Raw genomic sequence first — 133155 nt, 5'->3', positions numbered from 1 at the left:
TCAGACGTAAAGTCAGGATTGCTTCATGTGTTCCTACATTTCTTCTAAAGCCAAAATGATCTTCTCCCAGTTCAGCTTCAAAATGTTTTTCCATTCTTCTGTAAATAATACGTGTTAAAATTTTGCAGGCATGAGATACTAAACTAATGGTGCGGTAGTTTTCACACCTGTCAGCACCGGCTTTCTTGGGAATTGGTATAACAACATTCTGCCGAAAATCGGATGGGATTTCGCCTGTCTCATACATCTTTCACACTAAATGGAATAACCTTGCCATGCTGGTTTCTCCTAAGGCAATAAGTAATTCAGAGGGAATGTCATCAATTCCAGGTGCTTTGTTCCTATTTAGGTCGCTCACAGCTCTGTCAAACTTTGACCACATAATTGGGTCTCCCATTTCATCAGCATCAACAGACTCTTCTTGTTCGAGAACCAAATTATCTTCATCTTTACCTTGATATAATTGTTGGATATGTTATTGCCATCTTTCTGCTTTGTATTCTTTCCCTAGATGTGGCTTTCCGTCTGAGCTCTTGATATTCATACACTTAGATTTCCTTTCTCCAAAAGTTTACTTGAATCTCCTCTATGCAGCGTCTACCTTCCCCAGGACCATACAATCTTCGATATCCTTGCACATCTCCTTCAGCCATTCTTCCTTAGCTACCGTGCACATTCTATCCACTTGATTCTTTAATCGCCTGTATTCTTTTCTGCCCTCTTCATTTCTAGCATTCTTGTATTTTCGTCCTTCATCAATCCGGTCAAGTATCGCCTTGACAAAGGATACTGCGATGTCTTCGAAACGTCGGCAAACTGTGTGTAATGTACTGAAAACCACAACACGGTTCAACCCGGAAAGTAAACCAGCTTAAACATGTTCAGGCTAGACTCTTTCATTTCTCTAATAGTGTAGGGGATCAATTTTGTCTTGAAATCAGAGATGAACACTATCATATTCCGAGCTCCGTGGCTCAATATATTTCTGAACGGTCTCATAAAGTTAATAAATTCTTGTCAGGGTCTGCGGGTGGAAATGGTGACTATGCTGTCCCATTAAAAGTCAATAAGGAAGAGGATCGTCTTCTCAAGGTTGTTTCAAATGCGCGCCATTCACACACCTGGCTGAAAACTGTGACTCGTCAAATAGTACACCTTCTTGTCCTACTTCTGGTTTTACCTCTGCTAACCACAGAAATAGAAAATGACTAAGGTGCCCTTCTGAGTCCTCGCCACTATTTGCATTTTAAGGATCAGCCCAGTTTAAGTCTGGAATCATATCTTCTAAAGAAGGAAGACCACCAAGGACCATCTTTGAAGGTCCCAAAGAGTGCCTCAAGATTGCCTCGAATACTTCAGATTTTGTTCCATTCCTTAAAATTGGATTAAACAATGAACATGTTACTGTCCTCTTAGATTCCGGAAGTGTTGACTCTATTATTTCGGAAGAATGGTATTCAAAATTAATGTTTTGTTGTAAATTTTCTGAATATGTTTCTCCTTCTGTAAAATGTGTTTTCGCTAACTCTTCCCTACTAGAAATTTTAAGATTCATTCGGGCGAAAAATCGTATTTCTAAATTTACATCTAATTTAATGTTGTTTTTTTGCTAAAAATTTGTCATGGCCTGTGATATTAGGGGTAGATTTCGTGTCACATTCCGGTATCGTGCTCGATCTTGAAAGTAAATGCTGCACCTTCAAATTTAGGAGTAATTTCCATATACCTCATTTAAAATGTAATTCTGTATCATCATCTGTGATTTCATCTACCCAGAGTGAGATGTCGTTAGACCTTAACCATCTACCTGAGGAACAGGCTAATTGGCATTCATAAATTATATGAGTCATTTTCCGACGTTTTTCGGAAAACCTTGGTGTGACTGACTTAACTGAATACAAGATCGAGTTTCCGGATTCAGTCCAAGTAACATTTCCTCTATACAGGCTATCTCCACCTGAAAAGAATGCCCTCAAGGAAATCATAGACCAAATGCTGAGGGACGGTATCATTCGACCCTCCAAGTAGGCGTATTCTTCACCCACTTTTCTGGTCCCGAAACCTCAAGGAGGCTTCAGGCCAGTAGTTGATTAGAGGGCGTTAAATCGTAAGATAGTTCTATAATCAGTACCTCTTCCTGACCTGCATTCGTGTTCTTCTTGGTTTCGTAAGGCTATGTTCTTCACCATCTTAGATCTTAACCAAGCCTATAACCAGATACCTCCTGCGGAAGAATCGAAATATCTGACTGCTATCGCTAGTGAATGGACCCTGTATGAATACAACCGGGTGCCTTTCTGGGTCCTTACGGACGTGGTGGTTCTTACTAGGCTGCTAGTTAGGATCTTCTCCGATATTAAATTTAATTATCTGCACCATTATCTGGATGATGTTGTTTTCTCCGAGACCTTTCAATAAAATTTCGTGCGTTTACAGAAACCTCTAGTACACCTGTGTGAAGCTGGATTGACGGTTAAGTTGTCAAAGGTACCTTTTGCTAAACCATCTACGCCCTTCTTGGGCCATACTGTGTCACCTTTTGGAGTTTCGGTCGACCATTCGAGAACTCCCGCAATCCGTAACTTCGAGCCTCCTAATAATGCTAAAGGGGTTGCCAGATTCATCAGCGTGGCGAATTCCCAAACTTCGCTAGTAGGACGGCAACCCTAAACCCTTTCCGCAGGAAAGGTGTCAAGTTGGAATTGGGTCCGTTGCAGCAAGCTGCGTTGGAGGATCTGAAATTAGCTCTGTGTAACACTCCGGTCTTCGCAATGCCAGATTTCTCCAAGAAGTTAATTTCACAGACAGACGCCTATTCATCTGCGGTTGCGAAGGTTCTTCTTCAGGAATATGAAATCGAAGGACGGCCAATTGCCTATGTGTTTAGTACCTTGTCACCTCAAGAGCCCAAGTACTGTATACACGAGTTAAAAGGACTGGCAGTCCTAATTGCCTTCGAAAAATTCCGTCTTTACCTTGAGCACGTTAAATTTGAATTGGAGACCGAAAATCAGGCACTGAGCTGGGTTTTGCTTGGGCCCTGTTGTACCGGACGCATCGCCCGATAGACAATTAGGATTTCAGCTTTTCAGTTTCACGTGCGACACATTCGAGGGTCCGAGAACGTAGTCGCAGGTGGCTTAAGCCGAATGTTCTCCGGCGATTCTAATTCTGTTGATCCGGAGGAAAGACCTTCGCCTTCTGTTTTCAAACCACCTAACATAAGTACAATTTTGACTGACACTTCTTTGTTATTTCACGATATAGCGAAATACTAACGTGGAGATCCTGTGCACGCTCCTCTTATGCATACCCTTTCTTCTGGAGAACATATCGTCCCTTATGTTTTGTGGAATGGAGTTCTATGTGGCCCTTCGAGGCACGATCAGAAGACGAAAATTGTCGTTCCAGCAGTGCTAGTACGTATGATTTTCAAGTATTATCATGATACCGTATTAGGGGGAAATCTAGGGATCTATAAAACCAGAGAGAAGATAAGAGGGACGTTTATCAGGATGAGTATGGATGGCGAGATTAGGGAACTGGTTAAAGCATGTAAGTCTTGTTTATTAGCATTCCCACGTTGTCCATCAGTTAAGGACTATTGTCCTCACACCAAGCATCTCGCCCTGTGGAGCAATTCTACATGGATTACGTCGGACCGTTCCCTCAATATAAAGAGATTGGGAATTAATTCATTCTTCTGTTTGTGGATGGTTTCACACGGTTCTCATGGCTGTTTCCGACTAGGCTTACCACTACTCAGTCCACTACTTATCTAAGTGCTGTTTTGTCATCTTTTGGACCCTGTCAATATATTGTTCCTGATAACGTTAAGCGGTTCCTCTATAATTGATTTCGTATGTTCTCTTTCGATCTCTCTGTCTCCCTTGTCACGACGTCTGCGTACCACCTACAGCCATCTCTAGCTGAGTGGGTTAATCATAATCCTCGACCTGCCCTTATTGCTTTTCACCACGAAGTTCGTTACCAAAGGGACTCTTCCTTACAGTGGTTATCATTAGCATTTAACTCGACCGTTCATTAGTCGCACAAGTTTCTCCAATTTCTCTTATATTTATATTTGTCCCAAATACTCATTTTTCAAATTCGTAGTCGATCAATGAGCTTTTGCCACAGACAATAGGTCCAGATAATATCCGGTATTTATGGAGAAAAGCTAGAAATAATCTTAAGGCCTCTCACTAGAGAGTAAAAATGAGGTATGACCGTGGACAAAGACGCACCAATTTAAAAAATTGGAGATCTGGTAATGGTTAAAAAACATTCTTCCCGCGGACAAGCTTGCCCCCAGATTTCATTGACCCTGCATTATCCTTGATTTCCTTACTCCTGTCAACCTTTTGGTGAGTAACCCGGTAAATGAAAGGATTTAAGGGCTACACCTGTGTCAAGTAAAACCTGTGTGAAGGCATTTGCTTCTTCATTATATCCCACCAAGTGATGATTTTGCTGATTTAATTATATTTGTCTCCTTAACATCTTATTAGTTTAAGTTGTATATAATCAAGTTAGAATAAGGAGGTCTTCTGCCCCTGTTGGCTGTGAAATATTGCATGAATTTAAATTATATCCTAACTTAACTTTCACTTTTTTGCTTAAATCCTTTTTTGAAAACCTTCCCTTCAATGATTTCATTACCATTCTGCCATTAAGGACCCTGCCTCCAAACCTGTGTCAGAAACTCCGTGCACTAGTCCTTCAAAGTCGCCATGTAACAATGTCTGCGAGTAAGTTACCGTTGCCCCAATGTTCAGTGTTACAGTGCCCTACATTCAACTGAGGCCACGTCGTGTCGACCAGCGAGAGATGCCGGGGCGGTTTATGGTCCCGTCTCGTTACGGCCGAGACTCGGTTTAAACTGACTCCCTTGGGACTATCATCCTTGGGACTGGCTTGGATGCTGGACTCCAATCGCCCACTCTATCCTTGGCTGGATCAAAGCTACTTGGTACTTTGGGACCATCGCCTTGGTTGCTCCCCACAATATATGGGAGGATGGTACCTCAGGGTACTTTGTGGGATCGGGCGTCCCCATACTGACATCGTCAGCGGCGGCCACTTTTGCCATCGTGTCTGGGCGTAACAGCCCGAACTTCTACTACTTGGCAAACACTATATAAACAACGTTAGTTCAACAAATAAACAAGAAAGGACTCTCTATAGGGTGATACTCCAACTTATATAGGTTTTATCAAACGTTATGTACGGCCAGATTCAAGATTTCAAAGCTGTTCACACAGTGGCAAAACGTTAGGTGGTGGCGGTCTGTACCGTAGGGGCACCTTCTCCGTCCAGTCGGACTGCGTGCCTTCTATAAGGCCATCTATGTAATTGAACTTAAAATAATATTGTGTAATACACTTGGATTTTCAACTACTAGATGTCTCTACCATCGATCTAAGTGTCCTCTCTTCCGGGATTAATGATAATTTGTGTATACTTTCTCTAGCCAAATAACATTTGGGGTGTGTACAAGCATCCAGCCTATCTGTAAAGAGTTCTGTAACTTCCCCTCGAGATACTAAAAAAAGCTGGGCGCTTTAAGGCCATGGCTCCAGTTTATTGTGTGCGGCGTATACTAAAGTGGCAGGGGTCGCAGATCGGCTTTCAGAAGGCCCAGCAGATCAAGGTAATGGCAGAATTTTCTTAACATGAAATGATTCAAAACTATTTTATTTCATGTACATTACTAAACTTGGTTGTTTAAATGAAAAATTTTCGCCGGTCCAAGTAATCTGTTTTATTCCCTACTGGGAAATATATAATGTAAGGGGACTAGCGTGATTACACTCTGTTCACTACCATTCAACTCGGTATGGGGTGACTAAAGTTTCTTATGCTCTAAAATTATTGACAGATTTTGGTATTTAATGTTTATCATTATTTTCCCCCGGCGCAGAATAAGCCATTAAATTGGGGTCATAAGCCCACAAAAGGTTTTAAGAGTTTTCCAGAAAGAGCGCAGGTTTTATGCCTCCCTGCATTTTGTTTTTCCCGATCATTATTAACCGTTTCGTCTTTACATTATAGCCATTCAGTATGGGCACTCGTTGCCCGTGTTTATGTTTCCGGTAAAAATGAAAAAAATTGAGCAGAAGTGAATGTAAATACCTCATTTGAAGATTGCCATTGTATAACCTTGTGCGCTATAAGAAAAGTATGCCTCTGAGATGCTGAAGTGTATTATAGTTTGGAGCTCAGACTCTTAGGCTATGGAAGTTAATGGAGCAAACCTGCTCTTATACAATAGTGTAACTGTTTCATGGCTAATAATACTCATCCCTCGTATATTATCATGCTGATTATTCTCTCTACATTTGTACTTGATTTTGGACTTCATGTCCTTGTTGTAGGAACTAACGAATTCATTTTTATGTTCTTGTTTATTCAGGTCTTCCATGTACCTAATATTAAATAAGAGAACAAGAAGGATGGATCACAATTTCAAAATTTAGGGCATTAAATTATGCTCTTGACAATTCCTTGTCCATCCATTCAGCCCAACACCTTCTTACACCTCTGTGATGGACGGTGTTTCCGGAAAAATAATATTTAATGGTTTATGGTGTAGGTTATTGTAATCAAGTCCTAGTTTGTGAACCATGGGTAACGGCTGAGTGGCCTGGTAAGTGGTCCTGAGGGTCGGAATACCAGTTGCTAAGGAACAGGAGTGGGTCCTCAAACATATTATGTGTAACGGCCCTTCTTGCGCTCATGGGGCTAGTACTACCCAATCCACCGTGGTCCCTAACCCGTTAGAGGAAAGATCCTCGCTCGGACTATGTGTAAGTAGGGTGACATCCTGCTTCATGGATTTACCAAGTTCAGTACGTTTTAAGCAAACCTCGAACCTATGGGAGTAATGGTGTCTCACTCTAATTTGACAGGCGAGGGTCTCCTTGGAAACAACTTGGCGAGCGAAATGTAATTCGACGGGAGCGCTCTATATTGACGGGGTCTATGGAAGAAAGAAAGTAGAACTGGCTGAGTCAGACAAGAGGATGCATCTGAATGTACTGGGAGTAAGTGATATTCGGGTAAGAAGAAATAACGAAGAAGAGACAGGAAATTATAAAATGTACTTGATTAGTGTTAAAAAGAGAACGGCAGACTATGGGGTAGGACTGTTTATCAGGAATACTCTTGTACGCAGCGTAGTTTCTGTTAGGCACGTAAATAAGCCAACGATATGGGTAGATTTGGCAGTTGGAGGAATTAGGACGAGAATTGTCTCAATTTATTCACCATGTGAGTGTGGAGATGAGGACGAAGTTGACAAGATTTATGAAACATTGAGTGACATCGCAGTCAGGGTCAACAGCAAAGATAGGGTAGTGCTAATGGGCGACGCCAATGCGAAAGGTGGAAAGAGAACTGAAGTATTCTAAAGGGCGATTGGTAAATGTGGGGACGACATGGAAGCTAATGGGAAAGGGAAGCGTTTGCTGGACTTCTGTGCTAGTATGTATTTAGCAGTTCTTCAAGCATAGGGCTACTCACCGCTACACGTGGAAGGCTAGGAGTACCAGATTCATAAAATAGTATATTAACCGACTTCAAATTCAGGAAGTCTGTTAGGAATGTACGTGTTTTTCGGGGATTTTTCGGTTATACAGACCACGGTCTGATCTGTTGTGAACAAAGTACGAGTATCTCAACGGCCTAGGACAGAGAAAGTGAAATCTGTCTGCAAACGGAGAAGAGTAGAAAATCTCCAGGACGAGGAAATTAGACAGAAGTACATGGATATTATTAGTGACAAGTTTCGAACAGTGGACAATAAGCAGGTTAAGGATATGGAAAGAGAATATGTGGTATTCAGGGATGCTGTAGTAGAAACAGCAAGGGAATGTCTAGGAACGACTGTGTGTAAAGATGGGCAAAAGCGAACATCTTGGTGGAATGATGAGGTGACAGCAGCTTCTAAACGTAAAAAGAAGGCTTATCAGAAATGACTCCAAGCAAGGGCCGATGCAGACATTGAATTGTACGTAGAAGAATGAAACAGAGCGAAAGAAATAGTCGTTGAATCCAAAATGACGTTGTGGGAAGATTTTGGTTAAGAGCTGGAAAGGCTATTTAAAGCATCAGGGAAACCTTTCTGGGCAGAAATAAATAATCTTGGGAAAGGAAGGAAAAAGGAAATGAGCAGTGTTTTGGTTAATTCAGGGAACTCATAATACATCCCATGGAACCACTGGACAGGTGGAGGGAATATTTTGAAAATCGTCTCAACGTAAAAGGAAATCTCCCTGGTGATGTCGCGAACAACCAAGCTCATGGGGAGGAAGAAAATGATGTTGGTAAAATTACGCTTGAGGAAGTGGAAAAGATGGTAAATAAACTCCATTTTCATAAAGTAGCAGGGATAGGTGAAATTGGACCTGATATAGTGGAGTATAGCGACAAGGCAGGGATGAAATTGCTTCATAGAATAGTAAGGTTAGAACGGAGTGTTGGTGAGGTACCTTCAGATTGGACAAAAGCAGTAATTGCACCTATCTATAAGCAAGGGAACAGGAAGAATTGCAACAACTATCGAGATATCTCATTGATTACTATACCAGGCAATGTTTTTCACTGGCATCTTGGAACGGAGTGTGTGATCAATTGTTGAGAGGAAGTTGGATGAAAACCAGTGTGGTTAGAGACCACAGAGGGGCTGTCAGGATCCGACTTTCAGTATTCGCCTGGTAATTGAACAATGTTACGGTATGAACAGACAGTTGTTCTTATGTTTCGTAGATCTAGCGAAAGCATATGAGAGGGTAACGTGGGAAATGATGTTCACCATACTGAGGGGCTATGGAATTAAGGGTAGATTATTAGAATCAATCAAAGGCATTTATGATAACAATTGGGCTGCAGTGAGAATTGATGGTAGAATTGCTAAATATATAGATCTCAATTGAGAATATTAGAAGTTAATACTAATCTTTCTCAGTTTCAGCATTCCACTAATTTTTGCTATTTAATTTTATTAATTTTCTTAAATTTTATTTTTAATTAAGCATTAAAAATGAATACGCAAGTAACTAACTTGCCTTTTAGAAAACTCCCAGCCTTTGCGTAGCAAGTGCCTGCAAGTTGTGTGTATTATCCAGGGTGCGAAATCGCGCGACGGGGGGGAAAGGGAAGGATGTCTCCCCCACCGATGATTTTATCTCAGATGTTCCCCCCACTAAAATTGCCGGGGTGGTTCTTTTCATTATAAAATAAACAGGAAAATGTAGAACCCATAATTTATTACAGAAATTAATGATTTTTACTGGGCATATATTCATAAAAACATCAGAAATAATTCAAATGACTGCCAGACCTTGAGCAATAAAACAACGCAGCAGTGGCAACTCCGCACCTGCAGCCTATTGTTGATGTTTCACGCTGGCAAGTCCATCCTTCCTTGTCATTGCTATAAGTAGCTTGAGTTTACACCACTCCTGTAACTTCTTGGAGTGGGTGTGTTTCCTATAGGTATCAATAGGACAATATTCACTTGAGCAGGGTACAAACTGACAAATTTGTTCAGTCAACACATAGCCCTGGTAGAGGAAAGTTCCAGTGAGAAAGCAATAAACCATGGAAACTCGCGCCTCGTCTGGCCTTTCTTAAGATAGCGAGTCTCTCATAAATTTCTCAGCTGATTGAAATAAGGTTGTAATGTTTATCATTCCAGTTATAACAGCAAAATTGGAACCAAAAGGTCTCAAAATTACATTTTTCTGGATGGAGAGGGTAATTAAAATACAGGGGAATTTTGTACAACCCCCCCAGCCCACCAGTTACTGCCTGAAAAAAATTAGTAGTTAAGGCCAGTGTTCCTTCTCAACCCCCACCACTTCTTTCTGATTTCGCACCCTGGTAGTGGCAATATATCGCATATCTAAATTTAGTGGAATGAGGATGATTATGAAATGCAGATGGTAGTTTCAGAAAGAAATTGCGATATGTAGTGTGTAGTTTTAATTATGATTTTGCTGTGTTATTTACCTTTGTGTGCAATTTTATAGTGACGCTGTGAATGTTGAGTTGTTCTTTACTCTGTATGCTGCGACATATTGTACTAGGGTTCAAAATCTTGAGAGGATTCCATTTGGGATATCTGTATCTTGTTATATCAGTGTTGTAATGGAGATTGTTCTGTATCACATCATTACCCCACAGCAGCTATATCCGGTATTTATTTGTGATGATTTAGGTAACAGTTGGTTGGCTTCCTCTCTGATTTATTGGTGTGTAAAAGATTTTCAGGGATCAGTGACGGTGAGTTTGCATGGGGTCGAATCCTAGGATTTGCAGTCCTGAAAAGCGTTTCCATGGTTTCCACATTTTATAATTAATTAACCTTAATTAATGCTGCTGCATACCTAATCTTATCCCTTTCCCTTGGAGTTGTTAGTGCAACATTAAACTGCTAGCAGGAATGGAAGAACAATCTTCAGGAATAAATTCTGGCTGTGGAAACTGTAAATGGTAGTTGCTTGAAAGTAAATTCAGTAACATATTATTAGAATAACCTGTGATGGCCAGAACAAATAAACACGGCACTCTTCAGTATTGTCCCCTCCGGTGAAATATACAAAATACAATTGGTCATAGTTACCTCAATAGATATGTGTTTACATAGAAATCTTTTCTATTACCTCTCGTCACTCTTGTGGATTTCATCCATGATTATAATGAAGATTGGAGGGGATAGAACACATCCTTATTGAAGTCCTGTTTCTACTTTGAACCAGTTTGTTTGTCCTATCGTAGTATTCATACTACTTACTCACATTTCGTTCATGGCTTTTATAATTGGTTCTTCACCTCTCCCTGCCTTATTTTTTATCAGTGCATCCGAGACCACTTGCCATGGTACACTGACATATACCTTCTCAATAACGATAAATATCATCAGTGAATCCAGCCTAAATTCCCATCTGTTCTCCATCACGTTCTTTAGGTTCAACAGATTGAAAACTTTTAAAATTATGTTTACACTGAGTAAGGAGTATGACACTGTATGGTAGTGAAACACAGATAATAACTGGTGCAAAGAAAAACAGAGTTGAAGCTTTTTAAAGGCCGTGCTATCAGAAGTTCTTGATCAGATTGATAGAACATGTCTCAAATAAAGAGATAGTGAATAAGCTTAATGAGAGGAGAATGGTTTGAGAGAATTTGATCCTGGGGAGGAAAATTTTGATAGAACATACCTGAAAGAAGTGTGAACTTGTTCAGTTAGTTTTGAAGCTGATTGCAAAGGATAAAAATGGTAGGAAGATTCCATTATATGGACCCGGGTGATCAGTCACTGAATTTTCAAGAAAGGTCATCTTGTTGCGGTCTCAGTTCCATATAAAACTGTATGTTAGAGAGCTATTAATACGATATAAGGTCTCATTTAATACTAGGGGTCCTTTGACTATGATCTTGATATCGATAGATAAGTTAAATTATATTTCCTATGGAAGTGATCACTGTTTTAGAAATCATGTAAAACTGCAGGTCCTTAGCTTTGATTGAAGTATCAGTCATAGAAAACTTGAGGTCCTATTGGTATGATCACAATATTGACAGTCATGTAAAATTTCAGGTTTTTTGGTATGATCATAATATTGATGGTCATATAAAATGACAAGGTTGTTTACTTAGTCTGTTGACAAACACCATAAGTATCAATGACATCAATAAGGCAATATATTTTTCTGGCTTATGTTTCGGTGTAAGGTCAGTACCTTCTAACTACTTCAGTTTGCAGTGTGAAATGGACCTGGAAATAAAGATCAAAGAGGAACCAGCGCGGCTTGAAGGAATAACAACTGCATCTCTTGTAAGTCTCATTCCAGACAACTTTATAGAGGTCATAAATTAACCCTTAATAGCTGAATAAGTTTGGCAGGGGCATACATTTTTATGTGCTTCCTCAGTATTAACACCAGCAGTCACCAATTGCTGAATGGGCATCTATGCGTAGTACAACTCTGTTTTGTTTATTTGTCTGGGAATACACCACAATGCACTACACAAAGCTGCCAACTCTTAGGAACTTAATGTTGGGCTTGGATTAGTCTGTACTTTTTACTGTCAGTATCGAAATTACTTTGGTTTAGGGGTTGCACCTTATTTATTTTTTCCCCTCTGATTATAATAGAGGATGGTTGGCCGATTGTACTTTAAAAAAATCTAATATCCTCCTACACTACTGCACCAGCATTAGGACCACATATTAAAATTTATTACTCCTATCATAATTAGTGTAGAAGAATTTAAATCACAAATCTTTCATTAGTGTTTTTGAGCCTGGATACACCAGTCTGCTAAACAAAATGTCAACACAGGTGTGATTATTCTGGGTTACTCTCACATCCACAATGTGCTGGAAGATATGTGTTTTAAGGAACGAGCAGATTTGCCCATGACATACGAGGAATGAAATAGCTCAAAATCTGAATGTACGTTCTCTCAAAGTAAGTATTTTGCTAAGATGTTGAATTCTTCTAGAAAGACAGAATCGTGATTAGCTCATTTTATTCCTCAAATACAGGTCAGATTCTATGTTAAATAGAGAACCATGTCTAAGGGCCTTAGAATGTATGATTTCTGAGAATAATTTCTTTTATATGCCACTTGTTAGTGGGCTTTGACACTTTAATTACTTAAGGCACATTAAACAGAATTTTTTCTTTCCTCTTTGTCATTATTTCCCTGTCCTTTTTGTGCATCCTTTTCATCCATTCCTTAGTTCAGCTAAGTTCTTCTGTATTGAATGTGTTAAGTTGGTATATTCTAGAACTTGTTACTTTAATTGGCTTTTATTAGTAACTTAACTTACATTAGAACATAAGCTTTTAATCACAGTCCCTCCCCCCTTTAATGCTGACAAGGTTTTATGAATCCAAGAGTGAAATCTAAATGTCTCGTAGTAGACCATAAAAGATCTTCTGAAACTGCAGATATACACTCCAACACTGCTGATTCTCCATTGACGGTGTCCTCATCCCCTCAGTTCCTCACAGAACACTACATGACATGCTTATAGTACTAAAATATTTCATTTCTCGCTGCTTTGACTTTCGGCGACATCACATCTTTCACTGTTATTTGACTGTTTTTTATTTTACACTTGGAAGCATTGAAATATTTTGTTTGAAACAGAACTGTATTAATGTTTTATGTAGCCCCTGTGATCTCAGCAAAACCATAGTAGAGAGTATGATTCCTATATATAAGTTATTTTAATCGTCTATAAACAAACTCTATGCTGAGAACAAAATATCATTTAGAAATGTTGTAACGCTTCTAATTGGTTGAGACCACTTTTATGATTTGATTGATATGATTGAACAAATGAAAACAGTTCATAAAATTTAGTGTTTATGCCAATGGCTGCTTACTTCTAAATTCTGTGTGAGATAGCCCCAATTCCATCCCTGTAGTATATCTTCTGATATGGCTAGAAAATGTTTTGCATTTTTTATATTTTGTTCTCAGTCTCATCCTTTCTCTGACATAAGGAGTGAGCAAGAATAGTAACACCATTCTCAGTAGAGCCTTTGGTTATAACAATCCTCTGATGGTAGAAATCTTCCTTAAACATTAGTGAAATTCTGAAAGTAACTGTAATACTGGAAATTTATGAATTAACATGCTCATGAGGGGTAACTAAACTTTAAGTCTACCTGTAGCTTCCCTAGTGGTACTGTAAAGTGCCTTCCTGTTGCTCTCTCTTCTCTTGTCATGACTGGGGACGTAATCTATTCTATTTCCCAGGACTGCTGTAGCTGCGTGTCTAATCTGTCCTCTGACTTCGAGAAACATGTAATTAATGTAAGACATTATTCTCTTCCCCCTAATGGTAGTGTCCAGCAATAATCCATCCCAGTTCAGTGTCTTGAGGAATAGGCTAATCTGGTGATCGAGTTCTGTGTCCAAGTTTCAATAATGAAAGGAGATGTTCTGTGCCCATTAACAACTCAATGTCACTTGGCGGGAAGAACTTGCGGTCAGCGAGCTTCAAGTCAGTGAGCAAGTTCCAATGTTCATGCTGAATGTAGAGCTAACCACTCAACCCCACCAAGGGCCAAAGTCATGAATAGTGCAAGCCTTTACCTTTCACCATTCCAATGGCCCCCATTGCGTATAAGGAGATGATTTTGTTTTTTCCTTTTTAAATACAAATACTCATGTTTATTATGTTTGTTTATTCACACTCCCTGCTTTGTAGGTAATTCAGTGACCATGGTTTGGCTCTTGATGTTGTAAATTACCGTTCATTTGTTTTGTATTGCATACTTTTGTTGTTATTATAATTAATATTACATACGGTATCTCTTAAAATGTATATAAACTAATATTTAATATAGTAAAATATGCTTATATCTTTGGTTTCATTTATTTTATTGCATATTGTTATCGCTATGGCAACATGACTTCTTTATGATGTAGACATAGTATAAAAGTATTTCTTCCCAAATAGATTTGTTTACACCCCGTGTGGGTGAGGGACGGAGATGAAGAATACACCCACGATGTACTCTGTCTCTTATAGGAGGCGACTATAAGGGGCGACCAAGGGATGATAGTGTTAGAGCCATGAAAATAATTGCGATTAGTACCATCATGCGGGGAACTCCATGGGTCACCTTTATTTGCAAGTGGTACCACTATGTTAGGTACACAATAGGTTTGTGATTAGTAGCAACATAAGGTGAGTCTGTATGGGTTTTTCAGTACCCGTGATTGGTACCACTGTGCGAAACACCACAGGTCTGGGCATTGTCTGCGATTAGCACCACTATATCAGCGACACTGTGGGTCTGCGTTGCCTGTAATTAGTACCCACTATGTGAAGAAGACCAAGGGAATACTGGAAACCGTGATTAGTACACCTAGGTGAGGAAAACTATGGGTTTGCGTTGCCTATAAGTAGCGTCATAATGTGAGAAACACCATTGGTCTCCGTTACCTGTGCGAAGTAAAATACTTTTGAGTCATACCATAATGTGTGGAACACTATGAGTCTACACTATTTTTTATTAGTACAGCAACATGACAAATACTATGATTTCACTTTACTAGTGATACGTGTTATTATGAAGGACCATTGACCAGCATTTTGGACCCCTTTAGACAACAAGCATCCTCGATTCAGGATTATGCTTTAGAAGTAGTCCCTTTTCCAGTAATACTATCGTTTATGATAGTTTCTGGGTCGGATCCACTGATTGTTTTAAATTCATATCCACCCATTTATTCATCATCACATTTTTATTCTGCTCTGTGAACGATTTTGAATTTTTAAATTGTCATTCTATTTCGTCTCATTTCATACTATTAGGGACTGATGACCTAGATACTAGGCCCCTTCAAGCAAAAAGCACCACCATCATCACTAGGTTAATTATACCTGCACCAATTAGACTACAGACTAGGGAAATGCCTTTTATTGCAGTACATAACGTTCTTACTTATTTCTATAATTAAAGATCTGAAGATCCATATACGGTTATAACTGGTATAAATCGAAACTGTGTAATTTGGGAGAGAGTAAGCCCATGTGGTAGTGCGCGTCACAAGAAACTGAGTGAATTGGCTGTGCAGTTCGATTACACTGCTGTGAGCTTGCTTTCAGGAGGTGGTGTATTCCAACCCTTCAGTCGGTAGATCTGAAGTTATATTTGTTTTTTCCTTGGTTCCCTCGTTTTCACTTTAGGCTAATTCTGTGGCTGTACCTTTATTAAGCCAAAGACCGCTTCCTTTCATTTTAGTATTAGCCCTCTTTCCTATCCCATTCTTGCCTTACAATCTGTCCTCTTATCAGTGTGACTTAGGCCAATATATTTAAAAAATCTGGTAATTTTGTTTGACTCATTAGTGCCCCTGGAGAATTCATGGGCTTCCCTAATGTGGTAAGCTTGAGATACACCAAATTGTAAGGTCAAAATATGTTTCAAATGACCCTCCTGTCCCCTACTGCTTATTGAAGACAGAAGAAGAATAAAACAACATCCAAGCCAAAGGAAGGATGTATAGGTCCTACGTGGTAAGTCCTTGAACTTATGGAAATTGCAATAAAATATACAATCTAGATCTCTCTCCTTTTCCCTCTCGCTTCCCCCTCCCGTTGACAATACGGTTATACTAATGCCTAAATAAAAATAAAGGCAGGAAATATTTACATTTAATTTAAGCTGATGAAGGAGGGAACGTATGACTAGCTCGGGTTGGCGGGTTCGAGTCCGGCAGTATTTGAGGGTGTTCAAATACGCCAGTCTCATATCTGCAGACATACCGGTACGTAAAAGAATTCTTGTGGGACGAAATTCTGGCTCCTCGTCCTTTATAAAAACCATAGATTTAGTTAGTAGAAATATTAACATTATTATTCTCAATTCAGAAATGAGCTTGAAAGCTGACCTAATTTCCGTTCACATAGCTTAGCACATTAGTTCTCCTCTATGTTTCCTCGATAAGCTCTAAGATATAACCAGCCTGTAAACTGAAAATATGACGAATAATCTCTCTTACAGGTTATTGATGAGAGAAAGAAACTGAGAAAATAGAAAAGAAAGCAGCTTGATTTGTTCTGGGTGATATGTGACAAAAGAATAGCGTTACAAAAATTTTGCGAAGTTTGGGCTGGAAAGAATTGGAATAAAGGAGACGAGCTGCTCGACTAAGTGGTATGTTCCGAGCTGTCAGTGGAGAGATAGCGTGGAATGACATCAGTAGACGAATAAGTTTGAGTGGTGTCTTTAAAAGTAGGAAAGATTAAAATACGAAGATAAGGCTGTAATTCAAGAGGAAAAATGGGGCAAATGTCCGTTCATAGGATGTGGAGTTAGGGATTGGATTAACTTACCAAGGGAAACGTTCAATAAATTTCGAATTTCTTAATAATCATTTGAGAAAAGGCTTGGAGAACAACAGATAGGGAATTTGCCACCTGGCCGACTGTTGTAAATGCAGATCAGTATTGATTGATTGATTTAATGATTGATTGATTGATTGATTGGTTGATTGATTGATTGATTGATTGATTGATTGATTGATTGATTGATTGATTGATTGATTGATTGATTGATTGACGCTCGTACAAAAGAAAGTAAAGGCACGAAGTAATTTCTGGAACTTTCGAAAATCACACTGCAAAGACTTCACGCAGAATCCCAAGGAATGTAATGCTATTCTTCAGAAGATGCCCAGCAAGCGGTTAGCTACAGAAGTAGTAGTAGCTGGTCAAGTTTCTAAGTAAGGATGCGTATATATTATATTATGACAAAAGTTTTATAATATGTACTTATTTGTATTAGACATTAATAATTTTATAGTTAATGTCGTTGAAAACACCTATTTACAAAGCAATCCACAAAACAAAATAATAATAACATACACTTACATTGTGACCAAGAGCTGAGACACACAGGGCGCCTCTTTGTCGTGGAGACTTCTGGAAACCGTGCCTCCTAATGGGGAAGGATGTAACTTAGGAATGCTGGCTCCTTCCATTACACTGTGATGCGCCGAGACGAAACGGCGAGTTGGTTTCAAATTTTGCGGCCAACAGCCACATACGTTAGTCGATGAAGGATGGGCGATATCAATGCGAGAGTTGGAAACCGAACTGAAGTATTCGAAAGGGTAATTGGTAAATATGGGGAATACATGGAAGCTAATGGGAACGGGAGGCGTTTGTTGGACTTCTATGCTAGTTTGTGTTTAGCTGTTACGAATATATTCTTCAAATATAAGGCTATTCAGATGGGGAGCTAAGGGTAACAGATCCACAAAATATACTATATATTAACCGATTTTAAATTCTGGAAGTCTGGTAGGAATGTATGAGATTTACGGGGATTTTTCGGTGATACAGACCACTATCCGATCTGTAGTGAACTAAGTATCTCTAAGCCTAGGATAGAGAAAATTAAATCTATCTGCAAACGAACAAGAGTAGAAAATCTCCAGGACGAGGAGATTAGACAGACGTACATGGATATGATTAGTGAGAAGCTTCGAACAGTGGACAGTAAGCAGGTTGAGAATATAGAAAGAGAATAGGTGGCATACATGGATGCTGTAGCAGGAACAGTAAGGGAATGCCTAGGAACGCGTATGTGTAAAGGTGGGGAAAAGCGAACATCTTGGTGGATTGATGAAGTGACGGCAGCTTGTAAACGTAAAAAGAAGCCTTATCAGAAATGGCTCCATACAAGGGCTGATGCAGACAGGGAATTGCACGTAGTTGAATGAAACAGTGCGAAACAAATATTTGTTGAATCCAAAAAGAAACCGTGGGAAGAATTTGGTAATAACCTGGAAAGACTATGTCAAGCAGCAGCGAAACCTTTCCGGACAGTAATAAAGAATCTTAGGAAGTGAAGGAAAAAGGAAATGAGCAGTGTTTTGGGTAAATCAGGTGAACTCATAATATATCCCAGGGAATCACTGGAGAGGTGGAGGGAATATTTTGAACATCTTCTCAATGTAAAAGGAAATCTTCCTGGTGGTGTAGCGAACAACCTAGCTAATGGGCAGGAAGAAAGTGGCGTTGGTGAAATAACGCTTGATGAAGTGGAAAGGATGGTAAATAAACTCCATTGTCATAAAGCAGCAGGAATAGGTGAAATTAGACCCAAAATGGTGAAGTATACTGGGAAGGCAGGAATGAAATGGCTTTATAGAATAGTAGGATTAGAATGGAGTGTTGGTAAGGAACCTTCAGATTGGACAAAAGCAGTAATTGCACCTATGTATAAGCAATGGAACAGGAAGGATTCCAACAACTTTCGAGGTATCTCATTGATTACGCAAGGAACGGATTTATATGTAAATGCATATGTCTTTAGGAAGAAAAATTTATTATATTTTTCATTATCTTTACGAATCATGACGCGTGGAGTTGAAAAATGGAGTATTTATTTTCCATATTTTTCCATAATTTGGAGTTTAGTACATATGTTCCATATTCTTCGTCATTAAAAACAATATAGTCCATATTTCGGTTAATTATATTAAAGCATTCATCTCAATAATGAAGAAATAAAGTAAAAATCAATATTCGAAAAATTAATATTTTAAGTGGTGTGCAGGTCATTATCACGCCTATCCAGGTCTGGGCTGATAAAATAAGCTGATGAGCGGTGCAAAGGAAGAGAGAAGTTGAGCCCGAAAGTGGTGGAGATCAGATGGTCAGTACCGTGACTATATGAATCACACTTACAACACTGATAAGCTGCATTACATAACATCGACTGTGTCTGTGCCATAATTTCGTATCTAGGGAAATCTTATTCAACGACGATGTGCTAGTGGTTTCCGGATTAGTTAATTCGGGCATTCCCGTCAATTACCTCATAACTCCATCTAGTTCATTACCAGTCTTCACAGTTTGAATTAGCAATGAGACGGATCATAGTGTTCTTGTACGTTCAGTGTGTGCAGTTGTATATTGATATTCATTGAAGACATTAAGATTTTTACAATATGCCTAAAGTAGCTCAGTCAACCAGTTTAAAATTGAAAAGTTACGTATCAGAATATAAAGAAGATGGTTTATCAACTGACAGTAAGATATTATTTTGTAATTTGTGTCATTGTGCAGTGACATCTACTCAAATGTTCCTAGTGCAACAGCACGTTTCAACCAGTAAACACCAGGCTAACAGACAAGGAGATTACAAGCAGAGACAGTTGTTTCTGACACAACCAGCAACTTCCAGTGTAACAGTGAATCAATCAATGAATACTGATCTGCATTTAGGGCAGTCGCCCAGGTGGCAGATTCCCTATCTGTTGCTTTCCTATCCTTTTCCTAAATGATTTCAAAGAAATTGGAAATTTATTGAACGTTTCCCTTGGTAAGTTATTCTAATCTCTAACTCCCCTTCCTATAAATGAATATTTGTCCCAGTTTGTCCTCTTGAATTCCAACTTTATCTTCATATTGTGATCTTTCCTACTTTTATAAACGCCACTCAAACTTATTCGTCTACTAATGTCATTCCACGCCATCTCTCCGCTGACAGCTCGGAACATACCACTTAGTCGAGCAGCTCTTCTTCATTCTCTCAATTCTTCCCAACCCAAACTTTGCAACATTTTTGTAACGCTACTCTTTTGTCGGAAATCACCCAGAACAAATCGAGCTGCTTCTCTTTGGATTTTTTCCAGTTCTTGAATCAGGTAATCCTGGTGAGGGTCCCATACACTGGAACCATACTCTAGTTGGGGTCTTACCAGAAACTTATATGCCCTCTCCTTTACATACTTACTACAACCCTTAAACACCCTCATAACCATGTGCAGAGATCTGTACCCTTTATTTACAATCCCATTTATGTGATTACCCTATTGAAGATCTTTCCGTATATTAACACCCAGACACCTACAATGATCCCCAAAAGGAACTTTCACCCCATCAACGCAGTAATTAAAACTGAGAGGACTTTTCCTATTTGAGAAACTCACAACCTGACTTGTAACCCCGTTTATCAACATACCATTGCCTGCTGTCCATCTCACAACATTTTCGAGGTCACGTTGCAGTTGCTCACAATCTTGTAACTTATTTATCACTCTATAGAGAATAACATCATCCGCAAAAAGCCTTACCTCCGATTCCACTACTTTACATATATCATTTATATATATAAGAAAACATAAAGGCCCGATAATACTGCCTTGAGGAATTCCCCTCTTAATTATTACAGGGTCAGATAAAGCTTCACCTACTCTAATTCTCTGAAATCTATTTTCTAGAAATATAGCAACCCATTCAGTCACTCTTTTGTTTAGTCCAATTGCACTCATTTTTGCCAGTAGTCTCCCATGATCCACCCTATCAAATGCTTTAGACAGGTCAATCGCGATACAGTCCATTTGACCTCCAGAATCCAATATCTGCTATATCTTGCTGGAATCCTACAAGTTGAGCTTCAGTGGAATAACCTTTCCTAAAACCGAACTGCCTTCTATCGAACCAGTTATTCATTTCACAAACATATCTAATATAATCAGGAAGAATGCCTTCCCAAAGCTTACATACAATGCATTTCAAACTTACTGGCCTGTAATTTTCAGCTTTATGTCTATCACCCTTTCCTTTATACACAGGGGCTACAATAGCAACTCTCCATTCATCTGGTATAGCTCCTCCGACCAAACAATAATCAAATAAGTACTTCAGGTATGGTACTATATCCCAACCCATTGTCTTTAGTATATCCCCAGAAATCTGATTAATTCCTGCTGCTTTTCTAGTGTTCAACTTTTGTACCTTATTGTAAATGTCATTGTTATCATATGTAAATTTTATTACTTCTTTGGCCTTAGTCTCCTCCTCTATCTCGACATTATCCTTGTAACCAACAATCTTTACATACTGCTGACTGAATACTTCTGCCTTTCGAGGATCCTCACATACACACTCCCCCTGTTCATTAATTATTCCTGGAATGTCCTTCTTGGAACCTGTTTCTGCCTTAAAATACCTACACATACCCTTCCATTTTTCACTAAAATTTGTATTACTGCCAATTATGCTTGCCATCATGTTATCCTTAGCTGCCTTCTTTGTTAGATTCAATTTTCTAGTAAGTTCCTTCAATATCTCCTTTCTTCCACAGCCATTTCTAACTCTATTTCTTTCCACTCTGCACCTCCTTCTTAGTCTCTTTATTTTTCTATTATAATAAGGTGGGTCTTTACCATTCCTTACCACCGTTAAAGGTACAAACCTGCTTTTGCATTCCTCAACAATTTCTTTAAACCCATCCCAGAGTTTGTTTACATTTTTATTTACCGTTTTCCACCGATCATAGTTACTTTTTAGAAACTGCCTCATGCCTGCTTTATCAGCCATATGGTACTGCCTAATAGTCCTACTTTTAAGACCTTCCTTTCTATCGCATTTATGTTTAACTACCACAAAAACAGCGTCATGATCACTAATACCATCTATTACTTGAGTTTCCCTATAGAGCTCATCTGGTTTTATCAGCACCACATCCAGGATATTTTTCCCTCTGGTTGGTTCCATCACTTTCTGAATCAGCTGTCCTCGCCATATTAACTTATTTGCCATTTGTTGGTGATGCTTCCTGTCGTTCGCATTTCCTTCCCAATTGACATCTGGCAAATTCAGATCTCCCGCTACAATCACATTTCTTTCCATGTCGTTTTCCACATAGCTGACTATCCTATCAAGTAATTACGAATCCGCGTCAGTGCTACCTTTTCCCGATCTGTACACTCCAAATATATCAAGTTGCCTATTATCTTTTGAAATGAGCCTTACACCTAGTATTCCATGTGTCTCATCTTTGACTTTTTCGTAGCTTACAAATTCTTCTTTCACCAGAATGAACACTCCCCCTCCCACCATTCCTATCCTATCTCTACGATACACACTCCAGTGCGGCGAGAAAATTTCTGCATCCATCATATCATTTCCCAGCCATGATTCAACTCATATTACAATATCTGGTAGACATATATCTATTATATTACTTAATTCTATTCCTTTCTTTACAATACTTCTACAGTTCAACACTAACAATTTTATGTCATCCCTACTTGATTTGCAGTTCCCTGTTCCCTTATCACCGCTCCCTAGGCCATCCCGTTTCCCTATTACCCTTCCAAACAAATTTACCACTGCGGTTTAAATGAAGGCCATCTGAGCGCCGGTCTCTATCTCGTACCCACCCATTAAGATCTAGAAAGTTCACTCCGAGTTTCCCACATACCCACTCCATAGTCTCATTTAAATCCCCAATCACCCTCCAGTCAGTATCCCTCCTACACAATATTCCACTAATAACCCCAAGGTAAATTATTGATTTCCTCAGTGAAAAAAAGTTTTTCTCAAAACCCACGGAAGAGTTCATCTTTTGAAAGAAATGTACCTAGAGATTCCAGTGCCGCCTAACGTTCTAGTTCAACACCGATCTCTCCCGTGGTCTCATCTCTGCTGACATACCTCTCTTATAATCAGCGCTTCAGGGAATTCCTCGAGAGATATACCAAACGATCCATCCCGGATGAGTCAGCGTTCATAAAAACGTACTGTTCAGCCATATACGATTAAACTGTTCGGAAGATAAGGCAAGAGATTAAAGACGGTCCAATTTCGGTTTCCATGGATGAGACAACAGACAAAGAAGGCAGGCTAATTGGCAACGTAATCATTGGCTTTTTAAGCGAATATTATTGTAAACGGATTCTCTTACACTGTGTTGTTCTAGAAAAGTGCGATAACAAAACTACAGCAAAACTGTTCAGTGAGGCTTTGAGTAACCTCTGGCCACAGGGCGTTAAGTATAATAAAGTGTTACTTTTTATTAGCGATTCTGCACCTTATATGATGAACGCCGGACTCATTTAACATGTGTAGCACATGCCTTTCATCGTGTGGCTGAAATGGTAAAAGGCAGTTACCCCAAGGTAAATTTATTGATTTCCTCAGTGAAGAAAGTTTTTCTCAAAGGCCACAGAAGAGTTCATCTTTTGAAAGAAATGTACCCAGAGATTCCAGTGCCGCCTAAGCCGATTCTAACTAGGTGGGGTACGTGGCTGCAAGCGATTGAATATTATGTTGAATATATATAGACTGTATTAAGAACGTTCTGCATACCATGGACTCTGAAGATGCAGCCTCAATTGAAGCCGCGAAAACAGTTGTTTGCGACATATATGTGAAAAATGACTTATGTTACATTGAGCATAATTTCTTATGCATCACAAAAACACTGAAAGGGCTCCAAAACTCGCATCTCCCACTTTCTGAAAGTTGTGAAATTGTGAATAAAACTGTGGAACAACTAAATCCTGCAAATGAAGCAAACAAGAGATGCTTTCAAATAACCCCGGATGTGAAGAAATGACAAAGGTGGCTGCAATGCTATGTGGAGATTTAAGTGTAAAATTAACACTGGATTTAACCTCAGCAGATACTGTGAAGTTGAATTACGCCGCCATTACGTCTTCCGATGTTGAACGCAGTTTCAGTCAATAAAAAACTGTCCTTAGAGATAATAGGACGAGATTCACTTTGCAGCACATAAAAGAACATTTTGTAATCCATTCTTTTGGTAACAGAGAATAAAATATTGTGTGTTCTTTAAATATATTAAAATGAGAAGTGCAACATTATGTTGCATGTAGATCTACTTTGTTTAGATGCTTTGAACTTGGATAAAATAGAAATGAATGTTATATGTGCAATTTTAAGTCCATATATAATTCCATATTCGAATAAAAATAACTAAATATATATGTACATATTTCAATAAATATTAGTACAAATAAATCCGTTCCCTGTATGATTACTATACCAAGCAAAGTATTCACCAGCATCCCGGAAGAGAGGGTGTGATCAGAGAGGAAGTTGCATGAGATCCAGTGTGGTTACAGAGCACGGAGGGGCTGTCAAGAGCCAATTTTCAGTACGCACCAGGTAAATGTAAAATGTTAGGAAATGAATAGACAGCTGTGTTTTGGTTTGGTAGATCTAGAGAAAGCATATGACAGGGTATCGAGGGAAACGATGTTCACAATACTGCGGGGGGGGGGGGGATGAAATGATTAGATTATTAAAATCAATCAAAGACATTCGTGATGACAATTGGGCTCCAGTAACAATTGATGGTAGAACGGGTTCTTGGTTCAGGATACTTACAGGGTTTAGACAAGGCTGTAATCTTTCACATTTGCTCTTCGTAATTTACGTGGATCATCTTCTGAAAGGTATAAATTGGCAAGGAGTTATTCAGGCGGGTGAAAATTTAGTATGCAGTCTGGCCTTTGCTGACGACTTCGTCTTAATGGCAGATTGTGCCGAAAGCCTGAAGTCGAATGTCCTGGAACTTGAAAATAGGTGCAGTGAGTATGGAATAACAATTAGCCTCTCCAAGACTAAATTGATGTCAGTAGGTAAGAAAGTCAACAGAAGTGAATATCAGATTGGTGATACAAACATGGAACAGGTAGATAATTTTAAGTATTTTTGTTGGTTGTTCCCCCAGGATGGTAATATAGTAAGTGAGATTAAATCAAGGTCTAGTAAAGCCAATGTAGTGAGTTGGCAGTTGCGATCAACATTGTTCTGTAAGAAGGAAGTCATCTCCCGGACCAAACTGTATTTACATCGGAGTGTTTCCAGACCATCTTTGCTTTACGAGAACGAAAGCTGGGTGGACTCAGGATATATTATTCAGAAGTTTGAAGTAACAGACATGAAAGTAGCGAGAATTGTTGTTTTTAAAACAGGTGGAAACAATGGTAGGAAAGTAGGCCTGCTCGGAACTAGCAGATAAAGGCTAAGTTAGGAATGAACTCGATGGATGAAGCTGCACGCATAAACCGTCTTCGGTGGTGGGGACATGTGCGACGAATGGAGGAGGATAGGTTACCTAGAAAAATAATAGTCTCTATTATGGTGGGTAAGAGAAGTAGAGGGAGACCAAGATGACAGTGGTTTGATTCAGTTTTTAACGATTTAATGATAAGAGGTATAGAACTGGTTGCAAATAGAGGATTGTCGCGACGTGCCGTTTTGGTAAATTCACAGAGGCTTGCAGACTGAACGCTGAATGGCATAACGGACTATAATGATAATGAATGTATATATGTATTAAAAAGTGTACGATTTTATTTCCGTTAGTGTACGAAGAATTGGATCGTAAAGTTCAGGCAGTTGATTCCTCCTTCCATGGCTGTCCACATACGTTTAGACTTATGGACCTGCTTTCGTATTCTCTTTCTTTTACCCGGAGAGGTCCCTTTCCCTTATATATTCTCCTTGAGCCAGACATAGCGGGACACGAGGTTCTTAAACACTACTAAAGTTTGGGCCCAACGCGAGCCGAGCTGCTATTGGTTAACGAAATGACGTCACAGTAGGAGCAAAACAGCCGAGACCAGAGCGCGCAAATCAGTAGGAATCTCATAATATCAGCAAATATTACAGTTTCTCAGAACTAATTCCAGACCAGACATAAAGATTACTGCAGTTATAAGATAGAAAAAGAGTACAGCATAGTAACTTTTCATTATTTCCTTTACGAATAAGGCGTAAACGTGACGGCACACTAACCAACGCTTGAAATTCATTAACATTTCCAAGTCCCTCTATTTAGTTTGACCGAGCTCGATAGCTGCAGTCGCTTAAGTGCGGCCAGTATCCAGTATTCGGGAGATAGTGGGTTCGAAGCCCACTGTCGGCAGCCCTGAATATGGTTTTCCGTGGTTTCCTATTTTTACACCAGGCCTTAATTAAGGCCACGGCCGCTTCCTTCCCACTCCTAGCCCTCTCCTGTCCCATCGTCGCCATAAGAACTATCTGTGTCGGTGCGACGTAAAGCCTATAGCAACAATTTACTTTGAGGAAGGTTACGCGCTTTCAAATCTGTAAACAAATATTTCGAGATATGAAATCTTTGTCATATTAAATCTTTACAGCAGAAATTCCGTGATGATCTACCGTATGTTAAGATACGATATACTGACTCACTTCCGCAGGTATCGAGTTTAAAGCTCAACACATATAATAACAGCAGCAGAAGTAAGTTTATATTCGAAACCATGCATAGATAGTCCTGGAAAACCTACAGCCTGTTTTCCAGTCTTTGACCGGGTCAGGGATGTAATGAATGGACCACATATAGGCTATTATTACAATGGGGTCGCCACTCCCAAAGTGATTTATTAATGACTGATAAATGATAATGGAGAGTTTTGCTGGAATGAAGGATGACAGGGAAATCCGGAGTACCCAGAGAAAAACCTGTCCCGCCTCCACTTTGCCCAGCACAAATCTCACATGGAGTGACCGGGATTTGAACCACGGTATCCAGTGGTGAGAAGCCGACGCGCTGCCGTCTGAGCCACGGAGGCTCCGCATAGATAGCACTTCATTAGAACACAGTCCTACCTGTGAGATTAGATGTCATGAAGTGGTTGCTTTTGATGATGAAATCCACTGTCGTGCCTTTCGCCGATGAGCTGCTATGGATTTTTTAGTTCTTGTCCGAATGTTCATTTGTCGTATGCGTATAAACATTCTCGTTCTAACACACATTGTTAATATTTCTGGTGGTACAGCGGGGAATTTACTGCTAATTATTTGACACACTTTGCGTATAATATTAGATATGTGTCACAGTTCAGCACGTCCGTGAGTGTCCCTGAAAATTAACTCAAATTCCTTTATTTGGTTTACCATTCTAACGATAGAACGAGTAGACCTCCCCGAGATAACATTTCTATCCACCCCACAGGGGCTGTACCAAAGGAAATGGAAAGCATTTCTCCAGTGGGACTTCGCATTGACCTGTCATATTTCCTTTCACGGTCGGCGATGTAGCCGGCGTGGTACCGAAATTCCTCTGCTGAACAATCAGGTGTCGCTGTAGATTGCGTGAATATATATATTTTTTAATTACTATTTGCTTTACGTCGCACCGACACAGATAGATCTTATGGCGACGATGGGACAGGAAAGGCCTACGAATGGGAAGGAAGCGTCCGTGGCCTTAACTAAGGTACAGTCTCAGCATTTACCTGGTGTGAAAATGGGAAACCACGGAAAACCATCTTCAGGGCTGCCGACAGTGGGGTTCGAACCCACTATCTCCCGAATACTGGATACTGGCCGCACTTAAGCGACTGCAGCTATCGAGCTCGGTCGGTGAATCATTAACGGCACAGTTTTCAATCGCAATGATACTGTACAATGAACACATAAATTTCACTCCAGCTACTATTACACTGTTCACGCAACTAACGAAAAGAAAATAAGTGCACCTCACTGCACGAAACACAGCAACTTAACAGAGATCTCACAGAAACGAACTACGACACACACACACTACGCAAAATACAGTAGGCCACTGTATAAACCAACAGCAATATACGGAAAGAAATTACGTATAGTTATTACGTGGAAATCCTTTCTATATAAGACAGGCATATATAAACAAAGAAATGAGATGCACATGCGTTTGATGACGTCACGAGCAGGCCGAGGGGAAACTACTGCGCAACCAATCTGGGCCACACGTGAGCGGGACGTTCCACTCAGCGCCGCCAGTGCCCTTTTCAGTAAGTGTCTCATACTACAATTGTAGACATTACGGATGTGTTCAACTACAACTCTCCCCACAGTTATGTATTTTAGTATATATGAGTGTTACAGTGTGATTTATTACAAGTATTGGAACCGGGTGATATAACAAGGCCATTCACATTTCAAGTAGCGGAAGAAGTGTCTCATACTCTGTAGGTGTCACAAGTAATACATCCTTTCCTAAATTCAGCCTGTTCTACTGACTGTTACAAATCAAATTTGTTCTTCAAGAGTTTGTTTTAAGTGATTAAACAACATTCAAATATCCGGTTTTGTTTCTAAGTGGCTGGTATGTTGTTATATAAGGCCAATTCTACAGCTTATTCCGTTAAGGAAGTTACGGATTTTCTTCATTGAGGAATTGTGATTTATGTCTTTTTACACTGCGTCCACAACCTCTAACATATCGTCGGTAATGTTCAAGTTCAATAATGTACATTTGCTAAATGTATAGATCTCAAGTGAGAATATTAGAAGTTAATATTAATCCTTCTCAGTTTCAGCATTCTACATATTTTTAATATTTAATGTTATTAGTTTTCTTAAATTTTATTTGTAATTAAGCATTAAAAATGAATACGCATATAACTAGTTTGCTTTTTAGAAAACTCCCAGCCTTTGCGTTGCAAGTGCCTGCAAGTTGTGTGTAGTAGCAATATATCATGTATCTGAATTTTGAGGGTTCTTTTTTTCTGAAGAGCAACGCAGATGAAGAAATGCGGATGGTAGTTAGACATAAAATTGCAATATTTAGTGTGTAATTTTAATTACCGGTATTGTTTTGCTGTGTTATTTACCTCTGTGTGCAATTTTATAGTGAGGCTGTGAATGTTGAGTTGTTCATTACTCTGTTCATTCCGTTGGATGTCCCAGTTACACATTGGTAAAACACATTGGCTTGTTCAAGTCTCTATCCAGTTTCTTAATTTATTTTCCCATTTTCAATTATTCTCCCTGAATACATGAAGCTTTCCACAACTTCTGATGGTCTTCCATTTACTTCAATATTCCCAATTCCTTCTCTATTACCTCTCATCACCACTACTATCGTACTCTTTCCCACACAGATTTTAATTCCATATTCCTCCATCTCCTCATTCCTTACATTATCTTCTTCTTGTGCTTCCATTTCATCTTCTCCACATATTACTGTCTTATCTGCAAAGAGTGAGGCCTTTGCCTCCTTGGTTCCCATTTTTTGTTGTATAATCTTGTGGATTTCATCCGTGATTGTAATGAAGATTGGAGGGGATAAAACACATCCATTTTGAAGTCTTGTTTCTACTTTGAACCATTTTGTTTGTCCTATCGTAGTATTCATACTACTTACTCACTTTTCGTTCATGGCTTTTATACCGGTAATATGTTCTTCACCTCTCCCTGCCTTCTATTTTATCAATGCATCCGAGACCACTTGCCATGGTACACTGACATATGCCTTCTCAATATCAATAAATATCATCACTGAATCCAGCCTAAATTCCCATCTGTTCTCCATTACGTTCTTTAGGTTGAACAGATTGAAAACTTTTAAAATTATGTTTACACTGAGTAAGGAGTATGACACTGTATGGAAGTGAAACATAGATAATAACTGGTGCAAAGAAAAACAGAGTTGAAGCTTTTTAAAGGCCGTGCTATCAGAAGTTCTTGATCAGATTGATAGAACATGTCTCAAATAAAGAGATAGTGAATAAGCTTAATGAGAGGAGAATGGTTTGAGAGAATTTGATCCTGGGAAGGAAAATTTTGATAGAACATATCTCAAAGAACTGTGAACTTGTTCAGTTAGATTTGAAGCTGATTGCAAAGAATAAAAATGGTAGGAAGATTCCAGTATATGGACCCCGGTGATCAGAGTGATCTGCAAACCGTACAGTCACTGAATTTTCAAGAAAGGTCATCTTGTTGCGGTTTCAGTTCCATATAAAACTGTATGTTAGATAGCTATTAATACAATATAAGGTGTCATGTAATACTAGGGGTCCTTTGACTATGATCTTGATATCGACAGATAAGTTAAATTATATTTTCTATGGAAGTGATCACTGTTTTAGAAATCATGTAAAACTGCAGGTCGTTAGCTTTGATTGAAGTATCAGTCATAGAAAACTTGAGGTCCTATATGTATGATCATAATATCAACAGTCATGTAAAATTTTGGGTTTTTGGTATGATCATAATATTGATGGTCAAATAAAATGACAAGTTTGTCGCTTAGTTTGTTGACAAACACCATAACTATCAATGACATCAATAAGGTAATATATTTTTGTGGCTTATGTTTCAGTGTAAGGTTAGTGGAAGTAATCAACCATACCAGTACCTTCTAACTACTTCATTTTTTTTTTCAGTTTGCAGTGCAAAATGGACCTGGAAGCAAAGATCAAAGAGGAACCAGGCTGGCTTGAAGAAAAAACAACTGCATCACGTGTAGGTCTCATTCCAGATAACTTTATAGAGGTCCAAAATTAACCCTTAATAGCTGAATAAATTTGGCAGGGGCATAATTTTCTATGTGCTTCCTCAGTATTAACACCAGCAGTCACCAATTGAGGACTCGCTCATTGCAAAAATGGGGTGAATTGAGTTATATACGGGACGTGAATGTTAGGTCACTTGGCTTTCATGTCTTTAAACGGGTATTAGCAAAAGTTGTTTATTGTCATCACAACAAGCCGCTAAATATGGGTTGTTTTCCCAAAAGTTAAAAATTTAATTGTTCCATATTGAAGAATATTACAGTTACACTTGAAACAATTGATAAAGAGTTTCAACCTATTCAATACAAAAGAAAGAGAAATGTAGTGAATTACATTCCCATTTAATAATAGTTAGAAATGGTACCGGTTTTGACCCTAGTCCAGGTCATCATCAGCCGATTAAGAAATGAAAAAACAGTGCATAGGATCAGTAGAAGAGGCGATATAAAAGTGAACGGGGCTAGACACTGTAAAACTTGGAAGTAAAATGCAAGTCACTCAAAATTAAATAGTGCGCAATTCTCTGAGCGGCAGGATGGCACATGCAGTGCTAGGCAAAGTCGCACAATGTTTACGAATAACGGAGAACAGTTTAATCAGCCAGTTTTTAAACACTGTCAGGCATAAAGTCACATCACAATCGAACACAAACAAAGAACCATAATTGTTCAGGAGTTGAAGACTAGTAGATCAATTGAAGCAACTTGCCAGCTCCCGGTGATCAGCGTGACACATTCAAAATTAGACACTGTGGTTTCAAATGCCAAAGTAAAATGGAGAATAGCTTGTTGATCCAGTAATTTTCCTCGGTCGCGGGAGAGTAAGTATATAGATAAACATAATACAGTTCAATATAATTGAATAAGCAATTGTGCTCCTATAGAATTCTTAGAACAGTTGACATGAAAAAACAATTGTGAAGAGAAAAAATATAGTAAAAAGTGCAATACCGGAAACAAATGAAAATGTATATGCACCGTGCGCAATTTTTTAAAAAAAGTAAAATATTCAGGTCTTGATTGAAGTAGTCGAAATCGGCGCAAGGCAGGAGTTGATTATGAATGAGAAGAAACCGAAATGATGGTGGAATAGATTTTTTAATAAAGAAAAGATAGAATAAATTAATAGAGGAAGAGGAATAGTGGAATAAGAGAAGAAAGAAAGAAATTGAAATTAAATGGTTTTGAGGAAGGATAAGATAGGGTGATGAAGGAGGGGTAGTTTAGGGTGGGTTATTGGAGGTAGAAAATGTGGGTATGAACTTTGTAAGGCATGGAAAATAGAATTGTGGTTTTGAAATTTAGAATTTTTGAGAAGAAGAATTAGGAAGTCGAAAAGGATATTGGGTTTTTCAGAAATGTCGTTTAAATTGAAATTAGGGTTGAAGTATTGATCAAGATGAATAAAGCAATTTTCAGTAGTGTTCGGAGTATCTGATATTGAAGTTGCGGCCAGTTTGTCTGATGTAGGAGGAGTTGCAGTTGTTACATTTGAATCTGTACACTCCAGATTTAGAAAAAGCAGTGGATTTATTTAGTGATTTGGAGTTGTGTAAAATATCCAAATTTCTATTGTTAGTTCTAAAAGAAATTTACATGTTGTGTTTTAAAAAAATGTTAGTTATTTTATAAGCATCTTGAGTGAAAGTGGAAAATGCAGTTGGTTTTGTTATGTCTTTAGATAAAGTGGTTTTAGGATGGTGTTTGAATTTGTTGATGTTGTTCATGAAGGAGTTGTTAAAGCCATTGAATTTAGCAATGTTACAGATGGTGTTCAATTCATTTTAAATAGTCGCAATAAGTGTACACGAGCGTATTTGCCTCTGGACCTTAATATCAATAAAATATTCATTCAGTTCTGCAATGAAAGAGATTTAGAAGGGAAATCAAAATGTTCAATCTCAAAGTACAAGCAAATTTTCTATACGAAATTCAATTTAGGTTTTTGGAATCCACACTCAGATACATGTTTGACGTGTAAAGAACTTTTATTGATAATTTAAGATATGAAAAATGACGTTGTAAGGAACAAGGTTCGAATTGATTATAAATTACACAAAGCATGAGCTAATAAATTTTTTACCATACTTAAAGAAAAGGATGATAGTCATGTTGATGTTATATTTGACATGCAACAAAATCAACCCATTCCTAAAGTATCTATAGGGTAAGCATTTTACTGAGACAAGCATAGTTATATAATCTTTGTGTCATGACAAATGAAAAACGACTGGACAAAAGTAAAGGTTTCTTTTATACGTGGTTGGAGATAGAAGGGGGTCATGGAGCGAATGAAATGGCTTTGGGTGTAAAAGACTATCGTGAGCACTTAGAAAATAATCTTCGCAAGGAAGGGGTTAGATATAAAAAACTCAGGCTATTTTCAGACTCTTGTGTATCCCAACATATGAATACTATTTTATTAGCATCTGTGGCATGTTTCCTCAAAAAGTCTACAGTTTTCACATCAGTTGAACATTATTTTCCCAATCAAGGTCATAGCTTTTTGCCGCCAGATCGAGAATTCGGGAACGTAGAGAAAAAATACAGAGAGAAGGAAGAGATTGTATCGCCTATGAAGTATCATAGCCTACTCAGTGGTCATGGACAAGTAAGAATACTGCAAAAAGATTGGAACATCTATGATCTGAAGGCTAAATCAAGAAACATTTTGATTGGAAAACTACCTTTCAATATCACAAAAACCCGCATCATTCAATACAGTAAACATGAAAACTTCAAGGTACAAGTCGCTGTTCGATACACATACAGTGGTGAATCAACCATTGTAGAAATACTCAATAAAGGAAAGATTTCCTTCAAAGAAATGTACTTGGCTCCAAAAATGGAAATAGTAAATCACGTTAGTAACGAAAAGAGCTAAGGTATGGCAAAATTAATGAAATTCATGCAAATACCTGGGGAAGCTACGGAGTTGAATGTAAGTGATATGATGCAGGATACAGAAGTTGGGGAAACTGATTGAGAAGTAAAGAGGTCTAGTCAATAAAGACAGAGATTCATTAATTTTATGTCTGATAAAATTTGAAACACTGGTATCGTATATACTATTACCACTACCATTCTTCATTTATAGTATTGTGATAATGTCTGTGTGTAAATTCTGACATTTTATGTTTTTAAATTTGTTTTATATATGCTGTGGAGGAGATTTTTACTCAATAGGATAATGCAATGAGCGAGCTTTGAAAAAAAAAAAAAATTTTTCCCCTACCATGCTTGTAAAATCTATTAAAATTTGTGCTTTTGGCTATACTTATATCAAATTTTAACTAACAAATAAACTGTTTAAGATGTACTTTGTCAAATTATCCATTTTACTCTATTGTCTAACCAGTTTTTTGTCTCTCCTGAAAAATTATGATTTTGTAAGGAGCGAGTTTTGAAAAAATGGTCCTCAATTGCTGAATGAGCATCTATGCATAGTACAACTCTGTTTTGTTTATTTGTCTGGGAATACACCACAACGCACTACACAAAGCTGCCAGCTCTTAGGAACTTTAGTTTGGGCTTGGATTAGTCTGTACATTTTATTGTCAGTATCGAAATTACTGTGGTTTAGAGGTTGCACTTTTTTATTTTTCCCCTCTGATTAAAATAGAGGATGGATGGCCAATTGTACTTTAAAAAACTAATATCCTCCCACACTACTGCACCAGCATTAGCACCACATGTTAAAAATTATTACTCCTACCATAATTAGTGTAGAAGAAGTTAAGTCACAAATCTTTCATTAGTGTTTTTGAGCCTGGATACATCAGTCTGCTAAACATAATGTCAACATAGGTGTGATTATTCTGGGTTACCCTCACATCCACAATGTGCTGGAAGATATTATGTGTTTTAAGGAACGAGCAGATTTGCCTATGACATACGAGGGATGAAATAGCTCAGAATCTGAATCTACGTTCTCTCAAAATAAGTATCTTGCTCAGATGTTGAATTCTTCTAGAAAGACAGAATAATGATTAGCTCATTTTATTCCTCAAATACAGGTCAGATTCTATGTTCTATAGAGAACCATGTCTAAGGGCTCTAGAATGTTTGATTTCTGGGAATGATTTCTTTTATATGCCCCTTCTTAGTGGGCTTTGACACTTTAATTACTTAAGGCACATTAAACAGAATTTTTTCTTTCCTCTTTGTCATTATTTCCCTGTCCTTTTTTTGCATCCTTTCCATCCATTCCTTAGTTCAGCTACTCTTCTCTCCTGTATTGAATGTGTTGAGTTGGTATATTCTAGAACTTGTTACTTTAATTCACTTTTATTAGTTACTTAATTTACATGAGAATATAAGCTTTTAATCACAGTCCCCCCCCCCCCCCTGTAATGCTGACAAGGTTTTATGAATCTAAGAGTGAAATTTAAATGTCTCGTAGTAGATCATAAAAGATCTTCTGAAACTGCAGATATACACTCCAACACTGCTGATTCTCCACTGACGGTGTCCTCATCCCCTCAGCTCCTCACAGAACACTACATAACATGCTTATAGTAGTAAAATATTTCATTTCTAGCTGCTTTGACTTTGCGTTACATAACATCTTTCACGGTTATATGAATGTGATAAGTCTGCTTCCTTCATGTTTATGTTTTTTATTTTACACTTGGAATCATTGAAATATGCTGTTTGAAACAGAACTGTATTAATGTTTTATGTAGCCCCTGTGATCTCAGCAAAACCATAGTAGAGAATGTGATTCCATTATTTCAAGTAATTTTAATCTGTCTATAAACAAACTCTCTGCTGAGAACAAAAAATCATTTAGAAATGTAACGCTTCTAATTTGTTCAAACAACTTTTATGATTTGAGTGTTTATGCCTATGGCTGCTTCCTTCCAAATTCTGTGTGAGATGGCCCCAATTCCATCTCTGGTATTATATCTTCTGATATGGCTAGAAAATGTTTCGCATTTTATATTTTGTTCTCAGTCGCATCCTTTCTCTGACATAAGGAGTGAGCAAGAGTAGTAACACCATTCTCAGTACAGCCTTTGATTATAACAGTCTTCTGCTGGTAGAAATCTTCCTTAAACATTAGTGAAATTCTGAAATTAACTGTAATACTGGAAATTAATGAATTATTATGCTCATTTGTTAGTGACGGTATTTGTATGTGTGTGTTATGACCATAACTAATACATCTTATTTTCCACAGGAAAATTTTGAACATGTATCAGAAGTGATAGCTCTGAAAGAAGAAGTTAAATCAGAGTTAACCGAGCCAGAGTCCTCACAGGAAAACTCTCTTGAGGTAATGTACATAATTTGATAAGCCATCATCAGATAATGGAAATGGGTAGAAAATGGCTCAACAGATACCGGGGTTTGATCCATATTTTTAGTGCACATGATTGATAGTCCTACTGATAATATACCTTTTTATGAGATTGACTGTTTACATACCTAGTTTTCACTTTTCCTTCAAGTTGTTCCACGATCTTGCGTTATGAATTGTGCAGCAGTTAGGATTATTCCAAAGACCTGTACTCTATGTCATTTGGTAGCTGGTATCATTCCTACTAATACTTTTGAATTCGTTAATTAGTTTTGAACACAAAGTAGCTGAAAGATACATTCTTTTGTTACTGTTACAGGATATTTTACTAGTTGTTTCCAAATGAAGCACCTTTGTTATCTTATTGATTTTATGAATTGTTGTTTTCTAAATAATACAGTAATTTGTTGATACAAGTTTCAGGTGATATGCTTGTTTACTGTGTTTGTTTGCTTGTATACTACACACATTGTAGCCATCTCTTGGCAAGTGAAAAATATTCTCTTTCTCCCTAATGTTGTCTGTGATGTTACTAGTCCATTGTGACTTATAATATTTGTACCGGGAGGTGCACCTCAACCCCGCACATTGAAAAGAAAACCCCTAATGCATAAAGTTGGGACATTGATCAGAAGACGTCACTACTGAATAACTGAGTAATATGTTATTTTAAATTTTCCTAAACTGACTGGATTTCTTTATTTTGGTTTCGTGTACTGCAGAAAGTTTTAATTTTTCTCCATAGATGTCCCCACAAAAAGCTGAGGTCATGCACTCTGGTGCAAGGTGGAATAATTAGTGATTTAAAGAAGTTTTGGGTTTATAAGTTTTTTCAACTAAATTTACTTTCATTTATTTTTATACTTCAATGTTTTGCAACACTTCCTTCTCATCCCGCCAGCTTTGAAGTCTGGCCAGTCACAAATTTTCTGTATTTATTTTTCAGCCAATCATAAGCTTCTTGTAACTTTTTGAGTATCAAATGAAATGAGAGGGTGTGGTCAGATTTAGCCCAGAGCCTTCTCGAACCCTCCCCGTGGCCTTTTCTACTTACCTTGTCTTATTCTTGTCAAATTTCTGAACGTCAACCCAGGTAATGGCCACTAGCTATCTCCGCGAACTCACAGGATGGGAAGCTTCTAATGTTTAACTGTGTAACCATCTGTTTTCAGAAATTTTAGCTTTCATCCTGCTAAAGTAAAATTTCATACAGACTTAAACTGTAAATTGGGGATAGAGAGTGAGTTACCGTCTCAAATTCCCCTTCAGTTTATCTTGAGGTGACTACGATTTTGTAACCTTTTTCTCCTGTAAATCACTCATTAACTTCTCTTTCGAGTCACCTCAGGGGTGTAGAATTAGCCTCTGCATCATCGGGCCACAAGCCCAAGTAGGGTTTCTAAACTTGGTTTTCAAGGAGTGCATGTTTACGACTGCATACATTTTGAGTTTGGACCAGTAAAATAACCTGTTGTTCTCTTCCATGGAGGCCCAGTAGTATGGGTACTAGATACCGTTGTGTAAAGGAATTTTAAATTGTATGTTGTACCGAGAGATGCCAGAAATGGTAAAGTTTTGTGTAATGTTTCCTTGAGTAGTCTGTAAGGAATTGGGAGCACAGCCTGCTTGGTTGAATTTAAAGAGCATGTAAACTCTTGTCTGATACTGGTGCAATTTTGAGTCGGGCCATTGGAAGGCCGTATGTGTAACCTTTGGAGCAAGGTGCTCTTGAACTGTGTCTTGGGAGATATCTCTCGTTATCTAACCAAGCGCAACATTTGTGACATTGTAAACTTGTAAATTTGAGCTGAAAGCTCAAAACTTGTAATTTCCAACCCTTGTATTTCTATTCTTGTTTGCTATTTTGTACGTGACATTTTGTTCCTTGACCTAGTGAAGAATTTTGTTAAATCTGAGATCTGAAAAGAAATATAACATTTGTTTTAAAGTTTAAATTAATCTTTGATATCGTAAATGGACCCATTCGTGCTGACACCTTCTTTCACCTCTCTGTGTTCCACAGATAATCTCGGAACAATATTACTTAAACATGCATTGAATAAATAAGCCATTCAAGAGTTATCTTGCCTTTCTGTTTCATACTTCGTAAGGGATAGTGTTTGTGAATAAGCCTTGTAAGTTCACCATTACTCACCTGTTCATTTGTTACATGAATGAATTCATCATTACCAGGATGCACATTTGATCACTGTCATCGTCCATTTCATAGCATGCGTGTCATCTTCTTAAACGATGACTATGTTGCTCACCATCTCATCCAGGAGTTCCGGGTTAGCTGCTGAAAATATAGCCATGCGGGCAAGGTTGTGATGAGAGAGGAAGTATAATCATGATCAGAGAGTGTAGTAATTGGCTCTCCTATAAGGAAATTCGTTGTAGTTAGTTAAGAAGTGTCAAAAGGTTCATCATTTAGCTTTGGTGAGAGGATGTATGTGTTTCAAGAATGGTACATTCTTTGTTGGTGAAGCGATAAGAATCCATCACTTGTCTGGGGCGTTAAATCAGACTCTTGACAGCTGCTTCCTAGATTCCACCAAAGTGTGGTGTTGCAAGAGGGATGAAATGCCACATCAGTCCCATGCCTGCAGTTGTGCGAAGAGTTGGTTTTCTAAGGGTTATTTTGCAGGAAGGCCTTGATTTCTGTAGCTACTCCATAGATGTTTGTGCCATTATTGCTGTAAATGTTCAGAGGTTGACCTCTATGAGAACTAAGTTGATAAAGTGTGGAGAGAAATGTTGTTGTGGTGAGATCAGGTATAATGTCTAAGTAGACAGCCTTGGTAGCTAGGCAGTCTGGTCTTGTTCGATTTCACACAATTTTTTTATTAGAATTGGGCCAGCATAGTCTGTTCTAGTTTTAAGGAATGGGTATGTTGGGGTTAAAGGCACCATTTGTGTATTTCTCATTAATTATTCCTCTATGTAACTCTTTGATTAGAGTAATCAGGATCCTAATTTTTATTCCCCCAGGCGTGAGATCACGGCTGATGATGCGTATGCAATGGGCGAAACATAAATTAGTATGGCACGATGTAACCCCTGAGATGTGTATGAGTGTGGCTTCTTTCTGTTCCCCTTTCTGAAGAGATCCTGAACTTGCCTCTCAGAGTGTTGAGTGCCAGGATGAAGTAGTCCAAGGTGTTCAGCCATCATAATTATATTTGTGAGGTGATACAGAATTTCTAATGTTTCCAGTCCACTAGTATTGGAGTATTGTGCAGTCTTCCACTGACAAGAAGATGGCCTTCTTGATCTATGATTGGATTAATAGTCTTTATATGAGTTGTTAGTTTCCTGCACAACATTAATATAATATTTGTCTAAGGGGTTCAACTCCTATACAAGCTGTGGACTTTAATTTCACTGGGTGGGTTGTTTACAACAATCTCAGATAATTATATGTTACAAATCTCATGACTGGTCCATATTGAAATGTACATTAATTCAACAAGGTTACAAAAGTTTATTGAAATCCTCGTATTCAATACACATTGGGTTCTTAAAATTAAGAATTTCATCTTGTCATACTAATTTAAGGGGACATGTTTCGGCCATTGCATGTGCATCATTAGCTGTGATCTCATACCTGAGGGATTAAAATCATGATCCTGATTACTCTAGTCAAAGTGTTACATAGAGGACCATGTGTTATAAAAAGGAGGAAACTTAGTCCCATGCCTGCAGTTCTGTGAAGAGTTGGTTTTCTGAGGGATGTTTTACAGAAAGGCCTTGATTTCTTTAGCTACTCCGAAGAAGTCTGTGCCATTATCGCTGTAAATATTCAGCCTACAGCGAACAGCGCATTAGCTCAATGCTTTCCCCATCTCCTCTCCTCCACCACATCCCCTTCCCTCAATACCACACAGATACAATACAAGAAGTACCAGTTTCATTCCTTCTCACGCTGCAAAGGCAACTAGTTCACACCAGAAAGGTCGACAGTGTAGGTAAATGTATAGACAGCGTTTTTCACCAAATTTAACCCTTTTTTCTCTGATCTTAAATATCGTTCTACCCTCCTCTCATTACTGATTCTTCACTACACATCCCTCAATAGTGGATTTCAACATTGAAGCTGTAGCTAACTTTAAGCACGAGCATCTCCATTTCACTAATCGGACAAAAGGAGGCTATCACATCAGCTAGGAAACACATACAGAGCAACACACAGTCATGAATCTTTTTTCATTTCAACAAAAATAAGAAGAGAGTGGCCTCCCTGTACAAATATGGGTTTAACAGGGTGTCCACCTATATGGAAAACAGCAAATCAGGGAATGTCAGAGAATTCGATTAATAGCAGGAAAACCAGGAAATGTCAGGGAATTCAAAAAATATCTGGATATTCGTTCCTCGGCCAGATAAAATGGACATAACATATTTATCCCTTAGTAGAAGCACATTTTTTAATTTTTATAACACTAATCTTGGCTATGTCCTTTATGCCAGGAATTAATGGTAAAGAAAACTGAATAAACATTAACAAAAAACCAAGTGTGATCATTAATGTGAAGTGACCGATAGCTTCAGTAGCTATATGGATAGGCTATAGCACTATGATTGGTTGATCCAATTTTCAATGTTTTGATTTGCTTACTATTGTATATTGTGTGTTGTTGGTGAATGGGGTGGCCTATATTGCATTTTCAGCTTTCTAATTGCTTAAATATATGGCTTCCACAGCAAAATATGTATATAGACAAGATTCCACAACCCAACAGGTGACTCTGTTTACTATGTAATGACATGTGCGATAGTCACTACCTTGTAAAATGTAAAAAGAGACAAAAAACACTGACTGAATGCAGGTAAGTGTGAAAATCACTTCAACTTAATAGGTACTCATTCGAGTGCTCATTGCTATTATTATTATTATTATTATTATTATTATTATTATTATTATTATTATTATTACAATTATTAAATGTGCTGATGTAGGTAAACCTTGTGTAAATATGTAATGCATCATGACACTGTTCGGGCTGTGCCATGTTGAGTTTCTAACCTATCTGATGAAATGGTTGGTGATGGACATGAGTGAGGCTCCACAGTAATCAAGTGATTTGAAGGTGTTATACAGCAGTGGAAGTGATAAAAACTTGCGGAAGTGATACGTTTGTATTTATGAATCGATATACCAACACATTTTGTTGAAACAATGGACTTGGAAGCCCAGCCACTACCAATGATGCCAACGTAGACCACCTCGTGAAGTGCGCGCTGGACGACTTCATTAACTCAGACAGCAGCTTTTGACCCGCATAACAGGAGTGGTTATAAGAGAACTTAAAAAACGTATAATATTTAATATCGAAGCATTTTCAGAGTTAACTGAAAAACTTGATAAGAAGGAGGCAGAAATCCGAAAACTGAAGGAGGATATGGACTCCAAATGTGATTCATTGGAGCAATACAGCACCAGGGAAAACAAGACTATCCTATTGAAATTTGTGTCTTATCGCTCATGGCAGAATGTCTTCATTAGGAAAAGGAAACTGAAAGGCTCATCCACAACAATCTGTGAAGATCTTACAGCTACCAGAATGTCCATCATGAAGACAGCAATCCAGTGTTTTGGTCTTACAAACACTTGGACTGACTCAGGAGACATCATAATCAAGAAGGCTGATGGGATGAAATTAAAAGTGTGCCAGTTAAAGGAACTTCCTATGGCATAAGCTTCTCTTGCAGTGCTGCCTGATCATTTGACAATGTGAGTCCACTCCCATCCTTTACCCTAAGTCACAGCTGAGGAGCTAGCTTTTTTATTTTTTCAAGTAAATTTGTCTATCTATATAGCTAGCTATCTATCATCTATCTACCTATCTATCCATTTACTGTATTTATTTATCTACCTGTCTAAATATCTATTCACTTAATCTGTCTTCTTATCCTACCACTTATCGATCTACATACTCCTTAATAAAATTTTCCTAACTGGTTCTCTTTTAAGTCAGGCCTCCGTATGATGTGTACGTAGCTCTAACGTCAACACTACGTAGAATAAGCTCCTATTTGAGTATTCTGTATGCCTAATCTGCTGTTGCATGTTATCACTATTATTATTACTGACAATTTAATTACCTAAAATATGTTAATTGCTGACCATTAATAGGATGTAGTCGCATGCTGTGTTTTAGTTAGTTTCATTTTATCAATTGGCAATGCATACCACAAACAGTCGTAATCCCTCTGACCATAGCAATATTTTCCCTTGCCACACTTCCCCTTCTCCACCTATCCCATCAACCTGTCTACCTGCTAGTCCATTCACCCTAACCCCCCCCCTCCTTGAAGCTGCAACACATATTCTCCAGTGAATCCTATATAGACATAAAAGCGCACTTCACTTATGTCACGTTAGTGCCAAGAGTTTAGTTTCTCAAACTCGTATAGATGAACTAAAAGCGATTTTCATACCACTGTGCTTTGATATAATCTTATGCACTGAAAGTTGATGGAAATTCAAACATCAGTCTAAGAATCTGGCTACTGCCTTATGAGGAATGACAGACTTGGCAAAGGGGGACGTGGGGTCTGTGCTTTTGTCCCTTGTAACCTCAATTTATATGTCAGTCGCCTCAACAGTATGAGCGAAAACCTGAGTACATGTTAATAGAGATACAAGTCTCTACTGTGAAATGCTTAGTAGCTGCTGTATACCAGCCGGGTAAAGCGGCGTATTGGGAACAAATTTTAAAATGTGTGAGGCAGGGGTGAACTTGTGTTACTCATGAACAGCCGAATTTAAAGCAAAAGCTAACCAATGCAGAGAAGTATCCCACCTAGAATGATCTTCATGATGAAAAGGGATCAACGCCGATCGAAGGTTACGATTGACCCGCTCAGCCAGAGATGGTTGAGGGTAAAAAGCAGAAGTTGTTACATGTGAAATAGACAGGTCGAAACAGAATTTAGGGAATAAGTTAGATGTGAAAGCCTTAGCATTATCAGAAACAATATATTGACAGGGACCAAAAGAAGCAAAGATAATATTAAGACAAGAAATAGTTGACTGAGCGGTTGCCATCGTAGTCGGAAATTACCATGAAAATCTAGTGAAGCCATCTACGCACACCAGAATGAATTTATTTCCGTTCCCCTTTGATTGGAGAAAGGTCCGACGTAGTCTATATATAGACGCTCCATGGGGGCGAGATGCTTGATGCGACGACAATAGCCCTAGCTTATTGGCCAAGGTGGGCTTACTAAACAAGCATGATTTACATGCATTAACCGTTTCCCTAATTTCACCGTCCATACTCTTCCAAATAAACATCTCTCTGAACTTTTCCCGAGTTTTGAAGGTGCCTAAATGCCTCATTTGAAGATCATGGGTACATGCATGGCTGGAACCACTACTTTCATCTTCTGATCGTGCCTCGAAGGGCAACACAAAGGCCCGTTCCTCAATACATAAGGGACAAACCTGTTACCCAGAAGAATGTGTGTCCATAATGGGAGACAGCGCTGTATCTCCACGTTGATATTTCTTAATATCCTGAAATAGCATAGGGGCATCAATCAGAATAGCACTAATACATGAACGTATGTGCGTGGGAAGAACAGAACTATCTTCCTGTTTACCGGTTTCGACCTCATTGGAAAACATGCGGCTTAGTCCATCAGCAACTGTATTTTCTGACCCCCCTAATGTATCTGACATCAAATTGGAATGCAGAAATCCTGATAGCCCAACAGGCAATACATCCAGTATGACGAGACCTAGCTAATACGCATTTTTAGGCTTGATTGTCCGTCTCTAATTCAAACCTAACATATTCCAGATAAAGGCGGAACTTCTCCAGGGCAAACAATACTGCCAATCACTCACGTTCATAGATAAAATATTTAGCTTCTGGAGCCGATAGGGTCCTAGGCGCATAGGCGATGGTCTGCCTTCCGAATTCCGATTCCTGAAGAAGGACAGCGGGAACAGCAGTTGAAGAGACATTTCTTAGAGAAATCTGGCATGGATAATACAGGGACGTTACAAAGAGCAAATTTGAGCCCCCATTAAAATTTCACGCCTTTTCTCCGTAGTATATTCAGGGGCGCCGCCCTATTAGCGAAGTTAGGACTAAACGTTCTGAAGAAATTTACCTTGCCTATGAAAGTGGCAATGCCTTTGATGTCCTTAGGAGGCTTGAAATCACGGATAGCGTGTGTTCTGGAATGATCCATAGAAACACCATCGGGCGACACAATATGCCCTAAGAACAATATAAAGGCTTAGCAGAAGCTACCTTAGATAGTTTAACAGTCAACTCAGCCTTCCGAAGGCGATTGAGGACTTTCTTCAGATGATCTGAGTGTTCTTCGAAGGTCCCTGAAAACACGAAGACATCATCGAGGTAATGATACAGATATTCGAACTTTATATCAGAGAGGACCCCATCTAGCAGTATAGTAAGGACAGCTGCATCCGTGTGGAGCCCGATGGGCACGCAGTTATATTCATACAAGTTCCAATGCGTAGCGAAAGCCGTTAGATGTTTCGATTTTTCTGCTAGATGTATCTGGTTATATACCTGATTAAGATCAAGGATGGTAAAGAATTTGGCCTTTCGAAACCAGGAAAACAAGAGTGAAGATCAGGAAGGGGCACAGATTGTAAAACCACCTTACGGTTCAAAAACCCTGTAATCAATAAGAGGCCTGAAGCCTGCTTGGGGTTTCGGCTCAAGAAAAATGGGCAATGAATACGCCGACTTTGAAGGTCTAATAATACCGTCCCTTAACATATGATCGATGTTTTCCTGATGAGTGGGGACAGCCTATAAGACGGAAACCTAACTGGAACAGAATCTGTTATTGCAGTCTTATATTCAATAAGGTCACTAACGCCATGGGTATCAGAAAATACACCAGGAAAGGACTGACACAACCTTCTAATACTTTCAGCCTGTTCCTCAGGTAGCTGCCTAAGATCTAATGATTTCTCACTCTGGGTAGGCGGAATAGTTGAACATGATACAGAATTATATTTCAATAGGGGAATATTACAGTTACTAGCGAGTTTGAAGATGCGCGCTGTGAATGTCGAGCACAAGAGAAGTATTAGACATGAAGTCGGCCCCTAATATTACAGGACAAGGCAATTGTTTAGCTACAAACAACTTAACTTTCCAGGTAAACTTTGAAATACGAACGTTAGCAAAACTGGAATCTTAAATTTCTAATGGAGAGGAGTTAGCCGAAACACACTTAACAAAAGTGGAACAATATTCAGGAAATTTACATGTTTTTAATTTAGAATACCACTCTTCAGAAATTTATGAACTCACGCATTCTGAGTCTAATAGAGTCGTGTCTGGTTCGTTATTTACTTCAGTATTCGGAAATTGCACGAATCTTGGGGTCTCTGCCGCAATTCTGAGGCATTCTCCAGGGCCTTCAAATGATAAATTAAAAGAAATTTCACACTTAACTGAATTGTTACTTGGTTTCACGGGGCCAGAGCCTCGGGAAGTTGAACATTGTGACACAGCCAAGGACGCTAGTCACTTCCTATCACTTGGATTTGTGGAGGCAGCACCAGAAGTCGAACAAGATGGTGTGTTGTTAATATTAGTGCGATTCTTGTCAAGGTGAGCAAATGAGCCGCATTTAAAGCAACCTTGAGATGGACCTGCTCCGTTCCTAGTCCCACTAGATTTTATCGAGGGGCATTTGTTTCGAAGATGTTCAGTTGATCCACGTGGCTAACACTTGCGAGTGGGAAAAGTTCGGCGAGGTGGTGGCCGAGAACTGTTAGAAGACGGAAGGGGGCTCCTTGGAGACTCGTAACGTATCGGCGTACCTTACTCCTTTGGCCGACATTGCCATTGCCTCTAATTCAGGGACGGTTTTAGGTCCATATGCAAAACATATGTACTACTTATAGGGCGGAGAGATACCTTCAACGATCGACTGCAAAATTTGGTCTTCATTGAAATGAAGAACGAATACCCTGGTGTAAAACTTAATATCCTGAATAAAGTCTGCCCGGTTCTCATCCAACCTCTGGACTCTAAAGTAGTACTTTTGGATTAACGAAGACATGGCTCTAGCCGGAATGAAGTTAGCCAGTAGGTGGGCGTGGAAGTCTTCTGTAGATGATCGACCACTATTTTGTCCGAGAGGACGCCTACAGAATAAGGGTAAATAATTTGAAATATTTTGGAGTGAGAGAGAGTAAACACTAAAGCATGGTCCTGAAATTCCAAAAAAATCTTAAGAAAGAAATGACTTCATTAGTTTAATTTACTGAAATCTTGGAAATGTCTTTAAGCAACATTGCCAAGGGGTGTGGTAAGCTGCTGAAACCGGGCGATATAATAGGGGACTGCATTGAAGGTGAAGAAGGTTCGACCACTGCATTAGTCATAAAGAACGTTGGAAATTGTATTGGATGACCAGACCCTGTTTCCGACGGGGCAGATGTGTTTTGAGTAGCCACGTATGATCTACTCTCAATCACTCTACTAGATTCCTCCTTAGTTGATAAGTTTATCGTAGGGAATTGGTCGCTTTTAGGAGTAGCAGCCCCGGACAACAGTTGACTAACGTTATTCGGCATATCAGAGGTGTTCTAATAGATTACTGGCTTCATTAGCATGATCGTCCTTCAATTTTAGAGACAATAGGTTCCTAGCTCTATTGTAAAAATGGAACAATCTAGTTTGAACTCTCTTAATTTGGTTGGCTGAAGGGTCACTTATTTAAAAAACTAACTACAAATGCTAGTTCTGTGGTATTATCAGTGATAGTGGATAGAGCCTCATCAATGTCCTTTTCTCCAAAATACCAAGATACAAATAGGAAGTTCTGGAGATTCCTTAAGTTTGGCAATATCTACCATAACCGTGCCTCCAGATTGAACCTTCCTAATTAGGAGCTCTTAGATTAATTCTTCCTTGAGCAAGTACCCGGGAGCGAGGACTTCGCGAGGACCCGACATGTTGACAGGAGAATGAAACAGTTTAGAAAAATTCCAGCAACCGAGAACATTCTTAGAGGTTAGAGCGAATTCTACGCTTAGCCGTTAAAAGGGGCTTTATCTAGACCCATTCAACCACGCTCTGCTACCTGTTGTTACCGAGTTTTCGTGGATCACAGAGAGGTGAAAGAAGGTGCTACGATAGTCAAAGATTAATTTAAAACTATAAAATAAAGGTTATATTTCTTTTGAGATATTACATTTAAACAAACAATAATATATGAGGTACAGAGGTAGTTTTTTACAAAATAGAAAAACAGAAAGCCTAGAAAAGATTAATTACAAAATTCGAGCTTCCAGCTTCTTATTTACAAGGTCCTTACGTCACTACTGTTGCGTTTAGTTAGATAGACAAGGAGACGATTCTCCCAATTCGTTCTATAGGAAATTTTAAATGACAATTTTCAAGAGCATTTTTCTCCAAAGTCTACATGTTATGGCCTTCCAAAGGCACCATTAAATATCACAGAAATGTATTTTACATGTGAAGAAAAGAGCCTCAATGCTCTAGAATTCTACCAAGGAGACTACGCTTCCAAAACCTAACAGCCTTTAACTTTTACACCAGTGATTAGAGCGTCTTGCTTAATCAAATTTATACCTTCTGGCCTCTGTAGGCACAACAATTTAAGAAGGCCATATAAATTGATTTTTAAGTTTATACAGGAGTATCGAGTACTCGTTCTCCCGGGCATTCTTGAAAAATTACGGATTCATTTACTGGCCCATAACTCAAAAGTATGGAGGCGGACTCTTGTGCTCCTTGAAATAAAATATTAAAACCCTACTTGGGCTAGTGGCCCGACGATGTAGAGGCTAATCCCACACTACTGAGGTGACTAGATGGAGGAAATTTAAATTACAAGGCTACAGATAGAAAACGGTCACAAAATCATATTCACCTCAAAAACAAGTTGATAGGGAACTAGAGAGGGTGTCAGACTCTATATTCCTGAATTCCAGTTAAATACACTTGATTTACTCGAACTTTTACATGTGAAGAAAGAGAAGTTTACATTTTAGGAAATGGACTGTTACATAGTTAAAGATTGGAAACTTCCCCTCGAATCAGCTTGTGGAGATAACTTCTGAGATAGAAAAATGGTGGCCATTACCTTAGGTGATGTTCGGCCTGCCGATGGATGAGGCCACGCCTCCTCTCTTAGCACACACACTCAGTAGCACGACGATCAGTAAGACAAGTTAACTCGGAAAAGCGTCAGCTCTTTTACCCGGGAGGAAGGTTCGAGAAGGCACCCGACTAAGACCAGACACACCCCCTCATTTTTGTTGGACGTTCGAAAAGTTACAAGAAGCCTATGATTGGCAGGAAAATAAATACACAAAATTTTTGATTGGCCAGACTCCAAAGCTGGCGGGATGAGTAATAGGTGTTAAAAACCTAGAAGTATCAAAAACAAAGAAAGTCCGTTCAGTTCAGAAAACCAATAAACACAAATTTTCTAGTTGTTCCACATTGCACCAGAGTGCATGACATCAGTTTTTTAAAAGAGACATCTATGGAGATAAGTCCGAACTTTTTGAAATACTTATTACCAACTGTGATACACCAAAGAGTTCCAGTCAGTTTAGGACACCTAAAAGTAACACATTACTCTATCACTTTAGTAGTGTTATCTGTTGACCGACGTCCCAACTTCTTGCACTAGTTGTTTTAATTTTTATGTGATAGATAGCGTTCTTCAGGGCGCTTCATTTAAATGCACGGGGTTGAGGTGTACCTCCCGGTACAGTTATCATCATTATCAGAGTGTGTTTTTGGTACTTAATAGTTTAATTGCCGAGCTGAGTAGCTCAGGCGGTTAAAGTGCTGGCCTTTTCTTTCTTATTGTGCATGAATGTTGAGTATTCAGCATGAAAGCAGCTTGGATCTTCAAAATTATGATTGCAAACTTTTAAACCGTTCGAGTGTAGTTAGTAAGTCGCAAAGCGAATATTATTATCCGCCCCCCCCCCCATGTGAAAGGAAGTCCAACTTCATGTGTTTCAATTAAACACAGAAACTTTTAATGTACAGTCATTAATTAGCATCCTCGTTTCTTGCCCTTGTGAAGAAGCCACTGGTTCGATTCCTGGTCTCGTCGGTGATTTTTAAATTTCTTTTAGCTCGAAGGTTGTGTGTTTTGAATCCTTTAGCTGTTATGGTAGTCAGCGGTGTTAGGGAGGTGTGCCGAGTTTGATTCTCAGGTGGCCTGGGGATTTTTTAATTGCTCGCTGCTCTAATACTAGGCACCAAGTGATATAAACATTACAGAAGGCAATTACACGTCCCCAGGGTTCAAATCTGCAGCCCAGAGCTCAATGCGCGAACCATAAACTTTGTATTCCCTGCCTTAGCAAATAAGTTACTTCCAAGTCTATTCAGGTTTCTCGTAGCGCCGATGTTCTTTTGCTGAGATATGCATACTAGGCTAATTGCAAAAACAGTGAACTTTGTATTTCATGTCACAGCAAATACTTCCAAGTCTAATCAGCATGTTCCTACAATAACTTTTTTTGCTGAGACGCACAAATATCATGACCTCACTTTATACTAAATTTGTTGCATTCTCTTTCCACATTCAATTAACATAGTTTGTGATAATCGTTCACACTTAGTCTTCAGTGAAGGAAAAGCTCGTCATCGACTCCGGGTCGTGATGACTTTTAATATTTGTTTATTCTTATGAACTTAAAATGTTTATTTCAAGCTGAAGTTAGCTCTAGGTCTGAGAACCCAAAACAGCGATTATTTTCTTTGCTCTGAATTAGAAGTTTGAATTTTTGGTGTTAGATATTTGAATAGCACTTCAACTTTGGGTCCAAACGAGCTCCATGTTCAAATCCTAGTTCTGTTGGTGATATTTCCTTTGAATCTTGTAGCGCTAAGCCAGGTGTTTTAGTGAAACACATAAGCTGTTCATGTACAGTCATTTAGTTAGCATGCTTGTTTCTTTCCCAAGTAAATCAGTCCCGGTTTCGAATCCAAGTTGGGTCGGCGAATTTTTTAATTTCTTGTAGCTGAACGGTTAGGTGTTTTTGAATTTAACAGAAAATCATTTAGTTACTCTGGTAGTCTGCAGCCCAAATGAAAGATTGGCGAGATATATTCCCAGTCGGTGTGGGGATTTTTTAATTTCTCTCACCTCAAACGTTAGGTGTGTTGAATTAAATGGAAACTTTCAGCGTGCAGTCATTTATTTAGCATAATTCTCAATGCACATGTGTTAAACCTTTCACCATCTCCGTAGTCCCATACCACCATATTGTTCCACGATCACCTCTGATCCTTGTACCATACCTCATTCCCTTTTGCCCTTTAGTTTTTAGCCCTTTTGCCATTTGGCCTATTTTCCATTTTGTCCTTTGGCCATTTAACACTTTTGCACATTTGTCCATTTACCATGTTAATTTTTAGCCTTTTTGCGCTTTTGGCCTTTTTCAGTCACTCAACTCCATGACCTGATGTCACATTTCAGCTTTATGCCCGTATGAAAAAAGCACATGTATTAAGCTTTACACCGTCTCCCTAGTCCTATTAACATTATGTGTATGGCCTCCATCCATTTCCAAGCTCAGCTCCTAAAGCCCATGTACCATGTCTCATTTTGTCTAGTTAGGTTAAACCAGGGACTGAATCTCAAACTCGAGTCTGTAACGCCCTTGTAAGGTTAAGCCGGGCAACAAATCCGTGCCTGTTAGCTTAAGTCAGCACTCTTGGACATCAAACAAGAGTCTGTAGAGCTAATGACCTTATAAGGTGAAGCCTAGGGTTGAATCCATGGCCTGCTACGTTAGGCCTCGAGTCGAATCCATGCCTGTTAAGTCTAGCTTGAACTCTTGGCCAATCCCTACTTTTCAAATCCCCCCTCTCCTCAAAAGTTAGTCATATGAGGTTAATCATTTTATTTAGGCATGATTATTACATTGCGTATGTTCATCATTTGTTGAAAACCTTAACTAAATGAAGATTCTAGTATTTGTGTCTCCCTCACTGTAAGAATCATGATCGAATAACTAGAAGAATGATCACGTTAGCAGATTAGGATGATTTGTCAATCTATCTTCACACATTATAGAAGACAGACTGATAATGCTTTAAAAGTTGCATTAATTAGATACGTTTCTTTAGGTAGATAATCTTGGGGTTGTTGAGTGAGCACAGAGAGTGATTATTATCTTAAACTGAGCTGGTCACCTCATATGCTCAGTAATATACTCTCCATAATGCAATATTCGTTGCAACTTCTTCATTGATCATAAATATGAAATATTGTCCCATTCTGTCACCTAACAAGGCTACGCTATTTTCATTGAACACTATTCGCCTACTCAAATAGAGCATCCTAGGTCATTAAAGCCTATTATTAAAACTCAATCATTTACATCCACGTTCATTACTTTTAACATAACTTACTTTTATATCATAAGTTTGGTCCCTAATGTACATGAATAACATTTGGGTGACAATTTATACTTTATGGATGAAATTAAGCAAGATGAGGTGTCATATTATATGGAAAATTTGCAAAGGAATCCATCATATCCATCCCAGTTAGTCTTTTAGGTTCTAAGTTAAACAAATTGGTCTATGATTTTTAACACTTGATTGTTAGTGCACTACGCTATTAATGAAAATCCAATAATTGAAGACTTACAATATCAACACATTTCAAGTGATAGAAGTACACTCATGCTCCTGAAACCAGAACACCTTGAAAGACTAGAGATAGGAAATTCATTTTCACAGGACATGTTTATTAGAATGTTCTGCAGAAAGGATTATCATGTCAGTCACTCAGATTCGGTATGTGCGCTGTTGCCTAGTAGGCACTGGATCCTCGAGGGGCACTGATAACTTATTCAGTGTGTGATGGCATCGACACGTATAAGGCGCGAATGGCGTCCTGGGGTGGTGCATTCACCTGGTGCCACAGTTCATCTTTGGTGTTTGGCATTGGGCCACAGCGCCGCACCCATCCTTTCGCCATATCCCAGACTTTTCGATTAGCGACAAATCCGGTGATATGGTAGGCCAGGGCTACAGTCTGACATCGTGTGACGACAAGAAGCAACATGTGGTGGCGCATTGTCGTGTTGAAATATGGCGTCTGGGGTGTCGTGCGGAAAGGGTATGGCTACGGTTCGCAGGATATCGTTCACGTAGGATGGTAACAGTGACCTGACATGCACCAACTGTGATTTGTGTTCGTTCCCAATAGCACCGCACACCATAAAGCCGTGAGTTGGCGCAGTATGTCTTGTGCGAATGTAGTCAGTGTGATGTCTCCCCCTGTCTGCGGCGAACAAAAATGCGGCCTTGATTTACAAACGAACAGAACCTGGATTCGTCCGAAAACACTATCTGCTGTCATTCCTGTCCCCAGTGACGTCTTTCATTGCACCGTTGCAGTCTAGCATGTTTATGCACATTTGTCGAAAGTAGGCGGATAGGACGACGACGCGCCGGTAACCAGATCGTAATGGACAGTGATGGACTGTCGCACCTGATAGTGTACGAAGTGTTACACTGTTCTACTGTTGCGCCAGAGCCGGGGAGGACACAGATCTGTGCTGGAATACCATTCGGATGAGGTGTCGATCTTCTCGGGGTGTGGTGGCGGGTGGGTTGGTGTGGGTGGTGTGACCAGACCCATCTCGTCGTGTTCTATGGCCTTCTGTAAACGTTCTTTACACACCCATTGCACTGCCGACACACTTCTTCGCACACGAACAGCAATTTCCCAGATAGGTGCATCGCATTCTCCCAAGCTAATAATGTGCCCTCATTCATACTCACTCATTTAAGGGAACTTTTCTTGCATACGTCTGCGAGGCATCCTGCACGTCTGCTCTCATTACCTTCGGTTTAAAGCGACAACAAGAGCCGCACGCACAATTTTCCAGTCGTTGGTGGTGCGCAGATATATCGATGTGGACCTTGAACCTGAGGGTCGACATGGTTGAAATGCTAATCATTTCTTCAGAACATACTATTGCACATATCCTGTGAATATGAACTTCCTATCTCTATCTTTCAGGGTGTTCTAGATTTTATGGACATGAATGTACCACAATCATTCACAAAATTTACCAACACCAATAAGTAGATCAGAAGCGATAAGAATCTGTAACAGCACAAAATAATAGAAAATACTATTTCAAGAATGAAGTCCTCCTGGAAAGGAAATTAATAGTTAAAAAGGTTACTTAAATTTTTATGATGGAAGTTGATTGAGTCCTGGCTGGCAACGTCTCAATATTGGTCCCTTTAGGTTGTGGTGGGATCTCCCCTTTTAGTAGCACATTCCGGAAGTAATATTCCTTGCAATGTGCACCATGATGAAAGTAGAGAATCCTCTTGCAAGCAGCATGATAATTCCCTTACTTCCTTGTCTTGCAGGCTTCTTGTAACAGTAGGCTTCCTCACGCACACCCTAACACACACTGAAACTAAAAGAGCACATTAATATCTGCTCCAACCATGGCTATTTTAATGTCAGTCGACACTTAACTTGCGGGTTCAAGTGAATTTCTGGAATTACTACTGTAGTGGTTATGTCTTGCAGAAGACGAAATAAAGCGTTCCCTTTGTAAGATACCACGACTGATAAACATCGCTTGGCGTAGAATATCTTCTAGAATGTAGTGGGAACACAATTAAATTTAAATAAGGTATATAATAGTTCAACCTTTTAAATACAAGTAGAATTCGAAATGTAATTTTACATTCCTAATTGACTACAAGCGGTATCGGTTTCGACCACTGTTCCGGGTCATCATCAGCCGATCAGTTAAAATATAAAGAAAAATGGACAGAAACCAATAGTTGATGTAAAAAAAATTCACGTTGCAGTTGATAAAGCACTATAGCACTTTTCGAATTAGCCCTGTGTGTTGAAAGTTCCCAAAATCCTGAAGAAGTCGAGGATCAACCACACAAATGAAGCAGACGCAATTTCTTGGAGAGCCGCAAATCATTTGTCCTAACCGCCACTGTGCTTCCGAATGATTGTGAAACTCGATGAGAAATTGAATAGTTCAAGGAGCAAGCCTGCAAACGATGCTAGGCGTGAAATAGTACAATACTGTTTAATATACTTGACGATAGAAATATATGTTAATGTTTATAGTATCTGGTATGTCAGGTTCTTGAAGTTTGGATATGCAGAACAGTTGACATAATAAACAGTTGTGAAAAGATAAAAGTAAGAAAGCGCAATAGTAGAACAATTGAAAAACGTATTTACACAGCGTGTGATTTCTTTGAAGTTAAGAGCTCAGGTAATTCTTCAAGTGGCATAAGGTTTAAATTTAAATTTTGTAATGATTTGACCGTGTGTGATATTATAATTATAATACGGAAAAGAAAAACCAAGATGCTAATAGAAGGTAAATTGGTGTGGATCAGAACAAAAATGACTAAAGCAGGTAAAAGCATTATTGATAGAGAGGATTTGAATTAGATAGGAGGTGATTAATAGAGCAGGAAGTGGAATGCAGGAAGAATGGGAAGGATTAGATGGGAAGTGAAGGAGGGGTAGTTTAAGGTGGAGCAGATGGATGGGTACGAACTGTGTAAGGCATGGAAAATCGAATTCGAGTTTAGAAATTTAGCATTGTTGAAAATGAGAATGAGGAAGTCTAATAGAATATTGGGTTTTGCGGAAATGTTGTTTAAATTGAAATTAGGGTTGAAGTGTGTGTCAAAGTGAATGAGACAAATTTCAGTTGTGTTAAGAAGGGGACCTTTGTTAATAATTTCAACTACGTCCATGTCCTGTTCAATTTTGGTGAAATTACCTTTAGCGATCCTTTATATGTTATCCTATTGCAGAGAATCTGTTATATTTTATGGCGTTGACATTTTCAGAGTATCTGATAATAACGTTACGTCCATTCTTACCAAAATAGTAAGAGCTACAGTTGTTACATTTGAATCTGTATACTCCAGATTTAGAAAAGCATTAAATTTATTTAATGAGTTGGAGTTGTGTAATATATCAAGATGTCTGTTATTGGTTCTAAAAGATATTTTCATGTTGTATTTTTGTATGAACGTTGGTGACTTTAAGTGTCTTGAGTGAAAGTGAATGCAGTGGCCAATGCATTTTCCATTTTTTGTTGAATTAGTAAAATTGGTTTTTATAAATCCTAATTATGGTATGAAAATCTCATTTTCAGTATAAATTGTTTTGTAGAACTTTAAAATGAAAGTATCTGTAGACTTGTACAGTGCTTCTATAGTGTCATTCAACATTATTAAGAGTCAACTTTTCTGAGATGTCCAGCTATCTTTAGCTGTTAATTTTAATACTATAACTGGTTTTGCAGTAAAATAATGACGATCATTGAATTTGCTATTAAATGATAATTCACCCAAGTGTCATGGAAATGTGTTTGATCCATCCCAGTTTCTTCCCTTTGGAGATAAATTGATCCATGAGCGCTTCTCTGTGCCCAGACACCTTTGATACATGATTCCCTTTTACAGCATATACCCTGCAATTTACTAGTGTTTTCTTACATTTGTCTGAGTACTAGCTTCCAAATATTCCATGGGATTATTCTGGACATCGGTTTATCTTCAAGCATGTGTGCACTTTGTTTCTTAATATGGATAGATCAGTGCTCATATAGGACAGTCAAAGTTCATAGAACTATAGTGATAAACATACTTCTTGATTGTTGTCTCTTTTTCTCTGTCCCTAAGTGGGAGAATTTGTTTGTTGTATCGTGTGGTACTGAATGTTCACATTGTCAACAAATGTTAGATGAAGTGGATTGTTTTTGAGTGTTTTATACCAACTGGAGTTCTGTTAGTATCAACTTGCGTTAGATTGATCACCTTAAGAATCATGCCTTTAGCAGTTTTCTGAATACGGTGCTTTCATGGTGTTTTTCGGACTGTGTTGCAAGAATGTAAGCATAAACTTGGGAGTACGGCCTATCGTAATTACAATGCCGATATGCTTGATAAGTTTAAAAGGATTCTTGGTGAAAGGCATACTGAGAATCTGCGAAGAAATAAGGGCTACCTCGATCGTAGAACCGAAGAGCATAGGTAGGCAGCCCATCTTGACTTCAAGTGAGAAAAGCATGAATGATATGTAGGCCTATTTGGGGTTCTATTTTACTCTTTACTTTTCCAAAGTAATGCCATGAATCATAACATCTTGGATATGTGCATGAAAACTTACGTCAAAAGGTGCATGTAAATCTGGGTAACTGTGACCACCAAATTCTTAAAATTAAAATTTAATTTTTAACGTGTTGTTTGCCAATCTTTCACCTGAGGTAGCAAACGGGTTCCTTGTACCTTACTGTTCACGTCTCATAGTTCTTTCTACAAGATATAGTCGTCCACAGTCGTACTAAGAAAACACACTCAAAGCCATCACTGAAGTTGGATGCTTCACACAATCTGGATGGAATGCATTCTAAAGTTCTGTGCTGTAGTCTATTTTAGAATTGTTATTCAACACTTATAAAATGGAATGTGAATTCCAATGAGCGAAATAGTTCGTTGAAATATGAATGAAATCATTGATTCTACATTTCAACCTGTAATAAAGTTAGTTTTTTAATCTCACGTTTTTTAGAGAGGCACTCATATCACCTGAATTATCTGGATATCAAACTGGAAATGTAGAGAAATGCGATTCAGCGAACTGCATATGAAGTCCAGTCGGTTATATAAGTTAGATTGGGTTAAAAGTGGAATAATGAATGATAATTTAGGAATTACAGTAATTTTCGTGGACTTGCCTTTTACTGTCATTCAGATGAACAATTTTGGAGGGTCTTGGCCTACTGGAACCTCTCCACTTTTCCTTGTGGTCGTCTTGCTGTCATTCCAACAGTTAACAGCACTCGCCACACAGTCCTGGCTGGTACCAATGACCCATAATCTTCTAATTTCTTACGTAAATCCGAACGAGTAACCTCGCGATTTTTTACTGACAAATTATTCAGTTTTGCTTCCTCCTAGGGGTTAGCTTCTTCCTTCGCAAACAGTTTCCAGCACATTGTTGACATTTTGTCTTCCCCTTATCTTCACATTTTAAAATTGTACTTATAGATTGCTGTGATATTTTCAATCTAGAAGCTATCTCTTGCAGTGAATTACGTTTGTTAAAAAGTATCTATCTGACAATCCCTTTCTTGGCGAAAGGTCCTTTCGTCTCCCAATAACCTCAAAATTTGACAGTTCTCTAGAACCACTCTTAAAAAACATCAACTGAACATGTGAATATTATCAGTAATGCATGAAACATACAGAATGCACAGTCTTAACAATAGATCAAATTATTTACTTCCATACAGCAACAATATTCAGATATATACAATAAACAACAGGACATGAGCGCTAACAAAAATGACACAAAACCATATGAATAATGAAATTACACTGTGGTTCTCACTGTAGCCACTGTATGAAAAAAGTACATTAGTGAAGACCGGGATATCCTAAGGGGTAACATTACCACCAAAGAATTTCAAGGATTAGGCTATAAAGTTCAATACTTTACATAAAGATAGAAATATATCTTTTACTCTAATAATTTGGCCACGTCTGGAGTATTTCCAGAAAATAGAACTCAGAGCATTAGAGTAGGTGGAGCTTTATTCGATCCTGAAACAATTATGGGATTGGGTCTCACAGGGCAGTATTATGAGACCTTCATTTTCTGATATTATATATGTATACAATATGAGTGTCTGTCTGTTAGGTCATCAGCCCAGAGGCTGGTTGGATCCTCAAATAGCATCACCATAGGCTATGCAGTTATAGTGAAACCACAAAAACCAATGGCAGTACCAAAATGAGGCATACTGGGCAAGATCAGGAGTGAGGTAGTTTGCCATTGCTTCCCTCACTGGGCAGACAGTGCTATTGTAGCACAACTAAGCCTATGAGCATGACCTTTCATGACACTCAGACACACTGGTTGTGCTCAGAATGTCATGAATCAGCACGACCCATACCCCCAGCAGCTTCCATATTGTCACAGCCACGGATGAGACCGGAACTTCAGTGGAAGCTACACTTTACTCTGGCCTGTGCCAAGGGATTGATGCTAAAGTACTGTATCCATCAAGAAATGACAGCAAGCAGAAACAATATGAATAAAGAACTGAAATAATAGATAAGGCTCTTTGTAATAAATAAGTTTCAGGATTGTGTGTGACTACAATAAGACCTTGAAAATATTGTAATGTATTGCTATGTTATGTTGGTAAACGAGGTGAAAAGTCAGGTTGTGTGTTTCACAATTAATTGTTGGGTTGATTGTTCTTCATGGGGATCTCTGTAGGTATCTATCTATTCATGATAAGTATAGATCTTCATTGTGACACTCACATAAACAGGATTGAATTTAAAATTTACAGATCTCTTAATGTGATTATGAGGTTATTTAGGGGTTTTAAAGGACAGGGCATATAAATCTCCATCGTGGCCACAATAAGAGTTTGAGAGTGTTACCAGTATTACTTGAGTAGAGAACAGGAAATAATCCATAGAAACAGCTCCATTTTTTGCAGACGATTTCTGACAAAAGAGTTGTGTTACGGAGATGTTGCGAACTTTCGGCTGGGAAGACCTTCAGAAAGGGGACAAGCTGTTCGATTAACCAGTATATTCTGAGACGTCATTGGAGAGATGGCTTGAAATGACGTCAGTTAATGAAGAAATTTAAATCATGTTCTTTAAATGTAGGAAATTTCACAACATGAAGATAAGATGGAATTCAAGGGGACAATTTTTTCAAAATGTTCACGTATAGGAAGATGGTTTAGTGATTGAAATAATTACCAAGGGAGTTGTTTCATACATTTGCACAACCTTTTCTACATAAACAACCGAACGCCCTAAATGCTGTTGTTCCATTGATTGATTGATTGATTGATTGATTGATTGATTTATGTTACTTGGTCTTAATGAGGTTTACAGAGAGGGATGATGGATATTTCTATGGTTATGGTTTAAGCATAGTCCAATTGTTGGGAGAGTGCTAGGAATAATGTGAGATTATTTATGCAACCTTACCAAGGAGTACACAAAACAACATAATGCAAATGCGCAAACATCAAGATGGAAACAAACACAATACTTACCGTAAGGGCAGTAGCACAAAACACGAAGCGTGGAGGCAAAAACATGAAGGAAAAAGACCAGGGTCTTACATTAACGTTGACATGTTGCCAGGTCAATATTACTAACTACTAAATAACACACGAGATTAAATTTAAAATAACGAATATTTACTTAGTAAATAAAATTTGAAAATCGGTATAATATAAGAACAGCTAAATATATATATTCTTTTTTAAATAAAAACCAAAACGCAATTAACACAAGGGGGAACAGTATTTTTTAATGAAATTAAATTAAGATGAAAAGAAGCTGAAACTCATAACTAATACCATTAAATAAAATAGCCAATTACGTTAGCTTAACGTACAGTAAGATTTTTTTAATTGGTTCCAACCGGTATGCGGGCCCGCGATATAAATACTGTTTAACCCCTCAGCGTCGCAGCCATTTAAATAGCTTCGTACTCCGCGGCCGGATGAGATTTCAACTACGCGCGACTGAAATACATCGATTCACTTAAAGCGTTACTGCAAGTATAAGAGTAGCCCGATTTTCACGAAATTTGGAATTCCTTATGACAGAACTATGTACATGCAGATAATTACATAATTGTTTCACATTTCCTTAGTAATTTAGTTCCATGTGATAGAGTTCGAAGCACTCTTTGAGACAGGGACTCAAGTCACACTCCTGGCAGCAGTACACTGACGTCTTCTTTTCGCCGTGTTTTGAATACAGGATACAATGTCCCTCAGGTTTGGATTTCCAACCCTTGGGTGCTAATTTCCTGATAAAATGTCTTTCCCGCAACCTTGGAACTGTATTATCTGAAGCGCGCCGGCCTTGAATATTTCGTTCCCCTCCCAAGCGAGCGTATTTTGTAAACAAACCTTTCACCAGCTGAACCCGATAAGGTAATTGCTCAATATTTGTCTCTGTGACCTGTGTGGATATTATTAGTGAATTTAGCAATCAGAATTCACTGTTGAAAACTTCTCTCTGACCTGTATAATTATCTATAGACTCCTACACAAAATTTCCAAGTACTGTTTCCTTCTCATCGTCACTTTCATCATTTACCACTGCTACATCATCTATTTCATTATCACTGCTGCTTATACTGTCACTACTACTTCCGATTAAACTTTCATCTGAATTATACAATATTTCAAGTATGTTACTGTCAGTCATATCACAGCTGAGCGCGGCGCGTCACACGGACTGACGAAGCTGCAGCGAGACCGAAAGCAACAGGACGAAACTGAATGAGGGGAATAACATTTATGACGAAACAAACCAACTCGATACATATTTCAGATAAAAGGTCGAGACATCGTCTTTCAAACGAGATATATACCATGAACAACTGGTTCTCGTATCGTATGACAGAAAGCAGCACTAACTGATGCCTACACAGAGCGCTCGTGGAGAGTTACGAAAATATTACAAGCTGAGAAATAAAGACAAATATAATAAATAAACCGCACTCCCAATGTACAAATAGAGCAAAGAACATCACAGGAAAAGACAAACTTCTCAGATCATCATTTCCTTATTTTATTCTGTGGGAAAGAATGAAGCAAACAGACTTTAAAAAAGCAAGAGATTAGTGCTCAGACTTATTTGACAAATAATTATCCTTGCAAAAACAACTACATTATAACGATTTTTCAATTCTTACTTACAACACTGATAAACCCGAAAATGTCTTCTTGGAAACAAAACAATTTGCATATCAGTAACTCCAAAACTCTTCGCGCTATAGCCGTAAATGTGAAACTATGTATGGGTCTATACCACGTATAGAGGTCGGCGGCTACGGAAGAAAAGAGGGTCTATACCACGTATAGAGGTCGGCGCTGAGGGGTTAAAATTGAAATTTGCTACATAACTAACGAATAATAAGTCACACGCAAAGGGACACACAAGAACACACGTACGATAAATCAGTGGCTCCAACCGCGAATTAAGTCTACATAAATAAACCAAACTAGATTAAATTTGAATAAAACAAAGGTGGAAAACAATACCATCAAAATAAAAAATATCAATGGAAACGATACAATATACGTTCCCACATAATAATAGAACTCGAAGCACACCACAGGAGTGACATTTACCGACGCCAAGCCATCATCTCATTATAATCATCAAAGCCACCAAAATCCATCAGATAAGATAAGAAAGGGATGACCGTTACGTAATAATAACAAAGGCAAGGAACTCAAACAATGAGTAGAATGTGACAAGAAAACGAAAGGAAAATAGCATAATTTAAGTTCAATATCGGCGAGCAAATTTCAGTTTTTCCCAGATTTGAGGTTAGAAATTACATTTACCTTTTTTAAGCAGTTAGCCTATGGCTTAGATGATCCGGAAAGAAGGGGGCTTTGGATTACACTAGGATACGTACATGAGGTGTCATTAATTAAAGACTGGACAATGCAATAACGTTCACGTCCCATAAATTAGCCGGGGAAAGCAATAGCAACAGGTAGAAGTTAAATACAAACGACGGAGAAAAAACTAGGGAGGAAAATCAATACCGAAATTAAATAACGAAATAATAATAATAATAATAATAATAATAATAATAATAGTAGTAGTAACTGTCACGACGATTATAATAATAATAAAAACATCACCAAAAATGGGTAGGCAAACAAGGTACGAACCACAACACACAAAGATTAAACAACTCGCACAAAATACAACTCATAGACGCATAACTAGCGATTCCAAATTCCCACATAATTTCGTTACATACTTTTTCAAATTCAGTGCATTACGATACAATGAATTTTTCTTGCGGACGTTGACAGTTTTTAATTAAGCAACGAAAGTTTCGAAGAATGTGGTCCTTGTCTGTACGAGATCACTTGCATAATATAGACTTTCCAGTACGTACTTGAGTAGAGTTATCCAATACCAATACTTGCCATGTTGCATAACGGTTACTACACACACACAAAGTTTCCTTCTTACACCAATAAAGAAAATTAATGTTGGAGCACACTGAGAAACATTTAAAAAGTAAAGGGCATAAATAAATAAAGAAAGAAAGAAAGAAAACGAAAGGAAAATAGCATAATTTAAGTTCATTATCGGCGAGCAAATTTCAGTTTTTCCCAGATTTGAGGTTAGAAATTACATTTACCTTTTTTAAGCAGTTAGCCTATGGCTTAGATGATCCAGAAAGAACGTTCAGTGAATTATCCACCGGAGTCAGGCTCCATTACAAAGGCACTCCCATTACGCAAAGATGTCTCTTTAAAAGTTCTCCTTAACGTAGCCATGTTGAAAGCTTCAACGCAGCAGCCAGACGGACCCGCTCTCGCCCAGAGAAGCCGGAAGTCCACAGCTGTTTCCAGCATTCCAAGTCGCACACTGCGCATGGCCGCACGGCCATCGGTCAAAATCGAGCGACTCAGATTAATCCAGCAAATACGTAACAATAGGATATATATATTTAAATTAAATGAGCATGGAAAATGAGCGATAGATAACGTCTCGTTTCACAAGTAGACATGCCAGATACACTGACTGACAGAGCAAATGCAACACCAAGAAGGAGTTGTTCGAAAGGGATGAAAGTTGGAGAAAAAACAGAGACGGCACGGACGAATAATTGATGTTTATTTCAAACCGATATGCAGGTTACACAATGCGCACGGCATCGACTCAGTAGGATGTAGGACCACCGCGAGCGGCGATACACGCAGAAACACGTCGAGGTACAGAGTCAATAAGAGTGCGGATGGTGTCCTGAGGGATGGTTCTCCATTCTCTGTCAACCATTTGCCACAGTTGGTCGTCCGTACGAGGCTGGGGCAGAGTTTGCAAACGGCGTCCAATGAGATCCCACACGTGTTCGATTGGTGAGAGATCCGGAGAGTACGCTGGCCACGGAAGCAACTGTACACCTCGTAGAGCCTGTTGGGAGATGCGAGCAGTGTGTGGGCGGGCATTATCCTGCTGAAACAGAGCATTGGGCAGCCCCTGAAGGTACGGGAGTGCCACCGGCCGCAGCACATGCTGCACGTAGCGGTGGGCATTTAACTTGCCTTGAATACGCACTAGAGGTGACGTGGAATCATACGCAATAGCGCCCCAAACCATGATGCCGCGTTGTCTAGCGGTAGGGCGCTCCACAGTTACAGCCGGATTTGACCTTTCTCCACGCCGACGCCACACTCGTCTGCGGTGACTAATCACTGACAGAACAGAAGCGTGACTCATCGGAGAACACGACGTTCCGCCATTCCCTCATCCAAGTCGCTCTAGCCCGGCACCATGCCAGGCGTGCACGTCTATGCTGTGGAGTCAATGGTAGTCTTCTGAGCGGACGCCGGGAGTGCAGGCCTCCTTCAACTAATCGACGGGAAATTGTTCTGGTCGATACTGGAACAGCCAGGGTGTCTTGCACATGCTGAAGAATGGCGGTTGACGTGGCGTGCGGGGCTGCCACCGCTTGGCGGCGGATGCGCCGATCCTCGCGTGCTGACGTCACTCGGGCTGCGCCTGGACCCCTCGCACATGCCACATGTCCCTGCGCCAACCATCTTCGCCACAGGCGCTGCACCGTGGACACATCCCTATGGGTATCGGCTGCGATTTGACGAAGCGACCAACCTGCCCTTCTCAGCCCGATCACCATACCCCTCGTAAAGTCGTCTGTCTGCTGGAAATGCCTCCGTTGACGATGGCCTGGCATTCTTAGCTGTACACGTGTCCTGTGGCCCACGACAACACGTTCTACAATGACTGTAGGCTAAGAAATCACGGTACGAAGTGGGCCATTCGCCAACGCCGTGTCCCATTTATCGTTCGCTACGTGCGCAGCAAAGCGGCGCATTTCACATCATGAGCATACCTCAGTGACGTCAGTCTACCCTGCAATTGGCATAAAGTTCTGACCACTCTTTCTTGGTGTTGCATTTGCTCTGTCAGTCAGTGTAAATAAATAAATAAATACTCGTAGGCGTTTTCATGTTGTAATTCCATTATGCCAAATAAATATTAGTTCCCATTTTCACGTCACAATTTAATATTACAGTATGTGTTTTGGGAAAGAAAGAACATGGAAATGAACAAAGAGGTGACAAGTCAAGTCATCTATACAAATATAGAAACAGGCGAATGTGAATATAAGAGGATAAAGGAAATAGCTAGTCATTGTAGATATAGGGATCAACAGAAACGGAAAGAGTAGCAAGGAATGGTACTGTGTAAAAGTTTGTAGGTAATATTTATTTATTTATTTATTTATTTATTTATTTATTTATTTATTTATTTATTTATTTATTTATTTATTTATTTATTTATTTATTTATTTATTTATTTATTTATTTATTTATTTATTTATTTATTTATTTATTTATTTATTTATTTATTTATTTATTTATTTATTTATTTATTTATTTATTTATTTATTTATTTATTTATTTATTTATTTATTTATTTATTTATTTATTTATTTATTTATTTATTTATTTATTTATTTATTTATTTATTTATTTATTTATTTATTTATTTATTTATTTATTTATTTATTTATTTATTTATTTATTTATTTATTTATTTATTTATTTATTTATTTATTTATTTATTTATTTATTTATTTATTTATTTATTTATTTATTTATTTATTTATTTATTTATTTATTTATTTATTTATTTATTTATTTATTTATTTATTTATTTATTTATTTATTTATTTATTTATTTATTTATTTATTTATTTATTTATTTATTTATTTATTTATTTATTTATTTATTTATTTATTTATTTATTTATTTATTTATTTTCCTCTTTTTTTTTGCTACTTTGTCTACTGCTATCCTGCAGTGTGTTCCTTTCCACGTTCTTATCTCTCTTGTCAGTTGTCTGAAAAGCAGTGGCAAAAGGGACTTGGGTCAAGACGCAGCAGGTCGTTATGCAAGTTAGGTTCCAAAAGGGTAAAAAAATATAATATGTAACTGCAATATAAATTTTAATCTAATAGCAGCTGTATAGTATTATTTGAAATAATTCCACATATTGTATATAGGTTGATTATGTTTGTAAATACAGAAGATATTATGAGTATAATTTTGTAAATAATATAAATATATTAAGGATTAGCTGTGTGTTTAATAGAAAAATTTCAGTGTGATTTGTATAATACTGCATTTTAAGAAATTGTCTTCTTCTCTGTTCATTTAAAATTTACTGCTTGATAATAAGGTATTTTTGTGTACCATTCGCCACCTCTTTTGTATTTAAAGTGATTTTGATGTGATTGTTCCTTTCCACTCTTATATTTTTAAAATGGGAGATAAATTAATTATACTCTTCTTTTGCCAAAATGAAATTTAGTTTCTCAGCTGTTTCTTGTTTAGGCCTATATATTTTACTCCCTTACTTCCTTATTGTAATTTTCTTATCTTTTACTTGTAGCCATTCGAAGGTATTAAGGAGGAAACATTCATAGAAGACCGTGCTGATGATCAGCTGTTGCCATACATCAAAGAAGAAACAAAGTACGTACACAAGAAATCCTATACAATCTGGAGCAAGTCGTATCTATTCACACTTGTGTTCAGTAGTGGTTGGATTATCTCCAAAAGCTTGCCATTTTCATCAGTTTAATCCTTTCTTTACAAGGTTACATTTAAACACTAATATCTTAGAATTCTATTGGTTAGATGTATCTAAAATATTCAGGTACTTTAAGATCATATTTAATGTTTCGTCATGCAGTTTTACTGAATATATATACAAAATTAATCTCTGGTAAAGCTAGACATTTTTGAAGTGTATTTGTTTTCAATACCTTTAAGCAACCATGAAAAATGAGTTCTGTCTTTCACTGTCACTGCATCATTTGTTCATCACATGCTTATCGTCTGAAATGCCATCTGCTACTGCCCCCGTTTTGCCGGGCAGCTCAGCCGGTAAGCAAAAGTTCCCAGAGGCGGAACGTTCGCTTACAGGCGACGCTAAATTATAGAGGGCAGGGACAATCTAAGGACTGACGACAAATGAAAACACAAAAAAGAAATGGGTTTTAACATTTATTAAAATATATATTAGCACTTTCCAGGTTCTAGAAATATTTTCAAAATCTTGAAATAAAATTATTTAATTCTTCCCTGCCGGAATTCTTCCGCAGTTCTCCATTAATTTGAATTCTGTAAACAGACGAAGTTAAGCCTTAATAAATTGTCTTAAGAAAATAAACAAATTATTATTTGAGGAAAACCTATCTCAAAATCTCAAAATATGAATTATTTCTCCTTTTCTTGAATTATAATTTAAATTGACAATACTCTGCGATTCATTTAAATTGTGAGTCAAATTTCTACGTCACACGAAAATCCAATAACTCCCTTCTATTAATTAAATATTATTTCAATTAATTATTTAAGCTTCAAATTATATAACAAAATTATTTTGAAATCAAATATCTAACTCATTTGATTCTTATTCTTACGTCAATTAACCTAGTGTTGTGCACAACTCACAATAAAGGCTTAAAATTCTCGCATTATAGCGTTAAACATTTTACATTTTGTGAGCTTATTTCATTGACGCGATCCTTGCTTAAGTATTTTTTCTCGAAACAAAGATCCTAATCTATCTTATTTCGTCATAAAATCACTTAAAAATTCATAATTGAGCTAAATATGCTCGCCACAAAACAACAAAATAATCGAAACTTTACGCGCTCAGCGTACACACAACATGACGAAATATAACCATGGAAATCACAATTATAAACAAAATCAATCATTCATCCATCTCACATTCAAGCTTTGGTCCACGGTAGTATTATTAAATAAATTTATCGAATCCTATCTTTTGATTTTTATTTTTAAATTTTATTTGAAACATGAGAACTTCTCTCGATGACCATATCAGACAAGGGCTACCATTATAATCGTCTGACGTGTGATTGTGACAGGATTATCACTTTTCCAATGAAATAAATTCCACAACGATGTTCCAGAATAATTTTGTAGTAGAAATCGTCACTAAAATTTCCATAGAACTGCCTACAGTCACAGATAAATAAACATTCGCGCATACGGTCTATGAGTCACGACTACGTTATTTTTAATCTCTCATTATCATAAATTATTGACCAACATGTGCTGCACAAGAAGAAATTATGTTGAAAAACACACTCTCTTCCTTAATTGACTCATGTAATGGACACACAAATAAAAACCTATCTTAAGATCCATTTACAAGTCTCAAAAATACCAATAACAGTAAATGCAAAATCTGTGGACATTCAAGCCACGACCAATATTCCAGGTCAACATCTACTTCAAAATAGCACACATTAATCACTTATAAGCACAGCAATAATTACACTCATGACCTTTAAATATTCTATTAGACCGTAATAATGTCTATTATTATTATTATTATTATTATTGTTATTATACGCGCGCGGTCGCGTCATCGCAGGCTATGGTTTAATGAAATCATAGATGACTCTATTCTATTTCGAATCTATGGTAAACCACAAAACATCAAGGAAAAATCCTAAATTCAGAGAACACGTCGATATTCTGTCCCAAATAATTCAAAAGTTATTCCATCATTAATTTATAAATTAATAATTATTATCGCGTGGGTCAAATAATTTTAACACCTTCTTAGACTCAACATGGGACAGTGAGAACATGTCACGAAGCACTCACTCATATAGAACAAATTATAGGTCCCAAATACACTCTCGCACACATCAAATCTACCAACACCAGTGAAAGAAGAGTGAAAATCCTAACTACAAAGGCTATTAGAAATGACTTTAAATATTCAAGCAAGGACTACGTCTACATAATTATTACAATAGAGAAAAGAGAAAAGTATAATTTAAAATCTTAGCTGTAGTAGACTTGGCTTCTGGACTCGGCTGATGATCAATGAATATTTAACCAAACTCCATCTCCGATGTTATTCTCTCCCGGGCTGAATTATGCCTCACATTTTAAAGATACATGGCTGCAGCAGGCGAGGACTTAGGATAAACACACACTTCGTCGTAACGCTGAGGTTCCATTCTTCCCAACTATTTTAGGGTTGCTGGGGATCTTGCGTCTTCTGGTGGAAGCTGAAACTAAAAGATATGTCTTAGAAAAAATACTCCACACACACTCGATTCTTCAAGATGGCACAGTTTTACCTACTTTATAAATTCTCTTCAGATTTATAAAACTATGGAAATCTGAACTGCTGCGTTTCCGATATTTTTATGTCCCAAAATTTCCTCAGAAGCAAAAATGTTTCGTCTTTCCTTAAATGAATACTGGTAATATTCCACGTCGAATACGTCGTTTCCAGTAACACATGTGCTCGAACAATTCTTCCCGTAGACAATTGAGCAGAACAGAAAGCGCCGAACAGAATGCAACTGAGCAAAGAGAGCAAAGAGAATGATTTCCTCAAGTACATGGGTATTTATTCCTTCAAGACGTAGGTGTGTCTGTTAATTAATTTTTATTGGCTAAGACTTTGCGATCAGGCTAACCTTGCGGTCCAATTGGTTAAATATCATGACGTCAAAATCTCAAAGTATTGATCGCTTTTATCAGGTCGAGTTCCTGTCCACGTGCCACCTTCTGCTGTCTTCAACAAGGCACAAAAAAAAAAAACCAGACTCGTATACACGGCACGGGAAAAACCTGTTTCCCCTGCTGGCTAACAGACAATGCAGAGTTGAAATCATCTTCCTGGACGATAAATTTATGCATAGTTCCACACTAGAAATAAAATATTCTTCCCAAATAAACTAATAACCAATTTTCAAGGGTGCATATTCTCCCGTGGCTGAAAAAATGATTTGATGGGCAGATTAAATCATTATTATCTGGAAATATAATTAACATGTCCCTTGAAAATTTTGAAGTACAGTTATGTGTCACGCTATTCCATAATTATTCCAGATGACGTTCCAGCACGTAGCCTACTATTGTCCAGTTCCAGCGCAGCACAAAGCAAGCGTAATTGACTCATAGTGGAATCTTGTAACTCCTGACATTCTTTGCATACTTCTTCCGTCATATTGACCTGCGTTGAAGCATGAAGGTAGATCGGATCCTCATCTTCGTCCCATGACGTTTCCTCTTCCAAGATGACGTTTATTTGATTTACAGCAGATTGTTTAGGACAGTGATAACTCTTCAAATTTGAACCATTATGAACTCCTTCATATGATTGATCAAGACTTTGTATGCGATAGGCATTGTTCCCATAGACTTTAATAATTTTGTACGGCCCAATAAATAACGGTGCAAACTTGGCATAAAATTTACTTGTGGTTTCTGAGGAAGCTGGTTTCTTGAGTAACACAAGCTCATGTAATTTTAATGGACGACGAAACTTCTTGTTTCTGACACGTCTTTGCCTTCTCTCAGCTTGTTCCTTTAGAGATTTAGCTGCCTTCTCAATATTCTCCTCCAGGGTAGGTTTTACATTTCCTGGGCATTGAATGATACTATCCCAAGGTCGGTAAGGTCGTCTGTCAAAATGAAGAACAACTGGAATCTGAGATGTTGCCTCGTGCACAGTGTTATTTAAGCATTCCATCATAATTGGTAACACATCTACCCATAACCAATGTGTATTTCCGCAGAAAATACGGCAGAATTTTGACAGTTCCTGCATTACTCTTTCAGCTGGATTGCTCGATGGATGGCGGACAGAATTCAATATATGCTTAATGCCTAATTGTTCCATAGCTTGACGAAATTCAGCGGAGGTAAATTGTGATCCGTGATCAGTCAATATGGCCTTTGGCTTGCCCATATGAGGTATCAGATTGCGGATTATCCGACGGATTACAGATTTTGAATTCGCCTTTTGGATAGGATACAAGGCAATATACTTAGAAAATATGTCGATAGTGACTATTACATGTCGGTTTCCCCTCCTAGAGATCGGGACTGGTCCAAATAGGTCCATTGCAAATAACTGTTTAGGCCCTGTAGGTAATATGGGAATAGGACTATGCTGAAGCAGATGAGAGCTAGGTTTTACTCGCTGACAAGTATCACAGGTGCGGACTGCATTACGAACAATGGTTCGAAGTTTCTCCCAAGTGAATTTCTCTTGAATAGTGGCAACCGTCTTGTCAATGCCACCATGACCTGTTATTCTGTGCGTATGCCAGATAAGGGATTCCTGTAATTTTGGAGGCATCACAACTCTAAATTCAGATTTTGCAGAATCAATGAATTTAAATAATATCCCATCCAAATATTGGTAACGTGAGGCTTTCCTTTTATATCTTCTATAATTAGGTTCTCCGGGTTTGATTCTCTTCTCCAAAAAGTCTATGATGTTTCTTAAATCTTTGTCTCTCTTCTGGGCTTGCCGAATATAACGTAATTTTCTTAAAAATTCGTGGTCCTCTGGAACTAATTCAATCTGATGAATTTCCTCAATATCGGCATTCGGGTTACGACTTAAACAGTCAGCTAACAAATTGCTTTTTCCAGTACAGTGCTCCAGTTTGATGTCAAATTGCTGGACAAACATCGTCCACCTGAATACTCGTTCGGATGCCATGGTAGTTTTCAACATGAAAGTCAAAGCTTTGTGATCAGTCCTGATAATAATTTGATAACCATATATTATCTTCTGCCAGTATTTGAGAGCATATACTATTGACAACATCTCCAATTCAGTAACCGTGTAGTGCTTTTCGTGATTTCTCAAATTTCTGCTGACGAAGGCAAGATAAACTCTCCTTTCAGGGTCTTCCTTATTTTCTTGGAATAACACAGCTCCAATTCCAATACCTGATGCGTCTGTTTGTAATATGAACGGTTTTCCAAAGTCTGGATATCCCAATTTTCGTGTTGTATCAGCATTTCCTTGGTCTTATTAAATGCTGTCTCACATTCATCATTCCATTTCCATCTGTTCCCCTTTTTTAGCATATCCTGTAAAGGTGCGACAGTCTGCGTAAAATTAGGGCAATGGTTGGCGAAAAAGTTGGCCATCCCTAAAAATTGCCTTACATGTTTTACTCTTAAGGGCCTTGGAAATTTACTTATGGCTTCAATCTTGACCGGGTTAGGTCTGATTCCCTCACCATCTATTATATGTCCTAAAAATAGAATTTCAGTCTGACAGAATTTCGACTTGGCTAGATTTATGTGGAATCCTGTTCTAGAGAGATTCTCCAGCAATTTCTCCAGTTTAGATAAGTGATCTTCGAAGGTTTCACTGGCCAAAAGTAAATCGTCAATGTACTTAGTCGTGAAGCTCTTTACCTCCTCCGTAAGACATCGATCCAATGCTCGAATAAGAGCGCTTCCTGCATTAGATATGCCGAATGGCAATTTTCGGAAGACGTAGGTCTGTTGATTAAAGATGAATCCAGTTAGGAGTCTAGATTTTTCCTCCAGGAGAATGTGATAATATGAGGAAGTGAAGTCGACTGACGTAAAGAGATTCATCCCTCGAAATTTCCTTAGAACTTCCTTAATAGCGGGTGCCTGGTCTCTTTCAGAGATTAACTTGCGGTTTATCTCCCGAGCGTCTAAACACAAACGAAGGGATCCATCTGGCTTGCTTACGATGACCAAAGAACTAAGAAAAGGTGTACTAGCTTTCATTATGATCCCATCCTTTTCCATGCCTTCGATTAATTTTTCCACTCTAGAATGGAATTTCTCCGGGATCGGGTATGGCTTCTTCCTGAAAGGAGTCCAGTCAGTTACCACCAATGAATATTTAAAGTCTGGAATTTGTCCCGGTTTGTCATCAAACAAGTTCTTATATTTTAATAATAGATTACGAAGTTGTTCCTTTTCCTTGTCATTTCCCTGAGCTGAATTCACCTTCTGATTTATAAGATCCAAGGGATGTGTTCTATTTTCGCCCTCTTCAATGATGTCATCCAGAACCTGATGAATTTCTTCTAAGGCCTCATAGTCTTCTTTCTCCCTCGATGTTAAGGCGCAATTTATGTGGAACACCTCTTGGTCGGTTACATCAACAGGATTCATGACTGTAATTTCGGAAAATTCCTCCAGACGAAATACTATTTGGTTGGAGTCCAAACTAATGTTTGCGTGGTATGATGTAAGAAAATCCATTCCAAGAATGATATTAAATTTAATATTTGTCATGGCCAAAAATATATTAGGGAACTTGGTGTTTCCGATTTCCACATCAAGAAATGTCTGCTGTTTGCAAATTACAATTTTGTCAGGGATAATTCCTTTAATTTTAACATGTGAGACGGGAATGATGGGTATTTCATGCCTTTCTCTTAAGTCATTCATAAATGATGTTGATATTACACTAATAGTGGAGCCGGTGTCAACTAAGCATTTAACTCTCACGTCACAAATTCTAGCTAATATTATCGGTAATGTCCTTGCATCATTTCTACTAGTCTCAAGATTCTCTTCTAACAGATCATCAGATTTAGTAACCCATGAATCAATCTGAACTACAATCCATTCCTTCGGGACCTCTGAATTACAAGAGTTAGGATTCGAACTATCATTTTCTAGTTGGATGGATTTTTTTTTTATAGCCCCTTGGCTATAATCTTCCTTTTCATAGCGCTGGCGATTTTCTTCTTGCTTAGCCCTTTGGTATTCTAAGCTTTCCGCTCCTACTATGTCAGGGTTCACGTCCTGGTCCTGAATTGCATGACGCCACTTGGATTTCTCCTGATTTTCCTTGCGTAATTCCTGGATGTATTTCTCTCTCTCTTCTTGTCTCCAGTTTCTTTTTCTTCCTCCCGTATAGTTAGTTTCGCTATTTCTTCTCCACCTTCCTCGAATATTTTCATAGGGTCTGCGTCGTACATTCCTTCGATAATAATCTCTCTCCTCGTCACTTCTGTGTCCTGACCTAGTAGAACGGTCTCTCGGTGACATTTCCTTTGTATTTCGACCGCTAGGTCTCCCTTGGTTGAACGAAGCTCCACTGTCGGCTCGGACGACTGTAGCTTGTAACACCTGTTGATCTTGACCTAGGTTACGCCTTGGTTGCTCTCTCGAAGTTAGGTCGAGTTGACGGAGCACGGCTTCAGCCTGAATTGCGGTCTGCGCGTTCGAAGCAATCATTATACGTTGAATGTCCGCTGGAAGTTGCCTTATTATTACACGGACTACTTCAACTTCTGAGGGTGGCATATCAAGCTCCTTTAGTTTACGTAGCTGGGCTGAAAAATAATCGGCATAGCGTGTGGGCGTAGAAGAAGCGTACCTCTTAGCGTAAAGTTCTGTTTTTAAATTATGCTGTAGGTCACTGTTCCAATATCTCTCCAGAAATGCCTTCTTAAACCCTTCAAAATCTTCAAATGAATATTTGAACGCTTCATACCATGTTAATACTGAATTCTCCAAATAGCGTTCAGTCACCCTTAGTTGGCGTTCAGGAGGTATCTTATTATCTCTGAAGTATTCCTGAAGTTCACGAATGAAACTTTTAGGAGTAACGCCTTTAACGTTATTAAACTTCTTTTGTTGTTCCTCATGAAGTTTAATTATATTAACAATTTGAGTCTGACCTGAAACATTTGCCGAATTTATCCCACTACTCTCCTGATTTATGTAAGGGTTGGTGTTATTTAAGGGATTAGCCATGTCCACCACTTTTGGAGTTGAAGACGGGACTTCATCAGACATCCGCTTCTCCAATTGACCTTGCCTTTCCAATAATGTAGAAGTGACAATATTATGCCTCTCGCCCTGAAGTTTGATTATCTTAAGCTCTTCAACAAGCTCCTTAATTCCGTCCTGAAGTTCACGCTTCGATGCTTCGGACTCAGCTTTTACTTCGCTAATTTCCTTGTCTATTTCCGTTTTTATTTCTTTGAGACCTGTCTGCGTCTCTTCGATAGTCTCATAGAAATATTCTAGCCTTTCTGACGTGGTTACTTGGGAAACTTTTATCTCTGCTATGACTCCCTTTTCCACTTGTTTCAAAGTTTCGCAAAGGCCGGTAAACTTCTTACTCCATGCCGCCTTAGTCGCTGTAAGGTCGTCTGCATTATCCACAATTTTCTCCTCGATATTCTGAAAGTTTTTCTCCACCTCATTTTTGTATTTATCAAGCCCCTGTAATACGTCTGTCTGGACTTTAGCGAGTCTCTCACTAACTTCGTTCGACATCTCAGCTAACGAACTTGTAATACCCGCCTGTATTTCACCTTTAAAGTCTGAGAAATTCTGTTTTACTGCTACAAGCTCACTTTGAATGGATGCTATTTTCCCATTAAATAATTTCACGTCCATGTGCAGTTTATTAATATTTTCATCCGTCCTATTCTGTATTTCTTCCAATGCATTTTTAAGATCGGATTTAAATTTATCCTGTCCCTCGTTCAGTTCTAATTTCAGTTTTTCATTATTTTCACTTAATTCCTGCCTCAATCGCTCCTGATTTTCATTGAGGTCCTGTTTCAATCGCTCCTGATTTTCATTGAGGTCCTGTTTCAATCGCTCCTGATTTTCACTAAATTCAGCACTAAGTTCCTGTTTTAACTTATCACTGTTCTCGGTCAATCTAAGCTCAAGTTTAGCTTGGTTTTCACTAAGGTCCTGTTTCAAGCTATCTTTCAAACTTCCTAACGCATTCTCCAAAAATGCACGCCATTCATCCATAATAACAATAAACTTTTCAAGAAACGGCAGTTCAGACCTCGGGGAGAATAATATCAGAGTATAAACCAGAGTCCAGTTCCACGTCTACTAATGAATTAAGCTCACCTCCTTAGGGGAAGATTTGTATATCATTTCAATAATATTTAACTATTAAAATCCGAAATGTTGCGCAAATGCTGTCGCATAAAAAAATAAAATTTTCCTAATCTCCGAGATTTTGTTTCAAGCATTCAACATGGCCCTTCCTAACTTTAACTAAAGTGCTCTCTGCCACAGAGATCTGGGCTAATAAATGTTATCAAATAACCCAAAAATCCTATTGTCGCCGCATCTTGCTTATGTCCAAATTTTGGACTACAAGATCGAGTCCTTAGATTGGCGTCGTCAATTAAATTCGGGCCAAACACGTTACGGGCGCCAAATTTGTACTACCTGCCCCCGTTTTGCCGGGCAGCTCAGCCGGTAAGCAAAAGTTCCCAGAGGCGGAACGTTCGCTTACAGGCGACGCTAAATTATAGAGGGCAGGGACAATCTAAGGACTGACGACAAATGAAAACACAAAAAAGAAATGGGTTTTAACATTTATTAAAATATATATTAGCACTTTCCAGGTTCTAGAAATATTTTCAAAATCTTGAAATAAAATTATTTAATTCTTCCCTGCCGGAATTCTTCCGCAGTTCTCCATTAATTTGAATTCTGTAAACAGACGAAGTTAAGCCTTAATAAATTGTCTTAAGAAAATAAACAAATTATTATTTGAGGAAAACCTATCTCAAAATCTCAAAATATGAATTATTTCTCCTTTTCTTGAATTATAATTTAAATTGACAATACTCTGCGATTCATTTAAATTGTGAGTCAAATTTCTACGTCACACGAAAATCCAATAACTCCCTTCTATTAATTAAATATTATTTCAATTAATTATTTAAGCTTCAAATTATATAACAAAATTATTTTGAAATCAAATATCTAACTCATTTGATTCTTATTCTTACGTCAATTAACCTAGTGTTGTGCACAACTCACAATAAAGGCTAAAAATTCTCGCATTATAGCGTTAAACATTTTACATTTTGTGAGCTTATTTCATTGACGCGATCCTTGCTTAAGTATTTTTTCTCGAAGCAAAGATCCTAATCTATCTTATTTCGTCATAAAATCACTTAAAAATTCATAATTGAGCTAAATATGCTCGCCACAAAACAACAAAATAATCGAAACGTTACGCGCTCAGCGTACACACAACATGACGAAATATAACCATGGAAATCACAATTATAAACAAAATCAATCATTCATCCATCTCACATTCAAGCTTTGGTCCACGGTAGTATTATTAAATAAATTTATCGAATCCTATCTTTTGATTTTGATTTTTAAATTTTATTTGAAACATGAGAACTTCTCTCGATGACCATATCAGACAAGGGCTACCATTATAATCGTCTGACGTGTGATTGTGACAGGATTATCACTTTTCCAATGAAATAAATTCCACAACGATGTTCCAGAATAATTTTGTAGTAGAAATCGTCACTAAAATTTCCATAGAACTGCCTACAGTCACAGATAAATAAACATTCGCGCATACGGTCTATGAGTCACGACTACGTTATTTTTAATCTCTCATTATCATAAATTATTGACCAACATGTGCTGCACAAGAAGAAATTATGTTGAAAAACACACTCTCTTCCTTAATTGACTCATGTAATGGACACACAAATAAAAACCTATCTTAAGATCCATTTACAAGTCTCAAAAATACCAATAACAGTAAATGCAAAATCTGTGGACATTCAAGCCACGACCAATATTCCAGGTCAACATCTACTTCAAAATAGCACACATTAATCACTTATAAGCACAGCAATAATTACACTCATGACCTTTAAATATTCTATTAGACCGTAATAATGTCTATTATTATTATTATTATTATTATTGTTATTATACGCGCGCGGTCGCGTCATCGCAGGCTATGGTTTAATGAAATCATAGATGACTCTATTCTATTTCGAATCTATGGTAAACCACAAAACATCAAGGAAAAATCCTAAATTCAGAGAACACGTCGATATTCTGTCCCAAATAATTCAAAAGTTATTCCATCATTAATTTATAAATTAATAATTATTATCGCGTGGGTCAAATAATTTTAACACCTTCTTAGACTCAACATGGGACAGTGAGAACATGTCACGAAGCACTCACTCACATAGAACAAATTATAGGTCCCAAATACACTCTCGCACACATCAAATCTACCAACACCAGTGAAGGAAGAGTGAAAATCCTAACTACAAAGGCTATTAGAAATGACTTTAAATATTCAAGCAAGGACTACGTCTACATAATTATTACAATATAGAAAAGAGAAAAGTATAATTTAAAATCTTAGCTGTAGTAGACTTGGCTTCTGGACTCGGCTGATGATCAATGAATATTTAACCAAACTCCATCTCCGATGTTATTCTCTCCCGGGCTGAATTATGCCTCACATTTTAAAGATACATGGCTGCAGCAGGCGAGGACTTAGGATAAACACACACTTCGTCGTAACGCTGAGGTTCCATTCTTCCCAACTATTTTAGGGTTGCTGGGGATCTTGCGTCTTCTGGTGGAAGCTGAAACTAAAAGATATGTCTTAGAAAAAATACTCCACACACACTCGATTCTTCAAGATGGCACAGTTTTACCTACTTTATAAATTCTCTTCAGATTTATAAAACTATGGAAATCTGAACTGCTGCGTTTCCGATATTTATATGTCCCAAAATTTCCTCAGAAGCAAAAATTTTTCGTCTTTCCTTAAATGAATACTGGTAATATTCCACGTCGAATACGTCGTTTCCAGTAACACATGTGCTCGAACAATTCTTCCCGTAGACAATTGAGCAGAACAGAAAGCGCCGAACAGAATGCAACTGAGCAAAGAGAGCAAAGAGAATGATTTCCTCAAGTACATGGGTATTTATTCCTTCAAGACGTAGGTGTGTCTGTTAATTAATTTTTATTGGCTAAGACTTTGCGATCAGGCTAACCTTGCGGTCCAATTGGTTAAATATCATGACGTCAAAATCTCAAAGTATTGATCGCTTTTATCAGGTCGAGTTCCTGTCCACGTGCCACCTTCTGCTGTCTTCAACAAGGCACAAAAAAAACCCAGACTCGTATACACGGCACGGGAAAAACCTATTTCCCCTGCTGGCTAACAGACAATGCAGAGTTGAAATCATCTTCCTGGACGATAAATGTATGCATAGTTCCACACTAGAAATAAAATATTCTTCCCAAATAAACTAATAACCAATTTTCAAGGGTGCACTACTATTACCTCCAGATAGTCTCAGTAATTGTGTTCGTTCGTACTGTACCAGGAACCATGTATGGTCTGGAACATAATTTTATTTAATGGAAGTCAGCGCAACGGGACGACCCTAGCAAGCGAAGTAGCGCAGCGGAGCGGCTTGGGCATGCATACATCAAGCAAGCTACGTCACGCAGGAGCGTGATGTAGCTATCACGTGAACACATCGTAATATTGTCGAACATACTAGAAGAAATTCTACCAACTGTGGAACCCACTAAGATATCAACGAATGAGATACGCCATCCTATAGCCCATTATTTAAAGGCAAAAATACTGCAATTTCATTAATAACGGCATACGAACTTCAGAGTAATTCAGGTATAAAGAAACTTGATTTTTCAACGAGGGGGGAGCTGACCTCGGCAGATTGGTATAAGAGAACGGGGTTCTGCTAGGTCAAGTCAGTTCAATTCTCAACTCGCTGCCGTCGTGTGGTCATGCTGTCTCTCGTGAACGTGTTCGCGAGGTTCGAACTCAAGACATCACATCGTACGAACTCTACGGTAAAGTTTTCTACAAGTCGTATACAACAGTAACTCGTGTTAGAACTTAGACACTTTTCGATTGATATGATACTAACTTAATAATTTCAAAGTGTTGTCAAAGATTTATGATATTTAATCACTTTACAGAGTTAGTACTTTCAACAGCAAATTGAACAAATTTAATTGATTTAACTTGTATTCATATTCGAATGAAACTGACTTTAAACATTCGAATGAAACTGGCTTTAAACATTCATGAGAAATAAGCGTGTGAATCTTAAAACGATTTTCAAGTGAAATAATTGAACATTTAACCTGCCAAGCTAATCTGTTTCATATTCCCTTAAATACGTGTGTAATAACAATTGATTGAAGTTTTAATAAGGCTAAATCTCCATCACAAGTGAACAGTATTTGACATTGTATGACATTGCCGTCATAGGAACTTGTAAATATCCGCGAATTAAGTACTTCGTTATGGCGTATAAGACTTTGATTTTCGTGTGTAAATATGTTATAACTGTGCTTCAACCTGAACAGTGAATCCAATCTAATGAGCAATAACAATTATCTACCAGTGATTAAACATTAGAGGAAATGCACCTAGTGATATACAGTGCCAATTTTACATCTTAAAAGCATGGGACACTCACAAGTTAATCTTGTCAGTTAAACTTTTCCGTGTTTATAAAGTTTTTAAGTGACACGCTGAAACCCTGACCGAGTGCCTATTTTGTCGTATCAACCTTTTGTCATTTCGAATACGTGGGAGTTGTAACGTGATGACTTCATGGACTTTAAACGTGGTTACTGCGCGGGAGATGGAACGCGGTTTGATGTTTGATTTGAAAAGTGATTAATACACGGGAATCACACGTGGTGCTATGGGGATGGCATAACAACCTTAGCTACCAAGGACTTCATATGCAGTTCGCTGAATCGCATTTCTCTACATTTCCAGTTTGATATCCAGATAATTCAGGTGATATGAGTGCCTCTCTAAAAAACTTGAGATTAAAAAACTAACTTTATTACAGGTTGAAATGTAGAATCAGTGATTTCATTCATATTTCAACGAACTATTTCGCTCATTGGAATTCACATTCCATTTTATAAGTGTTGAATAACAATTCTAAAATAGACTACAGCACAGAACTTTAGAAGAAGATAAAACTTACGAAATTTTGAAGTTTTAAAATAAAAAAAGACTAGGGAATTTCAAGTGAAAAGATGTTATATTCAATATTATTTGTTTCTATTTAAACAAGTACTTGAAGAACTTTATGAACTTCATCAGGAAAGAACGAAAGATAATCGTTTCATGTTATAAGATAGACAGTCGTAAAAATTGATTTTGTATCAATTATCCAGGCGACATTAAATTGTTCAGAAAATATTTTAATTTGATTTAATGCTATGAGTCAGAAATAATAGGGAACGTATTCATCAAATTCTCCAGCTGAATTCATTAAGTTTTAAAATCTATCCATTATTTTGCTCTGCATCTACCTCTCTCTGTACCTGCTCCGTAAGGACCGTACACCCCTTTGCGAGATTCTCATGCCCATATCCTTAATTGTTCCTGGCACAGTACCAACAGTGACACACAGAAATAACCCTGTTTGTCGATTATAAACTAAATATCCAAATTCAAAGCTGTTAAGATTTATGTACGTTGTAAACAATTTATTTATTTATAGATGTCTTTATTTGTGGCGAAGTTAGGGCTCTTGGCCCTCTCTTACACTTAACCACATTATGCGGCTTAATACTGAATCCAAAATTAATATTCAAACTTAACACAGTGTATATAATATAATAGTAATATAACTTAATAAACTCTAAAACTAAAAGATTACATCCTAAGTCTAAATTTAGAAAAATAAATTCAATATTTACTACTCTAGGTGGAAATCATAAAATATAACAGTAATTTATGTAAACTTTTGGGAACTATTTACTCCAGACATTCACTCTCACATTCACACATAACTACATGATATAGCCTACGTATTCAAGAGGAACACTTTAGACTGTCTTTTGAAGGTAATTAATGAGGAACAATTTCTAATTTCAGGGGGTAAAGCATTCCATATTCTAGCGCCCGACACAAGGAAAGAATTACTGAAGGCAGATGTATGATGTGGAGGTATTGCAATTGTTGACCCAGATCGCGTGTCACGGTCATGAAAGGAGGATAGAAAACACTGGAGAGATATTCAGGTATATTTTCGGTCAAGAGTCGATAGATAAGGGTTGATACATGGTGATTCCTCTGCTGCTCTACTTTTAACCAAGAAAGTTGTGCATAAAAAGGGGATACATGCGAGGCAAAATTCAATGAAAAAATAAATCTTATGCAGGAGTTTAAAGCTCTCTGCAATTTCCTATTTTGTTCACTGGTAGCATCCAGCAACACAACATCACAATAGTTAAAAATTGGAAGTATCAATGTTTGAACCAGTTTTATTTTTAAGTTGAGAGGTAATACGGTCTGGTGAATCTTAAGGGGATGAAGTGATGAGTGAACTTTCCTGCATACGTTAGTGACATGCTCATCCCAGTTTAAAGTTTCATTTATAGTGACTCCAAGGCTTTTTACTGATTTACAGAATGGGATAGCAACGCCATTTAGTTGAATGACTGGAATTTGTAGACTGTGTAGATGGGCAAGCAGTTTCCTCTGGCCTAGTATAATAGCTTGTGTTTTCGTTGGGTTGATGGAGAGAGAATTCTCAGCTGCATAACAGCTGATCTGTTCTAAGTTTCGGTTCATATTTTCAATAGCTGCATTTATGTCATTCACTTTTGTGTGACAGTAAATTTGAAGGTCGTCGGCATAGAGATGGTAGTTGCAGTTTTTCAACTTAGAAGAGATGTCATTCAAATATAAAATATACAACAGGGGGCCGAGTATAGAACCTTGTGGCACACCATTAACTTTGTACTTCCACTCCGTTCTCTTATCATTCATGACAACACACTGTCGTCGGTTATGGAGGTAGGAAGCGAACAATTTGAGAGCAGCGTGGCTAAAATGGGAGGAATGCAATTTCGCTATTAATATGTCCGTACTGATAGTGTCAAAAGCACTGCTGAAGTCTAGGAGAATAAGCACGGTCACTTTGCGTTCGTCCATTGCTTTTCTTACGTCATCCGTAACTTTTAGAAGAGCAGTAGATGTACTATGTCCTTTTTAAATCCAGATTGCAGGTGATCAAGTAACGAATGATGCATCAAATATTGGAGCAGTTGTTCATGCATGAGTTTTTCTAAGACTTTCGAAAGTGAAGAAAGTATACAGACAGGTCGATAGTCAGATGGAGACTTTGCTAGAGATTTTTTTGGTACTGGGAAAATTAAGGCATCCTTCCAAACAGTTGGGAAGTAGCCTTCCAAAAGACATGAGTTACATATGTGGGTTAAAATTGACAGTACTACATCTATCAAGGTAACGACGAAGGATATCGGGATGTCGTCCACTCCGATTGCTTGCGATTTGATTGATGTTAGTTTCCTTCTTACATCGTTTTCATTTACTTTACAAAATTTGAACAAAGGCCGTTGTGGTAATGGAGTAGATTGAAGAGAATTTATTGTTGTTTGTATATAATGAGGGTGAGTATTAACTATTTCTCTAGTAAAGTGGGCATTTAATTCATCTGGATGTATGTCATGCGTATTGGAGTTTGTAGTTTGCCTCCCAATACCTACGGATCTGAGTTGTTTCCAGGTACTTTTTGTGTTTAAGTTACTGGCTAATTGTTGGAAGTACGCATATTTTTTGTTTCTGATTATTTGTTTAACTTTATTTCTAAGCACACGGTACTTTTCAAAATCTTCAGTTGATAATGTCTGCTTGTAACATCTGTGTAGTGCATCTCGTTCAGCCATTGCGGATTTAATGTCATTTGTTAACCATGGAGCAGCTTTGCGAGTCACCCTAGCAGTACGTTTAGGTACGTGTTTGTTATACAATCCCAACAATAATGTGTTAAACCTCTTTACTTTTTCGTCATTGTCAGTCAAGTGCAGTATTTCGTCCCACGGGCAGAGATTAGCATCTTGTATCAATTGTTGAGGATTTACATTTTTCATGTCTCTGTAGGTTATCCACTTCGGCTTTGTTTTGGGAACTTTCAAAGAATAAGCTAAATATATGAGATCGTGGTATGAAATACCAGGTACAGAAGTTTGTCCGTGTTTTAGTATTTTCTGAGGATTATTTGTGATAAGTAAATCTATTAGAGTGTGTGAGGATCCGTTAGCTGTGTGCACGTTGTGAGTGGGGTTAAGTGGCAACACTGACATGTTACAAGAGGTAAGTATGTTCTGTAAACGATTTGCTTCAAGGGAGTCTATTAACAAGTTTGTGTTAAAGTCGCCAAATATGAGTACATGTTCGTAGGTAGGTAGGAGTCTTAGTTAATTTTCTTCGAAGTCTGTGAAGTTTCCTGCTTTTGGTGGTTTGTAAACAACTCCAATCAGTACTTTAGTCTTATCAACAGATAGTTCTACAAACATATATTCAGTTAAGGTATCGGTAGATAATGTCGAAGTTTGTATAATCTTCCCCGTTAAATTATTTTTGTAGTATAGAGCTACTCCTCCTCCACGGCGCTTCGGTCTATTGTGAAAAACTGCATTAAATCCTTCTATATTTACCGAGTTCAGAGGGACCGAGTCCTTCATCCAACTCTCACTAATTGCTACAACATTTACCATGCTTCCTTCAAAAATAGCTTTCAGATCAGTGTGATGGGCAATTATAGACTGAGCATTGACATGGGCACACAATAATGAGCGGGGAAAGGACGAGAATTCTCTCTCCAGGTGACTGCGGGCGGGGTGAGAGGGGGTCAGGGAAAGAGAAGGGTGGGAGGGTTCAGTATCAAGGTGAAGGTTGTTTACCCTGCCCAGGGAGAAAGCTACGTTATTACCTGTGTTAGCCATAATCAAAAATAAACAGAGGGCAACTTACCATGGTTTCCTCTTGCCTACGTAAGCCACTTGAATCATTTAAACATTCACTCACACTAAACGTATAATAAAACCACTTATAATTAAATCGTAAATCCATGAGTCATGTACTCTACTAATCACCTAGCCCTGAAATAACAGCATTTAGTTCCGCTGTAGTGGTCACAGTGAATTTGTTTTTGTTTTTGCCTAGAACTACTATTCTTCCTTCCTGGGTCCAAACGTTACGCACTCCGAGCTGGTCTCGGGCTCGATTTAACAGATCTTTTCTAGAAGCAGTCAGTGACTCCATAACCAATAGTTTTGTGCCTTTGAAGAGCTTCTTAGCGCGCCAGACACGATCGCGAACATGAAACCGGACGAATTTGACTATAATCGGCCTGTTTCCCGAGGTCACGACTTCCGCAGCTGATCTGCGTAGAGGTCCCAATCTATGACAGCGATCGATGTCATCCATCGATAATTCCACTTGTAGGTAAGACTTTACTGTCTCTATTACTTTGGCATAGACATTCTCAGCCGGTTCTTCTTTCACCCCGTGTATGAGTAGACAGTTCCGTCTACTGTATTGTTCGGCTTCGTCAGCCCTGGCTTCGTGCTGGTCAAGACGCTGTTGAACAACTAGTAACTCCTCCTTTACACAAGAAATTTCCGCCGAGATGTACTGGCGAAAGTCTTTGAACTCGGAACAGAGGGAAGACAGATTTTCATCGGCGCGGTCGTTAGTGTTGGTAGCCCTGCTGGCACTGGCTGATGTCAACTGTTCCAAGCGAGCTTGGAACTCATCCATCCGTTTAACAAACTTTATTTCAAAGTCCGACACACGCTTATTTACACTTTTTACGGACATGTTTTTACTAGAACTAGACGTCAGTTGTCTGGTGTAATTACTGACACACACTCACCGGACCTGTCTGCTAATAATCTTGCTAATTCAGGCTGGTAACACAGAGCTCTCCTACACAACACACACAGCACGCACCATGTTGTTTGAATTGTAGGTGCCCCATTGGACTACTTGCTAATTAGTTTATGCTGTCACACCTTTGTTGGTTACTGTGTTAAACAATCTTTGATAATCTCTGGGAGTTGATTGCATAATCACAGATTTGTGCTCTTGACCGAGCCCCTGTATCAGCAGGTCCTGGAATGGCTAGTAATAGCCTAAGGTTTGACTTTAAACCAGATTATTGATGGAAAATATGAATTCTGAAAGATTTTATTTTGTGGGTGGTTAGAGTCTTCTCGGCTGTTATGTGACGCATTGACTTGTTCCTACTCGACATTCAAAACTAGTAGCAAGAGATATTCATTTCAGTCCTCAGAACTACCCAGTACCAGCTTACACTCCCTCATTAGTCAGAGCAGAACCATGCACACAACTGAAGATAGCCCAAATACACTGAAGAAAATGGTAATTGCAACACCCAGAAGGAGTGGTGCTACATTGCTGCAATTGAACATGCGGGACGAGTGTACGGTTTTGATTCGATGATTACACTTTGAGGTCCCTCTGACCGCAAGTTCGGACAACAATCAATACAGAATGTGCCCACCACGAGCTGCAATACATTGATGAATTCGTCGAGACATGGAGTCAATAAGGCCCTGGATCGCTTCCTAAGGAATTGTGGCCCATGCTTGCTGCACTGCATTGGTCAGTTCTTCCAGAGTTTTAAGATTCATAAAATTTAATAAATGCTGACTTGTGAAAAAACACATATTTATGAGTTTACCAATTAGTGATGAGATTAGATTACCTTCCATTTGCGGAGGGACACATCGCCCTGAGCTAAATAATTAGTGATGAGGCTAACTTCCGTTTGTGTAGACACACATGGTCCTGAACTAAGCACTTAGTGGAGCGGTGTCCTTCCACTTGTAGAGTGTCGTATGGCCCTGAGCTGACCTCTTTGTGCCATTCTTCAGTGGTCTTTATGTTTATAGACGTGATCAGGGTGAAGAACCAATTAATTATTATGATTGCTATCTATGACGGATTTAAGCAGAAGTACACATACATGCATCATCATTTTAGACCATTGTGCCTTTCAGCATTCAGCCTGCAGCAGAAATATGTATTGCAAAATTCCATTCAGGCTAGAATATTCAAACTGTCACTCCCGATTAACACAGATACTCCTGAATATTTAATTTGTTGAGTTACATATTATTCTTTATAATGCACTTAAACACGAAATCGGGAAGCGTTCTGTCATTTAAACACTATTTTGTGGAAATAAGAGTATAGATATTGGATATAGGCTGTAAGGGGTGAACTTGAACTTGAATGATAGGATATGTAAAATATCCATTGTATCCCATTTTTATAACAGATTATTCATCAGTCTGATTCTTGTTATTCTGCTTCTTTACTGGTAGACCTGCCTGGTGGCAGGGTCCGGTGTTGTGATTCATTGTCTTCAGTTAGTTCGTATGTCGTTTCACAGCCTTCAGGTCGTTGTACACTTTATCTGCCCTCTGCTGTCTTGTTCGTCCCTAGCGCCTCTTTTCACCGTCCTTCTGTGTAAACGCTGACTTTCCCAATATATTGTCCTCTGCACGTAACATATCCCCAACCCACCGCACAAGCCCTTCTGGATTGGTGCAAGCCAGAACTTTTTCTAATATCATTTGAAATGTGATCCAGTCTAGTTACGCCAGCCTTCCACCTAAGCATATTCGTATTCATGTTGCTTAGTTGGCGTTCTGCCTCTTTATCTGGTCAGCAATCGTGGCCGTAGAAAACGACAGAACGGATAACAGTTCAGTAGGTCTTATATTTCAGATAGTTTTTCATCCGACGGTCTCTAGGGCACCAGTTGTCATTCTCAACATCAGCCAGGCTTTCCATATCCTTAAGTTGACTTCATCAGTGAGTCGGCCATCATCACAGATTGTGGAGCCAAGGTACTTAAATTTCTTTACTTTCACTATATATTCACCGTGAAGATGCATGGTTCCTAGTTCTCGACGATGTAATATATGCTGTCTTCTTTCTGTTAAAGCGCGGGACATATTGCGCTAGTCGATTGTCGATTGTTCCTATCTTCTGTTTGGCGCTTATTCTCTGGAGCATTTGCGTACTGAAGCGACTTCTACAGTCATGCGGAAGTCATGAGACGCTCTTGCGGCAGCTTGAACATAATTCCTTGGTTCTTCGTAGAGCAATTATACCCTCTCAACAAGGTGCTCTGGAATACCATGTTCTTGTAGCGCTGACTGATTACGTTATGAGGTACCCGATGGAAGTCTTTCTCAGGGTTCAGAAAGTCTTGATGAAGCCTCTTATTCTTTTCACAGTGTCTTTCACGTAAGAGCTCTGCAGCGTGGGTTGCTTCCGTTGTGCCACAACACAAATCCAGCTTGGCTTGTTGGATGTTTGGCCAAAAAGCGCTAATCGTTTTGTCGAAGATTTCTTCGAAATCTGTCATTGCGTGGCTCGGAAGTATGATCGAGCGGTAATTAGAAAATTCGTCAGGGCTTCTCTTATTTTTGAATGGATTCTACATTGGTTTTAACCTTCTTTGATGATCTGGTTGAATAGTTTGCCTTAGCCACACTGCTGCATCCTCGCATTGAGAGTCACAAAACTCTGACGGAACATAATCAGGACAGATGGATTTCCCTGGTGTCATTTCCTTCAGCATATCCTGGACTTCGGTGACGTCAATTTCCTACATTGGACCTTTAACAGTGGAGGTGATTGGGATTGGTTGATACGGAAATACCAAGATTGAAATGTTGTCAAGGTGGTTCCGCCAGCGTACTCGAGCTTCCCGCCAGTCGAGTAGCAAACCGTCTTGTTTCCTCATTGATGCTGTAAGAAGGTTGGATATCTTCCTGTTTTGCGATGCCTCGATTTAACTAGCCGTTGAATATTCCGCTCGTTTCCGCTTTGCTTTTGTTACAGCAACGACCTCCTTCACTTTACTACTGGCTGCTTTGTAGGCATTCCAACGAGCACGAAACTCATAGTCCAGCTGTTTATTCAACCGTACTGAATCCTTAACATCGTCATTCCGAAGCCACGTGTCATACTTAATCCTTCGTTGTCGTCGCCCTGACTTAGTTGTTCCAAGAATGGAGCTGCGGTGTCTCTCAACTTAGTCCGGCTCACTTCAACTATGGTGAGTAACTTTTGTAACAACTTTGGCCTCATTCTTCAGGTGCCATCATTTGATCCCATTTCGTCCATTTCCCGCGAAGTATTGAGTTCTTGGTGACTTTATCTGCAGCATGCAGATGACTGGTCGATGTTGCATCGCATCGGTTTCGTAAGGAACAACTGTTGTCTCTAGAACATCTTTGAGATTCCTTCGTCTCAAAAGAATGCAATCAGTGTGAGTTGGATGGGAGCCACTGTATTACGTGACTAGATGAATATCACGCTCTTTGAACCGTGTTTTCGCGATGATCAGTTTCAGCATAATCGGGAATTTGTTGGCCATCGTCGTTCTTCTGAACATATCCATGAACGCCATGGACTGTGTGTGCTTATTTCCTCCGTCAGACACGTCCATGCAGATCACCGCCAACGATAAGATAGTCAGCTGTCTTCTTGCCAGGCAGTGCCCTGAAGGCATCTTTGTTTTCACTGTCCAGGCCAGTTTCTTGGGCGTTCTATAGAGAAATTGAAATTTCCTTCTCTCCCCAATGTGGACGAGTTAGCTCAAGCGATTGTCATACTTTTGCACCTCGGAGATTGAATCGCCGAATTTGGCTGGTATAACGATGCCATCACAGTTAGTTGGTTTTCGGCTTCCGTTGTACATCAGTTAGTAACCGCACCCCGTTTCGCATGACTTTTCCCCACTCCATCATTTTCCCTGCACCTCAGAGTTGCCTATATGCCTTCTCTCAATGGCTGTGGCTAAGTTGCTAATTCATCCGGGCATAATTCAGCGATTGGATATAGAATGGGGATAGTCGCTTGTTTAGCCGTCACAGCCCGCGCTCGTAACCCTTGCCTACTTTTCATGCTGACTGGGCCCTGCCAACGCTCGCCCCTTCCATAGGACGCCCTGACCTTCGTTCCGATTCCATGAGACATATTTCTGTAATCACGTGATGGTATTACTTTACCGCCGGCTTGGCTTGCAGCATTTTAGAGCTCATGGCAGCAGGTAGTTACGCCGTTCCGGACATGGGGAACAGGCGCCTTATGCAGCCGCTCCTCTAGAGATGGAGCGCTCCGCTCCTTTCTGCATTAACTTCCAGAAAAGTTGAGCACCTCTCCTGCCAAATGCTCCGTACCGAACGTCTCCATCTGCGCCAAAATAGCCATTAAAGACTTTGTGAGTGTTTGCTCCGCGAGAGCTTTTATATTTTGCTCAAGGCTGCCGGCAGGCCAGTAGGCTACCCGTATCCGTCACCTGGGACGTGCGACATGTTACAGCAATATTGCTGGTTCGTGGAGAATATTTATCAATGCAAAATAAATACCATTGTACTGAAAAACTTTTTGTGAACCTGATAAATCACTTCTCACAAGAATCACGTAATCACGTAAAGAAGAAATGCCAGAGACTTTTGCACCTTTCGCTTCGCGTGATATGCCACAAAATGTATGACATACAGGCCATGGTCATATTATCTGTCCCCTGTTGCCTAGTGGTGTCAACATCAATATCTTGTGTGATGATCAAGATGTCCAGCCTGTCGTACCTGGAATCAATATCCTACTTTTATTTGTCCAGTTATTTTCTTCTAAGAGTGTACTAACAACACGTGGTCGAGCCTAACATTATTTTGCTTCTGTGGAAGTTATGCATTCGACTGGGCCATGTGAATTCAGTGCATACAGCATGAATTGAGAAGTACCAGTTCATGTTACGATATATTTTGGCCTGGGTGATCGACTTTTCCGATGTGCCTGTTGTAAGCGGATCTGATCTTTAACCAAGAAATTTATATTTCTCGCTCTACTTTCGTAGACTATGTAGAACCAATCTGCGGTGGGGAGACAGGCACAGACCTGGATGCTATGTTATCAAGCCAATAAAAATAATCATGTTGTCCGTGATATTTTGATATAAAGGAATCTCATTCCTTCCTTTACATAGGTTCAATTCAACGTCCTGTCATCGCGAATTTTATCTAAAGTCTTGATTTTCATGCTCTTTCTAGACGTAGTATTAAAGGAACACTAGTAAGAATGTTCATAGTTATGATAGCTCGCATTTGGGTTCAAATTCATGATATCAGAACATTACAAACCATCACTCTCATTTTTGATCCATACTAAAAACAGCGATCTCACTTATTTTACAAAACGAGTTATATTTATTACCCCACCTACGCAATACAATTAGTACCACGTTATGTGGTTAACTAAACATAGAAAATCTATATATTATGGGGACATGTTTTGCCCTTCTTTTATTGGGCATCATCTTCCATATTAATTTAATCTTAAAAGAAACATTGATTAGAGGATAATGACATTTATAATTTGTATAAATTGAACTTGATTTCTTATGATATTAACATTACGGAATAGTGGTTATAAAATATGATGTTGGGATATGACATATACAACCCGTGTTATAATCATAGTAAACAAATTTAAAATCTTGTCCAAGTGAAAATTTGTGATATAAAATTCGAAAAACGGCACATGTCTGGTACTGAAGTGGATCCCCTGCGTAAGAAAATTCAGCTAAAACTTGCTGGGGCAATTGTCAACATAAGTTTTCAATTGACTAGAATGGTTGAAAACTTGAGGGTAAATTTTGTTTATATTTTGCGTTCCGGCGCTAAAAAAATGGCCAATGGAAAAGGCGAATGTTATAAAAATATCTTCATTAAGTTGATCGATCCAAAATATTATCTTGATATAACCAATGCAAACAGACGTTATGGCGCTTGTTGAAGCTGCTTTCGAGACGAGTATTTCCGAGTATTTGACAGGTAATGTTTGATTATCACGTGAAAATATAGTCCTTGTAGAACATGTGGAACACCAAGGTATTGAATGTGGTTTTATCATTTGCCGTATTTATGTCTATCTTACTGTATTAGCAGAAGTAGCAATTCCAGACAGACCAGCCTACGTAATGTCTATGACAACAGTATCTGGCAGAGAACACAAAGCGTCAGTGTTAGGGAAAGAGCTGTCATCTGCTTGCTATACTCCATCTTATCCAGGATTTCATCAGGATTATTGGTTTCTATGTTGCATACTTATTCTTATGACGTTGTCCCCCTCCGAAGGTTGGCGATCCAATTGATTATTACACGCGAAACGGCAGCACGGAAGATTTCTATAGAATTATGTCCATACAACCGCCGCAAGTATTTTAGTCAGGAATTCCTCCGTATTCTCACAGATCTTTTCCCATCTATCTTCCCTGGAATGATCAGTCGGAGAAGTTCATATCATTCACCTCTCATGATGTGTCCGAGTTGGCTGAGCTTACGCTCCTTGATGGTTATGAGAAACACTTTCTTCTTGTTCAAGACGTTGAGGACTTCTTCATTTGTCTTCTTTTCTACCCAAGATATTCGGAGTATTCTTCTGTATAATTCAAAAGATTCAGTCCATTTCTCCAATATAGCGACCCTTGGCAACCATACAGAAGTACAGAAAAGACATAGCATTCGAACTCTGTGCTGGAGGTTAAGTTCTCGGCTGGTGAGTAAGGTCGTCATGGTATTAAACTTATTTTTTGCTTGTCGAATCCTGGATAAGAATTCATATTTTGAACCACAATGCTGGTTCACTAGAATTCCAAGATATTTGATGGAAGATATTCGTTGGACGATGTTGTTGATGTAAAGGGAGGCCTGTTTTGTTGCACACGGCCTCTGTTTAAGACAGCAATTAAGATGTAGACTGATGTAAGTCATGATAATAAGTATGAACTTCCTTGTATTAACCTACCGTCCTATCTGTAGGTCGGTTCTGTTTGATTGCACATCAGTGTTACGTAATTAGAAATAACCACACTGTGATGAAATAGAATGCTACACTGATATGATAACGTACAAACTCAATATACTTGTTTTTCGTAACCATGAATAACATTCATAGAAGATAAGTCATGCTTCAGCATATCTTGCTGACTGTCGGTAAACTATGTTCTCGAGTTTATTAAAATCTACAACTCGGAGATTCTCTCAAACAACCTCAACAACAAGGGCATCTGCGAAAATAATTACTTGCCTGCCACAAAGTGCAGAGCGGTTGAACAAGATCAAAACAGCAAAGCATATGCCGTCTTTATGAAGAAGAACAGACATATATGGATTTTAGTAGATAAATGAGTGCCTAATAAAATAGCTTGTTTTTCTCCTTTTAGACTGGACCACTTCTTCTCATGCATTCTTTAAATGAGGTTGTATATGAAATTGTACATTCCTAAATCGTCAGAAATTTCTTGCGCGTGATATCGTGATTCGAGAGAAAAGACGCAAAACATCCTCGTAAAGAGTGAGAGCTTTAGAAATTTAAGTCTACACTCTGAATTTGATCTCAGATGTTTTTTACCCTCAGGAATGTGATGTTCATGTGTAATGAAATCTCTGCAGGGGGAATTTGATCTCAGATGTTTTTTACCCTCAGGAATGTGATGTTCATGTGTAATGAAATCTCTGCAGGGGGATCAGCGAGTGGAATGTTCAGTAGCAATGCCTTTGTGTGAGAGTTGTGCTTGAGTTGACTGTTTAACTATTGGTCACGGTTTTAATTTGTCACTGTAGATCGAGACCCGAGGTGAACTGTGCAGATCATCAACCTCCGGATGGCGGAACGCCTCGTTTTAGGTGCAATGTGTGCGGTAAAGTCCTGGCCGGGAAGTTGGGGCTCTTGCAACATCTGAAGAGACACAAAGATGATCGTCCCGTCAAGTGTGATCACTGCGGAAAGCTGTTCGGTAGCGGAACCATCTTGTCGGAACACCTCAGGATCCACCCGCTCCCAGTGAGCGGATATTGCCATAAATGCTTCACAAAGAGGAACATGCTGACAGAACACATGCGATTGCATAAAAGTAGGGCAGCTAGCAAATGCTCAGTATGTCATAAAAAGTACCGGAATTTGTGGTACTTAAACAACCACATGAGGTCTCCTGGCGATAAGCCATTCTGCTGCAATGTCTGTGCAAAGTCATACAGCGCCCATTCCAACCTTTCACGTCACATGCGGACTCACAAAGGCGAGAAGCCCTTCTGCTGCAATTTCTGTGGCAAATTATTTAGCAGAAAACACCACCTGGCACGTCACATACAAACCCACACAGATGATAAGCCTTACGGATGCAAGGTATGTGGCAAATCCTTCATGCAGAAAGAGAATCTAGATCGTCACATGCAGACTCACACAGGCGAAAAGTCAGACTTTTGCACTGTCTGTGGCAAATTCTTCAGCAGGAAAACCTATGTAGCATATCATATTCACTCCAGCGAGAATCTATTCTGCTGCAGTACCTGTAAGAAGCTCTTTACCAACAAAGGTACACTCTCGATACATATGCGTATTCATACACAGGAGAGGCCGTACTCCTGTAATGTCTGTGGCAAATTTTTTACGCAGAAAGTCGGTCTAAAAGATCATGTGCTTACTCACATGGGCATAAAGCCATACTCCTGCGATGAGTGTGGCAAGTCATTCATCGGTAGATCCCACCTAGTAAATCACATCAGGACCCACACAGGCGAGAAATCATTCTCTTGCAATGTGTGTGGCAAGTCGTACAGCACGCAAACCGTCCTTGCACGGCACATTTGGACTCACAAAGGCGATAGGTAAATCCTTCTCACAGAGAATCCGTCTCTAAGATGTCAGATGCGGTCTCATGCAAGAAAGAAGCCGTCCGAATGCAATAGCTCTGGCAAGTCATACAGCACCCAATCCACCTTGCAAGCCACATACAGAGTTACACGGGCGAGACCCCGCACGGCTGCGGTGTCTGTGGTAAATTGTTCAGTTCGAATAATGCAATTCGAATGCAATCTTACACAGGCGTATAGCCACACCATTCCAGTATCTGCAGAATGTTCTTCTCCGAGAGAATCGCACTCTCAAAACGCATGCAGAGCATACTAGCTAAAATGTATGTGGCAAATCTTCAGCCAGAAAGTCAATCTAACAGTTCAGATCTAAACACACAGGGTTGGGAAGGCACACCAGTTCTCAGTAAGACGTTCAAATGTTCAGAAAATCTGTAACTTAACCCGGGAGTGGTCGCCATATGAGAATTTCTCTCACCTGTTTTTTGTATTGTGAGTTTACTTCTTGGCTGTGTTGATAACTGTCTTGACCTAGGCGATTCACATTAGAAGGATAAGCATCCCCTCCTCTAGTCGGAACAAGGATTCGTACGAGTTCGTGCGCCTTGTGTGAGATGTTCTCTCATCGCGCGACCAGTGGGGTTGGTGTTATGTTGAAGTCGAGGGGGAAACCTGTTGTAGGCGTTAGTAGTTGACTTAAGTTGTGTGCGAAACCTTCTCCATTTGCATTCACTGATTAAGGAATCTTCAAAAATTATGAGTCGGGGAAGAATGCTGGAAAATAAACGCTGTTACAAACTCCAGCCAACTCAAATATTACAGAGAAAACCTGTTGTACTTTATTCTTGCTCTTGAACTGCGATTGTCAGAAGGTTCTATATAAATAACAATGTTATTGGTTTTACGTCCCAGTAACTCCTTTCTACAGTTTTCGAAGATGCCAAAGTGCCAAACTTTTGTCCCACAAGAGTTATTTTATATGCCTTTAAATCTACCGCTGACGTATCCGAGCACCTGCCAGCGACATAACCGTCTGAGCCATTCAGCCTTGCACTCTTGTACTTACGTGTGATTGAACTAATGACTGATTTCCATTAAGGAGTAATTTGTGCTGTAATGCTACTCACTTTTTATCTCAACTGTATAACTCAGTTCACTCTTACGCCCCGCAAAATTATAGAAGACATATTTTAAAAGAAGTTTAATGTGAGAGAAAGTCTCACGTGCGACCACTCGTGTTAAAATTCAGCTAGCGACCACTGGCGGGTTAACCATGCACATATGAACCACATTGGAGGGGTGCCGCTCTGCGCCCTGTTTCGTGGCAAATCGCACGCAATACCACGCTGTCGATGCACACGGCCGAGGCGGCGCACGAGAGACACGTCACGCCGGGATGTAGCCGCACGTGATTTAATAATGTCATTTTGCTTAACGTCCCACTAACTACTGCACGAGATTTCGGAGTTCCACAAGACCTCCAATTCTGGAGATGTAGCCAGGCATATGCGATCGCACACCGAAGTGAAATAATGTCTTCAGCCAGAACGGCACCTTTTGGACACACCTCATCAAGTACACTGGAGAGCGGACCATCCCTTTGTTTTCATCTTGTGTTTGTAGCAAAATGATATTTGTTCACCCACGTTCTAAAGCTAGGCGTGTCCCATGTAATTTCATCTGGAATGCTGATTTCTTGAAGGTCTATTTTAATATCGATTATCCAATTATTGTTGACTTTTAGCGAGGAGGCATAATAGGACAAAAGGCAGGTAATTACCACCATCTGGCAGTCCATTCTGGGCAAATTTTCAACTAATACAGCCAGGATCCTGGTCATAACATACTAATTAAATTTATACCACATATTTGTAGTGTCTTTCCGACTGTTATTGTACAATTTCAAAATCCTGATTTAATTTGATCACTCATAATGGAATTATTTTGAAAACATATGAAATTAATTTTGTTTCACACATGCTTGTATTTAGGTGCACCTTTCTCTAAAAGTAAAACTCTTACAGGTACCTAATTTTTTTGTAGGATATAATACAAAAAACTTGATTTACTAAACACAAAATTATTTTTAAAGTGACCAACTGCTTATCAAAAAAAAATTTAAATACCTTATTTAATATACCATAAAAATTACTCATTTTATTTTTATTATTCAAATATTTTTGATTGCAGTAGCATAATTTTATGTTCGCCTCTCTGAGGGTGGTTCCAAGGTGCAACATAGAAAAAATTAGATCTTTATCTTCAATAGTTACTGACAAATGTGCACCTGAATGTCTGAAAACTCAATGTTTGAGTAAATGAAGAAATAAAAGAAAAGATCACTGATAAGTATCTAGAACATTCCTGCCATGTATTCAGCTTGTGTTTGGCTTTCTTCTTTCCTCTTTCTCTCCATCCTCTTCCTGGTCCTTGATTCCTTAGTCAGGGCCTGAGCATCTTTTTCCGCCTTCATCAATCATTGTTTATCAATGGCGTGAAGAGCTGTTGTCGAGTTTTCCCCAAGATTTATGCCTAACTTCCTCAACACAGTTTTCTTGGCTGCAGTTCCATCTTTAAAGCAAATAACTGCATCCAGTACACCTATTTTTAGAGTATTCATTCAAACAAATACTGTTTGGGTACCCTTTCCCCGATACAAAGATTAAAACTTTAATTTGGGTTTTGGGTATTCCCTTGCAAGCACTTTCGAAGAAGGTCCCTATCACTTAGATTCCTGTACACTGGCTTGATTGCTTCCATTACAGCTAACGGCAGAGAATGTTCATGACGATATTCCATTCCTGCCACTTTGGACTTTTGGTAGCCACACCAAGAGTCAGCACCTTTTGGGCAAAGATAATGCTGTGGGTTACTATCAGTCGATAACTTACGAAAATAAGTAGCCCATACTGCCTCATTTCACGTTCATCTGTACACCCTGTGTGCCTCCTTATTGCCATTCCATAATACTGTTGCAGCAGATCAATCTGCGATCAGTTAGTCGACCCCGTCCAGACAGTGATTTCCCATCCGATAATTTTTTCCCTTGCATGTCTTTTGCGCAGCTTCCGCAGTCTTGCTCCCATTCATTTCTGAACATGGCTACAGCATTCAAGTTTGGTAATTTTCACCTCTCGGCCATATATATTTGCCTCACTCACCCTTACAAAGCTCTTGCGTTCACCATCCCCCAGATAGTTTATGTACCTGACACCACGAGTGGTCTCTGATCTCTGAAATATTCTCATTGCAACCTCACTCTCCATTCCTCCACTGTACCCATCAGTTTTTGACACAGTTATGATTATGTTCCTTATCCCTTGTACAGTTATGACAATATTTGGTCAATTTAAAGATATGAACTTCATTAATGTTTCTGTATTGAATTGAGATTAACGATAAGATATCTATTAGGTTCAACCTTTTCAATACTAATTAGGTACGTGTTTATGTTACAAATACCTTTAATTCAAGTTTGGGACCGGTTTCGACATATATGTCATCACCAGCCATAAAGAGATCACAATATATAAGCAAAGACACAATCTCTGACTGACTATGCACACCATATGTCATAACAGAAGAGTAACGGCTTAATAATTAAATCTGGCGCAGTATAATGAGAGACTATGTTTACTTCAATGTGTCACTGCGCCAGATTTAATTATTAAGCAGTTACTCTTCTGTTATGTCATATGGTGTGCATAGTCAGTTACAGATTGTGTCCTTGCTTATATATTGTGATCTTTTTATGGCTGATGATGACATTATATATGTCGAAACCGGTCACAAACTTGAATAAAAGGTATTTGTAACATAAACACGTACCTAATTAGTATTGAAAAGGTTGAACCTAATAGATATCTTACCGTTAATATTTGGTCAAGCATTCAACATCAATCACTTTCCCAGTCTCTAAAGCAGTTGCAGTGACCACACTATTCAGTGATGTATGACCATGCTTTTGCCAAGAACCATCCAAGGCAACAGCCATATCTTTACAGTCATCATTCAGTGCTACTGCTTCATTCACTGCTCTAAGCATGGAGTCCTCTACTTGCTCCTTTAGTGCATTGTGAAGTATGTCAGTAAAAGGAGGAAATCTTGGTGGAGGTGGCAAATCCATCATAGGACAAAGAGTCTGAGCTGACTTACCACTTTTTCCTATGCACCTCTTACTGTAGAAAAGTCTAATGTTCACATCATAACCTGTATCCACTTTCTTTGATGTCATAGATGAAGCTGAAGCCCTACATGAACTACAGATTATAGTTGATTTAGTGGCCAGTCCCTTTCTACTCGTAGTGTTCTACTGCCTTACCGACTGTCAGCAGTAGAAGTCAAACAGGGACAAGAAAATTAAAGACAGTAGCAAAATAATTCAGTACCATCAAAGCATACCACAACCTTAGTTGAACAATCCGTTACCCAGAGACCATGAACCAAAATAAATGTTGGTACGGCAGTAAAATTTCTAATGTACAATAAAGAGGACAAGTTTTTCATAATGAACATAACTTACATATTTTTTTAATAAATGAATTAAGCCATCACTATCAGGGAAGCGTCCAAAATTACAACCACCCAAACTGGGTTACAAATAAATTTAGAAAGGGAAAACTTAACGTGTCGTCCGGACGGAAAAATAAAATTACCTGATACATTTTGTGTAACTTCAAACCAACCCAACTTCGTGTGAAATATTAACATGTTTTATGCATTGCGTCTTCAATAAATATTTCTTTTCACAACATTCCTTTAACTTATAAATATTTTCATTACACCGAAAACACTTAGGCCAATCACCACGGAGATTTCACACGGCCCCCAGTACATGCCACGCGGATGAGAAAATAGCAAACATAAACCGGCAGAAGGCCAGAAAAATATAAGGATCAATAAAAGGGGAATACATAAAATTACATAAAGTATGGAAAACAAATGAAAAATCCCCAAGAAACGAACCAAAACTCAGATGCATAATTAAGAGAACCCGAACGCCTCCAAACAACAACAAACACAATCACAACCGTGACCAGTTTCCATGGTGACAAACACGCCAAGAGTCCTTGGCAACCCCGAAAACATGAACCCAAATAACACACAGGTCCAACCAAAATACGAAGGGAAAGGGAAAGATTGCCAATGCAGAGTCAAAATTAAATGAGCAGAAACAGAGGTAAACAAGAAATTAAAACGAATAAAGAGACTGGTACCCAAGTGAAATCTCGCGTAGTTTAAAGATTATACACAGAGATGTTTCATAGTTACTCATTAGTATTATCAAATTAATTGGTTTTTAATTAATTACACTTCCTTTTCACCAAACGGATCCCATGTATAACTAGATACAATTTGGAAACCCAATTCAGAAAAACCTAAGGTACGGTAACCTAAAAAACTGGACGACAGAATAAATCCAAGACCCACGACGATACTCAAGATGAAAGAATTTCAGTCATATTTCTTCACCCAGCAGGAAGTAGATCCAAGACAGAAATGAAGAAAAAGACTTACTTGTTTTGTTGGAGTTCGAGAAGTGTACTACTATCCGTTACTCACATAAATGAAATATACTTGAAGTTACAAATTTATAATAAAAGGAAGACGTTCCCAAAGTTGATAGATCAGCACTAAGGACAAGTCCTTATGTAGAAACACTGTTATCCTTCATCTATGTGGTGGATCGGAAAACGACCCAGGAGAGGAACGAAACACGTCTTGCCTCCATCGTACTCCAAGGATTACTCATGGCGGACCACACCGATAATGAGCATGGCCCACCGCACGGAGAGAGAGAAAATCAGGGACTCGCTCTCAATAAGAAACTACAACATACGGCACGGAATCGTACCAGACCAAGATAATAAGGATTCAGAGAGAAAACATTAAGGTAAAATAATTTCATGGTGACAATGACCGAGATGGTAGCAAATAAATTGGGCAAGGCCACATAGAAAGTACTTGTAAAACACAAGACTGAAACAATTCCGAATGACACACATTTCAAAAACTCGAATACAGATTTCAAAACATGGTTGGGGAGAGCTAATACTCGTCACCAACGTCACAGTGTCCTCAAACAAATTAATACATTCAACACTTCCACAATATTTACATTTTACAAACTGTTTCATAAGTTCAGATAACAAACCAATATCACCCACAACATATCCTTCACTAGCTTCACCTTCAAATGTATCATCCTTACTCTGAGCCTGTATATAAGAAAGTTTCCTCTTGGATGAACTAGGCCTATCCACTGTTTCAGATGAACAACTTACTGGAGTGAGGTTAGAGCTATGGTTTACATCTCTATCAGTGCTACTGCCTGATTTTTAATGTATAAATTGCCGTAAAACTTTCGTTTACCAAACCTCTTTGTTCTACACATCACAAAAGCAATATAATAGTAACACAGAGTACGGATAAACGTATACATTTTGCATAAAAGAACTATAAGCCTACAGCACACGTTTCTATGGAATCAAAACAAACAATAACCACATGTAACTAAACAAATGCAGCCTTCACTATCATCTGGACATAAGGCCAGTACCAACATAGAAAATGTACATTTACCATACACGTATTATGTGAAGTGAAATGTTCAAAGAGAAAATATACCGAGAGAACAAGACACTGGAATGAGGAAATGGGCATGTCAGCTAGTGGCGGCCATTATTAAAAACCCAATGTATGCCATTTAAACGGATAAATACAACCAAGAAAATATATCGGCTTGTAGAGAAAAGCATGCCGAATCATTTAAGACATAAAACAAAAAATTCATTTTTTGACCGATAATACCTGTCTTCTGGTCTTAAGTATTGTGCCATTTCACCGTTCTATAGTTGCAGCATTAGGAACAAAAATGGCGTTCCAGCCGTTAAAAGATCAATATGAAAGCAATTAACATCGGTACGAGCCGAAATGGTAATCTTTTACACCGGTAGTCACCGAAAGAACCATTCTTAGAAGGCTGTGAGAAAAGAATGACAGAAGCGGATTATTTAAACTAATTATTAAAAAAAGAGACTTCCATTAGAACACTAGACTCAATCCAGCACTGCAGCAAATAGGACGGAATCGAGTAAAGAAACAGGCAGCTTATCTGATTCTAAAATAAATTATTGAAGGAGAATTAAATCCGCGACAGCCCGCTCAACGTCAACTGTATAGATTGACATATATACGCGAAATTTAAGACCAGCGATAAGGAAACGTCAAGTCTTGTTCAGCTGCTACGTCACGGTTGGACTTTGGAAGCATTATATTTTGTCCGATACTGCACATCGTAGAGAGCGGAATTCAACCGGCTGTAAAGTGCAATTCTAAAAAGCACGGAAAAATTACATTCGTCCAACAAGCAGGAGAATTGACAAATAATAGCACATTTATAGCTGTTATAGCTAAACTAGACGGCCCAGAGCACTTATATTCCTATATCATTGGCAGTACGAAACGAATTGCAGCATGTCAATATTAACTAATGAATTGTATTATTCTGTTCCTGACGTACTAGAGACCACTATGGTGTTCTAAAAGACCAGGCAGAGACTACTCCGACTAAGGTGGCGCTTCACGAGATTGATGACCCAGGAGGGTTGGTAATCAGCTGAGAGGACGAGATAGACCCGATCACCTAAGCAGAACCATGGAGCGAGGCCTACCATTCCCGATGAACAACAGCGAGATGGGGGACAGGACCCATTAAGCAAAGTTAAGTCCCCTATGAGTCGTTTTTGTAAGTAGAAACCTTTATTTTTTTGGCTATGTGTGATATGATTTGTGACATTGTGCGTGCGTAGATAATATTCAAGTGTAGTTACATGGAAGTAGGTATTGTACCCGATGCATTTACTGGACGTATTCAAAATGGCGCCTACGGAAGGTAGAGGCCAGCCAAGGCAAAGAAATGTATAACAAGATATCGATATTGATGTATGCTAGGAGGCCATGACTAACTTAAACCTACCACTATGAAGGCGGTGTACAATGGTGTAGAATCGATAGAATTGTTTTTAAAAAATAAGAAGGATAAAACAGATTATTACAAAAAATGACTTGAAAAATTGACGTGGTGAGAACAAGACGTTCCGAACTTCGCACTCTAAATAAGCGACATTGGCAATATTTAGCGAGAAACATTAAGCTGAGAAGAAGGAAATACTGAGCGAATTGAATAGATAAGCGTTAAAATACTGGAAAGAGCAAGTAAAATCCTGAAGCTTAGAATAATACGTCCAGATACTCAGACGCAAAGCCGTTTGAAAATAGGAACTTGATTGAGACGAGAGAGCTCGAGATTAAGCCACTCTTAGTGAAAATAATAACTAGGAAAACCAAATAAGGAAGCAATCACCATAAAAATATATATTCTACGCAGAAATATGATGAGCTTATATTTTTCAGAATCATCGCATTTTGTCTACTGTCTTGCTGAGCAGACGATGGCTTGCTAAATCGGCATAGACCAACCTGGAGGGAGATGTCGTCCTGGCCGTTAAAACCACCCGACCCGTGTGGAGGAGGTCACACTACCTGACATACCACTGGTGGAAATCCTGCCCAGTTCCTGATCCAAGGACTACGACCACACCGAGAAGCAACTAAGGCCCGAGATATTGAATGGCGAGCTAAGTAATAGTATTAAGTAATATAATTTCTTATGTGGAGTATTACCAGTATATACAGGAGATCTGAATAGCCTAAGCATGAGATAATTAAGTGTGCTTATGAATATAAAAAAGTGCAGTGTGAAATATTTAAGTTGACATCTCGTTATGGAGTGATAGCGTGTTACTACATTATTTTATCCAAGGATAAAGGAATACCATTTAAAAGTACGACATAGTGCAACAGCTGTTTTCAAAGAATCCCGGTTAGTTAGGAAGGTCCATGTGTGATGTAGTAATAGTCAAACCCGGTTACGTCACAGAGGGACGCACGTTGAATTGGTTAAGATAAGTTACCATACTCTTTGCTGTATGATTTTATTGAAGGGAAAGATACTGAATTTGGGGTTATATACGGAATTGCAAGATTAAAATGCGTTTTTGAGGAACGAATACTGCGCTTTTGATGAGATACGTATTGTCGTGTAATAAATATTGGAGGTTAAACGCGCTACTTGTGAATGTTAAATGAATTAAATATGGGTTAATATTGGAGGTTAATGATGAGATAATGGAAGTGTGTATAGTATTTGAAATGATATATTGCGCAGAATAATAGGAAGTAAAGCGTATTTGATATGTTTAATATGTGATGTTGGAGCACATGTAGTGCGATTACAGAATAAAAGTATGCCCCAGCAAGGAACTACAGCAAGGTACGAACAATAATATTACATATATTTTAATGATGTGTGAAAGTGGTTTGACAGTAATAACAACCGGTGATGAGTAAATGAATACATAATTATCTCATATTCTGAATGAATGGTTGTTGCATGAAAGAATAAGCTTGTATGCAAGTAGTAACGTAATGTAGTATTGAAATATCTTTGTGTTGGCATTAGCACACCTATATATGATGAATGCTTACTGGCTGTATGTATGTCGAGCTGGAATACGATACATAAGAAATTATTTAGCTAGAATAGGGAATTTATTTGACATTTACGTAGGATGTCATCGATGTTTTGTTAATATGAAATATTATTAGAGCGAATACTTAGTTAGGAGCCGTAATTTAAGTGGCAATAGGACCGAGGTACTTAGTGCGTCATTCAATATTTCATTTTCTTCACGCTAACCTGCACCAACGAACTCAGATACTTTTCAACATAACTTAAGTCATTGATATTTGTACTCAGGACATATTATTCAAATTCAATTCATTTTCGCAGAAACTTGAACAACGTGATGGTTGTATTTTCAATGAGGTATATAATTATACCGTGAATGATGGAATAATTTATTGATATAACGAATTTCGTCCGTGGCCAAAAGACTGTGATTTAATATATTTAAATGACCAAATGTAATTTTTAAAGGAATGATAATTCATTTCAGGAATACGTTACTCAGTGTATTAAGATGAAAGCTTAGTTTAGAAATTGGCAGAGCTGACCTAAAATATTTGATTCACTGATTAAAATATTTATTAAGTTGATAATTGAAGCTTAAGAGTCAAACCTGATATTAACCATTTCTTTTGCGATACTTGACAATTTAATAAATGTGTTTCTTGATTAGTTTCTTATATAATGAAGTGAGTTTTCATTCATATTAGTAGTTAATAGATTTACTTAGTGTGTAAGGTTCTCGTTGTGCGCACATATTTTTTTTTTAAGAGGATGACTGAAGTTTGCGTTCACAAAACAACTACTGAGCGTATGGTATCGTTACTTTCTCTGAACCGCGTATGATATCGTTACTTTTTCTGAACTGCGTATGGTACCATTATTTCTCTTCGGACACACGTAAAACCAAACATAGAAAAATTAACCATTTTTCTGGAGGCATGGATACCCTGAGATATATTTAACTGACTAGTTGGGAATTACTGTGGTTACCCTGACCCGTAGGGTGCAGTATTCATCTGGAGTTACTGTTAATCCCATATATAGGCATAAAATACCAGTGAAAGCCGTTAGCAAATTTATTAATGTGGTGTGAGAGAAAGTGATTGATATTTTTAAAATCGTTGTCAGTGATGTGTTAGAGTATTATATGAAGGTTAATATACATGTGTGATGGCTTTAGCAGAATAACAAGCTTGGAGATCGTATTTAGGGAATGTTTACGACGAAGTATAGTAATACAGCTTAGTATTGTTATACACTTTTCTTTGATACTATGACGGTAAGGATAATGTTTTTATATGTGTAGGTTATGGCACATACGCTGCGTATTAAATGAGATGAGTGCTTGAGATGCACTAATATGAATGCTACGTGATATTTGAAGTGATAAATGGTGAATGAAGTAATAATATAAGTTGATGTTAAGTTGTGATGGTGATAGTTATTGTTATTTGAAAGGTTGGTCATAGCATTCTTCTGAGAGATGATAGTATGTGTAAATTGCGCATGCTAAGGTATATAGTGAAACGTACTGTTTTCAATTGCTGTTTTTATTCCCAGATACATAAAACAGGTTAGGATACGATCTCAGTGACATCAATACAGAGTTGTTTGAGTATGTAGAATCATCGTTTGAGCCAAGAGGCGAATAGCGTTAATAATTAGGCCTTCACTGAGTTATCTACGATCATTTTAAGTACTCTCACACACGGTAACTTAATTTATGATTTTATGGGAGCAGTTTGACACATCACTGGTGACTTAGTCATTCATATATGGACTTTTAGATGAAGGTAGAGTCTTCTAACATGCCAATTTTTCCACTTATGGTATAATTTGTTAGAAAGCTAATTAAATACACTTGACAATGCTACATTCAGCCAGATACGCACTTAAATTGAATTTCAACCAAGGATTAAGATAATAATTGAGTGAGTTAGCCACATAAGCCTTATGATAGAATTAATTTGAGATTACTTACGACTTAGAGTGGACTTGAATTTGCTTATATGGAGATCAGACATTGTGAAATATGAAACGAACATGGAAATTTTCAAACTTATAAATTAATTGAAGTCCTAAGGAAACAAACATTGCTTTCTCACACGATTTTCTACTGTGTATGGACACGGATGTTAAGTTTTCAACAAAGTGATGCTCATTTCACTAGCCACATGTGAATTAAAGATTAAATGATAGAATTTTTGGTAACTTTGAGGAGCAATCCAGCTCACTAAGAAAGGATTCCAGATCTTAATTAATTAATTGTTTGGTTATTTTCACTGCGTTTTTACATTCTAATTTGAAACTATAATTTGAAATGTTGTATATAGTAGGGAGTATAATTTTCTTTTCATTTTAACCAATTGGATGCATCTAATTATTTCAACTATATTTAATATGTTTGATTTGATTATATATATTTTAACTTTTCTTTTTCATTTGATTTTTACGAACATTACCTAATTACAACGTAGTATTTCGACAGGCCAGAATTAGTGTGTCGATGATTAAGGCCTGGTTTTCAATTACTTGTTAAAGGTTTTTTTCAAAACCTGTTTTCCTTTATTGCAACGTAATCACAACGCATAGAGATGCTGATAGCATTATGAGACTGTCTACGTTATATGAGGCAATTTCTAGCGATATTTTACATAACATTTAAATGATACTTAGACTGAATTGCCAATAAAAGCTGAGTAGTGAAACTATAAAATTCTTTTAATGCCTACTTAGAATAAGAGCTAGATATAAGGCTATAATGACTCATTTTCTGATTGCGATTTCGGTAGCAACATGTACGAATTTCTTGAAATGCCGTAATAACCTGGATTTTGCGATAAATTTCGGCGACATGCGAGTATGGTATCTGACTGATAGCGTGTTGGAGACGTCCTTCTGCGTAGGTTGGGATTTACCATAGGCCATCGGCGTACTTTCTCAAGCGGAACCCACAACCCAACAACATTAATCAAATCGAATCGTTTATTAAGAGCTAGTCTGGAACTCATGTATCCTCACCTGGACGCGGGAACGGTGCAGTATCTTTTTAGAGAGACATTCATAATCCATTCTTTGAATATGGCCATCAAATTTCAATCGCATTTTTTCAATTGTATCCGATAGTTTCTCAGTATGTTGGTGTAATTCGGAGACCTATTCATCCACACCCCTTCTATTCATATTCGGCCGAGGATGTTTCTGAGGACTTCTTGTTTTTCGATAATTTTAGATATCGGTCTTTCTCCAATAATCTTCTGATGTGTGCGATGCTTCTGGCTTAACTACGGTATTATAATATTTTAATTTAGCATTCCGGGATGTTGATTTTCTGTTGTACCTTTTCCATGTGATTTTATGGCCTACGTGTAATATAGAAATCTCTCTGTTTTCTCCATGATTTAATGCAGATGGCTGGATGATTTCCCCATTTTGCCAGACTGTGTTACCAGATTTTGCTTGTATAGCTATTGAGTAGATACTTCCATATGTTAGGTTTTCTAATATGTGATTTGGATTCGTTTTAGATGAAATTTTGTGAAGTTTAGGGACAATTCATTCTTGCCTATTGCTGGATAGAATATCTAGGCAATATGTGAAGGCCAAATATTTGATATGAGTTTTATCATTAACTAGATGGCAGAAAATGTCTTGAGGTAACCTCTAATGCTAAATACCTTAGTCATACTGCTGAGATAGATTAAAATCGAACTCTCCTATGTCTTCAAGTTACTAGCGTGATGGAGTCAATTATTATTGTTATCAGCATGTGGTAATTATTGTAAATATTGTTTCCAGCTATGTAGCTATACGCCAAATAAATAAATATTTTTATAATTAGTGACATTTACAAATTACGAGTTGACCAAACCTTTTCAATTTGCATACACAACTGATTCTACGTCTGTGGACATGAAACCTCGCAAATTAACGTACTTAAAATTCCTGTAAAATTCACTGCTCTACTGCAAACATGTTCTTCTCTGAACAAATTCGATGACAAGTACACTAAATTTAACGTCCCATGCTGAAGAAAAATATGACGAAATTTCTGTTATAATACAGTGGAACATCTAAAACACGCAATTATCGTGAATTTCGCATCGTGTCTTCTCAGTACAGATCTTAATAGTTGAAGTTGTTATAAACTTCCACTAAAATAATACAAGGTCATATCATCCCTACAAATAGCAAAATACACCGGACTACATTGTAGAAATTACTGGAATGCACAGATGTGATTTAACTCTCGTCACCTCCCATTTTATGCTCATCGTCGTCCTTTGTATGTGTGGATTTACTGGTTTATTGTACGCAAGTTTGCATAATAATATTTTGCATTTTTATTATTTTATTTGTATTGGCTTCATTCCAAGAATCTGAAAAATTATACAAAATATATACCCTCGCAATTTTCTCCACACGCTAATAATATTCATTCAAGAAACTCACTGAGACTAGAATAATCGCCGTCCAAAAATCAAGGGCATGCGTTTAGTGGTTGAACACCCTCAGTGCTATCAAATATCCAGGTCCTCTCCCGTGATGTCATTCATACTCTCACAGTAGAGCTCAATTAATAAGCCACCAGGTACTGTATTTATATCTGTGGGGCCTTCCAGCATCAATATGTGAAGTTTGTTGTTGGTTATTTCAACAGGCATAATACAATATTGGGCTGCTCAGGTACCAACAAAAGAGGAGAGGCTGGCATAGATTGGTCAGATTTGTGCGATCTAATTCTGCTGCATGATAAAACTTCCAGCATCATTCAAGTGAGCGAGATTAAGGCATATATATAATCCAGATATTAACTTACAGTATCTGCGTAAGCAAACACATATCTCAGTTATCAGCGAAATCAGTAGAGCAAGCAGTCCCTCATCGTCCTGTTATATGCCAGATATATGCTGCAATCTGTCCGCGGACAGTTCCTTTTCATACATACATCTTCATGACAGACCGTTATGCCTTTCAGCGTTCAGTCTGCGACCATTTGTGAATTTATTAAACGCCACCACAATCCTCTATTTGCAACTAGTTATGTGGCCTCGTGTTGGTTTTATACGTATTATTTTTAAATCGATAGAATCTAAGTACCTCTTCGAAGAAGATAGCATTTGGAGAAATGTCAAATTTCACTGGACGAGAACATTGTAATCAAATAGCCTTTTACTGAATCATATGATTATATTGGAAATAACTTGAAGCATTGTTCTCATATCTCAGTTCCCTGAGGCTGCACACTATATACATAAACTAGGGAAATATTGTGAAACTATCGTGATCTCTTTGACAACGATCCTTTGAGCTCCGAAACCGTCCAAGGTGGGGAAGATCTCTTGAAAGCGATATCTAATAACAGGAGCGATGGATGAGACTGATGTAAGGAAGAGTAGCCACAAAGCCTTGGAGGTTTCTTAAGCGATTGAGTTGTGACCCAACAGCTCGAGAGGGTCATGCGAATGTAACATCTAAACATATTGTCCGCCAGCTCACGGAAAATGGTAAACCTCACCATCACAGTTCAAAATTTTATGGTCAGAAGAATTAGAGTGGTCATCTTACGCGGCTATTCTGCATGGCAGCCATTGCTAGTTGCAGGAGCGGTAAGCCAGGAGGGATAGACGACATCAGATTACAGCAGATTAACCTCGAACCTACTACGCTGTCGTGATAAGTCCCACATGGCGCGTCCCAGGTGGCGGATGGGAGGAGTCCTACCCGGTTTGCCGGCCGACTTGAGCGAAATAAAATTTCTCTCTCGCGACAAAACACACAAACCTCTGTGCGTGGGGGCGAGTCCAAGGGATGCTGAATTTTGACTGAGGGAAATCCATTGGTTTGCGTTCCGAGAAATAACATGGGTCTGGGCTTTAGTTGTCATTAGTACCCACTATTTGAGGAACACCACGGGATAGTACGGGTCCCTGAGATATGTACAACAATGTGACGAACACAATGGGCTTGCATTCCGAGAAACACCACGTGTCTAGGCTTTACCTGTGATTAGTACCCACTATGTGAGGAACTACTCGGGATAGTGTGGGTCCGTGAGATTTGTACAAATATGTGACAGATTTGTGTTCTTAAGAACACCACGGGTGTTGTGTTTACCTGTGATTAGTACCCACTCTGTTAGGAACACCAAGGTATAGGTCTCTGTGATTAGTACCTACTATGTTAGGAACGCCATGGTTTGGCGTTGCCTATAAGTGGTGCCCTTATATGAGGAACACCAGAGGTCTGCGCAGTACAGTGCCTATCAGTAGTACCTTCATGGTGAGGAACACCGTGAGTCCACTTTACTTGCGATTAGTACTGCTACATGAGAAATACCATGGTTCTGCTTTATTAGCGATTCGTACCTTTATGAGGGGCCGTTGACCTGGATTTTGAAAAAACCATCATAGATTCAGGGATGTGCTATGGAAGCAGCCCCATGGTCAGTACATACCATTGTTTTAAGTTCATAAGCATTGTTCGTCGTCGTATTTTTAATTGTAGTCGGACTATTGATTTGGAATTATTTGTAAATTTTAATACTGTTGAGTTGGATCGGCTGATAATTTTACATTCATATTCATCCATTCATTATTCGTAATCAAGATTGAATTGTGGTCGTTGGATGAATTCTTGGACTTTAACAGTGTTACATTTCGTACCATTAGAGGCCTATGACCAAGATTCTAGGCCCCTTTAATCAACAATAATAACAATCATCATCACATCACGAAGGGATGAAGTAGACTTAGCTAATTGTTACGCACGTTGTAGTTCCGACATGAGGAAGGTAATCACTATACATCTCAGGAGATTTCTGTTGTATGTTGAGTGCAGTTTGATGTATCTACACATGGTCGAGTTGTAAACAGTCCTTCCTCTGTTATACTTAACGAACAGGCGAGGTAAGCTGAGCCCAGCCGGTAAGAACACGTCTATTCAGCACGTCAGCCTCAAGCGTTGCCAGATCCTCACTTTCATGGCAGTTCCCATCTGCTACGTCTTCGGAGCTACACTAAAGAAGTGTTTTATATTTCCTTTCAGATAAGTTTCATGCCACTTCGGGTTACTCCTCCATTTACTGGATGCCACACCTTGAGTACTCTACTGACCTTCATACCATGCGAATTCGTGGGAATGCTGCGTAACATTGGCAGCTACTAAAGCAATACGACCACGGCATACAGCGAAGACACCGGCCGTGCAATACTAAACCGACAAACTCAAAGCTCTCGAACATTACGAGCGGACACTAGTGAAGTGCAAGGACATCTTAAAATATCTTCCTTACAACACATTTACCCAGAACTGTATATTCTCTTGGTCTCTTACATGTAGCTCGACATCTCCTTTGCTAGTGTTCTCTGTCATTGGACCACCCAAAAGTTGCCTTCAATGATGAGGTCCAAGTTCGACACAAAGCACAGGCCCATTTCGACCAAGACCGGTGTTTCTATCATAAGATTATTGCTGACCTAAGATCAGGTGGCATGACTGCCTAGTATCACTGCCGCTGAGCTGGCTGCGGTTGCAGTTTGGGCCACGGAATGTGGGAGTTATGAAATGAAGGAGACATCCTTCTGGTTCGGATTGCACATCCTACCGGACGAATTGACCATGCGGTTAGGTGCGCGCGGCTGTGAGCTTGCATCCGGGAGATAGTGGGTTCGAACCCCGCAGTCAGCAGTCCTGAAGATGGTTTTCCGTGGTTTCCCATCTTCACACTAGGCAAATGCTGGGGCTGTACCTTCATGAAGGCCACGGCGGCTTCCTTCTCACTCCTAGGCCTTTCCTATCCCATTGTCGCCACAAGACCTGTCTGTGTCGGAGTGACGTAAAGTAAATGGCAAAAAAGCAAAGGATTCCACATTAGACTAGAAACCCTTGGTCATGATCAAGGTATCTATGTTCATGACAGACAGCAAGTTTCCTTGCAGAAGAGACTGATTCACCTTGGTGTTGCTTTCTTTCCAGTTGTCCAGAGGCCTTTTAGTTACCTCTTAAATACACTAAACTATATTATATTGCCCTGGATATAAAAGACTTACGAACCGTTGCCAACCTGCATTAAAATCAGTCCTCATCTGTTAAGGTTGAAAACACCAACAACACCTGTGCTATTGAAATAAAGTCAGGGCTGTGTTATAATTCCACTCCTCTTCAATATCTACTTTAAAAGGGTGTTTCTCTTAAACACTGACCCCCTGTGGGTGGAGGACGCAGACGAAGAATACACCCACGGTATCCCCTGCCTGTCGTAATAGGCGACTAAAGGGGTGACCAAGGAATTATCAAATTAGAACCATGAGACTACTTGTAAATAGTACCATCACGCAGGGAACACCATGGGCCGCACTTACTTGCGCGTAGTACAACTATGTTAAGTACGCAATAGGTTTGTAATTAGTAGCGACAGTGTGTCAATCGGAATGTGTGTCCTACAGTACGTGTGATTCGTACCCCTATATGAGCAACACCATGGGATTAGTGACACCATGGTTTTGCCTTACCTATGCACAGTCACCCTATGTGAGGAATACTACGGGAGAGTACGAGTCCGTGTGGTTAGTCCATTTACGTGAGGAACGGCATAGGTGTGCGTTGCCTTTATAGGTTTGCGTTGCCTGTAAATAGCGCCGCAATGTGCGAAAAACCATAGGTCTGTGTTACATGTGCGCATTACACTACTGTGAATAGTACCATAATGTTCGGAATACCGCGAGTCTAAGCTACTTTTGATTAGTACCACAACATGACAAATAGCATGATTCTACTTTCCTAACGATAAATACCATTATGAGGGGCCTATGACCTGGATTTTGGACCCGTTTCGACTATAAATATAATCGATTCAGCAGCGTGTTATAGAAGCAGTACCTTGGTCAGTAATACTGTTGTTTTGTGCCAGTTTCTGTGCATGTGGGTCGGATCCACTGATCGTTTTAAATTCATATCCATCCATTCATTCTTCGTGCTCGCGCTGTGAATTCTGGCCAGTGGAGGATTTGGGGCTTTTAATTTGGCACTTCATTTCGTATCGTTTCGTACCATGTGGAGCCGATGACCTCGATGTTAGGTCCCTTTAAACAACAAACATCAACATCATCTTAAGCACTGCTAGGAAAACAGGATAACATCATTATTAATTGAATCGTAATAAATAATCTGCAATATGCATATGATATTTTTCTTTTTGCAGTAAGTGATGGAGATCCACAGATATTAGCAAATTGATTGGTCAAAAAAGGTTCTGCGTTTAAACACGAAAAATACTAACTTAGTGACCGTAAGAAAACATGCCATTCAACCTATAAAGTTGACAGTACCTGACACATCACTGGAGCATGTACAGAGCTTTAGGTCTCTCACCTGCGTACTTGATCACAGCATGAGCAGTCCTGTTGAAACTAGTTCCCAAGGACTGCATTCAAGAGAATGATTTAAATCCCGTGTCACAGGGACTTCAGTTTCTCTGTTCCTGTTTACTTCAGTGTTGTATATGTCCTGTCTTATTTTATGGTGGTTTTGCTATTTGCTTTACGTCGCACCGACACAGATAGGTCTTATGGCGACGATAGGATAGGAAAGGCCTGTGTATGGGAAGGAATCGGCAGTGACCTTCGTAAGGTACAGTCCCAGCATTTGTCCGGTGTGACAATGGGAATCTACAGGAAACCATCTTCAGGGCTGCCGGCAGTGGAGTTCGAACCCACTACCTCCCGAATTCAAGCTCACAGCCGCGCGCCCATAACCGCATGGCTAACTCGCCCGGTTTACTTTATGTTGCTGAGGCCTGCACACCATCCTTCGAGATGTGGGGCTACAGTACTCCGAGCTGGAGGTCACGTACAATATCAGGAAGTAGAGTACTTTGGTCATGTCATTGGAAATTGTGAGGTAGTGTAGTGGTTTATACGTTTAGGGAATAATAATTTCAAACCAAATCCATCAAAGAACCAGACATATGCTTTTCGCGTGGGGAATCCTGAAAGTTGAAGGTGAAGTGATTGGGAAATGTACTGGAACACAGTGATACGCCTAAGTATCTTAGGTCAAGTTTTGCACTTATCACTGTGCCAACACCGAGGCAAAAGTCTTCTCACAATGCTATGACATGATCAGATTGGGCCGCTCATCCAGAAACAGTGCCACAGCTGTATGGTATAAATCTGTACATGCCAAGATGTTCTACGTTGCACTCGTCGAAGCTTACTGACTGATCACAAGGTACCTAAAACCAACCCGAACAAGTATGTTGCACTCCCTTGTGGAAATAGCTCCACCTGTCACTCAACGTGAAGTAGCCGCGAATGTGGAGTGGTACAGTTCGCCCTCTCCATAGACATCACCCTGTCTACTTGCAGATCCAAATGAAACCATGTTTGAACCAGGAACCGCAAATTCCCAGATCGCTTGGAGCTTGAGAAACTTCAACAGAAGCTGCTCTGTTACTACGAAGAGTCCTGGACGACATGGAAGTCTTTAAACAGAATTAGGAGGTCCAAGGACAACGTAAAGAAAAACATCTCCCTGATAGTAATGTTAGTATCTGGCACTAGGCAGCACCACTCTAATATGTATCATCTTTCTTGTAATTTTTACTGCATTATGGGACTGGCTCAAATGAATAAGTGACCTCCTTCAGTTTATCTTATAGATGACATTTAAGTAAAGAGGAGATGGGTAGAAAGGAGAAAATCTTGCGTACATAATCTACGAGAATGTTGTGGGCTACGTTCCACCACACTTTTCCGACTTGCTGGGAACAAGTGTCGATCGCCGTGATGACAGCCGACATGCGATGAGGGTATTGTAGAAGAAGAAGAAGAATTATTGCTAGTTTTATATCGTGATTATATATGTACAACATAGAATGCGATAAGCCTGAATTATTCCGCCTCGTGTAGATTTAAATACAGTTTTAACCGTAGATATGGGCGAAATGTCACTGCTGACTGTTTCGAAATATTCGATGTGCCACAGCGAATTTCTTCGAATCCGTGTGTCGACACAGCGCACTTCCGTCTCGGAATGCAAGAGAAACAGTGTTTCTCTTTGGCGTGGTGGAAAATGAACCATGCTTCATAGCTAAGTCCTATTTACTAAAGAAAATTTTCGACGTTCTGACAACGAGAAAACATGAACTTCAAATGAACAGTACTTAGTAGACAATGTATGTGAACTAACTTGAATAATTATAAAATACTGTACGTGCAGTTACAACACTTCATCGTCATCCTGGTAAGGAGAAAGGAAGAGGGTCAGTTTTGAGATCGCACCAACTGCGCGCGACTTATGTTACATAATTGTGTATTCTCCTTACAAGTTTCTGAGGCTGCTGGTGCTTCTTGTCGATAATTTAATATAAGTCACTTGCAGCCATGGCATTGATGTGTTATATTCTACCGCTTTTCCCACAGCAGCGGGGTCGTGGGTGCGAGATGTCTCACATGTGGATTTGACTCTGTTTTACGATATGATGGTCATCCCGACTCCAAGCCTATGTGATGGGATTTAATCACTATTGCGTGTTGGTAGTGTTGCATAAATATGAAGAGGAGAGTGTTGGACAAACACCCAGTCCCCGAACCCGAAGCAGTTAAAATCGTGACCCTGCCGGTATTGGAAGCCGGGACCCTCCGAATTGAAATCCCGAACGCTGACCATGCAGCCAAGGAGTCGGACGGATCTCTTATATTTATTGTGTTGCTCCTTATTGTGGAAATAAGAAACACTTTTCAGTAAATTCAATCGTGCGGTACTTCTACGTCTGTATGCGCACCACCCAGCCTCTTCACGATGTCGGCCATCTCAAACAACCAAATTTTGGCGCCTTTGATTTATCGTATATTGGAAAGGATTGTCAATTTCTCTTCACGTATGAACCCAGACCAACTACAATATTATCAGACCGGAATGCATATATAGATACGCGACAAAATGGCTGTTACATTGGGCCAGTGTAGACAGCGTGTGGGGCGTGTTTACATTCAGTTTGGTTTATACCGCTCACGTGTGTGGTTGGTTGAGGTTATCTTGCTACTGGAATTCGCGATTTTTATTTTCCACCGAATCGATTTTGAAAGCCAAGAATAACAGTCGAGAGGATTCGTCGTGCTGACCACACGACACCTCGCAATCTGCAGGCCTTCGGGCTGAGCAGCGGTCGCTTGGTAGGCCAAGCCCCTTCATGGGCTGTAGTGCCATGGGGTTTGGTTTTGGTTTGTTTTCCACCGAATATTTTTGTGTTAAATAGTGTTGCAGTGTCCTTTTATCGGTTATCAAGATATTTTTATGTGTTACGGTGTTTTTAGTATTTGGACGTTATTTCATTAAGTAGTGTGAATGTGACAATTTTACAGATTTTACCCCCTTCATCTTTGAAGTTAGGAAGAAAATCGTTGAACCATTCAATGGAATAGTGAAGGAAGATTATGCGTTGTTTGTGAAGGTGACTGATGAGTCATGTATTAATGTTCCAACATTGAGATTTAAAGTTTCAAGTTCATTTGCAGTTCAAATGTTTCACAAAAATGTGTGTTTGCCTACGGAGCATTTTAGTGGTTGTGAAGATCTGAAATATGACAGATGGACGAAGTTTTACACTTTGCTAAGTCGTTTCACAAGTTATTCTGATGATGCATTTTATGAACCTTTTGAAAAAATGCACTTGAGTTAGACTGTGAGTTTAATGCAGAGAGAATTGGTAAAATAAAATTTGCCCCGGAACAGTTAGAGCTCTCTGTAATTAATCAAATAAGATAATATCCAGAACTAATAATATGGGCAGTGACATTCTATTATTATACCAAACTTTGATAAGACAGTTGATGTTTTAAGTGATGTAGTCAGTGTTGGTGTTGGTACAGAGCCAGTCTGTAAATTATAACTACTCAGGCCAAATTTTCAGACCATAAAGAGTTGTTTCGTTCAGAGAAGAAATTGTTACTAAAAATGGCTTCAAAATTATCTAGGATGGCTCTGTATCCAACAACAATAGGGACACAATGTATCATTAGCAGTAAAGTCTTTGATCGTAAGAATGTTACTGATTTGTATTTGCTTAAAACTCAAGGTTTAGGTGTTTCTGATGGCACAATCCATTTCCTAAAATTAATTCAAAAGTGGTGGTCGGTCTGTAACGTACGGCATCCCATGAAAGATACATATACCTGGAATGAAGATGCTAGTCCAATTACTGGTCCTGGTAATATGAACCTTTCATTCCTTACATATTTAAAACATATATGGACTTAGGCACATGTCATGAACAGAAGGAAGATTAACAAATGAAACTTACTCTACTTTGATACACATACTTACCACAGTGGTAGAACTGTGAAAATATTTTTTAATTACCACTGGTATTATGTGTTTACTACAAAATTGTAGACAGACAGTTCTGAGGGAACATTTAGTGTCTAGAGGAGATTGAGTGGTTGCACTTCTAATGCCTCTGTGGAATGAATTCTTGAGTCCGAAAGAAAGATCAAACTGTTAGGTGTATTGAAGATGAGGTCTGCAAAACTTCGTGAATTTTCTTTGAAAGACTTTGCTCATAATGTCTATATCATTAGCCTGATACAATTATTGATAATTTAGATGGGTTAGAGCTTGCATTAAGAGAAGTAGTTCATATCAGAGTTCCCCTTGAAGCACGATGGATTTTAGTCTGCATTGCCAGCTACACCAGTTTGCAAGTGATTAAAATATTATGTAAAAAGTGTGATGTCTGCATTAAAATGTTGCAGGCTGAAAAGAAATTGCTTGTGGATAGTGACGGGGAAATGGTGATGTATTCCAATGTAGTGTAGAGAGGTGGTTTGAAGTGTCCATCATTGATGGTCATGTCATGTGTTGTAAACTGTTCAGAATTTTCTATGTGTTAATAGGTTACAGTTACAAACCCGAATTTCCTAAGTTACAGAATCAAAGAGAGGCAATGGTAGTGTTAGGATTTCTGCTAATTGAGAGCAGTTTATGTAACCTTGATAAGTGTCATTGCAGTATGAATTTGAAAACGATGATTGAAATGTGCATTAAGGTGTTAGCAAATTGTTTATCAATAATTATGATTTTCTTATAAATACACATTTAATTGTATATTTCAAGTAGGACTAGGCTGGTGAATGTGTATTTGTTGGGAATGTTATTTCATTGTCCTATGTAATTTGTGTTTTTCTTATAATATGGTAGTAGAGTAAACTCAAGAGTTCTGGATCAGCGCTGCGAGAGAAGAATTCTGGACCAGCGGCAGCCACTGCGCATGCCCGTGCACTTCCTCTCCCGCTGAAAGGGCCTCTCACTTGCTAAGGCGTGTGTGGAGGGCACCTCTCGCTGTCAAGGCTACACACAAGTGTGGAATGTCGCTCCTTGCGGTAGCTTTCTACTGCTATGCCTAGGTGGGTGTGCGTGATAAGTAACATCGCTTGTTATAGTGCGTAATTGAGTATCTGTTTACTGAAAGGTATTGTAAGAGCAAAACAAGTTTATTATTAACCTTACTCTTCTAGTAGAGATTTAAAAAGAACCTCTATTGAGTGTAATTAAATGCTTAGTTCAATTACCAAAAAAATAAAAATCTACCCTACTTACCTATGTGATTACCTCTTAAATTGTTTATGTTGGTGACAGGAAAGACATTTAGACATAAATCATCATGTTAGATATAATCACATTGTTTACTACATTTATATATATTTTTGCAGAGGTCTTTTACTTGCTAGGGCGCATGTAGGAAATGTTAACTACACATACCCAGAGGTATTTATGTAAGAGGTAAATATTTCTTGAAAGGCAAGGTCCTGTGAGTAGATTTGCTTCTAAAAGTTACTTGCTGGAGTTCCTCTAACTGCTCAAGGTTACTTGCTGGCGAAAGATGAACAGGATGTGAGTTTTTTGTAAAAAAGAATCGGCCTTCTTCTCCTCCCTACTGTGAGTAAGTGGGGAAAAGAACAACAACACTAAGGTGTGTTTTAGTGTGGTTGTTGCTACGCAAGATTTGCTTTGCTGTCTGTTGAAGGTTACCTCTATCATGAAAGGTGAAACAGGATGTTCATGCCAGGTTGTAATTTTAAGTGAAGGTCACTAACGACTCTAGCCAACTGGTGAGCAGTGAAGGTTGAGACAAAAAGTGCTTAGTTTAATAAAATAATTTTTTCCTTCGACTACTTACCTTTTAATTATTTTTCGACAGAAAACACATCTAGCTGTAAAATCTTGACGTTAGACACACACACTGTTTACTAACCTTACATCAATAAATGTTATCTATGAAATATCACTGTACTAGTTAAAAACTAATTTTAAAAAACTCGGATAAAGTCTGAAATCGGAGGTTGATTAAGACATTCCGTTGTTACGAACGCGATAGTATGAATTTTTACATACGGAATAAAAGAAAAACATCTCGCCATTTTTGTTGGATACGTCGGCAACTGTTTGTACTCTTCGAGGTCAAACAGCCCATACATGAGAGTGTCATGTCTGTGATTTCTTATTATCTTTGTCCAAGATGGCTAACACAAAAAAATGCATTATGATCTCTGAACTAATAAATTAGTTAGGCTAACACATGATGTGCTATCTCATCAAAAATTATATCGAATATATATGTTTAGCACGGAAGATGAAATAATAAATCGTCTAATGAATCAGTTAGGGGCACGTGAATTCACCGCAAAGAACAACAGCAAAGAACTTCACTGAACAAAGACATCAAACACGATAGTGTTTTAACAAAACAAAACAACGTGCTGCCACGTAGCCGAAATATTGGTAGAAAAACTGTAAAGCATGGTTTCTTTTAAAATAAAATATTACGAATTATTTCTTAATCAACCTCTGAATTGAGACAGTGTGTGAGTGAAAGCTATAATTTGTCACACCTACACAGGTTGGTGATTTGATGATAGAAAAAATAAAATCTGGTAAAGGATTCAAGGTTATAGCATTTGGTTGGTGTAAAAACAAAAAATATGTGTATGCATATATAGGTTAGGATGAATTATTCAAGCAACTCGAATAATAAGTGAAACATCACACTGTTTTATTTACCTGTTAGTTCAAAATACATGATTAAATTCTTTCTTACACGCTTCACAGTCTTTAATCATTGGATTCGGTCCGTCAAAACCGTCAACTTCATCCTGTCCTCTGTAGCAATAATGTCTGACACATGGGCTGCAGACTACTATTTCCAGTTTTGCTTTTACATAGTAGGGTAGTTTCTCCCATGCTTCATCTAAATCTTTAGCGGCATATGTTGAGAGAAACCCAGATGGTAAATAGTGAATTAGATGTTGTGGCATTCGAAGTAAACTGCCATGTGTATAGTATGATGTAATAGCCTCACTTACTAGTGAGAAATATATTGTACGTAAGGGATCAGGTTTAATATTTGGTGTACAAAGTTCACATTTACACTGGATGTTACTCTTACGGTTTCTCTTCTCACCAAACTCATTCTTTACTTGTCGCTCCACGACTGATGACACGCACACACTGTAGCCAACAAAGTCAATACCTTAATATTTATTCACACACTTTTTTAAATAGTGTGCTACAGTTAACATTACGTCACACTGACATGGCGTATAGTCCAGTTAGCTTTAAGGTACACTTCCCTTAGCAGTTGCCTAGTGTCAAAATAGCGAACTAGAGAGAATAATTTTATGATTGCCAGCGAGGAGGATCGAACTTGCACTCTTCTAGCTAGCTAACTAAAGATGTGAGCGAATTCACTTGTGTTATATAAAAATTTTAATGCTAGGTGTAAGATAATCTCACATTATATTACCAGATGCGACTTTATTGTGTGTAAAATTATTATTTTGTAGACATATGTTTGAAGCAGAACATTGCTTTGTAGTGTATATGTATGTAATGCATATCTATCCCGGATGTTTCCTGCAAGCAGCTTTCGCATAAACCGGTTAACGCCTTACTTCTTTCGCGGTCCTTGCTGGTCATGGCCGTGCTTTGACCACGGTTTCGTCAAGGCTACAAAAAAGGATGCGTAAACTGAAGTCCGGGACGCCACGCAGCTTACTAGCAGATGTTGTATCTAAGCAGGTTTTTTGAAACTAGTTTTTTTCAAATTACATGTCGCCGTTAGAACGGGTATATATACTGCGAATCGCTTGCTGTAGGTACGTTACAGTTTCAAACACTTTTGAAATGCCATCTGTACAAGAAACTCTCTACGAAAAGCTTCTAGCGCTGCGGGAAGTAGTTAGATTGCAAGAAATGTGTGAAATAAACAATATATTGGAAGTAGAGGGTGCATTTGAAAAAGCGATTGTTAATAGAATGCGACAATTGACTAACGAAGAGTTTCGGCTCTTCGTTAAGCTGCATACTCGTATTCTTTTACGACGCGAAAGTCCTAACTTTCAACTATTGTTCATTCACAAATTTTTCCTGCAACGCTATGATAGCTGAGCTAAGAGAGACGATCACGGAGGTGACGATGATATTTTTGGTGAGTTTTAATTTTTTTTAATTTCAAGTCATCGTCTATTGTAGGATTGCGAAAGATTTTAATTCTACATTAAATTTTTCTTTCCATATAGTAGAAGAATAAGAAGTGAGAGAGCCTGGAGGAGGAGGAGGAGGAGGAGGAGGAGGAGAAGGATAATTTAATTTATTTGAACCGTTATAGGTGAGTGCAAAAATATATTTTATTTATCTTGCTTTCTTTTCTGCTCTTAGACAGATAATCTAATTAAAGAGAATTGTTTTACGTCGCACTAACACAGATACGTAAAGGAGTAGGAAAAAGGAGGGAGTTTAATTTTCTATTTACAAAAATTAGAACAGGTTATCTTTAGTTAAATTTTGTTTAATATAATTTATTAATATACATGTTACATAAATGTTTCGAATTAATTTTGCATAGTTGAGGTGAAGATATCTTCTTGCTTGTAGTAATGTCCAACGTTGTCATCATCAAAACAAACAGCACCGTTTCTTGAACAAGGGAAGTCTGCAACAATAGAGAGAGGACACTATAAGATGGTAAATCTATCAGACATTAGAGTAAAAAATTAAAAATATATTATACTAGCGTACTTACTCTTGATTTTTTTAGAATACATATTCCTTCGGAATCCATGAATTATGCGTGGCGTCGAATCCTAGCCACGATACGAAAACCTTGTCGTTCTTTCTTCTTAAAATTTTATCAATGAGGTATATTTTAGGATGTTTTGTCTTCTGCAGTTCTTGTTCATAGAACGCACCATATATTGGTTTATTTTGATAGTCGTGAAGCAAGTAAGTTCTCGGTGATGTTTCTTTTACTTTTCTTACAGTAAATAATTCATTACTCCAATTAGGAGTATAGCCCTTTGTAAAATATCGCTTAATTTTACTTATTCGTACTGTGTCACCTACTTTAAATTTTGGTGGATAAGGAGACTTCTTTTTCTTCATTTCCCGTAATTTGTACACAGTAGCAAGTTGTTGTAGATTATTTGTGACGTCTATAGGTTTCATACCAATCGTACGATGTTTTCGATTATTATATTCATCTAATAGTTTTGGTAGCATGCGAAGCCAGTGGTATGATCCACACGCCGAGAATTTCCTCCACATCCGCTGCTTCAGTGTTCGATTGAAGCGTTCAACTACGCTTGCCTTCAAGCTGCTCCCTGTCGAATAGTGTTTAATTTTTCTTATTGTAATCCACTGTTGAAAAATCTTATTATAAAATTCTTTTCCACTGTCAGTTTGCAGATGTTTTGGATAGCGTTTACATTTTGAATAGATGCGTTCCATATTCTCCACTACTTCGTTTCCTGTTTTTGTTTTAAGTGGAACTGCCCAGGCATACTTTGAATAAACATCAATAACAGTTAACATGTATTTATATCCACTATTAACTTTCGAAAACAGAGACATATCAACAAGATCCGCTTGATGTAAATCATCTCTTCCGAGGCTAATACCGCTCCGTCTTTCAACATTCATTCGCACTGGAGCGTGGAGTTCTTTCGCTATTTCTTCTCTGATTTTGTTCATAAAGTATTGGTAAAATAATTCGTTCTGTATCGTCTATTCGTTTCTTGAATCGCAGTCGATCTATAGCCAGTTGTTGCCAGTTGCTTCTTCTGTCTTCACATCCAATTTCATAGATTACTGAAATATCCTTTGAGAATCTAACCGCTTTAAATATATTTGCGAACGGAAGTTCGTCCCACCGCGCAGTGTTCATTTATTCGATGTACCTCGACTTTCGAAGTTCTTCGATTGACAAGATTTCGTTTTCGTGTGACGAATGAACAGCACTTCTAGATGCTATTAACTTTTTCAGTCTCTCCACTAGATTGTTTGGATCATTCCAATGAACTAATTCGATCTTCTTTCTTTGTTCATTTTTCCACTTGGCTACTTTTGATCCTCTTCCTGTACGTTTGTATTTGTGTACACTTACAAATTTTGGTGTGCTCCTTCCTTTTTTCACTTTTGCATCTTCTAATAATGGTTTGATAATTTTTTGAAATTTGAGCGATTTTGTGCCTCTCATTGGCTTGCCTGCGTCATACTGTTTCCTGTGCACGTTAGTGTAATTTAATATATGACTGTAAGCTGACAGATCCTTATCATCATACAACTGTGCGTCCGGATCTTTCTGAAATATTAATTCGAGGAGACCTTCAGTTAAAGGATAGTTAAAATTGTCAATTATAAGATTGTTATCGCGAAACAGTACTTTTTTACTCCCTAAATAGTGTTCTCCATGAACTACTCGAACCCCGAATATTCTTTCAACTTTGTGTCTCAATTGTGGGTTAAGATAATTTTGCAGGAGAGTTGTAACCTTTCTGTCCAGAGCTTCTTCTTATTCTTCTTCTTCCTCTTCTTCTTCTCCTTCTTCACATATATAACTATTTAATTTTCGATTTTTCTTTGCATTTAATCCATTCGAGTTAACTGTAAGCTGCTGTAGTTTATTTAAGGGTGCAGTTATTGGTTTAAATGTTTCTTCTAACTTTAGTTGGTTTAAAGCCATATCTGCTTTAAGAGAGTTATGTTTTTTTTAGATCTTTTCTTAATTTTGCTAGTTTATCTTTTACACGACCTTTTTCCACTATGTTCGCCTTCATTTTTTGAACTGAAGTGTAACGTCTATTGTTTTACTCATTTGTAGTATATTCAAAGAGTATATGGAGCGAAAGATCGTTAGTATTCCATTGTTCTGGATTTTTAGGCGGAATTGAATTTCATCACCTTCCTTCACAGCAATTGGTGTACCTACTTCAAATTCGATTGGATTGTTCACGTGATTAATCATCGCATATACCAGAGAATCACGTAAAACTGTTAACGGTGTAAGTGTACCCGTGTAGGGAAGCTTATACATAAGGCGACAATTTTGTAGCATATACACTGACTGACAGTGACAATGCAACACCAAGGAAGAGTGGTTCGAAAGGGATGAAAGTTGGGGAAAAAACAGAGACGGCACGGACGAATAATTGATGTTTATTTCAAACCGATATGCAGGTTACACAATGCGCACGGCATCGACTCAGTAGGGTGTAGGACCACCGCGAGCGGCGATGCACGCAGAAACACGTCGAGGTACAGAGTCAATAAGAGTGCGGATGGTGTCTTGAGGGATGGTTCCCCATTCTCTGTCAACCATTTGCCACAGTTGGTCGTCCGTACGAGGCTGGGGCAGAGTTTGCAAACGGCGTCCAATGAGATCCCACACGTGTTCGATTGGTGAGAGATCCGGAGAGTACGCTGGCCACGGAAGCATCTGTACACCTCGTAGAGCCTGTTGGGAGATGCGAGCAGTGTGTGGGCGGGCATTATCCTGCTGAAACAGAGCATTGGGCAGCCCCCTGAAGGTACGGGAGTGCCACCGGCCGCAGCACATGCTGCACGTAGCGGTGGGCATTTAACGCACTAGAGGTGACGTGGAATCATACGCAATAGCGCCCCAAACCATGATGCCGCGTTGTCTAGCGGTAGGGCGCTCCACAGTTACTGCCGGATTTGACCTTTCTCCACGCCGACGCCACACTCGTCTGCGGTGACTATCACTGATAGAACAGAAGCGTGACTCATCGGAGAACACGACGTTCCGCCATTCCCTCATCCAAGTCGCTCTAGCCCGGCACCATGCCAGGCGTGCACGTCTATGCTGTGGAGTCAATGGTAGTCTTCTGAGCGGACGCCGGGAGTGCAGGCCTCCTTCAACCAATCGACGGGAAATTGTTCTGGTCGATATTGGAACAGCCAAGGTGTCTTGCACATGCTGAAGAATGGCGGTTGACGTGGCGTGCGGGGCTGCCACCGCTTGGCGGCTAATGCGCCGATCCTCGCGTGCTGAGATCACTCGGGCTGCGCCTGGACCCCTCGCACGTGCCACATGTCCCTGCGCCAACCATCTTCGCCACAGGCGCTGCACCGTGGACACATCCCTATGGGTATCGGCTGCGATTTGACGAAGCGACCAACCTGCCCTTCTCAGCCCGATCACCATACCCCTCGTAAAGTCGTCTGTCTGCTGGAAATGCCTCCGTTGACGGCGGCCTGGCATTTTTAGCTATACACGTGTCCTGTGGCACACGACAACACGTTCTACAATGACTGTCGGCTGAGAAATCACGGTACGAAGTGGGCCATTCGCCAACGCCGTGTCCCATTTATCGTTCGCTACGTGCGCAGCACAGCGGCGCATTTCACATCATTAGCATACCTCAGTGACGTCAGTCTACCCTGCAATTGGCATAAAGTTCTGACCACTCCTTCTTGGTGTTGCATTTGCTCTGTCAGTCAGTGTATATTGGTGACTGATTTGACGGTAGACTGTTAATTTGAAAAAGAGCTTTTCTTGGTTTTTTGTGCAGTTCCTTTTTCATCACTTCAAACTCTTCTTTTGCAGTAGCAAACGTTTCTAAATACTGTTTGTTAACAACAAATTGCTCGAGGATAGGTGAATCAACATTTGTAATTTGTTTGTTCTTCATATTTAATTCTCCGTTAGATTCTACTGGTAGATAATTTTTCTGAAGTTTAGATATGACAAGTTTTAACTCGTCAACTTCTCTCCGCGCAGCTGCATACTGTTCTACAAAGATTTTATTTGCAACATCTTTCTCATTTAACGGATTATGTACGTTAGTAATTCGCTTATTTTCCATACTGAAAGTACCACCCACATCAACGTTTAGTTTCTGTTGATTGCTTATTTCATTCTTCAGTTTTTCGAGTTCTTCACGTGCAGCTGAATGTTTTTCTAGGTATGCTTTATTAATCGCATCCGTCGAATGAATAGGTTTACCGATGTTTGTTACTCGTTTATTTTGCATATCTATCGATCCATCGTCATTCAGTTGTAGTACTCTACCTTTTGTATGCTTTTCTAAAAATAAAAGCGAAATTGCATCTTGTTCCTCTTCAGGATCTGCCACACCCGATATTCTCTTGTTGTTCATATTGAGGTTATTGTCAGTTACAGGAATGTGATCATCCACAATATCACGTAAAGAGAATCAACATATTCTATGCGTGCAGAAACGTCGTTAACTCGTTTCTCTAAATTTCTCTGCACATGGTTAGTGTGCGTACGCATTGTGTCAAGCGAAACTGCTTCGTTTCCATTCATCGCTGGAGCTATTCCTTTCAGCCTTTTATTCTTAAAATCAACTGCATCCTCTTCTAGTTCACATATGTCATGTATTTCATTTTTAAGATCTAAAATGTCACGTTGTATTTATTTTTTATTAATACTGTCCTTAACGGTTTTTAACACATAATTTTTATTACAAGCATCCTCCATGTTTATAGGATTGCCGACGTTCTTTAAACGTTTACCATGAATACTTAAGTTTCCGTCAGATGTTGATGTTACGTAATTTGTATTAACCATCATTTTTTCATCTACATATGATTTAGTAGCAATATCATGTCGTGATGATGGTCGCGTTACATACACGTTACTGGTTCTGTTGTTTGATGCCATCGTGATGTTCTTTCTCTACTCAACAATTCGAAAATGAGTTCGTTAATGTATACACAGTCGTATTTATATCACATAAAATATATCGAATCCACTTCGATATCGACCTTTGCTTATTTCGCTATCCTTATCGGTAACGAGAAAGCTGAATTTCGAGTGCGACCAACAACGATAACATAAATCAGTGAACTGGTTGTAACACATATCGGTGTTCACGTGATTGTCGTAGACATGACGAAGATTTCTTGCATCTTGTTTAAACAGAATAATGAAATTAGCGTTGTCTCTAATAAGTTGTTTGGGAATGCAGAAATAGGTCTGACATAAGTAAAAACATCCAAGATATGCTCTCGACCGCTACTAAAGTAGTCTTTCATGTGCTGCTGTTTGTCGATTGCTACATCGTCAAAAATAAAAACGGAATTTCTTTGAGCTTTTCCTGGCGGTAGTACTTGCTCACGATCAGAGTAAAACTCACATTTTATTTCTTTAATAGATTTTAAAAGCTTCTCTAGCTCAATATATTTCTTCTGCGACAATGATTTTGAATAAACATACACATTCTCAAATCATAACCCGTTCGGTTGCAACAACAAATTAATCATTACATTAGTCTTCCCTGCATTCGATGGATCGCATATGATACCGCGTATTGTGTCCGGCAACAGTTTACTATGTTTATTTTTCTTTCTTACTGAACGTTTTGTGTCGTTCAGATTGGCAACTGGTAAAGACATCGATTGTTTTATTGCCTTTACCATCACTTTCTTTTGATGATAATAATTTTCAACGATCGAGTGCACAAGAGCAACACGTACAGTGGATTTCTTTTTTCTCAAAGTTATTGTTGATTATTAAATAAACATGAACTTTTTACCTTCGGTTTTACTTATCTAGTTCCAAAATGATTCGTGCATCACACTACACGTAGTATTAAGAAGTGCTGGAAGAGCTGTCCTGTTATAGTGATCTAATAATATGTTGCCAACTTCACAACCCCTCATATACCGAGAAGAAGGTGACCATTTTCTGTGTTCTGTTAACGGATCATCATCTTTATCCCACGAAAATAATTCAATTCCGCGAAAATACATTTAACTGCCTCTAGGTATCCCGTGAAGTAAAATCCAGCTTTAGCTAAACTTACGGGGTCTATCCACGGTACACGCCATCTAGCGAAAGTCCTTATCCGATCTACCTCAGATTTTAAATTTAACGGACGAGGAATGTACGCCATGTCGTTGTAAAATGAGGAGAGCAGAAAAATATCTCTCCTATTTATATAAATATCTTCCTACCTTCAAAAAAGAATAAAAATAAACTTACATACATTGTTAGTACTCAACAGTTGCACATCGTGTAAAAATGTACATCGTGTATAATAACACACTTGCTAGCAGGAGCTCTTATTTGAGTATGCTGCGTCGAAGACGCAACGTTGTAGCAGCTCCATGTAAACGAGTAGGGAAAGGAGGAATAATAGGCAAAGTTCTTAATAAAGCTATAGATAATTTACCAGTAGAATTGCACATACCGGGTTATGAATTTTGTGGACCTGGGACAAAGTTAGAAAAACGACCTAAGCGTGGTGATCAAGGAATAAATCTATTAGATAAGGCATGTAAAGAACACGATATTGCTTATGCTACATACAAAGACCAGAACAGAAGGAAAGAAGCAGATGAAATCTTAGCCTCTAAGGTTTGGTCTCGTGTAAAATCTCAGGACGCATCATTGGGAGAAAGAGCCGCTGCACTAGCAGTTACGGGTATTATGAAAGCGAAAACTAAAGTAGGTGCGGGTAGACGAAGAAGAAAATCAAAACATCGAAGAGAACGTGTAAAACCGAAAAAGACAGCATGCTGTAAAAAAAGAAAGGTGGTTTTCCTCCACTCCTTCCGATATTTGCAGCCTTGTCGGGCTTGGGCGGTCTAGCAAGTGGAGCTGCGGGCATAGCATCGGCTGTAAACAAGGCGAAAGCCGCACAGGAAGAATTAAAGAAATGAAGCGCCACAATCGAATGCTAGAAGCGATGCGTGGGAAAGGGCTTTCTACTCGAAACAAAGGAAAGGGCATTTACTTAAATCCTCCAGCATACAAAAGATAATGGAAGGCCTGCCGAATAGAGCATTAACTAACATAGATCTATATCGTTACGCATTTCGTTTAAAAATTCCCTACTTCAGAGGTGTGTTTATGCGAGATACGTTACCGAAAATTTCTCGTAAAAATGAGAGTTGTATTTTTAATTTAGATCCGATAAGTAAATCTGGTTCGCACTGGGTTGCGTTCAGTAAACGAGGTGTGTATGTGTACTACTTCGATAGTTTTGGTAATTTACGTCCCCCTAAAGAGGTATTAGAATATTTAAAAGACTGTTACATTCGGTATAATTTTCATTCTTATCAAACTTTTAATTCATCAATTTGCGGTCATCTGTGTTTACTATTTTTATACTGTATAAATACAGCACGACCTTAGTATTTGTGTTCAGTGTGCACGATGCCATATGAAAGACGGATTACACTCGAGGGTAGAGGCTCGAAGATTGATGTAGTATTAGAAACCCCGATTTATTTGATTAGAGCTTCCTTCTATGAAATAGGGCTTGCCGCACTATTTACATCTAATAGCACTCGAAATGTCACTAGTAAAAATAATAAGTTTGCTATATATTTGAATGGTAAAAGAATTATTTTGAGTGTGGCAGAAGGCATTTATGAATTCGATGATCTCGTGGCAAAAATAGAAAGTTTGCTAACTATTAAAAATGTAAAACTATTTCTGCGGGAGTACACTCCATAAATTAGTTTTTTATCTCGACGAATAACAACAAACCTACTATGCATTCTCCGTTTGACATTGATTTCAACGTATTGAACAGTGTTGGTAGTAGCTTAGGTTATCTGTTAAATGTATATGAGAAATATGCTAACCATGAATCGCAGCTGAATGAAATAGGTAACGTGAGCGTTAATAGCACAAATAACCAGTTTGGTATTAAAATGAAGGGAGACAAAACAACTGTACTCACATTACCGGAAGGTAGTTACACTTTTTCGGAAATAGGAGCTCTAGTTCAAGAGGCAATAATTAACAACTTTCCTATTCTTGAAGAGGAGAATGACCCTCTAGATGGAGATAGTAAACTTATTACTATTACTTACGAAAAGACCTATCTTCGCTGTAAAATGTCCTCCAACCTAGATGTAGACTTTGATGTTTCCGATTCAATTGCTGATTTGTTAGGATTTTCACGTCGAAAATATGATGCTAATAAATTACATATTTCAGGGGAGGTTATTAAAATTAATAACGTGAACTCGATTCGTGTATGTTGTAATCTCGTGTTAGGTTCCGGTTCCTACCTCAACGGTAAACAAACACATTCGTTTTACAATTTTAAACCGCTTGTTCCAGCAGGCGATCCTATCGTAGTTCAACCGTCAACTATAAGCTTCTTACCGGTAAACACTAGTGTTATTCAACATATATCCGTCGTACTCGAAGATCAGTTCGAAAACCCAATCGACTTACAAAATGAGGATATAACAGTAGAGTTAATTATTCGTCCAGTAAAAATACAGTAATCATATATAACATAAAGCGTACTCTTATGTACTATCATTCGAGTAAGGAACAGTTGAACAACAACATCGTGGTAGTAATTTACAACAACCAGTCAAAAAACCGAGGATTAAAAGAGGAAGCAGCCAGAGTAGTAAAATATAGAGTAAAGCTAAAAAAACAATCTCATCGTGTACGCGACAAGAACAAATTAACCGCAAAAAATAAAGACTTTTTACAATCGCTAGGATACGACTACTATAAGTTCTATTTCTCCTACGGAAACTACTTTACTCTCTTTTCGTGTGTAATCAAGGTAACATTACTCTCTTTCCGTGTGTAATCACTTTACAATGCTACCGACTGCCACAGGATAAAGCATATAAATTCTAATTCTCTACCAAAAACTACTTTAGTCTCTTTTAGTGTACAATCACGCTAACATCAAGGAGAAATATGTTCAACGTAACGGACAAAGTTATATTTGACAACAGAGTTGCTAGGCGGGAAGTGAGGAGCTATCATCCATATGCAGGCACAAAATATGAAAACAATGACGAAATTCCAGTTCCTGTACACAACCAAGAACATATCTTTTTACCCTCTGAAGCTGATGTTCACATCGAAGGTGAAATAGTTAGATCAAGCGCAGATAATACACCTTCACCAACAGCCGCTCCCGATCAAAACTTTGCAGCAAATCTCTTCGATGATATTCGTGTTGAATTGAATGGGAAAGAGATTGAAAGAACTCGACGTGTAGGTGCAACTAGTGCTATAAAAACTTTCGCCTCTTATGCTAAAAATGAAATGCTAGCGCTGCAAAATGCCGGCTATTTTCCATCAACTTCTACACCACCAAACGAAGCTAATAGTGCCCACGCAAGTACAAAGCCGTTCCATGCAATTATCCCACTGCATGTTCTTTGCGGATTATTTGAAGACTACAGGAAACCATTCATAAACTGTAAACTTGAATTTATCTTCATTCGTTCTAGAGATGACAAATGTGCACTGTTTTCAGCGAACGCGGATGATACAGCTAAGGTCAAAGTACGAAAAATGTATATAAAGCTACCAACTCTAATACTGTCCGACGAGGAAGAAGTTAAACTCATAAAGTTAATCCAAAAAAATCCTTCTATTCCTGTAGCATTTCGATCGTGGAGTTATCACGAGTTACCTACTATTCCAAATTCAACGAAAATTAATTGGACTGTTATGACTACGTCACAAATAGAAAAACCGAGAGTTTTTATGCTTGCTTTCCAAACCGATCGTAAGAAAATTAATGCTTCTTTTCTCTGTTCGATCACTGTAATATGCGATCCGTTGCCGTATTCTTAAATTCAAACTTTTATCCCTATGAAAAGGCTGTAGCTAATTTTAACAATGGTGACTGCAGTGAATTATATGATATGTTCATCAAGTTTCGTAATGCGTACTATCAGCTTGATGATAATCGTTCCGAACCGAATATATCACGAAGTGAATTTCAATCGCATTGTCCTATTGTTATTAATTGCATGGAACAAGTAGAATCGATAAAATCTTCCTCTGTAGATGTTCGCGTTGAAATTGAAACAAACGAACCTATTACAGCCAACACTACTCTGCATTGCATTATTATTCATGACCGCATAATAAATTATAAACCACTAACGAATGAAGTATTTTTCTTCCAATAATCTTGCGCGAGTTCTTCTTCCTTTTTTCTAATAGTGTATATAAACGAGAGAGTGAGGATTCTCTGCTTCAGTTCTTCGATATCAAGCACACCATGAGTGCAAAACCCAGAGGAGTGATAGTTGACATTTAGAGGTTACCTACTGGAGGTTACGAGATAGCCTGTTGTAATATAGATTCGTCTACAAATGTGTTATCTACTGCTCTGCTAGGTATGAGTGTACCTAATTTAGATTTCACGCTTACGTCGTTTTTCAATCTTCTCAGTGAACAACAATACCAATATCTGGTTGTGTGCAACTGTGTTAATGAGTTACGTCTATTAGCACTGCGAGAGTATCCTCGTACATGCATAATTGACTTGAACACTATAGAAGGTGTACCGGATTTAAGAACAATGCGTAACGAGTGTTTCCCCGTTGACTGTCCGCGTCATTTACCACACGTTGCAAGACATTCAGGCAGCTGTGCTATGTTCAACATTCACGCAGTTCATAGTTGGTTAAAATCGTCAGATGGTGTGATGAGAATAGTGTGTTCAGTGATAAACAAATTTAAGAAAGAAGGTGTGAGCAGATTCAATCAATTTGAATGGGCTTTCTTCCCTGAAAACATATTATCTATTTACGAACAACATCAGTTAAGTGCGCTCTGGCAGTATCTACCAGATCATCTGAAGGCGAACTTACACCATGCTTGTCAGGATTCAGGAGCTAACAACGACAATGTTCGAGCTTGATATATAGCTACGAATTCAACAATTATTAAGGTAAAGGAAAAAAATATAGATATAATACTATCCTTTTTTGCTTGCTTTTTCGGTTTTATTCTGCTAGCAACTAATTTAATTTTTTTCCTCTGCAGGTCTCTCCTCATGGTGCACACAACAACGACGTCCGAGCTTGATATTAGTTGCTATTTCAACAATTATGAAGATAAAGAAAATAAATACTATCCTTTTTTTCTTCCTTTTTCGGTTTTATTCTGCTAGCAACTAATTTAATTATTTTCCTCTGCAGGTCTCTCCTCATGGTGTGCACAACAACAACGGCCGAGCTTGATATTAGTTACTATTTCAACAATTATTAAGGTAAAGAAAAGAAATATTAGTTTCCTTTTTTGCTTGCGTTTTCTGTATTATTCTGCTATCAACTAATTTTTTCTTTCCTTTTTTCCCCCTGCAGGTCTCTTCTCGCAGTGGCAGTCGACGATTCAGTCTCTGCAGATCTCTCCTCGTGGTGGCAGTAAAAAATTCAATCAAAATTTTATATTTAAAAAATCCTCTGTAGTTTCTCATTCAATAAATTTGATTGTAAAAAGAAATACGTTCTCTTTTTCTCATTCTCCTACTCCTACTTTAGTTAGAGTACAAGGAATAAAAGGAGAGGCAACGCACGATAGTTGAAAGGAAAAACTTTTTAACAACTTTTTTATCATCTAGTTTGGAATTTATTTCTTCGAAAAAGAAAAAAGATTAAATTAAAAGTTTACAATGCACTTTAATATATATATATATGTATATAGGAAGTTAACTTACAGTATAATAGTATACAGTGCACTAAATACACTACAATACATTGAATAAAAGAAACAGTAAGTTAAATTTTAAAAATAAAAAATTAGTATACAGTACACTTTTAAAGAGAAAGTAGTACAATACATTGAATAAAAGAAACAGCGAGTGAAATGTTTATCTAGTTTAAAATTCTATAAGATTTCATTTTTATTACAAAAGTTTCTAAAATAAAATAATTAAAGTAAACACAGAAGAAACAAGAGCTTCTCCTCCTATCTACAGAGTAAATTACATTATTTTTTACATACGAGGGGTAAAACTGATGAAGTGGAGAAGGTGCTTACAAAAAAGCGAACCTATTATGCAAGATAGCTATACATTAGTTATACTTCTTTTCTCTGCAAGACAGTAATGTCCAAATGGTAATGTATTAATTTTGTTATCTGTGATGTATCTTTTGTCATCATTTGCTGAGAGTGCTAGTTTGTATTGACGAACCGTGAACACAGAATGAGAAGTAGAAGTAATGCACACTTGTAGTTTGGTCACTTGTTCACCTTCATACAGACAACGTCTATACTGATCAATTGTAAGGTGATCAACAACATTTTTAACACCCTTAGCTTTACATGTAGGTTTCTCTTTTTCA

The 133155-nt window shown here is 38.5% G+C and overlaps 1 protein-coding gene across 2 annotated transcripts; it reads left to right on the top strand.

Moving 5' to 3' along the window:
- The first annotated feature begins 28044 nt into the window (after window positions 1–28044).
- On the top strand, window positions 28045–95547 carry LOC136885232 (zinc finger protein 665). Of its 2 annotated transcripts, none has more exons than XM_068230225.1 (5): window positions 28045–28113; window positions 30493–30571; window positions 35803–35898; window positions 65464–65546; window positions 92199–95547. In XM_068230225.1, the coding sequence occupies exons 2-5, from the start codon at window positions 30506–30508 to the stop codon at window positions 93244–93246; spliced, it is 1293 nt and encodes a 430-aa protein (XP_068086326.1). In that variant the 5' UTR covers window positions 28045–28113; window positions 30493–30505; the 3' UTR covers window positions 93247–95547. The 2 variants fall into 2 exon arrangements, with proteins under 2 accessions (XP_068086326.1, XP_068086325.1); XM_068230224.1 differs by lacking the exon at window positions 28045–28113 and adding an exon at window positions 30347–30399.
- The last annotated feature ends 37608 nt before the right edge of the window (window positions 95548–133155 follow it).

Source organism: Anabrus simplex, chromosome 14 (assembly GCF_040414725.1).
Source record: "Anabrus simplex isolate iqAnaSimp1 chromosome 14, ASM4041472v1, whole genome shotgun sequence".
In the NCBI taxonomy this organism is placed as follows: Eukaryota; Metazoa; Arthropoda; class Insecta; order Orthoptera; family Tettigoniidae; genus Anabrus; species Anabrus simplex.
The sequence above is the reverse complement of the archived record's forward strand: the minus strand, read 5'-3'. Positions and strand labels throughout refer to the sequence as shown.

Excerpts from the sequence above, each read along its gene's own strand:
- LOC136885232 (XM_068230224.1), top strand. Across the intron at positions 30,572-35,802 it reads AAAAAACAACTGCATCACGT|GAAAATTTTGAACATGTATC; the intron begins GTAGGTCTCATT and ends TATTTTCCACAG. Across the intron at positions 35,899-65,463 it reads CACAGGAAAACTCTCTTGAG|CCATTCGAAGGTATTAAGGA; the intron begins GTAATGTACATA and ends TTTTACTTGTAG.